At 36.7% G+C, this 144,179-nt stretch overlaps 1 protein-coding gene across 13 annotated transcripts; it reads right to left on the bottom strand.

Moving 5' to 3' along the window:
• Positions 1 to 34,174: 34,174 nt before the first annotated feature.
• On the bottom strand, positions 34,175 to 136,920 carry LDB3 (LIM domain binding 3). 13 transcript variants are annotated; one of them, XM_072423942.1, is made up of 19 exons: positions 134,325 to 134,546; positions 112,590 to 112,741; positions 110,397 to 110,472; positions 101,405 to 101,427; positions 98,635 to 98,838; positions 93,369 to 93,389; positions 90,099 to 90,268; positions 88,733 to 88,769; positions 79,872 to 79,907; positions 78,290 to 78,502; positions 69,185 to 69,367; positions 66,872 to 66,982; positions 60,488 to 60,535; positions 59,155 to 59,300; positions 52,216 to 52,534; positions 50,527 to 50,707; positions 46,909 to 47,029; positions 43,829 to 43,944; positions 34,175 to 43,589 (listed from the first exon to the last, which is right to left on the bottom strand). In XM_072423942.1, the coding sequence occupies exons 1-19, from the start codon at positions 134,415 to 134,417 to the stop codon at positions 43,500 to 43,502; spliced, it is 2,340 nt and encodes a 779-aa protein (XP_072280043.1). In that variant the 5' UTR covers positions 134,418 to 134,546; the 3' UTR covers positions 34,175 to 43,499. The 13 variants fall into 13 exon arrangements, with proteins under 13 accessions (XP_072280043.1, XP_072280041.1, XP_072280040.1 ...); XM_072423940.1 differs by lacking the exons at positions 93,369 to 93,389; positions 98,635 to 98,838; positions 101,405 to 101,427 and adding exons at positions 106,386 to 106,789; positions 136,897 to 136,920 and having other exon boundaries at positions 134,325 to 134,451; XM_072423939.1 differs by lacking the exons at positions 93,369 to 93,389; positions 98,635 to 98,838; positions 101,405 to 101,427 and adding exons at positions 106,386 to 106,789; positions 134,578 to 134,657 and having other exon boundaries at positions 134,325 to 134,451.
• Between the last annotated feature and the right edge of the window lie 7,259 nt (positions 136,921 to 144,179).

Raw genomic sequence — 144,179 nt, 5'->3', positions numbered from 1 at the left:
ACATGTTGGTAAAGTTAAAGCAGATTTGTAATCTGACTGCAAACCCAAAGATGCTCTACAGCACCAACAATTACCTCTTCCACGATAAACTGAAATTTTAACCAACGTGTATTTTTCTTTTACAGGGGTGATTAGCAACTGCAAACACCAATGAACGTTACATTCCACTGGACGCTACAAAATGCCATGGCGCTGCCGGTAAAGAAAAATGTACATTGTCTCCTTTATACCACCTACTTTAAAAACAAGACTTTAATCTTGCTATCAAGGACTAAAACTAATGTACATTCCCACAAAATAAAAGGGTTTCTTGAGTTGGAGTCTATGCAGCCTCCATATATACAAATATTACCTCTGCCTTGATCTAGCTATATGGGCTGGTACTTTTACCACTGATACAATCATTTTTTTATACTTATGTATGATGTTTATATATCTATTTTTCAATGAGTATGTGAACATTTTTAAACCATATTTACTATTCCAATACTTCTCTGTGGGGTATGCACTCTTTTATTCGATTTAGTTTAGAAGTGGGACTGATTAATTCGGTTAATGCTGAATTGTATGTCAAAAAGCAGTACATTGTTTTTCATGAAAATTATTTACAGTATACTATTGTATGAGTATAATAAAATTTGAAACACAAAATCATGTCATAATAATAAATTAAATACATTTAAAAAAATAAATTTAATAAACTGACATGATTTTGTGTTTTAAATTTTATTATACCCATACTACTATAATATGCTGTAAAATAAGTTTTCATGAAAGACAATATTGAATGCAATACAAAATAATTTGAAATTCCCGCTACGGCCCTAGCGGTGTCTGAACTCCCGGCTCACGTCAGCGCACTAGCTGGGGACAGATCCAAGAAGAGGACGCGGCCCGAGGATGGCAGGAGCCTGGATGAGACTAGTTAAGTGTTTGTTTTTTACTTTAACTCTGGGTTATCGCTTTCAGCTCACACTTGGGGTTAGTGCTGGGGAGGTTAATGCACATTTTCAGATAAACCAGCACATATACTCCTATAAAAATGACCAAGTACAGGAAAATACCTGGTGATGTGTCAGAAATACAATCAGCTCCAATTTTACTTTATTTCTATTGCGGGCTGACAACACATGTTTGTGGATTGAGAGTTGTCAGCTCTCAGTTGCCCTAGTTTAACAAAGCTAACCATAGCTTAAGTGAATTGACTATTTAGACCCATCTCCAGTCAATTCTACAAAACACAAAAGCCGATTGATCCGCAGCCCCAAGATAAACGCTGGGAGGGCAAATAATAGATATACCAAAACACTTATGGTATATTCACTAGACCAACGCACAGCAAACAAGAGAATATTGTGGTTAGGGTTTAGTTACACTCTAAAAATTTGGCACCAGGAAGGGTTGCAGAAAGAGATAGGCAATGTCCCTTCTGCAATAAGTATTTAACGTGCACAAGTACATGCACAGCACAGCACTGGGTACCAGAATACCTGGCACATCCTGGATTGCCCTGCTAGCGCTGGTTCCAATTGCGTTATGTCATTCCAGCCTGGCCAATCAAGATGGCCAAAGATTGGAATGAGCAAGAGAAGACAACAACTGTGACGGAACAGGGGACAGGTAAGTACCGGTACCTCACTGGGTTTAGTTCCACTTGAAGAAAATTTGTCACTCGGTCAGAGCATCATGTTCAGGGAGTTGTCCTACTGACAGATTTTTATAATGAAGGACAGCAGCCACAACCATTATGTAGCACTGCATAGCAGAAGAACCTGTGTACATAATGCCCAAATAATACATACACACATATCTATACACACACATATATTTTTTTTTTATATACAAATGCAAGTCCTGTCACATGATCAAATTGCTACTAAATCAGACTGGTAATCACTAAAGGGAAGAGGCAATGGTGGTATTGAGGTCTAATTATATATATATATATTTTATTTTTTTTAACACTGATTAATGCAGAAAGCATAATTAGACCTCAAAGAGCTGCTGGTGCAACTCACACACCTCAACAGTTAATGCGGACAAAGGAGATTTGTGTTAAGATGAATGGGGAGCAAGTTTTGGCTTTCATTGGCCTCTTGTTTCCGTGAGCTTGACCTGCATGACCCTGTCAGCCTGGCGCTATTCCTGAATGGAAAAAATTGTATTTGTTCAAGGATGTGCCTCAATTACTGTTGGTGGCTGCTTCCACCATAAATAACTCAATCTGTCTGTTCATCAGAACCCTAGAACTTTTCATTTTAATTGGGACTCTGTCGCTATTTAACACAGAGGCAAATTAGGAGGGGAGCACAGAGATGCTTGTCACTTCTAATTTTGCTGGGTATGGGGCACACAGCCTTCGACCTGTGGCCTACTTTTCACACATCTGTGACTTCTCTGTAATTAGGAAACAAAGAGGGTTCATCACCACACGGGAAAGGAGACAGGCTAGCAACAGGAGGGAACCATATTAAAACACCAAAGACTGGAAGGAAATCATGTGGCTGTACACCCCGATATAACTAACCAAGGAACAGCAAAATTGTAAAGGTTAAAATAAATAGGTTTCTAAATGATAGAAAACAGCTTGCAAAATGCCGAGCAAAAATTCTTTCAAGCAAAACAGAAAATTACACAATTGCTCAAAGATTGGCCAATCCTAAAATACAAAAATAACGTTTTATTAATACCCATAAACACTTTTCTTTGGCATCATCTATAACATTCTAAACTTGTTTCTGTTCCTTTAAATCTCCTGTAAGAAAATTTCAAGGTGGTCCAGATACAAGACATGTATTTACCCCCTTTTGATGTCTGTGGTGCATTCCTTTCAGAAAAGATGACAACATCCTTTCTCGTCCAAACACAAACACAGCTATGGGTGACTTTTTTACACTTCTGAACTGAATGCCCCGGGACAGGATGTGCTATTGGCAGCCCCCACATTAGGAAAAGACAAGTTAATCAGCGCTCAATAAGAATTTTAGTTTATGTTAAAATTCTATCTGACAGCACACATGACTTCCTCCCATCACACTCAATGTTTATGTGTTGCTGATTAAGTTTAACTTCCGTCTATAAAAAAAGGACTCGGAGCGCTCCCAAATGTACTGCTGTGCAACAGCATGCCCTAAAACAAACAGCATTTCCATATGTTTGGAGATAATAGATAAGCTGCCCATTGACTTTAAATGGCAATCCATCACACAATGCAGAATCTCTATTAACTTGTAATCTCAGGCTTGGGGGTGGCTGGGGGTCGGGGCAGGATCTGGTGTAGGTTTATCAGCAGGGGTCTTTCAGTGTTTAGGACACATTTACTAATATTGGAGAGACCAACCACCACTAGGTGTACAAATAAAATACAGTGTGTAGCAAAGACAGTCTAGTTTGCTTGTATAACAAAATAAAAGTTGTGCTCTGCATTTCCCTCTGGATCTGTCATCTTATTACTATTATCAGTTGATCACTCTGTTGATACAAATCTATTCATTGTTCAAGATAAAGCAAAACTCAGGGCAAAAACAAAAATACATTTCAGGATATTATGTCAGGGGATGGTGTCAAAAAGAGGAATATCTTTATCTTAGATCTTAATTAATGGTCCTGTTGCAGTGAATCATTTGTTCCTCTGCTTTCCAGAGCTGGAAATTTGGACAGTCACTCATCTACAAGGCAAGACATTGCCACCAGACCAGAAGCATTGGCTCAGCATTAAGGGCTGTGAACTGGGTCTGGGGGAAAGATTTTTGTTTTACTTTTCCCTGGGGTTAGGTGGTAGGAGGTGTTTTGTAGCCCTGGCCTATGGTGAAAATCAAATGAGAACGTTGTCATCCTAGGACAGGCAGTGCAAACTGGTAGGAGGGGGGGGAAATTGAAGGCTCAGTGTGACATGTGGGCTTTACCCAGGCAGACCTACATGAGGCAGGGTGCTGTGATTGTAAAATTATTTATAGAAGCTATGTATGTATAGCACCTGAAAAATCCTTCCCACCAGCCGTGATGATGCCACTGGGTATAAAATAAGGTAGCATTTAAAAATACTTTAAAAACTTTAAATTTCCCGCCTACCAGCCCAATGGCCCAGTTCCCCAGCCTAAGGCTCGCGAGCAGATGCCTAATCGGCATCTGCTCTCCCTGGCCTTGCGTCCCCAACATTCACCAGGGACGAAGATGCCGACCGGGCATCACCAGGTTACACAGATGCCCGGCATCGCCAAGGGAAGAAGATGCCAGGCATCGCTGGAGGACGCTGCTGGAACGTGGGAACCACGTAAGACTTTTAAACTCCCTAGCAATTCCAGGGAGTTACCTGTCTCAGGGTTACCGCTTTTGGCATTGAAAATCCACCCCAATCCACACTCGGGATTACCGCCAGGGAGGTAAAAGATGTCATGTTAGCAATGCTGAGGGCGACAGGGAAATAAATTAAAGAATGTAAACAATTTGATGAATATACTTCAGCTTGAAGTTTAGATGAACTTTACATAAATCTGCTGCGTCATAAAACGTGACTATGATGAGTTGATGAATGATGGGGTGTTGGGCTATAGTTCTGCTTTCTTGACAAAACATCTACTCCTAGATTGTAAGTTCTTGGGGGCAGGGTCCTTTCCTCCTGTGTCACGGTATCTGTCTGTCATTTGCAACCCCTATTTAATGTACAGCGCTGCGTAATATGTTGGTGCTATATAAATCCTGTTTATTAAATTATTATTAATAAATACCAAGCTTTGGTACATCCACTTATGACCCACAATATACATCTACCTAATATGATTCACTATTGCATTTATTGTGACCTTGTGTCAGTAGACAATTGTGTAAATATGATTTCTGAAAGGATCTGTAATAATTTGCAAGTATTAGTGAACACAATGAAATTGTAGTGATTACACCAGTAAAGGGGACTCAAAATACAGAAAGGAAAAAGAAAACAGTAACAATAGAACATAAAACTAATATAATGTCTTCCAAAAAAAAAAAAAAATCTAAAAAGTGTTTGGAATGAAGATGTGATGCATGTAATACGCGTTATTCACCCAACTGTAAGCAGACAAGCGGGGGCTGGAAAAAAAAAAAATCACAGCTCACGAATGTTTATAACATGGAAATGCATGTGGCATGCATTGGTGTGTTGGGTTGCAATTTATTCTCAAATGCATTATAAAACATTGCTGTGTGTTGTGTCTTTTCAGGTGGCGTGCCCAGCTGAAAGGGGGCCGGGGTAAACACTGAACAACTTTGTACAGATGGCTTCTATGTTGTGATATTAAAAGTGTTTTAAACTAACAGTGGTTAACTTTGTGTTAAAATCTCTGCGAGTGTTGTCACAGCTAATACAAGCAGAGGCCACAGAGGTTGCTGGGACAATGATATTTTTAAATATGAGGTCCTATATTCTTGTTATGTCTCTATATGGCCGTCTGCCTGGAGTACCTCTTATGACACATATGTGTATTGATGGTGATGTCTAATAGTTGGTACCCAGTAAAATCCTTCAGCTCCAAAAAAAACTGCTTGGCTGAATACACTGCATTCATATATTAATTCTTTAGCATACATGGACCTCCGAAGTATTGCACAACTTCAGACAAGCAATGACCTTTTTATTGATGAAAAACATAAAAGACACAAAATTTTAAGAAAGTATGCTTAATGTGTTATATCTTTAAAGCATTGAATTTTCAGCAATTCAATCTGTGATGCCAATGACAGAATAAAGGAATTTGCTGTTAGAATGGATTTCTCTTCGTATATGTTGTGAATGGTTATATTTGCATCTTTTGAGATTTATATTTTTCCATATCCCAAAAGCTAGGCAAGTACATATAATCACAGCATCTATCTCTAGGAGTTTCTCTTCAACACCAATCTGAATATTTTCCTTCAAGAAAGGGTTACGCACAGAGAAAACTAAACCCAGCTGAAAAGCAGAAACAGTGCTGTATTTCTTGAATTACCATCTGCAGTCTTCTCCACTGGCCTAATGCCAACACAAGAAAGAACCATGGAAGCAAAGACCCTCCTCTTCCTTGAGCTCCTGCCCCCAAAGGCTGCCTCAGGCGCCCTGTCTGACATGCTTTTCAAGGCACGCTCAACTACAGGCCAGACATCCTGGCTCCACTTCCATTGTGTGCAGGGGGCTGCTTTGCTCCTTATCCAAGGACTGGATTAGCATAAGAATACCATCCTCCCCTAAACCAGGCAAACCCAAGCAACATCCCAGCCTTTCTCAGACTTATACATGGCCAGCACCCCCTCCTTCCTTTGGTATTATTTCCCCACAAATCATTTTATCCCATTTCTAGCCTTTGAGAAATTATAACACTTAGCAGGCGAAGACAGACTGTCACATAACGCAAGCCTATTATTTGAAGCCTGTGCTGGGGTACTCTGCCTAGAAAATAGTCAGCTACAGATGGCTTACTAATAAAACTACATGAGATACCCCCATGTCAGGTCGGATGTTACTTCCTGTTGACTTTATTTTATTACGCACTAAAACCCACACTTAAAAGGGGACAAAAGCAGCTAAGAGATTTAAAAAAAAAAAAAAAAAAAAAAAAAAAATTACAATTAACCATCTGAAAGCGCGCATAAACAAGCTTTATACACCTCTGCATGAGGAGGACATCTGACAACTTCTGAATGATGGGCTGTAGGCAGAAGTAAAATCTGTATTGTAACATAACTAAAATCTATGATTTTTTGCAAAGCAATGCATGATATTTAGAGGGACTGTACTGATCTATATCAATGTTTATTTATGATTTGACATAGCAGCTAGGCAATAAGTATTCAGATCTCCATAGCTGCAGCCCATGTATTTTCTCTGTTAGCATACAATAATTTGGCTGCTGGGTTGCAGGGGATTTGCGTTGATAACATTTGTCAGGGTATGTTTTAAGCTACTTACACACTTCCAATTATTATCGTTGGAAAACGAACGACGAACGATCCTGCACGATATATACAAACGATCATATAGCACCAATCCTGCACATAGAGATAACGACACGATCGTACGTAGATATTGTACACACAATAGATACGATCGTTTGAGCGATAGAGGAACTATGTGCACGACAGGAAAGTGAACGAACGTTCGTTCATTACGCATGCTCAGCCCATGGACGATCAACGAACGACCTTACACACGAACGATTTTCAACGATCGTCGTCCAAACCGATCCGCCGGTCCGGTCGTTCGTTTTCAACGACTTTCCTCGTTCGTCGGCTTCTTTGGTTACTTTTTTACGAACGATTTTTTGCCCAATCAATCGTTCGTCGTTCGATTGGAACGATAAAAATTGGAAGTGTGTACGCACCTTTAGTTTACAAGCCTTAAATGTTCACAATGGGACCATACAAAGGACAGAATCTTGTTTAGATAGCTGTAGTAATGAAATGCTTAGGATGCTGTGCTATGTTGGGATGTCTTTTGTTTATTTTGCTTTCACAGCTCTAAATGCAGAGGCCAAGGGATAGGTTTATCATATGAACAAACAAGGATTGTAAGGAGGGTGTCAAACTGTGTGCCTTTTAGTCCTTTCAAGAATCACACAAAAGCCAGGCTCCATAGGTATGTTTACATTTTAGCAGCAACCCTCCCTATCCTCCTCCCTCCCATCAACTTCCTGGCTTCAGACCTTCAGTAACTCCAGTATTTATTATGGGAAAGTTTTGAGTTACATTATTCTTGTTACTAATAAACAGGATTTATATAGTGTCAACATATAATGCACCGCTGTACAATAAATAGGGGTTGTAAATGACAGATGCAGACAGACACAGAAGGAGAAGACCCTGCATAGAAGAGCTTACAATCTAGACTAAAACAAGATTTCACAGAACTAAACTACTGAAAAACCTTAAAATACAAACTTTGGTAAACTATATACAATAAGCATGGGCTAATGTGCAAACTTTAGGACTTTCATAAAGAATAACATGACTATAGATAGAAGCACTGTACAATCTGACCATAAAACTGTTCATTTCTGCTTGTGTAAGCACTGGCAAACACTTTGCAACTCCAACGGCCACCTTATATAAAAAAAAAAAAAAAAAATAATGAGTGTTCATATGTACTGTATCAAATAAAAACAGAAATCCCCCCCATCCCCAAATGCCATTGGAAAAATAATCTTGGTTTCCTCTCAGGTCCCACCAGTAAATGACACTGTCCCTCAATATAAGTGTGTATCAAACTCTAGCCACAGGGTACACAAGTTTGTTACACACATTATCAGAGGACACAGTGTCACCTACTGGTGATAAACAACCATGCACAAAAGATCATTGAGGAGTAAAGCTACGTACACACTTCCAATTATTATCGTTGGAAAACGAACGACGAACGATCCTGCACGATATCTACGAACGATCGTATAGCACCGATCCTGCACATAGAGATAACGACACGATCGTTCGTAGATATTGTACACACAATAGATACGATCGTTTGAGCGATAGAGGAAGTACGTGCACGACAGGAAAGTGAACGAACGTTCGTTCATTACGCATGCTCAGCCCATGGACGATCAACGAACGACCGTACACACGAACGATGTTCAACGATTGTCGTCCAATCCGATCCGCCGGTCCGGTCGTTCGTTTCCAACGAGTTTCCTCGTTCGTCGGCGTCGTTGGTTACTTTTTTACGAACGATTTTTTTGCCCAATCAATCGTTCGTCGTTCGATTGGAACGATAAAAATTGGAAGTGTGTACGCACCTTAAGTGACCATCATAACCAACTCAAAATTACAAAATATGTAAGCCTGTAAAAAGGGAGAAAAGATATAGTTAAAAAAGAATGTGTTAATTAAGATTGTAAACAACTGATCAATGTGACTATCACCGGCACAATGCTTTACAACACACATGGGGACATTCACTAAATAATAAATACATCTGCAGTGAATGTTAGGTAATGAACAATATAAAAATACCCCATAGTGTTTAGTTGGCAAAACAGGTCCATCCAAAACTTTACATTTAACAGAAACAAGTATGAGGCTAGAGATCTTTTCAAATTTGTTAATTCAGTAGGAGTCCCCATTGCATATTTTACCTGACTTCCTGTCTGTGAGAACCATTGTCAGCAAGACAGGAAGTGAGGGCTAACTAGCGAATCCTGACCAGCAACAAAAGCTTGACAGGTTTATATTTCTCCCCCACAATACTGAAAACTAAGGATCTAAATTTTAGCTTGACATACCCTCTAAAGGCCAAAGCAAAAGGTCATCTTGATACCTTAAAATTTGTCCTTTCCAATGATGCACAAAGAGTATGGGTTATTTTAGGTTAAAAAAAAACAAGTTAAATGTATCCTTTAAAGTGACAAACACTTAACTAAAAATAAAATCTTCACCATATCAGTTTCTGATCAGAAGTAGCAGATCACTTCTTCACGAGTTAGGACATTGTGTTCCTCTAGCCTATCAAGTCTTTGAACTACCACCCACGCCTGTTACTGATCTTTAGATTGCATTGAGGACATTCGAAGTAGAATCCAGAAACAGGGAGAGCTATAATGTGCATTGAATTAAAAAGTGAGCCTGGGCAGCAACAGCAACTGCTGTCATTTATCGCATTGTTAGCGTCAGTCTATGGTCACTTTTACTCAGAACTCAACTAAACATTCATGTTTATCCAGAGTTCTTTAGGACTCTTGCAGAACAGTTCTCATTTCACTTTTGTCAAAGATTTTAATTCCAATATTACACTTTCCATTTAAAATTGTGTATCTGTAATAAATACTACCAATACTTATTACAAGAGCCAGTATTTGGTACTTCTACGTGACAAGTCTTTAGTCCAGTTTTTCAACACTTTCCTTGCTTCCAGGAGTTACATGAAAACACACTGCACAAAGAGGCTTTTCATTTTACATACACTGCAAGGAAAGAAAAGTAATGGTGGTGTTTCCAAAGATTACCTGAGGCACAGCTGTATGAGGAGCCAGTTTAGGAGGAAAACCATGAAAGATGGTGGAAGAACATGAATCAAGTGTGCTTTTATGTTACACTTTATTTAGCCTCGGCCATTAGGGAAAAAATAGGCACCGGTATGTTTCAAAGAATTAGGTTAGAATATACCTTTAAAGTTGCAAACGTGAGACTTTTTTGTTTGGCTAGAGATGGCACCATCTTAGCCTCGTATTAGATCATGACATAAGATCATCAGTTTTGAGAAAGATACCACTAATCTGTGTTGTGGCTCATGACGTTAATCAATATCAAACTGGAAAACGCGATCTGGTGATCTGTAAAGTTTTAAACCCAGCAGTACAATAGCTAATAAACGATTATTGTCAGTGTATTCAAAGAAAGAACGATAGCAGCCGACTGGCACCAATATGAATGGGATGATATCAACAATGGTAATGCAAAATAAATATTAGCACTTTGCTGCCAATCATGTTGATCACCAGCTTTACATGTGTCCCCCTTGTGTGACTGTAGAATAACACACAGATGTCCCCAGAATGCACGTTAAAGTAAACAATACATCATATTGAATGTGCATTGCAATTTTAATTTTTACGTTGTACCCTAACAGAGCACAACACAATGAACAGATGTAATCAGTCAGGGGGGCAAATTAGGGACACGGACACAATTAAGGCCGTCTCTCACGAAGTATAGGAATGCAGAACTTGAAGCAGGTCAAAGGCAGAACAGGAGGAGGTCAATGAAGGTCACTGCACTGGTCAGTGATACCACTGAACAAATACCACTGACACAGGCCCTAACAGTATATTTGTGACACCATGGTCTAAACGCCTGGGCAGCCAACTGTGACAGACTCGCAAGCTTTGATTTTTCACTGTAGAGATAGATTTTCATTCATAACAGACGCATTATTAAGAAGTGCTTAGGGACAGGTATCATTCTGTTGCTGGGTGACTTAAGAGCAGCCAGAAGGAGAAGTTATGATTCAAACCCTGTGACCTTGTAATAAATCTGTCCCACTAACTGTCTCACTGCTAATGTTTTAGCATTTCCTTGCTGTGCAACAAAAATGTCCCCATGTGTTGTAATGAACTGCATTGAAACCTATGATGTTATTTTCATGCAATATATGGACTGCCTTTAAGCATGTTAACACACCTGCATGGGAGCGAGATTCCAGCTTTAGGGTGACTTGGTACCTATGTATGTATGTATATATGCACACCAACATGCTCTCTATACTCCCACTTCTATTGTGATCCTAATGCACACCTATGCATATAACAATCTGACTTCTAGAAACCACAAAAAATACACGTGAATGGGAAATTGCAATGCCATAAATGTTTATGCATCAAAATACACGGGGGTCAACAGTTATTGCAAAGTGTACCCGGACCCTAACAGTTCTGTAACTGCCTATGTGGAAGAAGCAATAATTACAGTGACAAGTTGACTAAAGTTATGCTTCATTTAAAAGGAGCGCTTTGAGCTCTACATAGGATGTTTAAGAAACCATGATAGATATTTAGTTGCACAGACATCAGTCATGACTTGTAAAACAAACTGTCACCACCCTTAATAGAAACTACAAATAAAGCTCTCTCTGCTGGATCAGTGATGATAAATGAATGTTTGTGCATTATACTGAATTTAGTTTGACATTTAAATATCCGTTTAGGAGCTGCAGGGTTGCACGCACCATTACCTAAGCATTGTGAAAAGGTATTTTCACTCCAATATCCTGTATCCATCCCATACTTGTGTCGTCTTATATTTGTCTGCAAGTCTAGCCAAACCTAAAAGACTTAATAGGGGGGCCTATTTTCCAATACCAAGCAGCTTGTTAGCCATTATAAACAGCACAAAGTGCTCTTTTTTCCAAAACTTTTGCTTTCATGGCTGCTCACCTCAAGATTGCAGAAAGGTTTTAAGAGAGATTTTATGAAGGTATCTGGAGTGTTCATTAAAATACATGAACAAGGAGACACTGGTTCCTATTAAACATTTCATTTCACGTCTTTACTATTAACCATTACAATCTTTATATATTATCATTTCATTATGTATGGTATATAAATACAAAAAAAAATGGTCCAAGGGCAGTTACCTTGGTGATATCAGTATAAGCCTGGTATATCCTTTGAAAGAACAGCAGCAATTTTCCCCGTTTTTCCAATTCACTAACTCCAAACCAGTGTCAAACTGATGCATATTTTCATAGACCTGAAACAATGAAAAAAAGGAGTATGTTGTATTACAATGTATAAACACACATGTCAATTATGTCAAGAGTTAAAGACTTCTACATGTTGAATCTTGCCAGCAAAGACAAATTAATGAAATGTCAACAACTATACTATACAAATCAAGAGGAAAGAAATCTATTGGCTGGGGTTAAGGTTACTTAGCAGCCTTCCTTGGTCTGGGCTTTCAATGAAGCACTTGCACAAAACAAAGTCACAGATAGAAAAAAAAAATGTCAGTGTGTAATAATCTGGGCTTCACCACCCAGTGGGTAATCTTATCTACTCATGGCAGCACTAAAGAAGAATTCCAGGATCTGGATGACCTCCTCCCAAGGTTACCAACCTTCTTTCTTCCAATCCTTTAGAATAAGTTACTTGTAAAGTGCCATTGTTTACCTTAAAGTAGACACGAGGGAACATGCAAAGCAGATCCAATTGCATTTTCTCAAATAAAATATTTAAAGTCTTGGAAATTACATTTGAGAACTGCAGACTAAATTCCAGTAGCTAACAAATATGTCATTATACAGGAGGGGGTATAGGACCATTTGCATCAAAAAAGCTCTGCTAATCACAGGTAGAACTGGTTAAACCCTTACATTACACACACACACACACACACACACACACTAATCCTGCATGTAGTCCAATGCAAGGGCAATGCGACTTACCACTTAACAAAAGATGGCTGCCCAAAGAAAAATGGGATTTCTTATATGACCAATTCAGTGCTCAACCCAGAAATTTTTTTAAGCCGGGTGGGAAGAAATTGTAGGCGGGTGAAAGCCCCTGTATTGTGACCAAACTCCTTAGTAACCATCCAAAAACAGCTGGGTGGGTGCTGAAGTGTGCCGGGTGGTGCGCCCAGCTAAAAGGGCCTGGGGAGAACCGTGCAATTAATGAACTTTTGATTCATAAATTAGGTCTGTATTTTAAGGATTTTGTTGCTGACACTTCCCCAAAGTATGATATGAAGTATTAATTCATGGTATAAAATTACACTGAGCAGTTTTTTTTTTTTTAGGTGGGGCTCAATTCTTCAGGTCGCAAGTCTTGTTTTTACACCTTTAGTATTTAAGCCTTGTTCACACAGCATATAAGTTTTAAAAGTACTTACAGAGGTTATTCTCCGTTTGCATGTCACATTTTGTGAGTTTATAAACACAGCTTATAAACTAGAGTCACGTAGCCAGGAAAACACACCAGCAAATGAATTTCCTATTTAAGTATTTGGGAACATCATGCCTAAATGTTTGATTGGCACTCGGTAGGGACTTCCATTTACCAGCTAACAGTTACAAACATTGCATCTGATGATGTGAAGTCACAGAATTGACATATAAGATGTAAAGTCATACTGCCGATTTCTAGCATGGAACTTGCACAGTGGTGGATTTTTCATATATTTGATCAGATCCACTAACTTTACCAGTAACTTTGAAGTACAAGGGCTTATTTGGTTACATCTAAATTGAATAAAGTTTACATGGTCAGTGATCAAGCAGCAAGTCTGTTTTATATCATCTGTCCCCTCTGCTATAAACCTCAAATACAGTAAAGTGGGGTGAGTTATAACTCCGTTATATAATTTTTTTTTTTAAATCCGGTACAATTTCCCAAAGGAATATTTAACCTAATCTTACACAATTCTAGTCATGTACGTTTAGTTGCCTTGAAACAAGTTTTATACTTAGTGCCTTGTACAATAAAACCAAATTGTTATAAAAAATACACTATTATCTTTCAAAAGCTGGAAGAGTTTGTTTACAACATAAACGTCATATTTTCTAACCTAGGACAGACAAGAGAGATCCGTCTTTGGCCCAAAAACGTTTTAGACGTGTTGAAGCAAGCTTCTGTAATATTTAGGCTTCACTCTCTCCCCTACTTGTTTACTTGTTAAAAAAAAAAAAAAAACTGAATGTTACAGGTAACCTAAATTGTACCAATTGTTTATTCAGACCAGGTTTTTGGAGCCATGGTTGTAGACTGGAGCAGAAATGACGCTAAAACACAGATAAGGCAGGTCACACATTACAATATATTGTAGAGCCACATGCAGTTTGTGGCTACTGGGTGCAAAAATGCAGCCGGTCTTGTGCCAGGGAGAGGCCAAGTACACTGGTTTAATACTGCACCTCCTATAAAAAAAAAAAAAAAAGAGTCCTTAATCTCTTATAAGTACAGTACAATTTTCAAGGAGTTATGGGAAGTTATTGTAAAGGCAGATTGTAGATAGTGTTGTATACTATTGTATATAAAGTTTAGAATACATTTGTAACACTTAAGACTAAATATTTAGTAGGATGTTTGGAGATACCACACATAGCAGAGGTCCACACTGGATCTGAGATTCAACTATATTGTATTTTCTTGCAGACTTCAGAGGTAAGCAGATCTTGGCTGACCAATTGATTTACTCCTTATGTGCAAATATTTACTTAAAGAGACCTCTGCTGATCTCTGTTAAGTCTACTGGAGATAGTGACAGTAATTTAGAAAGAGCTTGTTCACTTAGCACTGGCAAAGGGGGTAAAATGAAAAAAATACATTCGATAGAATAAAAAAAAACATAGATCCACTAGTTACACAACAGAACTCTAGAATTAAATACATGTATGGTATATGTATGGTACTCCTAGGAGTAGCTGTTAACTTGCAGCAATTCTCAAGATTCTTTTACAAAAATGTATGGGTTATTAGGTGTAAAGAATTTGACTATTTACGTGTACAGAATGAGTTGCGATGCTGTTCTGCTGGGTTGAAAAATTAATGACTGGCACTGTGTATTCCACTAGCAGCAACATCTTTACCATGCACAATTTAATGATAGACAACGGGTTTGGTATATTTTTTTTTATATTCTCATTTGCAGCACCCAGAAGCCCTAATCAGCCCTCTATACATTGTGCCTATGATGATGATTGAAATGACCGATTTCTATAAATTAAGCCATGGACAGGAAGGATCCAATGACACCTGAAGTCTACCATCCCGGAAACCAGGTGCACCTGAATGAGCAGAAGATTAATATATTCTGCTTGCAAACTTTACACCACAAAAACAGCACTCACGAAGGACATCAGAAGACTTTCCAAAATAAACCAAGAAAAGGGTACGGGCAGAATTCTGCTAGACCATAAAACAAAGCAGGCTGGGAGTAAGAACAAGACACTTTATTGCTTCAAAAAGCTTGAAGGCTATGCTCAGCCTAGTAGTTTATGCAAACAGATTTAAATAGTATTACTTGCAAAAAAAAAAAAAAAAATGGTCACCTTAACATGAATAGGTCTTTTTTATTCTGGAACACACTTCCTGCTTTAATGACTGCAAAGATTCTTCCTTCTGGCTATAGTTAGTAAAGGGCCCATACAGATACATGACAGAGAGAAGCTAAAAAAACACGTGTGCACCCTTTTGATAATATATAGAAGTTACATTACATTATGGTTTCCAATATCTACAGAAGAGCTTTCAAAACATGTATATTTAAAAAAGTAGCCTTTTTGTTTAAATATATCCCATATTCTTAATTTTTTAAGTCCTAACCCAAAAAATAATTCATTAACGCCTCTAGTTTCTTCAGCATGTTTTTCCTGCACTTCCTAAACATAAATTTACCATGATCCCCACTAAAACATGACCCAACAATGAAATGTCACATCAGTCCCCAAAACACACAAATTTGTGACACGTCTGCCACCTACAAGAAGCTATCATTTCCAATATGATTTTTAAAAGGAGAAAACTCCAGGGTTTTCATTCTGATCCTTCTTTTACTTCTTGGTGAATCACAACCCACAACAAAATGTCATGTACACAAGCCAGATTCTCATCCGATATGGGCCCTGAGCCGATTATTGGACGAGAAGCATTGCAAGTGTGTACGTAGCCTTAGGCCCCGATAGTGAAACAAGGATAACGGAGACAATTCTGGTTAGTAATGGCAGTTCCATTTCTCCCTTTAATGCTTGATATAAGGGAGGACAACAAAAACAAACCCACTGTATTTAACAAATAGCATTGTTGGATACTACCAGATGTTTGCCCCTATAATAAACAGGTATAAGGACTAGTCTACATGAATCAATGGAGGAAATAAGGTCAGGCTGGCCTCTGACTGCACTTTCCCCATCATTTCTCATTGGACTATCTTAGTAAACCATCTAGAAAGACAATATATAATACTAAATAGCACACACAGGTACTGCTCAGTACAAAGAATATATATGGTCCTAGACTTCACTTTTGAATCACAAATCGTCAATTGTTCTGGATTTGCAAATTTGGGTTTTTCTTTTGTATTAACTATGCTTAGTGGAGATGTTAGTATTATTGTGACACATAGCGTATGTATGTGCCTTGTATGTAATAATTTATGTCTGTTATAATTCTGTCTAGCAGTATTGTTTATTGTACGTATGTTAAAATTTTCAAAAAAAGTTTTTTAAAAAAGCCAACAACTTTACCTTTAGACTACCTGGACTGTGTATTAAGTGACACATTTTAGCTGGTATCCTATCCTATTCTCTTCTCTTCAGGGAATCTGACACTAAATAATGCTCAGAAATTATTAAATAAACAGATTTATACCAGACTGACAACTCAAACCAAACTCCTGAAAACAAGCAGGTTTAACACAATCAATAAATGCAAGATTATATTTGAATTAAGTTTTTATTATTGCCCTAGAGATTATCAAAATGAAACTGAAATGTAACCAATCACTCAAAAACACACAAATATCTGTTTTACTGTTCATAAAGCAAAACAAAAATCCTGGATATACCAAACTGAAGTCACAGTAAATGATACCTAATACAGGCAGGTCTCCCCCAAAAATAGGGAAGACAACCTCCCTCTACTATTATGGCTGATGCATCACTTGCCATTTGCTGGCATTGTTTTAGTTATCTCATGCTAGTTTTGCCTCATTTCCTTCCAGTGATAAAATCCACCACTACACACTGCCAGACCTGAATGTGAAATATGTTGTTAGAAAGGCGTGTCTACTAACCCAGCCAAACCTTCCAGGATCCCAAGCCTTAACTGATGACAGAAAAGCACCTCTCCCTGCACTGCTGACTGAAAGCCAGATTTACAGATAGACACTTGCACAGCTAATGCCCAGGGATTTATTTAAATAAAAAAAAAAAAAGTTCTTGTTGCTCAGTGAATTAAAATTTACGTCTTAAACTATGTCAGACTGATAGATTTTCCCAGCGATAATTGTGATTGTTAGTCTTTTCCTATATCATACCACCCCAGCTACTAATACCTAATGTTCACACATTCCCCAGCTGGTATCTTTTGTATGGAACATGGGACCTTCTCGCCTTCCACAACAAAGTGCACAATGCCTAATGAACAAACAACCCAAGGTAATACACAAACACAGAGCCAAACCAAACGGTGGTTGACCCAGGATAACCTTTATAAATCACAATGTGGTCATATGGGATAGAAAACATGTTTCAGGGACCAATTCTCCATCAGGGCTCAGAGGTCTTATTGATATAAATCTATGTGCGTTTCAACACAAGGCAAATCTAAACTAAAATTTTTACCTTACAGAAAAGGGTAGACAACCCTTTATATAAGGTAAAAATTACCTTTTTCTTGGGGGGGTTAAAAGCCTTTAGGCAGTAACAGTACCTTAAAAGCGAACACTCATTTAAAAAAATATATAAATAAATAATAATTTTCAAAGTTCACAGCACAGGCAGTGTGTGTGTGTGTGTGTGTGGGGGGGGGTGTTCTAGCATAAGAGATTCTGGCGGCTGCCAGCTTTCTAGTGTAAGCAAGCAGAAGATGTTTCTAAGTTGTTAGAAACACACAAACTTGCTTCTAGAGTGGTTGCTGTTACTTTTGAGGATCTTTTCAAAAACTTTTGAGGAACTAGAGAGGTCAGAGATCTTTTGCATTATTGTACAAAAATTTGTAATTGTTTGCTGTGTGGGCACAGGTACACTTTAGTAAATGTTTTTTCCCTTCCATTTGTTTAGTAGCCCCAATAAAGGAGGAAGTGATTTGGTCCCTGAAAATATTTGGTTGTTTCATGAAACCATATTCGGTTTTGGAGTCGGTCATTTTGTTTGCCTTTTGCAGTTTTATCCTATATATTCTGGGTTATTGATTATAAGAGAAGCCTTTTCTTATGGCTATCACCCTTATCAGAGTTAATGGGCTTGATGAATACCTTCCTTGTAACAATAGTCTAATGAGAATTGACATCTCAACACTTCCAGAAAATCCCATTTAGAAACTAGAGAATTCAACTCCGAAGTCAGAATTACTTTTACCTTTTATTATGAGACTGTTAGTCTGGGTTCATGTCTGTGCAGTACCACATGTACCTTTCACATGCCATGGGTAGAAAGTCTATTTACATCAATGGGCAGCCTGACCGCACTGCACACATTACAACACACACAGGCCGCTTTACTAAGCTCTATTAAATTGTCATTGTCCGGCAATGATATCATCATCCACACTGAAAAATAGTGTTTGCATCCACTGGATTTTTCAGTTTCAAGTGTTTCCTGGTAAAAATAAACAAACTTATGAAATCATCTAACTTTGCATCTGTTACCACCAAGTAAACAAATGCAAAAAGTTCTGTATGTTAAAGATAAAAAAATTGCTAGGTTTCAATGATTTAATGGCACTGTAAAAATATACAATCCATACATCTACAACACTTCCATAATGTATTGCACTTATCCACAAGTACAGAATGTATACTTTGAGATTCCAGAGTCTAGACAATCTTTTTGTCTATGTAACACTAAAATTCTTATCCCTTCCCTCTTTCTCCGAGGAGGGGGAAGGGCAATAACAAATGCAGAGATTGCATATTCCCTTCTAGTCAGCTTGGCTCCAGCCTTGAAGTGTAACTGCAAACTTTGGAAGGCAGAATGTGTAACTTGATCTGTCTCCCCCTCCTTTTCCCTCAGCCGCATTTAGCAAGTAATTTGAGCTCTTTAAAAGAATGGCACAACAGAATGATCAGCCTCTGCAAGAAGTCGCCCTCCTCATAATAAAGAATACATTTTAGAAATAATAAAGCTAATCTATTAACAATTTAACAAGTCAGACAGCATGCCACATTCCACCTGGCAGAGACAGGAAAGGCTTTACCATCACAGACAGCTCACAATCCTGGGACAAATCTCAGTGCTGCAGTCAACGGCACAATTATTTTCTTAAAGCTGGAGAAATGTCACAACTACCTCTGCAGTGGGGCTGCCGCTGCACTACAAAAATTAAATGCTCGATTTTTTCTGGGGGACCAGAAAAAGCAATTTTACTCGCCATATCCTTCACTTTCATGGAGCTGAGAAGGTAAAACCCCCCTGACATCCCCACCTACATACAGGCCCATCCAATATGTGAGCTCACCGGGGCCCAGCCACAACCTGGAACATTGGCTGGAAAAGGAGAGTTCTGGCTGACACAGGAGCGAGGGATGATAAAATGTTTTTTAAAAGCACAAAAATGAGAATTTTGCCAGCCACCTTCAAGTGTGCTATAATTTCAAAACTACAAGCCCCCACAAAGTGACTCCAATTCCTAATTCCGTCCAATATTTCTATTGTATAGCAAACACACCTGTGAACATTTGAGCTGATAACGGTGCTCCCCACAGGAGGAGTTATGTACATCAAAAAGTGGTCTCAGGTTTTGTGGAGTTCATCAGAAATGAAATACCAAATACTTTCAGGCAGCTTTGGCCATAAACTCTGCATAGCTGAGCATTTATACCTATGTGTGCAACCATGCAATAGTAACACCGACGTCCAATGAGAAACAATTCTATGCAAAATGTTCAAGTCGGTCTCACTCCTGCCCCAAGATCATATGACTGGGTTGTTTTCCTGGAGATTTCTGACCATACATAAATCTTGACCCAATCTGGTCCAATATCATCTCACATCTACAAGAATATTTACAAGATTTGTGAAATTTCTGTAAAACATTCAATGCCTTTCTGAAATTAGGGCCCGGCACGAAAGCTTTCTATAGCCAGGATATATTGTGGCACCATACAGGGTCAGTGAGATTTAGGAATGTAAGCAGATAATCTTACACCAGTGCCCAGCTTTTACCCAGCAGACCATGACTAAACTAATAAAAGGTACCTGAAATGTCATAGTACCTTGGAATTCTTTCCCCTATGCCTCTTGGCAAGCATGCAACCTTATTCATAGCAGAAGTCTTGGGATTTGTAAATCATCTGAGCCAAGTCTGAGGCACACATAGCTAACAATGCTGGGGGTACAGATACCATTCGCAGTCTGCTTTGTAGTTCAGTGCTGAATCAGGGACACAATGTGTGCCTATACCAGCTTCAACAAAGTCATGAGCAAAAAGATGTGTAACCAATACAGAATTATCAAAACGGCAAATATCCTCCAGATTTACACCAAAAATAAATGACTTCATAGGTTAGTTAGCGGTATTGACAATTTGGTAATCAGCTCCACTGGGTAATAAATATGGCATAATAAAAATATATAATGGTATGCTAAAAGCCATAATTATGACTGCTACAAAATCATTTTTTTTTTTTGCCATAAAGACACTATTGCTCCTTTCAAATGTGGGACTGCATTAGTATAAATGACCAACAATCCTGAAACCTCAAAAATATGTTAAAGAGCAGGGACAAACCGGAATATTAGTTATGAAGGGGCAACAAGTCAAAAAGCAAGCTCATGGTTGAGTCCAGGACACCGCTGCACCTCATTGCAGGTTTAAAATGGCCCTTATTTGCAGCCAGTGTATAATGGACCCCTAGGCTACTGTTTTAGGTCTGTAAATATAAATACCATAGATCAAAACAAAATTCATGCCCAGTAAAGTTAGATAACCTTAAAAAGTACTTAAAGTAGTGCTGCCTGCTGTCATTCTGCTACAACCATAACCGGATCGGAGGAACAGTAGAATAATAAACAAGGGATATATTATCAAATTACCATGAAGGGCAACCCAGTGCACCAAAGCGAGTGCTGGGCATTGCAATAATGAAACATGTATAGAATGCACCGGTGTGAATAAAGCTAGGTACACACTTTCAATGATTATCGTTACAAAATGAACGACTAATGATTATGAAGGATTATTTTGAATGATCGTATTGTGCACAATTCTGTACATGTTGTAACAATACGATCGTTCAAACATAATCCACCAATAGTGTACACACGCTAGATATGATCGTTTGAAGGATGCAGGCAGTGACATGTAAAGGAGAAAGTCTACTGCAGAACCATCCACAATCACTGAACGACCGTACACACAATAGTGAACAATCGTCGCTCAATCAGATCTGCCGGGAAGGTCATTCGTTTCCAGGGACACTCCTCGTTTGTCTGTCATTCTGCACTTTTTTGTTAACGATTATCGCAGGATCGGTCGTTAGTTTCCAACAATAATTATTGCAAGTGTGTGTACGCAGCTTAAGTCTTTAGTTTGCTTTCTTTCAAAATCAGCCCCAGCAGAAAATTAGTGTCCTGCCAGCACCCTGCAGAAAGGGACCCCTGCTCTCTGTGTGGGAATTAGTGATTTTTTAGACACATTCCCTGCTGGGTCACAGCCAGGGCACTCCAATCAGCAGCAAACATGAGCTCTGCCGATTGCAAAGTTGTATGTCTGACTTGGTAGGCAGCTCATCGAACCTCTCTGCCCAGAGGCTTCAAGTCCGCTTCTCATGTCAAAAGACAGGATTTTTTGTGTCTCCTTCTGACTGTGTTCAAAAGAAAAACAACCATAAAGAATCTCTTTTTATGAACACTGAATGTACTCAGCTGATTAAACTGAACGTCCAGGGGGACAAAAAAAAAAAAAAAAATGACAGGTTACTTAGGATCACTAGGTTTAATTATGCTGAAAGTAATACAGTGTCCACTACTGCAAAGTAGTCCACTTGGAACTGCTAAAAAAGCAGGATTTCTGATCATCTGAATGATAGTCATATCTAAAAAGGAAAGACCAGACTTCCTTACGCCAAACTCAAAGCCAGCCACACACCCTTTGCTTTAACAAGCAAACTTCATTTCTGTGACATCAAATTCCCTTTCACTTAACAGACACCGACAACACAAACCCACATGCATAAAGATGAATGTGCGCATTGTACCATAGATTTATTTTCATATTGGTACTGTATGATTATGATAATGATTTTGATAATGATAATGATAATGATTTTAACTTGATTCCAACTTGAGTAACACTTGTACACCAATTTTTCTATACGCTGGAGAAGTAATTATTAGAATTGTAAAACTGCAAATCTGCAGTTTTTCTGCTTATTATTGTAGTTGCTCTATGCTTTAGATTGCCGTTCCTGAGTGAGGGTTTCACTTCTTGCCAAAATCAACTTCAGGACTGTTAGAGACACAGGAATGATGGACCTCCCCAAGTAGTATGGAATATTAACTCACCAGTTACCAAATCTACAAAAACATTACACGCCACAGGTTAGACCTAGAAATTGTCAGTGCTGAGTAAGTGAGAGTATTTCTTAAAAACTGAAAACTGAATAACATAGATACATAGCAGCCAAATTAATCATACAGCAACCATTGCCAAGCAAAGTGTCTGTGTACAATGCATTTCTATCAGAAATATTTTCTAATACTTTGAGTCATGGGATGAAGGGGAAAAAAGCACAAACCAACTGCAGTACCTATTTGCAGGAGGTGTTAATCATCACAATGTCCAGTGTAAGAAAAGGAAAGCTTATATAAACATTTTCATGAACAATGCAATAGACACTGAACTGAACATGTTCCAGAATATCTGAAATAAAATGTAAAGTAGTTGCAGTGCTACAGTGTCTTTAACAGAGGAGTACCTTCATATCGACAAAGAAACAGAAGGAGGAAACAGGGATTTTACTTCTATGTGGCAAGAAAAGATAAATAGGACTAGAAATAGCCTACAATGAAACAAAATATGACATGGCTGTTGGAAGTTCTGACAACCCTGGTGTCTGCTCTGCCCTTGAGGAAACAAAAACATGCAGAAACATACAGAAAAAAAAAATCAAACTAAAGCATTGATCACCTTCCCACAACAAACCCAACCAGTGGTCCAGGGGCTGCACGCTGCCATTTGGCTTTTACAGCTTTCAGCACCAATGTAAAGGGGAATCATCTATTTTGTGAAATGAAAATTTTCAGTGAAATATTTTCATATACTTTAGATCAGCTTCTGCTTATGTGAAGGGCTGTAATTTAAAATTAACTTTAGTTTCCATGCTTAAGACAATCCAGAAGCATGTTCCCATTCTCCAACAATTCCTGTGGATTTCTGTAGGCAGTGCTGCTGTCATTTCGATTGTTCTACCTAGTGTGAGAATTCCTCATAGCTATGTGTTACAATTTCTTGTAAACCACACAAAGCAAGCATACAGGCACCTACAAAACAAAAAGCAATCTATGACTGGAACTACTTAAATCCCTGAGAAGAGAAGAAGAAAGTCTTTGGCTTTCAGACTTCAGCATTGATGTAGGCCTACATTCTGAGAAAAAAAAACTGATGGGACCCGAGATGTGATTTCATGATTTTAAGAAGTAACTCGGCAGACAAACTTGGGACATGACCTTTTCCATTCTTTAAAAAACTCAATGATGTACCTAGCCCACAAGCAAAGCAAGATCAATGGCTGTGGAAAACCAATACAATATGGCTGGAAAATAATTTTCTAGAATCCTGTTTTTGAGACTAAAGGAAGCATGTGTGAACTGAAAAGACCTAAAGAACGTGAAAAACAGATGTTAGACGAGACATAAAGCTAAATACATTCACAAGTACAGAAAAAAAAAAAACGCCAAAAATTTCAAACAAAAACTTATCAGATGAGCTGTCTGTTAATATTAAAGAAATCACTTAATATAAATGTATGTCACATGACTTACAGAACTGCATTTGCCTTAGGTTAAGGCCCATTGAAAAACAAAATCAAACTGCCCCCCCTCCCATTTATCAATCTGCTGAGAAAGGACTACCATCTAAAGCTTTTTACAGAAGCCTCTTTAAGGAGACCACATGTTTGTTTACAATCATGCCCATTTTTGTAGATTGCATAGTAACCAATATGGATTAAGCAGCAGTGCTCATCCAGATTTGCAATCAGGTATCACTGCATGCTGGTCTCATATTCAGGGAGGAATCACAACAGAAATGTGCAATGTTGCTGCATGCATGGTGGGATGGGGAGGTTTGACCGATAAGGTTCCCCCACCGACTTTTTCTGCATTTTTGTTATACTCGCTACCTTGATTTCAGGACAGTTGTCAGTCCAGTGAGCCCATGTGATGGACACATGTTTAACTGCGTATATTACTATTGTGTAGTGTTATACTGTGCAGAATAAAAGCTGTCACAAAACAGAACCCAGAACATAATGCTAAAGGAAGCCAAGAAGACGTAATCGCGGGTAGACTTTTTAAATGTTTATTACTAGAATCAAAACGCAAGTGCAAGAAATTTTATTAGATAAGTCATATAGGTTTTGTTTTCTACCCTTCTACATCTTACAGTACATAATTTTGTTAGCAGGCTACCAAACAAGCAAAACAAATTTGAGCCATACAGTGGCATGTTACTAAATCCCGTGACTGTACATTTTTTAGATGGGTTTAGCTGTATTTTTAAAAAGTTAATAGTGAAAGTCAATAAATATGTCTTTCATTTTACATTCTGAGGCAGTTTACTGCTGATGCGAACATTCCAAACTGGGTTTTTTACCCTCCCTGTATGGTTTACAGAAATGTTCATTCTAAGCCCAGTAGGCTGGATCATGGTCCTGGGTTAAATGTCAGAACACCCACATGCATATGACATTTTCTCAGTCTGGCATTAGAATCATGAGCGAGCTGTAAACTGGTACAAAGGTGAAAGTCTCTAATGTTTGATCTGTGGTAGTCTACTACCTTAGTATGAGTGGAAAAGGTACATATATAGGTATATATATATAAATAAATAAAAACATGCTTGTACAAATACTCCAACACACCTCAATTAGCAGTTTCACACAGAGCTCTATTATGTGCATATCCCATTGCTTTTCTCAGTAAAAATTTTGTTACATTGTTGACACTTGTGGTATTATAAAGAATTGTAGTAAATAGGAAAATGTAGAATGTTCTAAAGTTGGAGTGTGACCGTGACAAAGTGTTGACTTTACATGGCACTTACTTTTTAAGAAAGAGGTGTTGTGCCAACAAACCAGATTAATGCCTGACTGGAATGCGCACACTTTGGTGGCAATCTGAGCTAATGGTCATTTACTTATTTATCTTTCCCCAGGAGTCATCCAGAAACCACATTTATTGGTCTTTCAGATCCGGCCACACATGTACACGGCCCAATTAGAACCAAATTCAGAACCCTTCTCTTCAGGTATGGACGGATTTACAAACCCTACGGATTTACAAACTCCATACTGTAAATTAAAACACATTGATGTTTCCTTTTAAGAAACTGAATATGCTGGTTGGCTTAATCAATAATATGTCCAGACTGACTGGTCCTAGATCAATTAGAATCCATGCACAAAGATCATCTATGGCATGATGGCTGGTGAAACTTGCAATGTATGTTGAAGCTTACTTCTGAAATCCTTAGATCAATGCTGTTATTTTCCCCACAGGGTTGGTAGGAGTATAAAAAGTTCTAAGGCTACATTGATTATATAAAATTCCACAACAAAGTCAATGCACTTATCTCTGAAGATATGTTGTCTATATTTAAAAAAAACTTTCTGACGTTAAAGCAAACCAATACTTCGCTCACACAGACCAAAAAAAAAAGTTTTTTTGAAGTGCACAAAGTTGCTATTTTTTCCACATTATCCCACCCATTTGCACTGGAAAGCGAGGCATAGAGTTGGTTCTTTCGAATGGGGGGGGTCCTTAATTCCTTAAATTGAGTGTGATGAACTATACTGAAAAGAAAAGATTAACAGATCCCAAATACTAGTTATCAACATCTACTACCTAATCTTTTACTAGCAGAAAGTTCTATCCTGTGTTTATGGTATGAGATGGAAGAAAATAGACTGGCATTGCTGACCCCATAAAATTATTACGTGCATCCCTGCCTTTGGTATGAATATTTTGGGACACTGCTTTGAGAGCAGCAGAGAAATCAGGAAACTCAAAAGTTTGAAACCTTGTACCAAGTCAGTGACTACTGAAGTCACAATACCAACTGGTAAATTCAGCTGGGAAGGTCAGCATTACAGACCGCCTTACTTCCATAGCACAGGTTTCCATTAGCATGCTGGCCTTGTTTTTAGATACTAATGGTTCTATGAATGTGGGAAGGATTATTTTGTTTCTGTCTGAGATGTAATTACAAGAACAAAAAGCAGATAAAAAAACATTTGCATGATCCACAGCAACAACAATATAAACTTAAACTTATCATTTGATGAATTGTATTTTTCCCCTGCCACAGCTGCCATCCAACATCGCGCAGATACAAGGACACCAGGATGCCTGGGTCTGCAGGACACCCAGCATGGTAGTAAACGGGTCAATCGACGACTTTCAGGATGCCCGACTTTCACACTTCACAATTACGCCCCTCCCCTCTAATCAAAATTATGTGATTGTTAAAGAATAGTAATAAGGATCATAACTGAACCTCTTTACCTCAGCCTGATGATCACATCATACCTGCAAATCAGACAAAACAGTGCACCTGTAACCTACTTATACTGGCGTAATCTACAGATCTCATGGGTAAAAAAACAAATAAATAAAACCAAAATAGTGTTAAGTATGTACAGGTAAAACATTTCTTTACATTTAGATTGAGAGTACAAATGGCAGAATCCCGGTGATTAGTTTTTTTTTGTTGGTGCCTGTGCCCCATTAGCGGAATATTTATGTATTCGGTTCTACCATAAGCAGAGGGTGCCGGGCGCCATGCTACAGCAGGGGGTGCCGGGCGCCATGCTACAGCAGGGGGTGCCGGGCGCCATGCTACAGCAGGGGGTGCCGGGCGCCATGCTACAGCAGAGGGTGCCGGGCCCCATGCTACAGCAGAGGGTGCCGGGCCCCATGCTACAGCAGGGTGTACCGCTTGTCAAACAATCTGGTCTGCAGGAAAGAGCTCTGTGATTAATAATTACTGCAGTACCCAATCACTGTACTAATCTGTGCCATTACAGATCATTTTATTTGTTTGCCCCTCTTCTATCTCAGTCTACACAGCATATTCTGGTAGTTCAATCACCAGCAGGCAATGTGTAGAAGCTGCAACTGATTGCTAAACAAATGGAGCAAATGGCTCCCTATGGAGTAAGCTACACAGATATAGTATCTTGCAGGGATAAAATGATCTGAGCATTGTGCGGTCATAAAAGGAGGATCACCGCCTCATGACACTTTCATGTATGGAGCCATTTGTTACAGCTGTTTGGCCATAAATTGTTACTTCTTAAGGATTTATCTCTTGTCATTTTAGTGGCATGATGTCCTGTGTAGCTCAACCCTAGTAAGAGAGCTGCAAGTTGTTAATTCTCCTCATAGCCAAAGCATTAGAAACTCCATACAGCTTTAATAAAGCAAATCCAACCAATGACACAGGAACCTGATAACCCTTTTGTGACCAAAGTACTTTGCCAGATTCATGCCTAGATCCAGTGTAGCAGCCGTAGAATATTGGTCAGGTAACCATACAATAAACATATGATAAACTGTTCAGTCTGACACGGGTCTGAGCACTAGGAACACTCCCATTGTACATTGATAGTTCCCTGCAGCATGTTTAATAGACATTCCCAAAGTGAAGGAGTATTGGACTCATAATGAAAGAACTGCAGTCATCAAGGGGTTAAAGGTTATTTAGGGCAGGTCACACGCATGCAGAGGTAGGTTCATCACATCATCACATTCACCTGGAATCAATCCTGTGCATCCTTATAAAGAGATCCTAACACAAGCTACCAGTTTCTGTATCGCTCACTTATAAACCCCGTAGCTGGAGATTTGTTTCACTGGAGGTAACCACATGATAGGAGGGGTAATTGCCTAGAGATAAATCCTCACCTAGAATCAAGCAAAGTGAACAAAGCAGGGGGGATCCAGCACAAACCCAGAACATACTGGAAGCAGATAAATGTTTCTTTTATAGATCAGCCTGCTATGTACATGTCTCCCCCCTAACCCTCCCTGTATGAATGTTATAAAATGACCAGCGCTGTGATTATTAATATAAACAGAATTTATATAGCACCAACATATTACGCAGCGCTGTACATTTATTAGGGAATATTCTACATTATTCTGATCTCACCAAGCAGATGTATGACAGAGGGGGATCTAATGGTGGGGGCTGCCAGCTCTGCATTGGGTGATTGGTGGCTGATTTATTGCTCTATACACCCGCTACCCATCTCCAGCCCGCTGGTATTTATTATACGGGTACAAGAAGTCCTAACTTAACACCCCACTCCATACAGCTCCAAATATACTGCCCAGGACCTTACATTTCTATCCGATTCACATAAATCTGCCCTGATAAGTGGGGGGACCTGATGATATCATACACCCCCATGGGGGTTTCTATTTTATTATTATTAAACAGGATTTATATAGCGCCAACATATTATGCAGTGCTGTACATTAAATAGGGGTACAGACAGATACAGACAAGTGACACAGGAGGAGAGTACTCTGCCCTAAGGAGCTTACAATCTAGGAGGTGGGGGAAGTAAACAATATGAGGGGAGATATGGAGTGATGGGAAGTGGTAAGGGTTTAGGAGACAGGAGATGGGTAGGCAAGTTTGATAAAAAGGTGTTTTGAGTGCTTTTTTAAATGAGCAGAAAGTAGGAGCAAGGCGAAAAGGGCAGGGAAGACCATTCCAGAAAGTCGGGGCAGCTCTAGCAAAGTCTTACAATAGAAATGTTCATCTTTTTCATACATCCAACAAGCCCAAAAGGGTTTTTTTTATCACGGAGCATGGAAGAAGAGTCCTCTCCAAGGGAGCACAGACAATATTAAATGTTTATTATTCTAGAATATATAGATACAAAAAGCCTTGCCTGGATAAGGATGGGTGGTAGCCTCTACAAGGTTCGTTTTGCAGTCGGTGTCCCCCTTGGTAAAATTCATCCTTTTGCTGGCAGCAGTGACCAAAGAGGGGGAAAAGCAACTTCATACAGTTGTCGCATGGACAAGAAATGTGGGGAATCTAATGGGGACACCGATATTGTGGAGAACTTCCTGTTGGGTCTCCAGAACAGGAAGTGAATGAGAATTGTCCATATGATGGGCAGATGGCAGCCAAACTATTATTGTCACAGTGTTTTCTGTTCCCCTGTGCAGAGAATGTCTCTATCTCTCTGTGTGGTCACCACAACAGGAAGTGAGCTCCTCACCTGGACACAATGCATTCCTGCCCGGTGTTACCATACATACCCGGGGGTTTATCTTCCCGCTACAACTTCTCCCACAAACAAAGAGAAATGACTTTTCGTGCAGACGGAGGGAATATTTTAGCGAATTTCGGGGTAAAACGTGCAGAACCCCCAGAAAGGTGCAAACCTGAGGAGCCGCACAATACAAACACAACAAGAAGGCGGTGCAGGCCGCCACATACCTACAAACCCTGCAACACCCTACAGCCTCCTCCTATTACACTTACCCGCTGCTCCCGGCTTCCATGCCCGCCGCTCTCACACAAGGACACCGAGAAGTTCTCCCCGTACTACGGACACTTCACCGCCCGAATACCTCACACCTCTTAGTGCGCGCTCCCGAACACCCGTGCACGCCCCCGCCACGCACTACACTCAAGCTGAGGCGCGCATGCGTTGACGTCACGGAACTCCAGGCTACCACCAATGGGGAGAGGGCGGGTTAACCCTGTCATTACCGGCCTTAGGGGACCCGCCAACATGGCTGCACCCCGGCAATGTGAGGTGCAAAGTCTATTAGTGATGTAAAGGTGGCACACTTACTGTACACAGCACTCCCTCATGTCATGGGAGTCCAGGCTGGGCTATAGGAGTCCCCTAGTATATGACTGGTTTCAAAGGGCAGCCCATGAAAAATATCTTTTATCTACAAATTAATGTATAGAACTAGAATTATTTGTGTATAGAACTGGAGTTTTTATGTATAGAACTTCTTTAATTTAATACAGAGCATTGTGTGCTATCTGTGTACCATTGGGAAAATTTTCATTCACTTCCTGTCCCATGGAGCCAACAGGAAGTTAAAAGAAAGCTCTCTAAGTGACAGATCCACCCTATCTTAAATCAATATGAAATTTTGCATATTAGTATTCTGTAATCTCTTTCTGAGCCACCAGGTGGAGCTGTTGACCTCTTTGCCCATGTTTTCCTCACTCTCCTATGGTCATTAAGATGCAATCACACAATTGTGCATTGTGGGAGGTGATGGGCCAGCGCTCAGATTAATGAGCAGTATTCCGGTTTGACTCATGGAGCTCTGTGGGTGTTGAAAAGGGGGTGAGACGTGAGCTGAGCCCATTTTATTTTTTACATCAGTGGTTCTCAAACAATGTCACCCTTGGAAAGGTATCGGATCAGATTTCTGGGGGGTCATTGTTCAGAATTAGGAGCTTTTTACTGTATGTCCTATAATATTTACTCAGCTTTGGTTACTATGCCGAATGGGTGCAGAATCAACAAAGGAATGGGCTATATGAGATGAGGTGTTGAACATAAGCAAGTCAAAAAAATGAAATTTAGTGAATAAAAGAGATCATCTTTCCTCGGAGGAAAGATCCAGATGATACTGGAAATCCTCCAGTCAGGTGAGTTTTATTTGAAACAACAGCTTTCAATGCACACAGTCAGAAGCTCATAGTGTGCACTAAAATCAAAGTAACTTTCATACAGGAGAAAATTCAACTAAAGTTAGCTTTTAATGTTTCCCATTTTGGGCTGCTTTAACCCCTCCTAACATCAACCAAAACTAGATTTTTGTTGCCCAAGACAAACTTCATCAATCTGCTGGATCCCTAAAAGACCAACAGCAAACTGCAACTGGGTGCCTCCTGCTCGTTTGCATGGGGCTTCCATAGTCTGTTTTTTTTTTGTTTACGTTTAGGACAGAAGGAATTTAAAACACAACATTTAATACGTTTTTGGATTCCTGATCAATCTGATCACACAGATACATTTCAAGGAGCTAGGAATGTACTGTAGGTGATTGCTATACTATTGTATTGGGCAGTCATATTCTCCCATCTTGTATTTTTTACTTTTATTATATAGCATTGCTTCTTATGACAGCCCATTCCATTTCACTGGCCATTATTTATCTCCAGAGCTAGCCCACGGTGCCTGTCTGTTAACATAACACCCGTGTTGTACAAGAGGGCAATTCCTATTGTATGTAGAGCAGCAGGAAATACAGCGGTTTTCCTTTCTAGCTCAATTAATTGTTTCCTTTCTCCATAAAACTGTAAGTATTGGCCACTATGGGAAGGGGAACGGATTTCCTGCAATGCAGCTCTTATTTCCTCTTTTAAGTACATTACCTAAACCTTGCAAATGACGAGTGACAGCAGATTTAAAAGTAACATCCACAAACTTTTTTACTGTGCATGGATAACGTGTGTTCAGCTCCGCTCTATTTTGCTTGTTGGATTTCTTAATACACTTTAGTCCATTTCTGTATTAGAAATGCCTGGCTTTGAAGCTTGATACCCATAGGACTGCCATTGATATATATTACTGTACAACAAAGTTATGGTAAGGTGGGACCTAAAAGTTGCCACTTAATAATTGTCAAGATAGTTCATCAATATGTGTTCATGTGGGTAATCCTCAGTGCAACTGTGGACCAAGGTTAGTGTACACGTATATCTATATCTGTGCACGTATGCATGCAACATGAATGGCAGCTGCACATGGCCAGTCCAATAATTGCCTCCAAAAGGTTTATTTAAGGTCCAGACCTTGGACTTTAAGTTGCTGGAAGGTCTTCAGCTCCAGATCCAACAAACCTGTGTACCCAAATCTGTTCCTGCACACCTATTGTGGACCCAGCTTGCATCCTGACCATGGCTTTTTCCTGCTCATTTATTGCTGACCCAGCTTGTGTCCTGATGGCATCTTTTTGGAATGGGGAAAATCTGACGGAATCCAGACACAACTGGCCACTTAGATGTTTCTATCTGCCCCCTGAAGAATCCTCAGAGGTAAGATGCCATTTTCAGATTTCTAAGTTCCACTGTAATTCATGGCAAAAAAAAGTGAGACTGTTAAGGTTTAATACAAGCTTCTTTTTTGGTAAATGGCACATTCAGACTGTTAATTCTAATTATATTATTAGGGAACTTGAATCAACAAACCTTTCACAGATTGTAGGATTCAATTTTATTCCGTTACGTTAAGATCTTTTGGAGACACAGCGTTCTCATGGTTTGGCCGCTGCAATATTTTAAAGATGAATATCATGACCAGGCTTGTTTACGTGCTACAGATGCTGCCTGCACGACTCCGTACATAGCTGATCATCTGATTTTAGAAATTAATTCCTAGAATTTAGAATAATGGATCACCACACTTCAGAAACAAATTATTGAGCCTTTCTAAAGACGGTGGAGGCCTCGCCTTCCCTGACCCCACTCAGAAAACTGTCCACATTAATTGATTGGTGAATTCCATCTTTTCAGATTGGGACAGGCATGGATTTTATAGAAGACAGTCATTGGGTCCCTTTTGCTGCTCCTCCGTTGGATTCATCTGGTACTGCTGTTGGATATATGGAGAACAAAATGGCCTAAATATTTTTACGTGCTCTACCCCCCACCTACAAAGTTTATTCGTTCACTGCTTCTCTTTTGTTGCAGCAAAACCAGTCCTCTGCTGATCTGTCCTTGGTTGGGAAATGAGAGAGCTATTTAAACATAACATTTTCCAATCACTAATTAAAACATCTTCACTCATCATACACCTCCACATGCAATACATATCAGGAAATATATTCTAAGATACTTTTTCAGACGGTACTGGACGCCGACTAAGTTAACTAAAATTTTCCCTCCTATGGACAATGCTTCTTGGCGATTCTGATCCGCCCTAGGTACATTATTTTATTTTGGATTTTATTTATGTTTTGATGTTCAGCTTGTCCACCCTTTGAAATGATGTGATAGACATCCAGGGATGTCCGTAGCTGGCTTTCTCGCACATTACCCCCCTATCTGAAAAACTACCTCTGTTCCTTAAGACATTTGTTGAATGCAGCTAAAGCCTGAGTGATTCTCCACCAACAGTTACCCCATGGCTCAGAAGAGTGAATGACATATTGCATATGGAAGACATGGGGAGGGGGGCACAGATGGTATTATTGGATCAACCTAAATACTACAACACAATTCAGCTCAGTTGCAGGAGGTGAAATGTCTTACTATGGAATTGTAAGCCTGGCAACTTTATTTTCTGAACTCTCAATAACTTTTTTAATGGAGGAGAGTGCAATCCAGTAGTGGTTATGGGGTATTGTTTATGGGCACATACCCCTCGCCTTGTAATGTTTTTCATGATAGCTTTCATGATAAAAATATTTACAATATTTGTTGTTTCTATGGTCCAATTTAATAATTCTAATAAATAAATAACTAAAACCAGCTTTAAATTCTGTGTAAATGTATATATAACATGCTTTCACTTTTTGTATTAATGTGATCAGCGGGGAGACATATGACTATTGTAGGGGCATTAAATTGTGAGTACAGTTAGTGACATGACTATGGACTCTGGAAATGTAATATGTTGGAGATATATACATACAGGACAATACCAATATTGAAGTAGGGAGCAGAATTTTTAAAAACTAAATGTGAGCGCTCAAGACTAGTGAAAGTATATGGCATTTTGGCAACTTATTACTGTCCCCCAATGATTCCTAAATTTGTTACAGAATGACTGATAAAAAAAGAAGATTGTACTGAGACATGTAGGCAGCAAAACCTTTTATTTGTTTCCATTCAGTGTTTGTCTACACAGACATTTTCTAGAGATATGTTTTTACAGAAGCAAATACATTTGTTATTCTTTATACACACAGTTTTACATGTAGTATAAAAGCAGAAGCATGTGAACCTTTGATTTCACCAAACTGGAGGACCATATTATGCAAAACACCCATCAAAATACAATCATCTTTCTGTAGGCTATTGAAGACAGACTAATGAAAGATGATTTCTCTTTTGTGGCAAAGTGTTCCTAAAAATGTTTGCACTTTCACTATGGTGTAGTGTATTTAAACCCAAAATCTTTTTTTCTCTATTACCATTCTAGTTGGACACCGCTGCCCCTCAGTTAGCAGCATGGTCATCAGCCTGCAATCTGCACTCCTTCAATTGGCCATTCCAATTGGTGCTTCTTATCAGGTGCAAAGTATAACTACATATTGCTATGTCAGCAGCCAAATGAAGGTGCACACATGGAAGGCTGACAACACTTCAGCTAATTGCAAGGTAGGGGCTAAGCATTGTCTACCGGAGATAGAAAGTCAGTAACAGATTTGTATAGTAATGCCAAACCTACTTTAAAACAGATTTTGGTTTACATTCACTTTAAAAAAAAACATTTTAATTAATTGCACAGAATGAGCTCAGCAGGCAGTGAACCAAGAGGATTCAAATGCTTTTTGATTTATTAGGGTCAGAGAAAAAAATAACATGCTATCAATCATATTTTCAATTTTAGAACTATTTAGGGTCTTTAGTCTTTTGCCAAAATCACAGGGTGCAATAATATAAAGTTGGCTGGTAGTCTGAAAACTGGTATTATTTCTTCATAAATTCTGCTACATTTAGGATAACTATTATAAAAGTGGCTATTGGTTAAAATGGTTCCACTTTTCAGCAGGATTGCCATTTTTATAGTTTATAGTTTGATATTAGTTGTTCATCCTGATCTACAATTCTAGATGTAGTGCCAGTCAGCTCCTAGGGGCAAAGCCACCAGATTTTCGGTGGCCAGAGGTGGGGATCCGCTATTCCATGAATGTAAATAGGGCTGCAGATTGCCAGTTTGGAGTAAATACAGTATTGCAAGCAAAACACTGATCGCCAGTGTAAAAAATCAGGTATTCTTTTTTTTTAACTGTTCCCCTGGATGTTAGGCTGAATGGGCAGGTATGGTCCTAAATAAGAAGACAGGTGTCTGGTCCTATAAATGAATTACCATAGCACATATAACCACAGCAATGCTGGCCACTAATACTCACATGAAACATCCGTCTATTTGTCTGCTGTATTGTAGATGAAAGGAGCTGGACCAGAGATTTACAACAGGTTAGAAGATATCCCTATGAAACCCACCTCTACTGTGCGCACTATTCTGAAGAACAAGCCTAAAGGATCTCTACATTTAATTTTTTAGGCTTTTGCTAAATTAAAAGTATATGAAGTTTGGTTCTCTGAGAGCTGCTGTCTGATTGTGTGCAAATTCTATCATTCTCTGTGTAATGTGCATTTGTGTTAACATCAATGGAAACGTGAACATTCATCTTAAAAGCTAAAGCAAAATACAAATGAACAGCCTCTGTGTACAAAGTAAATAGTTTGTTTATAGCAAAGCAATGCTTCACATTTAAGTAAACCAGGTAAAAAGTAAAACCCTTTAAGCTTGCATAAGCTAAATGCCTTCCTAGCTTCTATAGGGAGCCCAGTGCACAAACTTTAGCTCCATTTTAGGGGTCTGGTATGCTTACTTACTATCTATGTGTCCAATTGAAGCCAAGAAAGTTGTTCACATTGCATTGCAGAATGCAAAAATCTTTCTAAGGACTCCAAATTGAATCTGCAAAACATGATTAGTATAGTGCGCCCCTAAGCGAATACTAAGGAGGACGTTGGTAGAAGACACCGTTCAGTGCATGCCTCTATAGTATATCTTTGTTGGTTTTACAAAAGTAAAAGATGTAAAAAATATCATTAGTTTCTTCATTGTTATCAAAGGCAGTGTTTGCATGTCTGATAAATCTACCAACTGTGCAAAAGTACAGAAACTCATAACAAGCAAGCACATCAGGTTGTTCTAAAAAGAACAAATCTGGTTGCAGTTAGCTATTTTATATCTGCATAGTGTTACATTGCTCCAATAAAACATTCCTGGCTTATTTTAAGCAGAACTCCAGTCACACAAAGCCATGTAGTAATGTTTGCATGTAAAATGAAATATATTATAGATGCATCTAGTGCCAGTATCAGAATTTGCATTGACATCTGTTTCTGTTATCTTCTGTACCCAGCACATGTGCTAACAAGGCACCCAAGAACTGGATGGGGACCCAAAGTAAGCAGGTGGGTTAGCTCATTAGTTTTCTGGTATTCCTTCACTGACCAATTACTACCTATTGTTGTAAAGAAAAATAGTTACAAACCTTGTTCTGCTGTGTAGGGGCTTTTTCAGACCCGCGGTGTGACACAACATGGCTGACAGCTCCCAGGTGCACAGCTGGAAAAGGCAACCGCCCTACAGGTAACCAGATTTGCACACGGCTACGGCCTGGGTGAATATCTTGAAGCAACAATCATGCAGCAAAGATAATTTGTCTTTTGTGGGACCTGCAAACTGCAGGCATGCAAAAATGGTTCCTGAGTGAATAGGACAGGTTGGGATCAAGGTTGAGCCTACTGCAGCTCACCTCAGTTTCGAAATGGCCCGAAGTGTCAAGGCTAAATGGGCAAAAGTGCAAATTCTTTGGCAGGTTTAACAGCACCTGTATAGTTATTTTACTTGCATTTAGCTAGTTGTCTGGAGTTCAGTTGTGGAACTATGCAAAAATCACTTGTCTTATGGGAATTCTTTTGGCAACTTGTAAAATCTGAGACCTGGTTAATTTATTGTGCATACATATGTATGTTTAATGGTTTTGAATGATTAGAAAATGTTAAAGTACAGCTTCACCCAATGTTATTCAGTTTATACACTGAGCCACATACTGGCTTCTCAGCATCTTCACCACCACCAGAATTCTCTGAACTCCAGCAGCCTCTAGAATCCCCTGCAGCAGTTCTCCCATATGCCCCAACCACTATCAAATCAGTTGATGGTGTCACCCTTCCCAAATAAAGATTATCCAAATGTCTAACAAGTAATTGAATAATCCATCTGGAACAGGGTGTTGCTTTCTTTTTGACCTTGTGGAACTGGGCAGATCTACAAACAACTGCATGGAAAACCAGAGGTGCATATAATATATAAAATGAAGAGTGGGCGCTGATCTTTAATCACTTTCAAAGTATGCTCAATAATAAAATTTGCCTTTACAAGTACCAGAAAATTGTTGATCGTTTATTGTATAAGCATAAAAGCTATCGTAGCTCTAGCATTTACCTGCCTTTTTATTAATTTGAGCTGCCACTTAATCATATGAATCCAGAAAGTGAACAAATCTGTGTTCCGGTAAGTATATAAAGGGTAGATATTGTGCATTGTACATCCATATTTTTCTGATTCACATGTTTGATGTAGCAACCCATATTTTAAATTTAAATATTCCTATATTAACCCCCTTACCTAAAAATAGAATAAATAAAAACACTGCTAGCTAAATATGTTGTATGCAACGTTGCTCTAAAAAAACATGGGTGAAGTTCCTGACGTTCGAGTTAAAGCAGTGAAACTCGAACAAGCTCTTTCACCTCAAAACAATTCAGAACTTCTTTTGTCCATAAAACAAAAACGCAGCTATTTTTGCTTACACATTTTGGACTCTGCAGTTCATTCATGTGAACTATTTAAGGTTGGTACTTCTGTGTGGTCACTGTTCTGGAATTGGAGATCTCCATGTATTGCTCCTGAACACAATGGGACTTGATTTATTAAAGCTCTCAAAGGCATCATCATCAGGAAAGCTGGGTGATCCTGCAAACCTTGAATGGATGTCTGAAAAGTAATTTGCTATTTGTTAGCAAATGTTTTCAAATTCTGGACCAGATCCATTCTAGGTTTGCTGGATCACCCAAGTTTACTGATAAAAGTGCATCCTCTCCAGCCCTGGAGAGCTTTTATAAATCAAGCCAATTTAAAAAATCTTCCCCTGTGGACAATGTTTTGCTGTTGGATAGAAGTGTTCTAATTTAAAGCGAGTTTAAACCCAAACATTCAATATAATTCAGTTTACCAGGCCCTAGATGAAATGGCTGCATTAGTTTTATTGTTGTTTCTACTGGCTATGGGGGTAACCATGTCTGTCACAAAGGCCGGACTTCTGTATTTGCATGTTCGTGGCCTATTAAAGAAACCAATGGAGCCACCACTTAAGACTAATAAGCTGCAATGTATTACATTTTTATATTAAGGTTTTATATATGCTTTAAATTAGTTTTAGAATGCCTGTGCACACAGAGCCAGAGTGCTCAGACAGCCCATACAATGACAACATGCTCAAGAGTTCTGGCTACATTTGCTGTGTTTTGGCATCTGTAGACTTTTACTGTATCTCCTAATACTGTAGGTAGTTTATTATTAGACAGCGTATGTATCACAAAGCTTAATCTGAGGACTCATTTCAGCATCCTAAACTACATTTTGTGATTTATGTTTCTTTTTTTCTTTTCCTTTTTTTTTTATTTATTTTTTTTTACACTATAATAGTGTTTTTTCATGCCTGTTCTTAGATATATTAGTATTTTTGTTGAGCTTTTGCATACAAATATTATAAATATTATATTGTTTAATGTCGTATAACTAAATTTACTAACTAACTAAACATAGCTCATGTTTGTACAAGCAGTTGATAGAGCTATACCATTAGATACATGCAGAAGTAAGCTTGTTTGGTGCTGTTAGTGCTCTTGTAAACACAAAAGGCAGATCAAAGTTGTACTGGTAACAATGCTATACATTTATGTTCCTATGAACCTAGAACTCTGCATGGCCATGCAAGACCAAAAACTTTGTTAAGATGGTTTCTGCTACCAATAACATATAGTGCAGACCATGTGAACAATGTTAAGGGACGGAGGCACAAAATAAAACTAAATTCCCCTGTGTTGGGACAACAGCTAAACAAAAGTAAGAAGAAACATGAACATCCGTCTATCTATGTCTCAAGTGTAAACTAAGAAGTATGTACATTTTATATACCTATTGTGTTGTCACTTTTTCCTCCTATAAATCAATATTTAGAGAAGCTAAAACCCATTTTGCTTAGGATATAAAATTACTAACTTAAAACTGCAATAACCACTTGGCTTAATGAAGTTAACATCCTCAAGGTTATTATACATCTAAAGCTTTATATTAAACTTGAATCCAAGGTACAGAATATTCACACAGCAATAAATAAATCACAGCATTGTACCATAAAATACCTTTCATCTACTCACTCAAAAAAACTAAGTTTTGATTATTTTTATATAAATAGTTTTACAATCCACAAAAACATAGTCTTTTTTCTCGATATTAGTCACACAAACAGTACAAAATATTATGTAAAGTTGCATAGCTATTTATGGCAATATTTCATTTAATTCGTTTTCCACAAACTTTTTAGTTCTACTATTAATTATTTGTATATTTAGTTCCATCCGCACACACACACACACACACACACACACTAAAAGGCACACATATATTGTGAAGTAAGGAAAAGGGAGATAGATATAAAATTCACATAGGTAATTCGTTCAACGAATGTGCTTGTGTGTTCCATGTGAATTAAAATGTACTTTAATGAAGTCGAAAGAAATCCAATAGACATTGGTGAAGGAACTGAAAAGTGCACTACATACAAATGTGGTAATTCTGTGGTGGTATCACAATAGGCGCTTGTCTATCATATACTTTACTAACTGTTGGAAAAGTGATGTGTACACTAGTTACCATGCATATTACAGGGCATTGTGAAAGAGTTAAAACCTTGTATGTATTGCACTTCTCAGAACATTTGTCCCACATGTTTACTGAATACAAGGGAACACTTAAAGCAGAACTAAACTCTAAAAATACAGATCATTCAGTCTTTAAAACCCCAGAGGTGTCCTGGCATTATCATTGCATGCACAGCTCATGCAGGTAAATATAGTTAATTACAGAAGGGACATTACCTGTCCATTTCTGCAATAAAGACCAACCTGATAACAAATTTTCACTTCGGAACTTTAGTTCCGCTTTAAGTATATTTCCATATTATTTTTATATATATATATATATATATTAATTATCAATACCCCCTTAGGTGTACATTAAATATGTCTGTGTTTCTTTTTTTTCTGGTTTTAGTTCTATTACTACTAGAATACTTTTTGTAAAAGCTGCAAAAATTACAAAGTTCAAAAAAGTGGGCAAAACTATTTAATGGGACCAGCTAGGTAAATGTAATTTATAAATATAAAACTGTGTAACATAAATAAATGTAAGCATTTAGCTTGCATTTCCGCCTATGCTAAAAGTATTATATAAGCTTCATTTTCTATGTAGCCTACATAGCACACTTATTAAATAGAAAAAATATAGGTGTGGCTATTGTAATATAGGGTATACAAGGGTAAAACGTGTTTGGGTTCTTTGGGCAAGGTCTAGGATGTGACCTATTTTCTCTTATTACTCCAACTAAGATGGGTAACAAGAATAGTATACTGAAAAAAATAAATAAATTCTGCTCTACTTTGTAGTAATTCTGGTAATGTTATCAGCTAAATAATCGTACAAAAATACTCACTTCATTATTTCATTAAATCAAGATTAGCCAGGCCAGCTTTGATACAGCACAGCGTTCAAACCATTAACCTCTACAGGACTTTAATAAATAATTGGCAGTAACTAGCCTTGCTTTGCATAAATAAAACAAAAATGCTGCAAAGTGTAATAAAAAAGAAAAATCTAAATCTAAAAATCCAACATACCTACACATCATATTTCACCCTGGTTCTTTACTTGGCTTTTTATCCTTTTCTGACACCAACTTATACCCTGTATTATACTTCTATGCTTTACCATAACTGATTTATTCATTCATCTATTTCTATCATTCCAAAGCAAAGGCATGAGTTTAAGTAACTACCCTCTCCTCAGCTCCACTATTTGAAATGTCTGGTAGGGGGGAGCATGTGCCATCCTCTTCCCTCAATGTGATCAGGCCAGAGATACAGCAGTGTAAGATGGGGCAGGGAGGAAGTATTTAATTGCTTTGTAAGCTCGAAAAAGGCAACTGGTGGCTTATATAGGGCATGGAAGGGGGGTGAAAAAGAAAGTAGGTATGTGCAGCTGAGGAGGGTGACAATAACCATGCATAGACCAAATACACTCTCATTTTAAAAGAAAACTGTACTGAGAACTATTGAGCTGCCATTGCTGATCTTTCTTAAATGTTGTCTTAAACTGATATAGAACAAGCATGCACTAAGTCCAAACTTTGGAGTTGACTTCTTATGTTGGGTTAATGACAAAAAATTTTGAAAACACTGAACCAGTATGATGGCTGGCCAACTTGCCTTTTGAGAATAGGTCAGCGATGACAGCGTACATAGTTTTCTCTCTACGGGTTTTCTTTTAACAGAACCTGCCACTACATCCATTCACCATTTTTAGATCTATCTAAGATTCTGCAGCATTTAGGAGCCCCTGACAAGAAGCCACAGAGAATTTTGAGACTCGTAAGCAGAACGGAAGAATGGTATCAAGGACTGATATCAAGCAGATGGAGAAGGCACAGTTAGGGGACCTAAAGTAACTTTTAGAATGACTAGCAAAATTGGCAAGTATGTAATGAGTAAAATATTCCTAATTCTATTATATGAAAACCCTCACGATATGGGCGGTGTATTTACATTCTGTGCCTATATGAACCATGAACATCCTATGTATTACAAACTTAGCTTTCTATACATTGGTAATAGGGAAATAATTAAAATCCGATATATGTAAGTGCTTTATTCTAATTGTACTATTAATAGTACATTTTTAATACGTGCTTTCTTTAACCACTGCTGCCAATCTAGGCTGGCGTAACAAGCAAAAGGGTCACAGTGTTAGGTTGAAGTGTATCTTCTCATATACTTTTGTGTTTTTTAATCTGTAAGCCTAGAGAAAACTGGGGCTTTGTGAACATTTATCACAAGCATGCTATTCTGCATAGCTCTATAAACTTTAAATGAGAAGAGAATCTATGTGCTGTATTATCCATTCCGTATCCCAGTGATCCTACCAATAAAAGCATTTTGCTATTTTTAAATAGAATTCTCTATTTAAAAATATTTTTTTTTTTTTTTTTTATTTTTCCTTTGAATGTCGTTGTAGGACTACTCTGTTCTGGCAACCAGACTACGTATTGCCCAATCACTCTATGCTTAGAAAGGTGCCGAGGGACCATGATATAAACAGAAGAGCAGCACTTCCTTTTTTGGCGAAGATGCACTTCATTTATTTTAAAACCCTATCCACGGCGGCTCTAAAAATACCATACATCTGGTTTCTTGGCACTCTGCTTATTTTTCTGCTAGCATTGCAGCTCTGTGTTTAATCTCCCACCAGCATCACCCGAACAATGACTTCTCCATGTAGATCTGCAAAACTGCTTTAGAACTGTGTATTTAATAAACTCCTTAGGCGTCAAGGAGGTAACTTCTTTCACAGCCGTAAATTCTAATCAGGCAGCGGTTGTATACAATGTGTCGTAAGGTTTTGGAAACAGAACGAACGCATTTTATATTGCTGCTCTGTCGCTTTTTAACGACACCTCTCAGGAGGCTAATTTAATTCTGAAAGTGGTGCTTGATGTATCGTTAGTGTAAACGATGGCCTAGACTACACCCTGATCTGCATTTAAACATTTTTCACAATTCAATATAATTTATTATCGGTCACTAAAACTTAAGATTCTGATTCCAGAGACGACAAAATATTTGGATCTAACCAAAAACCTGATTTTGTGTCAGACTTGAAGGTATTAGTAAAATAGTGATCAGTAAAAACAGCAAGGCACTTCCTTGTGTCCCTTTAGATACGCCAGCTAATACTACAAGTATTATTTATCCCTATCTAATGGAACTCGTAATGTACATTTTAACAAATTATCCCTAATTACAAGAAAAAATAGTCACACACGGGCACAGCAACAAAGTTAGCTGTCAAATATTACACATATAAACTTTGCATAGACTTCTAAATCAAATAATTACATTGTACTGTGGTGTACAATGGTGTTGCCTACTTAGATATGTAAAACAGATTTAACCACATCATCATTTGCAGTGTTGGAAACCTGCAATAACTTGTGTTGACCAAAAGGTTTTCTTTTTTCTTAGCCGGGGAGCCGGTGGTGATTCTTACACGTTGATGGCGTGAGCGTGCTTCTTGCAAAGAGGCTTATCCTTTTTAGAGTAAAAGGGTTGGCCTTCCAGATTCACATGACAAACCTGTAACCCAAAACCATTATGTTACTAAAGATGTTATTAAAAAGGTTATACAACGTATTATTGACTGTATGACCATACAGTTTGCTTCAATGGGTCTCACATGACCAATGCCAGAATCATAGCGCAGATAGCAGAAAGATATTACTTTAGTGTTGAGGGTTCTCTTTAAATTTCCCACTTCCTAAAAGCCAGATATAATTACAATAAAATAAGATGGCCATGTGGAAAGTGATACTTACAGCACAGATGAAACAGGAATCATGCCAGGTGTGGCCAAGGGCCTCAATGAATTTATCTCCAGCTTCAACAGGGAAATCACATCCATGGCATTTTGTACTGAACAAAGCAACATAATCTGAAAAGCAAACAAGTATGCTATGAGCTGGTTGATCAAAAATGTCTTAATATGACTATACCCCAAACAATTCCACCTTGACAGAGCTGTGTTTAAGATCTTTTTAGTGCAAACACTCCCTTAGGTTAGGTACCCAGATAAAATGTGAACTTGTTTGATATCCCTTAGAAAAACTGAAATGGGATTAATTGAAATAAATATCTGGCTGCTACAAGTTGGTTTATTTGTACTGTGTAAAGTTTTCTTAATGTATGAAACTTTGAAATATACTATACACAGATGTAAATTGGTTGAACCCATACAATTTTTCTTTGTTTTTTATGATGTGTGCCAAGTTTGCTGATCACAGCATTTACAATTTACTGAAAAATGAAGAGGATAAAACTCTGATATGCATATAACGATTCTGGTAGAATCTGGCAGAATTCTGTGACCAGGAATATGATTCTCTGCTCTGCCGTACTCCACACACATAACTCCATCATGGTTCTGCTGAATTATCAGCTGAATTTAATATTGTAGACCTTCTTTCTTTGCAAAAGTTGGTGAGAAACCAGTAAGCAGAACTCCACCACTACACCCTGGTATTAATTCAGCTGTACCATGGTATTGTCACTGTTGTGCAGTTCTGGAGAGCACATGATCACATTCTTAGTATGTCAGAAGACCATGGGATGTAATGGTTGAACTGTTTTCCATTTTTTGAGATATGTTACCCCTATGTCGCTGCCAATTTTTAGCATGCAGTACTTTGTTCCAACTTACTTTGTAAAGTCAAACTCCAAGTTTTAAACTAATAGCATCAGCAATAGCTGAAAGCTATAAAATGTTGGAGATTCTAAACTGCTTTTTGCTTGTTCTGGTAATATGGTTTTTTATGGTTTTAGTACTATGGCAGTAATTGTGACTGTGGCAACATGACTTGTAACATACATATTAAATAATGCAATACTGCATAGTGCCCCCATTGGATCTAGTGTTGAGTTCAAATATATCCAACACCACCCTGCATTTACTTCATTTTATTCACTTCAATAGCATGAGATGCTAATAAAATGCTATTGGATATATTTGCAAAGTGAATTTTCAGCACATTCATAAACCAAGTTAATTATTTCTAATGTAGTCGGTGGCTAAAAACTAAGTAGCCTAAACCTTTTGTAAACCTCCCCCAATGTGTTATCACAGCAGCAATCACTGCCTTATTACCTTACCTTAAGACACCCTATTCTAAAGTTTCACCCAGTGCTCCAGAAATTCCTTGTATAGGGCCAAGCAAAACTCCTTCTAAAATCTTTTTTCAATGGATTAGGGAAAATGGTTAGAAATTGTATTGAATTAGTATTACAGTCCCTATCTCCCTATATAAGATTTTATTTCACTTAGGCTAAGGCTGCATACACACGTGCAATAATTGTTGTTTGAAAGGATCTTTCACGATCCTTTCCAACGACTAAGGACTGCAGGATGCATGAACGAGTGCTGTACATACAGCGCCATTCTGCTCTATAGAGAGGGTAGGGGGACAACGACAGAGTGGCACCCCGCTGCACACTCTCTCCCTTCACTTCCATTAGGATCGTTCGTTGTCCATCGTCCGTGGATCAGCCAGGAAGGTCCTTCGGGCGATGGACATCAGGCTCTGTACACGTCAAATTCTGATCCGATATTGGCCCTGCGCGGATTATCGGACGAGAACCATTGCAAGTGTGTACGCAGCCTAAATGATGGGTTCTGGAACTGTAAGAAAGGTAGAGTCTCCACAGTGGTTGGAATAATTCTAAGTCCGCCTTTACTTCATCTAAAATAAAATTGTGTATTGTAGAGGGCTATCTAGGTGTTGGCATTTTGAAGCATGAAGGCATATGATCCGGTATTATGATCTGGCTATGAATGACAACATCCTGTAGACTAGTGGCAATATGGGCATTCAGAAGTGAACTGCAGTCCAAATAAATCTGAGTGTTAATCAAAGTTTTTTTTTTTCTTAGCTTCACCAAGATAAACGTTGACTGTGACCCTAAACTGGTATTGGCAATGCAGTCTTTTACATGTATAATGCTTTCTCTTACATACCTACTACTACCTAGTTAGCAGATATATTCCCTCTGTTTCCTACAGTAAACTATAAGTATATATTTGCTTTACTTAAAAATTAATAACCGTTTCAAGCAAACCAGCAGTAATGTGTTAAGTCTTGTCACATTTAAAAGAACTAACGTTTTATCTAATTTATAGCATATCAAATAAAACACTTTCAGCTTTTAATATAAAAAAGATGACATGTGTTGGCAGGGAGAAAAATATGAGTAACCCAGTTAGAAAGATTTGTGACTTTGAGCTAATGATTTAATCCACTACTTTAACAAATCTATTGATTTAGAGCTTAAACGCTTTACAGGCTAAAAAGTGACATTCATAATAATGCATTTTTAATATTTCTCATTTTTTGGTATATAAGTATATATATATATATTTTTTAACCATGTTCTAACCATATGTTAGTTTGGCCACTAGTTTGGGTCACCAAGTGGTTTACTAATGTTAAAGGCTACTGGTGGAATTCACTGTACTTGAGTGTATAGCATTTGACATTTACATTTTTATGGACAAAAGTTGTCTAAAAAGTGAAGTGTGCTAAAAAAATATACATTGTATATAACCTCCTGTCCATGAGTCATATGCACACACAAAGAACAATAGAATGTATGCCTATGGTATGAAAGGTTTAAAAATCTTTCTCTGTACGTTCCCTTAACAATTCTCCCCTCTGAATTGAGTTGGTAACATACTCCAGAGGCTGTTGAAGAACATTTATACTTTCCATCAGTTATTGCTTTTTTTTTTAGCTAAAATTCTAAAATGTGATCATATAACTGTAATTTTATTATAAACTGCGAATGTAAAGCACACACAGGAACATAAGACGTTAACTATTTTCCCATTTGGAATTGCCTTTGTTACCTTTTTCACAGTATGGCTCTCCATCCTCCATATGGAAAAGACTATTACCGAATGGCTTCCGGCAAGCAGCACAGACAAAGCAAGTAGTGTGCCAGGTCTGTCTTAGAGCATGCATCACTTCCTGGAAGGAGAGAAGACAGGACTTTGAATTCCTCTACATTTTCAGTACGTGATTTGAAAACTAAATATGACAATCTTTCTTAAATTCTAAGTAAAACTATTGCATGACATTCTCCTATAGTTACCTAGCAATAGGAGCAACTGTTCTTCATTTTCACACAGGACAATGGGGACCATCGTGACTGAGAAGATAATTTATTTTCATGTATTCCTCTTTTTTTGGCTTAAAGTGTATCTCTACTCTAGCAACAAAATTCTCTTATTTGCCCGCCTTAGTCTGTTTAATGTACCATTTGAAGCGTTTTTTTAACAATTAGTGCGAAGTACAAATCAAAACCCTGTTGATATATTCGGAAATTCAGAGCTGGGTTGTATCCCTTGCACACTTCCTATTTTATCTAAAAGTGTCCTCCTAGCTCTTATCTTGGACTACAGAAAGATTAGTATGTTGTCACATCTCCCTCTCCTAGATATCTACAAGTCTGAAAAAATGCTGTGTTGTCAGCCCACAACAAAGCTGAATGCATTTCTAGCAAATCAGCAGGTTCTGCACTTGCAAGTTCATTAAAATGGAAAACCACAAGGAAATGTTGATGTATTACAGATATCTACTACATTTTTGTATGCTGCCTGGAGATAGGTTTTTAGACATACAGCTTTTCAAGAATGTTGATTCTTAAAGCAGAACTAAGCCATTTTTATACCCATCTGTCCGTGTTACATGGGGGGCACCACAATCTTCTTCCTCACCTTCCTTCCTTCATTCATTCAATTTTTGGTCATCTTTACTGGCAGGGCTGATTTAACTCCCATTCAATCCTGGCAGCTGCAGGGGATACCGGGATGTGACAGAAGAGGCCTAATCAGGCGGGTAAGAATGCTTATTGTAGAAGCGACATAGCCTGTCCCTTTAAGAAATAATGTCTAGTCTGATGCAATTTTTTTAAAAGTGAAAGTTTAGTTCTGCTTTAAGTGTGATCTTTGTATGACCATACATTTGTGGCTGCATAGTGTTATAGCATATATAATATATTATTAAAGATTGTGTCTGCATAATATAACACACGTAGACAAGATAAGAAAATGAAATGGCTTTTAGTGAGCACACACCCCCCACCTGGGTAAAACTGAACTGGCCACCTAAGGCTAAACCCTGTTTTGTATTTCAGGCTGATTTTTTTAAATATGTATATTTCGTTTCTTTTGGACATCCCGTAGTTTAGCTTGAAACAAAAATCATTTTGATGTCCAGAGGAATGACTAGAAATTTATGGGCCATTGTAATGTCATACGGGTTCATCTGTAAATATGCAAATTTTGCTGCACATATCACTTAGTCTATCAAAGAGTATTGGTGAAAATGTTAATTCCTTTTCTGGATACCCAACTAATAAATACAGTATATTTGCTAGAATATTCTGAAAAAAAAATGTGCATTACTTTTCAGTGTTGTTTGCTATTTGTTTGGTAGATTGCGAAGGATGTTACCATGCTATGAAGTCCCCCAACAATTAATTTAAATTATTTTTGCACCAAATATATCAAGGACAAATATTTGCTGTGGTTTGCCAAGCATGAATGTCTCTTTCCTGAATGTTATTTATTGCTAGCTTGAAATCATGTCTAATCTTACAGATAGAAAGGCATCCATAGGAGAATAATTTCCAAGAAATGGTTCCCAAGTGTTCGTCACTCCTCTTTTAATGCGGCAAGTAAACTGAGATAAGGTCACATTGTTTTTCTGTTGTACTGCCAGGCTTTTTCTAATCTAGCTAATGTGGTGCATTGTGACCTTGTAATGCACTGTTGGGTCTATTCACAGCTTGGAATTGTTATCTAGACAGTCTGTCTGAAGTATATGACCTAACACATGGCATTGAGCTTTCTTCTATGCTTAAAATAATGAGTATTTGCATTCAATGCTTTCTCAAAACTATACAATAGAGCACAGAGCCTACACCATGGACACCATACATCAACTATTGCCAAACCTTTCTCGTGACCTGGGCAAAGTCCTATTACTGCTGCCAGCAAAAACCTTTTAAAAATTATTTGGCAACATCAATATGAAAGTGTTAGGGCCACAACCTTCTCCTGAGTGCTTTTTCATCACAGTAAAGCCATTTTCGGGCAAAATTAAAATTTCCTGCTCACCCCTTCCTGTTCCATTACACAAGATCCTAATTTTTTCCATTCCATATACCAGCAGTCCCCAACCTGTGGTCCCCGGACCACTGGAGGTCCGCATGAAAACTTTGGTGGTCTGCGGCTTTGGCCGGTGCACCCCCTAGTAGGGTCAGTAGAAGGACCCCTGCTTGGGCAGGGGGCGCACCAGCCAGAGCCATGGACCATGTCTTCCGTATGCAGGCTCAAAGCAGGCTCAAACTCTCCCATTGCAGTTGAGCGTGTTCTGGCATCATGACGTCACTCTGGGGGAAGTTTCTTCCCCTTTGAAGCACACACGGCTCCGGAGTCTGTAAATTTAGTGGTCCCTGACATCCAAAAGGTTGGGGATATACCATATACCATACCATTTCTACCATATGAAGGAAGATATATATACCCTAAATGTGCCATCTAGATTGCATGTCAGTGCCCCTTTCTTTCTGCCGGAACCCTGAATAACTGTTGAAAAGTTATCTGTGCTTTTGCTACCTGTCTTTTGCTGATGTCACTTCTCTGCTGATTTTTTATCTTGATTTTGAAAAAATGACTGGTATTTCAGAGTCGCCAATGAGGATGTCCTTTTTTGGGTTTTCGCATCACCAGCTGCATGGTGTGGAAAGCCAATATCTAAAACCCATGTGACTGCACTTTTCCTCAGGGCCTTCAGGAGTGTAAAAGACAGAAAAGTATGCTAACTTTCAAAACTGGCAGATATTTCTAGTGGTGTATTAGGAGTAAAGATGATGTTGTGTGTTATATTTGAAGTATGAGCTAGTGGGGGTTTTGATTTTTTCATAAACAATGGTTTTCAACTTTTGAACTTAGTGTAGTGCTGCTAGTCTCTTTTAGCTTTTTTTTTTTTCAACCACTTCTGCCAAAATTCACAAACTCTTTCTTTAGCTGTATATCATTGTCCTGGACCAGTTTATTGATTTAGTGCAGCAGCAGACCCTGCCTACACAAAACGGCCATTCGTAGTCTCCACCAGGTGTGCAAGTGGTAGGGAGACCGGGTATATGATAGAAAGGTGGTGTGCAGCACTAGGTGATAGCTGTGAATCTTATATCTGGAACCACCAAAACAGCAGTTGTGCTGTGTAGGGAGTGTAAAACTCAATTTTTACAGAAAACAGCAGAGACCTGAAAATGGCCATCTTGGAACAAGTATCTTTACATATGTATGTAAAGACACTCTACATGCATTAGGCAAAAAAAAAAAAAAGAAAACACCGGGGTTCCACATTAAGAGGAGCACATTCTCTGGATCTAACTTAAATTTGTACAGTATTCGAAGAATAGGTTTCTATTTGTGTACAGACAAAATGTTACTTACCCCCATGATCTTGGTGTTGCAACGAGCGCAAGTTGGAGCAAAGTACTGCTCATAGCATCGTTCACAATAAACACCCCTCTGCTCCTCTACAAAACTCACATCAGCCAGGGACGTCTTGCAATGGGCACAGTTAAACTCCTCTGGATGCCATGAGCGACCCATTGCCACTAAGAAAGGTCCTCTGTAAAATCATTAAAAAGTAAAATGTTAGTATAGTTTTTACTGGTATGGCCATCAAAAATTCAAGTAAAATTCCCACACACATCCAAAAATTCAATGTTTTCTAATAATGCAGGCAATGCATATTTTAATTTTTGATTGGTTAACTATTGAACTAAAAAATAAATCTGGGGGAATCTGACATTCCTTCAAACATTCCCTGGTGGGCATCTTCCAGGTCCATTTGTTTTAATGGCAGTAATTTATTCTTACCAGGGAATGTTTAAGGTAATGTCAGATCCTTGTTTTATAAATAGACCCCCTGCTGTCATGATCAATCTTTCAATTTGATAAAATGGAAAAAATGGTCACAATACTGATGGAAAATTGATCAAGTGTATTGTAAATCAAATTTTGGTCAATCTATAGGTCTTAAATTATAATTACAATCTGTTTTCTATCCTGGTTACAATGGTTTCACCAGACAGGAAGCATATCTCCATATCATAAATATTAGTTGCTATATTGTAAAACTATTGGAACAATACAGGGAAGTAAAAGTCAGGAATTATCTCTCACCGATCTCCTGGACAAGCAGTGAAACATGGCAGAGGTTCTATGCAAAATCCAAACCAAAAAATTGTTTTGGTTGACCATACACTTTTACATGGAACTGTTCTCTGGTATATATAAGGAATTTTGATGTGTCTAAATGATGCTCTTGTATATTCAGTCATGGCTATCTGAATTACACATGGCAAAAGCATGCATTGTGTATATGTAGTGGAACATTACCCTTCATGGAATATATATTATATATATAATTTAAAAAAAGCATTATCTTGCCTAAATTATGTATAAAAAAATCTCTGGCTTTATGTCCAGTGATTCCTCCTTTAACATACCAAGTCTACAACACACAAAAGTGCTTACATTTGCAAGACTTTCTCTGGAATTTTTGCATTATCTAACTCCCAGAACATTTTATGCCTGCTGCTTGTTTTGTCTGCATCATTAAAGTTCTGTGACCTTCATATCTGTGGACCACAGGTTGTTCTGTAAAACTAGTAAAGCTGTCTGATGTGCTGAATTTACAAAAAATAAATACAGGTCTATATAAAAAGCAACAGTATGGCTGTACTGCCAAAAAATAAAACATCTGTGTGCCCTAAATATGTGCCAGCTTCAGGAGTCTAAGCTGAGCGCAATAAACTGAATAGTTTAAAAAAAAATTTAGGAGGGGAATCTGGTCACCTGACCCATTGAAGTTGCATGGCTGTTTCTGTTCACACTACATAGTTCTCACTGCTACAGCAGAGGACATTACCTAGGACATCACAGGTTACACACAGCAGCCTGTAAGTTAATAATGGGCTGACCTCTGCTTGTTAAAACCCTGATACTATTTTATTTCTAGTGGTTGAAATATTGCTTCAGTAGCTCCATGCAGTTGCATAATTAAGTGAAATGACTAGAGACCAAATAGTAGACATGGCATTGTTCTTTTCTTCTTACTGATACTATACTTACCTAATAATACTGTTGCAGCTTCCACACAGAGGAGTCCTACTACTTGCTGGGAATCTCTCAGCACGCTGGATCAGCCCCCGAGGTGCTTGTGAAGGGGCATGGCTTACGGGCTGAGGAGTATAGCTGGGGGTGTGAATTGGAGCTGGTGGTGGTGGTGCTGCTTTGGGCAGGATTTGCTTGGTAAGGGTAGTTGTAGATTTGCCTGGTGCAAATTTTTGAGAGAAACTGTCATCTGTCACCCATGGTGGGCGACTTGATGGCTCTTGTCCGGGTGCTGGGTAACTAGCTGCTGGAGATGGAGTATAGCTTGGAGCAGGAGCTGCAAAAAAAAAAAAAAAAAAAGAATGAGTAAAAAAACATGTTTAGTCACAGAAATAACATTACCTTTTTTGCCTTCCTTTGAGGCATTACTTAGTCATCTATGGCAATGAAAAGAGGGTTTTTCTTCCTTTTTATGGATAAGTTGTATAAAAAAACTCATTTTACAGCAGAAAACATATGCAGCAGAATAGTATATACATGAAATAAATATATTTGTCTGTGCCCACTTTTGTTGCATTATGATGGCTGGCAGACCATTTAGAGCAAAATCTCACCTTGCATCATTTTATCACGTTATTTTCCTGATTTAGTGCTTAAGTATGACAAAGAAAACATTTCGGAGCCCACTAGAACTACTTATCGAACTTCTAATACCAGAACTTTAGCGATAAAAAAAAATGGGTCATTTAGGATAAAATTTCAAAGCAAGAATTTGCCACAATGCTCACCATCATCATATTAAACCCACTTTTAATAACCCGTGCCTTTCTGGGCCCATCCCAGACTGACTAGAGTGACTAGACAGTGAAAGGAAAAATAGCAAGTTGCTAAAATATTTTCTCTAAAGCACTTTGCTTATCTACCTGATTTTTGTCCAGTCAGCTTCTGGCTATTTGTGCTGTTTCTCTCTTTCCCTCCCTTCTTTGAGTACTGCTTAACAGTAAGAAACTAAGTGATATCAGATATCAGATGCTTGGACAGCATGAATCAAACATTATATACATATAGTATATAATAATGTAGTACTGAAATTATAACAGGGCCTCAAAATGTGTCTTTTGTGTCTGCCTAGGAACTGTACAAAGGTGGGAGATGCCAGGTCATAATAAAGAATTACTAGATCATCATTTTAAATGAAAGCAGGTACTAAAATTAAACCTAAAAGCTCTGGAATAATTTCTACATTATATTTTTATCTACCTAAAGTTTAGCTTTACTATACCTAAGGCACCTGCAGAATCTGACAGCTTGTTAAAACATTCATGAAGTCACATGCCCTGGATTTGTTCCATATTTACATTGCATGTGTACTGTTAACAATCCCTAAAAACAAGCTGCTCTTCCAATCAGCCTATGAATAGTAACTTTTAAACATTTGTTAGTTGATACTTTGTACCGTATTACATATTCTTTGAAACTTCTAGCAACCTATTGTTGCCCTATTTTCATTCTCTTTTATGGCTTTCTTGAAGATGACCACGTTTATTGGAGTAACTAAAAAAAGTCAGCTGAGCAGTACGTTTACGTAAAATTCCTTTTTTTGTTTAAATAATAGTCTTTTCTCAGATGTGTGCATGTATTTTATGTCCCCAGTCTCCAACAACACCTATAGCATGGCATTTGTCTGTGTCCATTTTTAAAAAAATGTCTGCAGGCTGTAACCATCTCTAATGGCATTCCTGTAATCTATTCTCAGTTTATGGTGGCAAAATAACACATTTCACTGATAAATTTTTTGATAATGCCCCCATATACTTGGTGTGGTGTAATGTCGTGGTGAATTCTTGCTGAGTGAACATGAAATGATATATCAATAAGCAGTGCATAAAGCATAAATCACGCAATGCTGGTAAGTATGATTCCTAGAAATACAGTAATATCTATGGTCTGCTAACCCCAGCAACAACTTCTGACTATCTCAAACAATAAGAAGATAAAAATGTTATGTCATGTGGCATACACTGTCATGCATACATATAATCTAATAAACAAGAGTAACTTGTATGCAATTACTTGAGGTAACTACATCGCTGCATAATATGTTGGCGCTATATAAATCCTGTTAATTATTAACAATAATAATAATAATAATAATTACTAGACCTCACAGGGAATCACTGGTTTCCTAAAACCTGACAAAGTTTGTAATATATAAAATTTGGGTGCTACAAAATTGTCCTTGAGTATATAACCAGAATGGTCACCAGACTGACATGTAACTTCCAAAACCATTGATGTACAATATGCATACAATTGTTTCCTATTATAAGGAGCTATGTGATAAATTAAAGATCATGACTCTCCTGGACACAGCACTGGACAACATCTGCGTACAGTTACACAGCCAAACCTTTAGCCTATTTGACAATCACCTGGCGAATGCAGTTCTTAGGACCATCTATAGCAGGGGTAGGCAAACTCTGACTTTCCAGACTAACGCCCCCCTGGTCGATCAGGCCTTATCCCGGCCGGCAGGGGTTGGCAACCTGCAGCTCTTGAGCCTCTTGTTATGCCTCCCTTCCCTATTTACCCCGGCTGGAGTTAACACCTCGGCCGCCAGGATAAGGGGACACTACCTCTCCTCCATATGGATCGCAGAGGAGAGGGATTTCCCTTCAGGGGAGTTTCTGTTGGGGGGGCGCAGCCATCAGTGGGGGACTTGAGAGAGAGTCCAGCCTAGTGTGCCTTCTTGACCTCCTTAAATGGCCTAGTAGCCAAAAAAGTTTGCTGACCCCTGATCTATAGGATATATTATACATATCGGTCTTTGGTGTCTAATACTTACCTGCTGAGGGTTTCATGAGGTTGGAGGTCACATTTTTTTGCTATCTGACATTTGTTAACCACTCAGACATGTATTCCCTATACTTCTGAAGAAGCAGCCTCATCATTTGCTGTGAAACACATTAACTAACGGTCGCACTACTTGGTCTGATTTATTGAAGTAGTTCCTAGTGACCTATTTTCTGGAAAGGCCCTCATGAGTAGTGGGTACCCATGGAAATAAATGATTTTGAGAGTCTCTATATGCATTATAGGGTCTGATATTATTATGTAAACATGGAATTTTAAACCGTTTGTAAATAAAGTTATGATATTTAGAAAAAATGGATATTCCCTCTTTCCCTGGTTTAAGGATGATGCTGTGCTCCTACCATTCATTGAAAACCTAAAAAGATCCACAAATGACAGAGGTAAGCAAGGTGGCTCCAACAAACAAAAATTACTTCTCTTCTATTGCCTGCCCACTGAAATCCTACAAATGTGTTTCAATGGTGAGAAAATCAATAGAGTTGAGTCCACAGGTCACAGGTTGTCAAAAGGAGAAGAAATGCTTGCCTGGTCTTAGTTTTAGGAGAACTCGGACACTGATAGCTGGTGCTACCCCATGACATTTATTTCACTTGATTGCATTTTAGAAGTTAGAAGATGGTTATCATATCAGGTCTTATGGAAATGTGATCTAATGGTTATCACAAAATCTATGGCAATTCATATAATACATCTATACATAGCCATACCGGTCACTACTGAGGTTTATACTGCTTGACTAAAAGCTTAGATACTTTTCACTGTCTGAGTCTGTTGAATGTTAAGAAAACATTAAGTAATACATCTGTGCTGCAAAAGGTATAAAAATTGCTACTGATAAAAGATCCTTCAGGAATCCCTTCAGACTTGCTGATTACTCCTTATCCCACAATATGAAAGTATCCAGAAATATCACAAATCTTTGGGTTTCACAAGACAAGGAATCTGCTGAGGGACATAAATATTAGATCTGCAGTTCCATTTAGGACTAGATAATAATTGTAAAGCCAGCGATGTGGTCAGACCACCATATTACCCATTTTTATCATGTAACCTAAGAGCATAATGAAGATATACCTAGATAACCATTATAAAAGACAAATACCACAAAATCTAGAAATTAATAGACCCCAAACTTTAGTAATCCAGTATTATATTTTGTGTCTAGAACATCTGATGTTTTGACATGCCATCTTTGTACCAGCAAGCTAAATTATGGTGGGGTACCAAAGGTCACTTGTGACCCAAGTCGTAATGGGGGACGTAAGGGGGGACCATTAGTGATTTCTGAAAGTTAACTGAGTCTTAAGGGGGGACCATTAGTGATTTCAGAATGTGACCCGAGTCGTAATGGGGGACAATTAGTGATTTCGGAAAGAGACCGGAGTCAAAAGGGGGACCATTAGTGATTTTTGAAAGTGACATGAGTCGTAAAGGGGGATCATTAGTGATTTCAGAAAAGTGACCCAAATCATAAGGGAGGACCATTATTGATTTTTGAAAGTGACACGAGTATAATGTGGACACGTTGGTGATTTCAGAAAAGTGACCTGAGTCGTAAGGGGGGACCATTAGTGATTTCTGAAAGTGATCCGATTCGTAAGGGGGGACCATTAGTGATTTTGGAAAGTGACCTTTGGTGGTGGGGTACCAAAGGGGGTACCAAAGAACCAAAAAAGAGTGTATACATAAATACTGGTGTAAATGTGCATTTATTGTCCTAACACCTTATGAGATTCTAGAATGTCAAAAAAATAACATTTCACGAAAAATGGCAAGTGGTACAATCGAAGGGGCTTATTTGGAGTGGCTTTCCACAAATTGCATTTTAGAAAAATGCAAAGATCCTGAATGAGTGGTGTACTAAAAACATAATAATTACCTAAAATTTGCATTTCATAAGACCAGTACAAATCCCATACTTTATGACAATAATATGCCTTTATATCAGGGCTTTATGTAACAAATGGCTGACTTTGGTAAGATGGGTTGAGGTCTTTGAGTTTATTAGGTTCAGAATAACAAAGAACTCTTCTCCATTGTTTGAAACTGTGGCCCATGGAATATGAATACGGATGTGGATTCATTGGCGGGTAGGAGTCTGGGCAGTGTAAATGTGTCAATGAGGTTTCTTAAATATGCACAAGTGGCATCAGCAATTTTTCTAAGTTTTGCTTTGGGTCCTGGAGCCCAGAGGCTTTGTAGAGCTTTGGTTGGAATAAAGTCTCTTTTTTAAAGTCCGTATCTTGGTAGTCAGACATAATTATTAGTCTTGGCTATCCACAAGCTTTTCTATATGTGAACTGGTTAAAGGTCAGCGCCCTTTCTGCTGTGAGAGCCTAATGCTCAGTAAAAAAAACCTAAATGCTGGCAGAACATTACTAACCACAAATTAGAACTGGGAAGCTAATAGTTTATAAAAAAAAATTCTAAATTTAAAAAAATGAGTGTCCATATGTCTACTAAACAAGCAAACAAAATGGGCAACAGCATCACAATTTGAAAATGTTGAGGTTTGGTTCTATCCCATCTAGCAGCGCTTCCCTTGGCACAGGCTTACTACAGCCCTCAGTATTTATGACTTCCCTTGCCGTCCTACTTAAGATCTGGAAGAGAAGGATTTTTGAACTCTTGTTTAGACTTCTGTCTACAATGTGTATTGTCATTTTTCTTTTGGACAAAATACCATAAATGCATGCAAAAAGTAAAAAATAACAGTCTAATAAAATTTAGATTTTCCCATACAGTTATGTATAAAAAGTCAATGTGTGTATAATATATATTTAAGAGAGCTGAACGCTGCGTGTTTTTTTTTCTTATACTTCTTGCAGACTTGTTTTGGACTATGTATAGAGCATAGCTTTCGATGAACTAAAAAGATTTTGCATTCATTAGTGTGTTTTTGCTTTAGATAAAGGCCCATCCTTTTGTTTCGCATTACTAACTTTATGTTCCATGATGGAATGTGAAATTGCCTGCACAGACATAACCATTAGCTGTGTAATGCACCCCATACAAACATTATCTACATGGGATAGGATGACCTCTAGCGTTTGTTTCTGTTAACTGCAGCTAATTTTTTTTTTTGTGGAAAAAGTGGGTTACTTATTACAATTTTTAGTGCAATAGGGGTTGTAAATGCTATTCATTCTGCTGTTTGAGGGGAGAAACCTCTTATATAAAAATACTATCCCATACATGTAAAATGTTTTGGGAGGTAGCACACCCATAAAGCATGGATAACTAAATTTGGGGCCTGCTGCAGATACACAACCTGCTGTTGCTAAAAGTTTCATTACAAAATGAAAGGTTTAGGATGCACTGGATGATAAATAGGTAAATAGTCCTGTGTTTGTGAACAAACTTGGGAGTAACCTGCTCAAGTAAAGAGTAGAAGTGACTGGTTATGTGCCCATTCTGAACCCCTAGTTACCCCCCCCCCCCCCATACACACATATTCCCCTTTAAATGACCCCTGAAGCATTTAGTCTAGGACAATCGGACACAATAATGTACAATGTAGGTCCTGTACTGTGCACGAGGACATTAATGACTTGTCCGCATACCAGGAGCATCAGAGAGCCTAGAAAAGCCAGCCGCAAACTTCAAAAAAAGCAGCTGGTGGTCTAACATGCAGTTCTGAAAAAATCAGAGCATATCATGTCAAATTCCTTTTGCTGGGACCTGCCATTCAATACCAAGTAAAGTGCTACTGATAACTGGCTTAAGATTTGTGGTAGTAAAACAATGACTTATTACTATCACAATTAGTGAATGAGTCTAATAAGAATTTTTCTTTAATTTTAGTTAAATTTTACATGCCTAAATTTAGAGAATCTCACAAAATGGTAAAAAAAAATAGGGAAAAGAGCCATAAGTTCCATATCTTATACAGAGAATAATATGCTCAAATTTTCCTATGTTTGAACTGTCTATGTTGGTTAGTCTAATGGTAAATATTATTTAGTTAATTGTGCATCTGCTCAATTAAAAGAATTATTTTAGGTTGTGCGCCATTTAATATTAAAACATATACCTTCTACTGGTGACAGTAATAAAGTATTTAAGTTTTTTTTTTTTTCTTACCTGGAGCTGGTTGATAAACAGATGGTTTGATGCTTGCAGTTGTCACTACCCGTGGTTTGGGAGCTGGAGCGGAGGGCTCGTTGTACCCTCCATAAGGCACAGGACCTTTGGCAGCACTTGCTGTAGAAACAGCTTGGCTAGATGCACTAAAATCAAAAGACATGTTGAATATTATGTTCAACTGGAATCAAGCAGTGTTTCTTTGCGGTTTCCTAATGGCTGTCCTAGCCTTCAATCAATCTACTTGAGGTATGCATTTATTCTGGTCCTTAGCATAGCACCTACCAAATCTCAGATTTTCCTCCTTCATCAAAATAATGAACTAAAAATTGAGTATTAGTTTGTTAACATCCTTCTAATTTATGAAAATGAATAATGCACATGAAACAAATACACAAGGACACATAGGACCTTTGAAAAAAAATGAAAATGCATGCAAATGGCACGGTCCTATGTTGAAATCTGAAGAAGACCATGCATTTAAATAAATGTTGTCACCAAGAATTTTAACACCAATACCAGGCCCAGGTTAAAAATATTTCCTTGTCTCTGTGATCCCAGATTTCATGTTTTCACTCAAAACCAGGTTTGCTAGCATGTATTAAGTACATGTAACCATGACATAGTATCCAATGCAAAGATGCAGGTTTAATCAAAAAACTGTGCAAAAAGCCAGTGCAGTAACCAGAGCAACAATTGGAAAACTTTACTGAAACCTGGCAGTAAAAAAGTGCTTGAAATAGTTACTCCAGTTTGCATTCACCAATTTGCATGTTTGTTTTATTAAATATTCCTAATGGTCATTGTAATTACTGAGAACATGGACCCATTTATGCAAGTCTCTTCCTGAACTCCAATTGCTACCTTGATGGAAGAATCAAAGACTTATAAAGGGGAATATTTCTCTTGCTCCTTTATTCACTTAAGGGAGCTTACCAGAATATTTATAATAAGGTAGACAGGAAAAGCTCATAAGAAGCAGTCACTAAAAAGAGACATATGGCGGACACAATGGGGGTCTTAGTTAAAACTGAAGGTGTTTGGGGTTAGAAAGGAATCCAAAAATCTCTGTTCCCTGTTCAACAGCTTGAAACAGGTTTGCCATCATCCCACACCTGTTACATGCATATATCTTCTTTGTAGATCTTCTAACACCTTGTTAGAACATAAAACACACCAAACAGGAACAAGGACAATGGCTTTACCACAATCCTTTTACCAAATTTAGGACATGGTGAGTTGAGTTAAGATCTAACGTATAAAACAGTACTAGGTTTAGTGATTAATTATACTTTATATTTTATTTTTAACACTAAACAGATAGTAGCTATACCTTATTTTCGACTGGTAGCTGGAAGAGAAGGTTGCTTGCTGATGAAAGCTAAAAGAATAATGAGAGGTCATGTCTGTTATACTGTGTAAAACATCTTTTTAGTGATCGTTACCCATAGTGTGGATAGTGACATCTTTTTCAATATAACCACTAAATAAAACCAGGAATCAAGACCACTCTTGAAGTATGCAAGGGATTGAACAGACACGTCATGAATGTGGTTTTAGAAGCTTTCATTGGTCCTAGATATCTAAATATATACCAACATTGGTAAAACACATTGAGCGACCTTTTGTAATCCAATCTGATTTCTGAATAATCTGAAAATAGGATTTCATTTCAGCACACTGTCCATGGCGAACATTGCTATGTTACAAGTATTTCATTCCAATAACACCTTTATAAAACCTAGTGGATACAGATGTTTGACAAAAGTATAATGTATATGTAAAGGTAAAATGCATTCTTATTGCCTTTTACTACAAAGGATTAAGCTTCCAAAATGTATCAAAATTTCCTTTAATACAATCCTAACTGTAGACAAAGTAAAACATTCCTCGTGTAATTGCATGGGAACCTTATAATTTGTCAGTGATTCACAAAAACAATGGCCTGCTGTAGACATAATTTTCTTTGTTTTTTTGTTCTACACCAACATTTTTGTTAATATGTATTTTTGTACAAATATTATATATGGAGGGTAAATGGAATCAAATTAGGAACATTAACTTAAAAAATCAAAATGAGAGTGAGCTTAAAGTGACAGCGCATGTGCTATTTTGGCTTCCATAATCATAGCAGTCACCAATATTTCATACAGTATGTAGCCTGTCTGAACCTAAAAACTTATGTTTGCACTTAGTATTTTTCTTTCCAGAGTATTAGTGAAATTGTCTTGTTTACTGCAGAGACACGTCGAAATGTTTTGAAACTATATTGTATATAACACACAAAATAAGCTGTGGAAAACTATTAATGCAATGTTCAAAGTAGTAGGATATCCAAATGTCCGAGCCTTACATTTTTACTATGACAATATGCAAATATTGTGATGTAAAATAGAAACTTTACATACTTTATATTGTATGTAATTAACATCCTAAAGTGACCTATACCTAAAACAGATGTTCGGCACAAAAAAAAAAAAAAAAGAAAAAAGCGATACTCTGCACACAATAGCCATTAATATGACCTAACTATAGGTCAAATGATCTTAGCAAGAGAGGCATAGGTGAGACATTTTTAACATGCTAAGTGTGAATGGCCCTGGAAGTCTAAGCAGTGTTTTTCTGAAGGAAAAAGTAAGAGTTTTAGGATTTTTTTTTTCTGTAAGTATTGTGCTATGTAGACTCTCCAGAAGTTGGGTCAGTCCCATTGAACCAGGGGTAGCTATTTAAAGTTAATAGTGGTTATAAAGTTGAAAAATGTAACCAGTTAAACAAAACATTTATTTGTGAGTATCTGCTTATCACCAGATGTCTAAATCCTGCAGTTTGGCTGTAACAGAAAACATTATATGATTGGATGTTCAACAGTCAAGTACTCAGAATGTTACAATTTGAAATGCATTTTTTGTAACAAGATGAAAAGGCAACACCAAAAGCTTATTGTTAGCAGAATTACTAAGCAAAGAAAAACCAAATTTAGTCAAAGACACATCTAAAAACACTGCTATAAGCCAATACTTTGTGGAAACCCATGTTCCACAAAAGCCCTTGAGTGCTTGGAAGGTGTGAAATCTATTCCTCCTTAAAGGGAAATCATCACAGAAAATTGACATATTTAGCATTTCCTTGTTGGAAAATTAAAAGAACTAACTTCTTATTTTGTTTTCAGTATTAGGAGTTCCGTTTTAAAATGGTATCCAAGCGGTCCAAGGTAAGAAAATGTATTATATCCAAAAATAGAGTTCAAGAATTATGTATTTAGTTAATGCTTAAAGAAAACTGGTAAAAAAGGTAAATGTAGGCTGGCATTGCGTCTGAAAGTTCCATTAATGGCTTTATTACTATGAGCAACCGAAGTAAAAAAAAATGGCAGATTTTTTGTTTGTCCCATGGAATGCTTTGTATTTTTTTTTTTTTTGTTTAAACTAATTGAAAGAGACAATTGCTATGTCCCCCCTCTCTTCACCCAGCAGTTGATTCCTCTCCACCATCCTTACCAAAATCTAAACTTTTGCAAATACCCTCTACAATCAATATTTCTCTCCCTATTAGCTACCACAGTCAGCATCTAGACTGCTTAAAGAAACCACTCAAACTATATATTTTCTTCCAACCACCAAGAATTATATGTCTCTACCTCCCCTGAGGAAGCCAAATACAGGGTAACGTGTCGGGTACTGAAATGATCTTATCTGTATCAATACGGCTATTTTTTATTACGTTTACATATAATCTTATAGTTGAACTCTGTTTAGCATAACTGCTGACTCTAATACAATACTGTTCTGTTCACAGTGAATGACAAATTTATGAGTAAAAACATTTTTGTTTTCTCTGCCACAACAAAGCCCCTTCTGTCTATTTTTGTGGTATATTTAGGAGTATCTCCAGGGGCTGGCACCAACAAACACTTACAGTTTTTCTTCTACAAGGGAATGTCCACTGTATTTAGTTATTTTGCATAAACTATTTGAAATCGATAGATTCAATCAAGGTCACTCAATCCACATCTGCCTATAGGGTACAATAAACCTTATTGCATGGGCAACATTTCCACACATTTTGCCCACATTCAGGGTATTAGTCATCAAAGGCCATAGTTTGGAGAGAAATGCGTTGGTGTGGGGTCTCTCCAGAAGACTTTATAAATGTAATAATGTGTAATAATAAAAGTTTATTTAATACTATGGGAATCAATGTATTGAGTTATCTTGATTAAATCTTTGAACAGTTAGAAGTGGTAAAGAGAAGGGCATTGCCTACAATTATGGCTAAAGTCTGGAGTGGTACTTGTGGAATGTAAGTGCATATAACAGAACTATAACTAATCTTTCCAGGCGAATTATCAGAAATTGAAATATTGAAGTAATCAATTCCTATCTTACCTAGTAGGCAAATAATTTACTTGCTGTAATTGTTGGACCCTACTAATTTTGATCTGCTGAATTTGATATTAAAACATTATAGTCTCCTGGGAACCATAACCACCAACAAGATATCAAAATGCTAAATACAATTTATAGCAAATGGTGATTTCCCTTTAAACCTTGTCTGACAACGAAGCAGGTAGGGCCAAGTACTGATCCCACCTACTTTCACGCTTTTATTCTTGTTGTCTGACTGAGGATGGGAGAGTTGCTGACCTCTCAGCACTGAAGGAGGGAACTTGTTAATATCTAGCCAGCTGCTATAGCTGTACCTCGGAGATTTTCTTGGCAGATATGAGACACCAGTTCTTTTGGTTGTTACATTTCTCTTCTTGAGCAGAGGTGAAGTAGTGAATATAGGTGTAATATAAAGGGCTTCCAAGGCTGGCGGCAGCATGGGAGACCAATATGAGTGTCTACCCGGTGAAATAAGTAGAATAGGAAAAAAAGGAACATATCAGGTTGTAAAAATGCTGTAAGAATTAAAAGTTACATAGCATCCTGGGGCTTTAGTTGGTTCAGGCCAAATGTTTAAGCAAGATTTCATGTTCTAGAGTTTGACTGTTTGACCAAAAACAATGATACTGTTGTCACTAGGAGAAATGTTGGCTAGAATGTACATCTTCAAAGATCTTGGCAATTGCAATAAAAAGGAACAATACAACCAGTTTGTAAGCATGGATATCTAGACAAAAATTATACCCTAAGCTCTATTTTTTAAACCTTTTACATTTCAGCTCTGCTTGAATTCTTATAACTTTATTTCTATTGGCCTGCTGCCAATTTGCACCTTCCAGTTAGACATCTCATGTGCTCTTTAAGGCTACGTACACACGTCAGATACGAATGATCATGCTCCGTGTACAGTGGTAGCCAATGGGACACATCAGGATGAATTCATAAATGCCCAATGGGGCACGACTGCTAAACAAGTCAAAGGAGGAGAGCTTGGCCACTCACTTGCCCCCCCCCCCCACCATAGGATAGAATGAAGCATTCATTCATTGATCTGTTACTCTTTTTTGCTAGAAAGAACCATGGAAGATCAATTCCAGTAACAAACATTGCACCTGTGTATATAGCCTGTGTTTTATGGTGTTCTGAAACTAGTTTTGACTTCATTGGTCATTCTCAATCTTTTGTACATCTGCTGCTGTCCTACAGTGAGTAGTGGATTTGAGCAATACACTTAAAAGGTAATACTAGTAAAGGTCCATCTGCAGGATTTATTAAACAATATAAACCTTCATGCATACATCCACTCTTGTTTGCTGGCCAAATACCTTTTACAGGACCACAGCTACCGTTTCTTCAACATCCCTCTGTGAATGGTATTAAACACTGCTTTTAAATTTTCACCTCTGAATGTGACGCACTACCCAGGTAATATGTTTTCATGCATTAAATGCTGATGTAGCTGCAGGCAGGGTGTGAGGCAGCAGTTAGGAAATGTAAAATGTGAAGCCACGCACACATTTTGGTGCAACTGACACGTGAATAGATTTCTGTACTCTAAGAAGAACGGTGCCTGGAGGTCAACTTTAGGTAGGTGTGTTTTTCACACATAAGAAACATAGACTACCAAACATAAGGAAAGACTGTTGACTGTTCCAAGCTAAAATGAGTAAATGTCATGTCCAATTAAAATAATTTTTTTTACTCTTACTATGCGTTGTGTAACAATAACCAATGGATTTGTCTGGCTCATACAAATGTGCCAAATGCAAAAATAAATACAAGAAAAGCATGTAAATACTCACCATTCAGGAAACTGTATATAAAACAAAAATGTTGAGTTGTTACACTGACCACACGCTGTTAGGGAGTGAAGAAAACTATATCCCTATTACAAATAGAATAATAAATTTAAGGTATGATTTTCCAGTCAGAAATGACGTCTGCAAAAAGAACTGTTCTTCAAACTTGGAAAATAGAAAGACAAAATGTCCCTTGCCATATAAAAAGTTGTGTACCAAATATTACTCTAGTTTACCATATATGAATATTGAACTATTACTTTTATATGATAATAGCTAATATGTTACAGGGACACCAATAAAATCAGAATAATTGAGGCTGTCACCTAGGTCAATATTAGTCTTTTAGAAGCATTAGAATTCTTTTCTTTGGTACAGAAGTTAAGCATCCTGCAATGGGATACAACGATGCACACAAAGGTATCTTTGCCAATTCTTATAGACATTTTTCGAAAGCTACACAATGTTTGGCAATAAATACTCGACATGCTAAATGGCGTAGAATATTTACATTGTGACTACCATCTGTTTAAAGCACAGAAAATGTGCCTATTATTACAGTTATTCTCAAGGCTATTTATTTGTTCAGCCTCTCTAACTTCTGCCTGACTGCTTTATATAATGTCACATCACAGAAATCGTTATTACTTACACTGAACCTAAATGCTATGGAGTAAAAAAATCCAAACCTTGCGACTCAGTAGTCTCAAACCATTCCTGGTAAAATGAATGCAATTGTTTAAAACAAAAAAATGTACTTTTCTTACAAGATTGATATTAATGTGTGTCTTAGCTGGCTGTTACCATTAAAGCTGAAATAATAAAGTTCAGTTAGATGTGGAAATCTCCCAGCTCCGCTAACAAATATCCTGTATTGAGGAAAATTCTCATATTTAATGCAAAATATAAAACCTGGAAAGAACCTCTGTTGAAAAGAAAATTGCCTCCAAGTTACTTATGACACCATGCAATGTTTCTACTTTATTGTAGGAAGAAAAATGGTGATGAACCTAACTAACACTGACTTAGGAAATGAAGGTAAAATAAGCATTAATTCAGTGCAAAGTTTCAGTACTACATTCTTCACATTAGCATAAGCTTAAATGATTCTGTCTGGTATTTAAATTTCTGTTAAGCAGAAACATAAATAACGCACTCATTTGGCGTATTTACACATTACACATTGCACATTTACAATAGGCAGCTTCAGTAACCCAATACTTTCAGTTTTTTTTTTACCCATTGCACAGGATAAATAAGACAACACAAGCACATGCTTTAAAGCCCCTGTTTTTTTTTACATCCTACAAAATAAAAATATTAAAAAAAAAACTGCTTGCAGTACGTATGTTGCATTTGCTTTTTACAATGTCAGCTTATGCTAAATAAACGTTTGACTGGGAGTCACTGCTATGATACATGGGACCTTCCAACAAGAACGTGGTTCATGTACAATGACCTGTTGCATGAGAAAAAATGGTAAACCAGTATGGAAACATGATCAAAACACAGAGCAAAGAAGCAAATGTATACCTAGACTGTGCAGATATGGCACTAGATATAGTGGAGGCTGCAGCTGTTATGTTCTTAGCGCCCAGGATGGGTTTGTTCTGTGAAGTAGAGATGCTTGCAGCAGTTGGAGCTCTGCAAATGACATAGCAATGCATGAGACACAGAACAGACAGACGAATGAAATGCAACAGAGATCCTTGTTTACCATAATTTAATGAAAATCCACAACAAGCCATTCACTAGCAATGAAAAATCCAGACAACAAATATATATAGATACAATTCTACTTGGTCCACTTTGATGATCATTTTACAATAATCAAAATAATGTTCTTGCTTTGGGCATATTGTACATTTTTAAGAAGAAACCTAAAATAACCACACATCACAAAACAATATTAAAACCAGTGTTCTCCCCCAGTTACTTTTAGTTGGAAGCAGTACCCAAACTTTTTAGTAACCACTCGTAAAAAATGTTGGGAAGAACACTGAAACCTATTGCTAAATAATCTAACATTACAATGTGGGGATAGTTTAAAAGGTTGTAAAGGCTTAAATTATGAAGAAAGTCTTTGGCTCCATATCACTATAAAAAATAAAGTTGAATTTTTAACTACATAAAAGCATCTGTATTATTAGGTGTAAATAGCCTTTTTGACCGATCATGGTCGACCTTTAACCGAACAGTAGTACAGGTAGTCCCCGAGTTAAGGACATTTCCACAACTCCTAGATAGGAATGGGGCTTTCCTGCTTGTTTGTGTGCAGGACAGAGGGTTGATAGGGGGGAGGGGGGCGGTTTGCATGACTTGCAGAAGCAATCTTTTGCTGTTCTGCAAGCTTTTGTAACTCTTTGATGACAAAGACAAACTCTGCAGTTGTTTCTTTTTGCATATCAAAGCACAGATGTTCCAGTGCTCCAGAAGTTAATGAATGTCTAGGCTCCATGAAGCTTTGTTTTTTTATGCTTTGTTTGTGATAAACTCACAGTGAGGATTTTTTTACACTAACTGACACCACACTGCCTAATAATATGTTGACACAAACATCTGTCCTAATTGCATTTATTCAAATAATGTACCTGTACCAACTTACATAGAAATTCAACTTAAGAACAAACCCACAGTCCCTATCTCGTATGTAACCCGGGGACTACCAATATACCAATGGCAGAGCTATCAATTTGGAGTGCCACCTCAATGCACATATATAGGTGGCAACTCAGCTGCAGCACAGCGCACCTTAATGCACACAAAGTGTTGTGGTGCACTGTGCTACAAAGGTCCTAGAAGTTCAAAGAACCTTTTTCTTCCATTGTATTGGTAGCTAAGCATCTCAAAGGAATGGTATAGTGCAAATGGAAACTCTTTTGTTGCACAGTTAATAAGTGAAAGTAGTGTAGTTGGCTCTAAAAACAAGTGTTAACATAAAGAAGGCGTATGCAGACACACATTAACTTCTGACCTACATCTTTAGCTTTTATGAAAATAAATGACTGTTTTAGGGGCACTGGTTTGTAATTAGTTGGATAGAGTAAATTTGTAGAACTCTAGTTGCTTAAGAAATTTTCTATTGAGCTTTACAAGCATTTTGTTTTAAGTAAAATGTCTTCCTAATTTTGCTTTATATTATTTTTTATTGTGTGGTTATTGAGAATATTTAATAGTTGAAAAGGTTTCCAAAAAATTACTTAGTTCAGTGTAAAACTAAATGTGTAAAAGTAATTTGTATATGGCCAAGTAGAACATATCATTGCATATTGTTAGCAACATAAAAATACACAACATACATGTTAACACAAACTACATAGTAAAGGAGACCAGACCTTTACTTCATTAGCATCTGAAAACAAAGTTAAAGACTATGGATTGTTAACCTGAACTTGTCATATTTTCAGATGTTTTAGATATAAGTTTCCTAAATGGCACTCTGATTTACTTAAAAAGTTGTGACTCCAATTCTAAAAAAAAAAACTTGATTCTAAACTCCTTTATTATTTCTGCTTCACTTCCTAAACAGTATCCCTAAGGCAGACAATTGTTTTGGTTCTAAATTTTCTAGACTGAACTGTGTCTTGTGTTGCTTAATAACGATTGACTATTGCTCATGCACATACTATAATGTAGCTTGTAAACCTACAAACACTTGTTAAAGTGAAAATCATCACTATGGCAAGTTATTGTGACTAACATAACACAATAATAGCAGTATCCCAAGGTGCCTGTATTTGTCATGGTAAGATGCTCTTTTTACAATATATTTAATCTAAATGTTTTTGAAACATTTGGATTCTTCATATCAAAACATACAAAATATAAGCAAATAAAAAGCATTACCTCTCGCTGAAAGGTGACAAAGAAGCGGGGGGAACAAAGGAAGGAGCCGCAGTTGGTAGAGGTGATGCTGGGTGTTGGGCTGTGTATTGTTCAGCGGTAGCGGTAGCGGTTTGATTTGCAGAAGCAGCAGGTTTGTTCACAGGTTCTACGTTGGCTTGTGCTGGTGCATGCTCAACTGGGCTACTAAGTAAAGTTAAAGCAAGTAAGAAAACAGGAAGATGAAATACCTGTCAGGTTCTATGCGTTAGATGTTTTATGGATGAACGCTACTCTTGCTGCTATTAAAGGGAAACACATTTTATTTTGCATATTTCAGCTTTCTATATTATTGTCCTTGCTAAGCTGTGGGATGCAGCAAAAAACAAAACAAAAACAAAAACAAAAAAAAAAATCAAAGATCAAAGCACTAGGCAGGTAATGTGTAGTTGAAAGTAAATCTGAATATAGGCAAAACCAAAATGCAACCTGAAAAAACAAGATCAAGGTTAATATCAGATGTCAGCAGTATCACTGTACTAATGTGGTCCATTTGAAAAACTTGGATTTCAGATAATTATTTTTTATAAATACAACTTCTGAAAGCATCTGTTATGTCTTGGGAATCTGTACAGTCATACTGGTCACATTCATAGAAATAATTTAGTGCAAAGCCATTCCAAGTATCCCTTCGACAAGAATGTTTGTCTAGAAACTTTACATTCCACCTTACTTTGATTGTATAGACAATTGGTATGGATGAAACATTCTCGTGGACAAAATTAAGAATCTAACTCTGATTTTTGACTGGATTACAATAGCCTGAATCATCTGTCCAATTTTTAGCAATTGGTGATCCCTGAAACAGACTTCTTCACAGCACATTAAATTGCATGATAAATGTGTAACCTACTAGTAGATTTCCCTCTGATACATTACCAGAGAATATTTAAATGACTAAACTTTTGATAATGATGGGATTGTTTTACAATAGACTACTGTATTACCATTTTTTCAGTTTTTACTGTTGAGATTAAAATTAAATTAAAATGTTTCCAAAACTGGCCTTAATATGTGTTTGGTCTGCAGACATAATTTCCCTGTCATGTTTTTATGCTCTGCTTTTGATTTTCATAATATGTTATTTTGCCTCTGCTTTAGCCATGTTGGAACTTGCTTGACTAAGAGATGGCTGTATAAGATTATAAATCGACTAGCTAAACAGAAGCTGATATGGTCAGAAAGGGTACAGGCCTGAAAGTAAAATCCCATAGAACTACAGATACTATTAGCTCTATTAACATGTAAAGTAAAACAGTGATGAGAAAAATTCATAGTTGGAGAATGCCAGGTGAGCATAAGTGACAGGTGAGCTCTATGCTATAAAGTAAAACATTTAGATGGGTTCCATGCAAGAGAGTATAGAGGATAGGTAGGTGGTGGATAGCACAGAGTGTTTAAATGTAAAGAGCGGGTAGAACTGGTAAGTTTATAGGCAGGGAGTAGAAAGGTAAGGTGAGCGTTGCCTTAGTAAGTAGAAAGAATGGGAAATCTTTACCCTAAAAAGTAGAATGGAGATGAGCCCAAAGCTGGGGAAGAGAAAGTACAAGTGGGCTCCATGCTTGAAAGTAAAAAACATGTGGGCTCCATGCTAAAAAGTTGAAAGAACAATTGAGCCCCACACTAGAGTGAAAAGGACAGATGGGCTCCATGCTAGAGACTATAAATGCATGTTCGACACCAAGTTTAAGAGTGGAAAGGACAGCTGCATGCTAGAGAGTAGAGGACAGACAGAGGAGCTGCTTGTAAAGCAGAAGAAATGTGGGCCCCATGCTTAAGTGTGGAAAGGACATGTGACCTCAAAGCTGGAGAGTAGAAAAGACAGTTGTACACCACACTGGAAGGTAGAAAGAACAGAAAAGAAATTTTGACTTTAATGAGGGAGCAGAAAGTATAGGTAAGCTAGATAGTAGAAAGGAGAGGGGAGCTGAATGCTACAGAGAAAATATCACAATTGGGCCACATGCCTAAGAGTTGAAAAAACATGTGCACTCCAAGAATAAAAGTAGAAGGAAAGGTAAAATTTAAGCTACAGAAGGGCCAGGTGGGATACAAGCTAATAAGTATAAAAGAACAGGTTACCTCCATGCTAGTGAGTAGAACAAATGAGTAAGAAGTAAAAAAAGTATTTAAATGTAGAGCATGGAGAGGATTGGTTAGTTTCAAGAGAGAGTAGAAAGGGTAGGTGAGCTTTGCCTTGTCTTACGAAGTATAAAAATAGGAAATCTCCACACTGAAGAGTAGAAAGAGCAGGAGAGCTCCATGTTAAAGAGTAAATAGACAGGTGAGCACAATGCTGTTGAAGAGAAAGCACAGATGCGCCTCATGCATCAGAGTAAAAACAGGTGGGCTCCATGCTAAAGAGTGGAAATGATAGTTGAGCCCCACACTAGAGTGGAAAGGACAGATGAATTTCATGCTAGAGAGTTGAAAAGATATGATGATTCTGAGTAAAGGGTAAAAAGGAAAGATGAGCCTTATATCAAAATAGAAAGGGAATGTGTGCTTTCTAATAGAGAGTAGAAATAACATGTAAGCCTCAACTTCAAAGTAGTAAAGGCATGGGGCTGCAAGAAATAGACAGAAATTACATGTGGGGCCCATGCTTAAGTGTGATCTTAAAGCTAGAGACTAGAAAATTCAGTTTGACACCACACTGGAAGGTAGAAAGAACAGGTGAGCTTTACACTATAGAATAGAAAGGACAGGTAAGCTTTAAGTTGGAAAATAGAAAGTACAGGGGAGCTGCATGCTAGAAAAAAACAATGACATGTAAGCACCATGCTTAGGAGTCAAATGGACATGTGAGTTAAAAGCTGGAGAGAAGAAAAGACAGTTGTACACCACACTACAAAGTAGAAAAATGGTTAGGCTTCTTGCTACATAGTAGATAGACCAGGTGGGCTTTAAGCCAGGTAGAGCTCCGTGCCGCGCTCCGTGCTAGACAGTTGAAAAGAAACTTTGATGAAAGAGCAGAAAGTACAGGTAAGCTAGATAGTAGAAAGGAGGGTGGAGCTGCATGTTAGAGAGAAGAAATCACAATTGGGCCCCATGCTTAAGAGTTGAAAGAACATGTGAACACCAAGAATAACAGTAGAAAGGACTGGTAAGCTCCAAGCTACTGAATAGAAGCGCCAGGTGAGATACAAGCTAATAAGTATAAGGGACAGGTTACCTCCATGCAAGTGAGGAGAACAAATGAGTAGGAAGTAAAAAGGTATTTAAATATAGAGCATAGACAGGATTAGTTAGTTTCAAGGTAGAGAGTAGAAAGTGTAGTTGAGCTTTGCCTTGTCTTACAAAGTATAAAGAATAGGAAATCTCCACACTGCTAAAGAGTGAACAGGTGAGCACCAAGCTGGTGAGGAGAAAGCACAGATTGGCCTCATGCTTCAGAGTAAGAACAGGTGGGCTCCATGCTAAAAAGTAGAAATGATAGCTGAGCTCCACACTGGAGTGGTAAGGACAGATGAGTTTCATGCTAGAGAGTTGAAAAGATATGATGATTCTGAGCTAAAGGGTAGAAAGGAAAGATGAGAGTTGTATCAGAGAATAGAAAAGGGAATGTGTACTTTATTCTACAGAGTAGAAATAACAGGTAAGTATAAAGCTACAAAGTAGTAAGGGCAGGGGGCTGCATGGAATAGACAGAAATTACATGTGGGCCCCATGCTTAAGTGTGGAAAGGACATGTGAGCTCCAAGCTGGAGAGTAGAAAAGACAGTTGGACACAACAATCGAAGGTAGAAAGAACAGGTGAGCTTTACACTAGAGAATAAAAAGGACGGGTAAGCTTTAAGCTGGAAAATAGAAGGAACAGGGGAGCTGCATGCTAGAGAGAAAAAATTACATATGGGCCCCATGCTTGAGAGTCAAATGGACATGAGAGTTAGAAGCTGGAGAGTAGAAAAGAGTTGTATACCCTACTACAATGTAGAAAGGAGGGTTAGGCTTCAAGCTACATAGTGGATAGGCTAGGTGGGCTGTAAGCTAGGTAGTAGAAAGGACAGGTAAACTCCAAACTACACAGTATAAGGGCCAAGTCAGTCAAGCTAATGAATAGAATGGACAGGTAAGTTCCATGCTAGAGAAGAGAAAAAAGAGGTAAGTTTCATGCTAGATAATAATAAAGACAGATAGATTTCTAACTAGATAGTAGAAGGAAATGGTGAGATTCAAGCTGGAGAGTATAACGGGCAGGTAAGCTCTCTGCTAAAAAGTAGAAAAGACAGGGAAGCTGCATGCCCGAAAGTGGAAAAGAAGGGTAATCTGCATGCAATAGAGTAGAAAAGTAACTTTGACTTTGATCAGAGAGTAGAAAGTACAGCTAAGCTATAAACTAGATAGTAGAAAGGACAGGGGAGCTGCATGCTAGATAGAAGTGACATTTGGCCCCATGCTTAAGAGTCGAAAGGACATGTGAACGGAAGAAACGAAACAAATAATAGGAAATGTCCACACTGAAGCGTAGAAAGAGCAGGAGAGCTCCATGCTAAAGAGTGAATGGACAGATAAGCACTAAGCTGGTGATGCGAAAGCAAAGATGGGCTCCATGCTAAAGAGTAAAAATTATAGTTTCGCCCCACACTAGAGCTGAAAGGACAGATGAGCTCCATGCTTGAGAGTTGAAAGACATGTTTGACTCTGAGTTAAAGGGTAGAAAGTAAAGATGAGCATTCCATCAGAGAGTAAAAAGGGAATGTGAGTTTTATAAAAAAGAGTAGAAATAAGGGGTAAGCCACGAGCTAGACAGTAGGAAGGGCAGAGGGCTGCATGCTATAAAACAGAAATTACATGTGAACCCCATGCCTAAGTCAAAAGGACATGTGGGCTCAAAGCTTCACAGTAGAAAAGAGAGTTGTATACCCACTGCAAAATAGAAAAGGAAAGGTAAGCTAATAAGTATAAAGGACAGGTGAGCTTTATGCTATAGTGTAAAAGAGAAAGATGGGTTCCATGCAAGAGAACAGAGAGTATAGGTAGGGAGTAGAAATAATTAGTTAGTTTAGGTAAGCTCCACGTTACAGTGTAGAAAGGCAAGATGGGCTGTAAGCTAGGTAGGGAAAAGGATAGGAAAGCTCCAAGCTACAGAGTATAAAGGCCTAGTGGGCCAAAATAGCAGATAAAAAGGACAAGCAAATTCCATGCTAGAGAAAAAAGGGCGGATGTGCTCTATGCTAAAGAGCAGAAAGATAGACAAGCTCCAAACTAGAGAATACAAAAGGAGGAATGTTTCAAGCTAAAGAGTGGAAGGAACAGGTGAGTGTCAAGGTGAGAGTGGAAAGTGGAGGTAAGCTTTATCATATTTAACAGGTATGTTCTATATAGGATAGTTGTAAAAAAGGGGGACTGCATGCTGGAGAGTGGAAGGGACAGGTGGGCTCCATGCTGGAGAGTAAAACAAAATAACTTTGGCTTGAGCTAAAGAAGTAAGGTGAGCTTTACATTAAAGAGTGAAAAGGATAGGTAAGGTTTAGGCCTGAAAGTAGAAAGAAAGGGGAGAAACATGCTAGAAAATAGAATAAATGTGTGGGCTCCAAGCTTAAGAATGGAAAGGACATGAGATTCAAGCTGAAGAGTAGAAAGGTCAGTTGTACACCACACTACAAATAAGAAGGGATAGGTAAGTTCCAAACTGCAAAGTTAAAGACCAGGTGGGGTCTAAGCTAGGTAGTAGTGAGTACAGGTAAGCTTCATGCTTGAGCAACAACACAGATGGGCTCCATGCAGACAGTAGAGAACAGGTAGGTCTCATGATAAAGAGTAAAGTGTATAGGTGAGCCCAATGTTAGAAAGTAGAAAGGACCGGTGAGTTTTAAGGTAAAGAGTAGAAATGACAAGTGAACTCCAAGCTAAGCAGTAGACTAGGCAGGGGGACTTCATGCTAGAGCACGAAAGGGTTGGTGAGTATCAGACTAGAGAGTAAAGAGCACAGTTAAGCTGCAAGCTAGTAAAATGGACATGTGGGCACTACAGTAAAGAGTGAAGGTGGCAGGTGAGTTCTACATTAAAGAATAAAAAGGGCAGGGGAGCTCCAAGCTAGAGAGCAGAAAAGACAGGGGAAGTTGTATGGGGTGTAGAAATTATCTCTCTAGTGTTATGCTAGACAGTGGTGACATGGTAAGCTCCAACCTAGAGAATAAAGACGATTGCTAAGGACTAAGCTAAAATGTAAGAAGCAAAGGTAGGCATGTATCTTGAGACCAGAAAGACAGGTGGTTTCAAGCTAGAGACTAGGAAGGGCAGATTAGCTGTACTGTAGACAGTAGAAACGGCAGGCAGCTAACACACCAGACAGTAAAAAACTTAAGCAAATAGAAATGGAAATAGATATGAGCTGATTGCTAAAGAATAGAAAAGACATTTAAGTGCAAAATAGAGTAGAAGAGATAGGTGATCCCCAAGCTAAAGAGTTGACTAGATAGACAGGCTCATGCTAGGAAATAGAAAAGTATATGTTAACACTATACTAGAGAGTACAAAGGATAGGTGGGCTACATGCATCCTAACACAGAAGGTTCCAAGCTAGAAAATAGAGAAAACAGATGGGCTTTGTGCTGGGGTGGAAAAAAGATAGGCAAGCTCCATGCTAGAAAATGGTTGGGTCCTTACCATTATTTGTTAGAAAAGGCAAGCACAGTTTGTGTAATATTATAGCCATGTATAGGGAACAAACCATGGAACCAAAAGAATTGAAGAGCTCCATGCTAGAGAACTGAATGAACATTTGAAGTGGATTTTGCTAATCATAGAAGACAAGTGATCTTCAAATGAGTGTTATTGGACATAAAGGACAGGTGATTTATGTACTGTGGAATGAAAATAGACAGATAGACTATGAAGTAGAAAGAGCAGAATCAGCCCATGGGTCTATGGCAAAGGTTAGAAGTATTAATGATGCAAGAGATGTGATATGGGCAAAAAGTGGCAAACATCTAGGCTGCTAGAATAGACAATACATGTGATCTTTGTGTAAGGAGATAGGAGAGCTAAATCCATGGTGAACAACTGAAAGTGCATGTAAAATCTGTAATGCACAGAGATGAAAAATTTAACTTGAAGTAAATTAAAGATTTGAATTGAAGTATAGGAAATAAGGGGACTGTGAAAAAAAACAAAAACATAAATCAGTATTATCTCCCCTCCCCCTGAGGATTATAATCATATTTGATGCATTATGATTTATCATACAAACAAACTTGGATTTATGACCGCTAATATACAACACTAGCTGGCTAGTAAGAAGGAAGTTTTATACTTTTATATTTTGGTGTACCATAAGGAAGTAACAGTAGCTCTAGAACTTTGCCTATGGGAGACTGTGCTACGTGTAAAGCCATCAAGGCTATCCCTCTTGCTAACATAGTCCTTACTGATCGGAATACCTAATGCATTTATTAGCCCAAAAGGAGAATAATACATATTTTTTAATTTAATGTAACTTTTTTATTACATTTTTTTTTCCAGACAAAAATCTGTAAATAGTTACTGCATTAAGGGATACTAAAAAAGCACACACTTTTGAGCAGAATAGCAGGTGTATTACCTTGTATATGCAGTTGGATTAATTTGTGCAATCAGCAGGATTTTGTATGTTTTAACAAATATAGTCAGTGAGCATGAATTTTTACTTAGTGCCATGATTAGGTATAGCGAATGTTCTTACAATGCATGTTTTTTAATATTTGGCTAGCAATGTGCTTTGCTTTTTTGTAGCAAAAACCACCGTAATAGCATTATACTAGTAACCATGTTCCACACAACAGCATACTTGACAGAACATCCACTCAAGTTAAAAAGAATCTATATTTTCAGCTCTTCCAATGTTTATTGGATGTTATCAGGCCACCAGAGGAATGACACGCTAAAACATAAAACAGCTTAAACAAGAATCTTTACGGGAATGTTATGTACTGTAATGGAGCAACAATGACTAGTAAACGTAAAAACTGTGTTACTTTATACTCCATGACCACAACTGAAAGTGATGCCAAATGCATATCTTAATCCTGGGAGATGGCAGGGAAATCAGGGTGATACAAAATAGGGCATTTTCAATCATTTGAATGCCTATTCTTCCATCGATATGCAGCTGGGAGCACTCCCTAACAACCTTCTGCCAATGATAGTACTCTGTTCTGCACAACATTTTCTGCTGGTCTGGACAATGAAAACTAGGTATCAAGATCAATATCAAGCAGATTTACACTGGACATGTCCTATTTTACCAGTGTGCGGGTCAGGTTTAGTTCCAGGAGTTGCAGACATTTTTTTTAGAATGGACTTTTATTTGCTAGGGAAGTAATTGGGTTTAACAACTTAAAGAGTGAAAGGTTTTACAGTCTGTAAGGTCGTTTCCACTTGGCTTGTTAGGCATTATCAATAAATATGGCATACAAATTGGTATTTTTGAATCATAATCCCTTAAAAAAAACAGTTGGTACTTAAAATCAGATAACTTTATGCCTAAGTGTGTGTCACAAAGTTATTGTTTCCAGTCTTTAAAATGCTAAAAATAATGGTAAAATTGCATTTATCAAATAAAAAAATGTAGCCGATAGCCGGTTAAGGTTACCAGGTACTAGGTACCTCTACTAGAACTAGATATCTTTTGTAAAAGTACTGTAATGTAAAAATAATAAATGTAACATACAGAAGTAGACATATTAAGACAGCTGTCATATACTGTAGTATTAGCTACTTTGGGGTTAAGGAAAATATCTTGTAAACCCTAGTTAAAATGAGTATTTTATAGTGGAAATTATTAGATACCAGGAAATAAGCACTATCAAGCCAATGCTAGAAACCTCTGAAGCCTATTTAATTGATCAAATTTCTTGTAGTATTGAATATCTCTTCGTATCCAAACACCTTTCCAGTATTGCCCTGAATTTTATTCCGAACTTTATCTGAAGCTAGGTGTCAGTGGGTAAATCATGAACTATATGTTAAATATTTAACACGTTAGTTGTATCTAACAACTTTACCAGTACATTGTTAGAAAGCTATTATGAAGAACTTCAATCTGCAACACATTAATTAGGATGTTAATACCTGTTACCTTAATACCTTTTATAAGAGGAAGAAACTGGGGGTGAGGGTTTAACCACTTTTTGGCTGGTGTAAGTGGGTTTTCTTTGGCTTGTATTGGCACCAAATCTCACGGAATAACCTCTGGCCGACATGGCATTGGTTTGGGCAGGCTTGGCATTCATGGTAGCTGGCTTAGAAGGTTGCCAAACCTTTGAGGTTATAGTTTGTGGCACTGATGTACCTGCAGGACTGGGTGACAGAAATGACGATGTGCTTTAAGCACACTAAAAAGAAGGTTCAAATCATATAAATATGACAAATCATCACTGATTATAGCTTCAATATAAGTGTCATCGACCTATAAAAATTTACTTTTTATTTAAATATAGCTTGACTTGATTCTTTTTCTGATAGTGGCAATACTGGTAAAAGCACTGTTCTCATCTTAAAAAAAAATGTAGGTGACAACTTAGCACCCTGTATATCATCATTGGAGCATCCATTCCATCCATCTTCTTCAAACTTTAGAGTTCATGCAGTTGCTTATTTCAAATGCAGCCACAGTCTCTGAAACATGTAGTCATTGATAGCAATATTAAACATAATATATTAATCAAAATGGAAGAAATTGGAGCTTCATGCTATATATGACATAGAGTGAGATTACTGCACAACCTGGCTAGTGGGTTGTGGCTAACCAGGAGTATTATGAAAGGTTTCCCACTTCTATATCTTCATATCACATATAACGCTATTTGGAAAACCTTTCTAGATTCAACTGGAACCTCTGAAAGTAAACTTTTATGTATTGGTTTTTCATTCTTATTCTGACAATAGAGGGAGGTTGTGTTGAAGCTCTTTTTTTATTTTGAATTCTTCTGTGGAGTCATCAAAGCAATGAAGAGGTGCTTGGACCTTGCATTGTTGAAGGAAACCACACTAGGGGGTAAGTCAGACATAATATGCAAGTATGCTTTGTATACTTGCACAATATAGCAAATGCTTTGTTGACCTTTAATTACCACTTTAAACCTTGCATTGATTTTTACTACTATCTCATCCTTTTGCAACTGCTGTATTGTATAGGCCGGTGTATAATAATAATAATATTGTAAAAATAAAATCCATTAGAGACCATTTTAATTGTGGAATGTAGATAATGTAACCAAGACAGAGAGGTAATTGTTATGAACCAGACTGTTCATGTATCTGAGAAGACTACTTGCAACGTGTGTGAGTCTCCAAGATGTCTGAAAACACTACGTTCACTTCACCCTGCTGATATCCAACCAAAATTAAAATGACAAGTATAAATAGACTGACATCTAAATGGAAAAGTGGAAGAGTGGGTATACCTCACACCTTCAGTGGCTCTGTATTTAATAAAGACACAAATGTATGATTCCCATTTTACTTTTCTCCAGTTAAACCAGTTAAATACAAAAAAAAAAAATGTTCATTTTATGGACTGTCTTAATAAGTTTGAACCATTATTACAAATGTTAAATATTGTGCTCCTTTTATAGTGCCTGTACTGTTAATTTGAGCGCATTTTTTTTTCGTTTTCTCGAATTTGTATTGTAAGTCCAAAAGAAACAAAGTCCACTGCACAAGTTACCTTGCTTCAGGAGATTTGGGTACATTTTCCTTGCTGCTGCGAAAGAAGAGGACATAGTGAATGTGTTTCAGATACTCTGAATATTAGTCACCTGTTCAGAACAAGAGTCCCCAATAGTGGTGATATTATGAATGAAGATGAATTGGGGACATCCCTGCTATGTGTAATTAGCAATAGAACCATGACTCACTCATTTTGCCAAAGAAAATGAGAGGGGAGTTTGCCATTATTATCATTTGATTACAGAAAGATTAAAAGCCAATCAAATTTTATATTATAGAGACCATTAACTGATGGTCAATGTCAAAATACGATCCAAATGTCACCTAATTGTGATTTTGTGCTGTTTGGTTAGCAAGCATATGTAATTCTTGACCATGGCTAATGATGAGTCATGGATGTGAATGAAGACTGAAGCTGGTGGAATGAGAAATTACACATTGGATAAAAAAGAAGTGAAAACAATATTATACCAAGAACCTCAAAAGAACATGCAGAAGAGATTAAAGATCACTCAAAGCAAGAAAGTCAGAGGCGTGTCCAATAAAGCAAGAAGATGCTCCAAAATCCTAGAATCTAAGTATAAAGCAAGCAGTTGGGTAAGGCTTCTAGCAGCATTAGGCCTTTAGTTATATACTCTATGTTTTTTGTTTGAAATGCAAATTGCCCCAAACAATAATAGATCATATTTTTTGCCATTTCGTTCACCTATACATAATGTGGGACTTTAGTAACAAAGGCAGGGGAGTTGATTTGTGTTAAGAGAAAGAGACAGGATGGGAAAAAGAAACAATATCGGTTAACACACAGAGATAACAAAGGATATTTATATGGCCAAAAAAACTAGAAAAGATAAATATCCTACTTCTAAGTTTTATATTATAAGCCTAAAACAATATTTTTTACATTAGACTAGTGGGATTAAAGTATGCTTTAATGCCTACTATATATTAGACACAGGCCTGTTTTTTTAAAATAATCAAAACATTATTGTATTTTATCACTTGTTATTATAACTGAATCTACATGCTGTTTGGATACTATTACAGTATATAGTTAATATCTAGTCCAGTTTATTTTACCAATTTGGAAGGCTGATGTATACACAGGAACTGATATACCAGAAAGCTCCCCATGTAATTGGCTGCTCCCTCCACTCCATATATAAAGTATAAAAATATACATTACAAACAAGCACCTTTGATAAATGGGTGAGTACGTGATGTCATATGTGGGGACGTTGGTGGAGGGAGCTCACCAACCCATAATGAGAAGGCGCTCATTGACCAGCAATTTAGGAGGAGATGTTCCTGGGGGGGGGAGGCACACTAACAACAATGATCCCCCCCGCCTCTAAATATATAAACACAAGAGTGCTTTTTTCCAATTTCAAAGTTCTACTTTTAGAAGGTCGATTTTATTTAGTTCTTTTACAAAACATATCTTCATAATTAATGTATTACTGGGATATATACATTTCAAAATTAACAAATAAAATAATTATTAAATTAAAATGAATGAACTTTAATTATAAGATTTATTAAAAAACTAATTTAAGTAATTATTTATGGATTATATCCTTTATTTGAAATAGTAAATGGTCATATTCTTTCCTGATGCATTACACTTGAGCTAAATCAAGAACATTTTTTTTTGTTAATAAGAACAAATCTGAATATTCACATTTTTCCATCTTATTGTAGCATGCTATATTGATTTTAACTGGACATAAAAAGTAACAAGCTTTTTTAATTTTGTAACTTCTGTTTTTAATAATTAGATTTGCAACATTGTGGCCTAAATTTACTAAAGATTTACTACATTCTGAGTTCACTACAAAGTTTACTTTAGTTTTTTAGACTGTTTTGTTTTTTCATTACATACAAGATCACATGAATGTGACCGGCCATGTCCATTGTTATAGAAAAACGAAAGTAGTTTTTATTAGTTATTGTTACATGTTTAGAGATTAATTTCTCTATAGTAAAAAAAAAATCTTTACAAATAACTGAATGTGTTTAAAATAGAATTTAGTATCGGTACATCCACATTATTATTATTTTTATTATTTTTTTTATTTGATAGTTTCTCCATAAAGCCAGAAGTATCCACTTGATAACAGAGTTGTAAAAAAATGAAAATTAATTATATTTATTATTATTACACATACGATTTAACATGCATTGCCAAGGGTACATACACTTTTGTGTGGCATGTACAATCACTGTGCAGTGATAAAACTGTGACAGCTTAAAATGAATGTTGAAATACATCCAATCACTTGTACACATAAATGAATAGATGCTTCCAGGTCTGTTTTTTTTTTTTCTTTATTACTCAATAAATATGTACTGTACAGTGACGGAACATCTACAAAAGTGTATGCATAGGTTCAGTGTATGGATTATATAGAAAAAAAATTAAAAATAAAGACGTATTCTCTCTTCTCAGCCACTTAATTCAAACACGAACAGCCCACGCTACAGGCCTTGATAAAAATAAAAAAATTACCATTGAATTGAGTACATAAAATGTTCTAGCAAGTTAATCACAGGGAAATATTCTCCGTACACTGTTATTAATGAAAACTTCAATTTAATTTTTGTAATACTGACTTTGAGTGCTTGTCTATCTGACTAAGTTTACTTCAGTTTCTGGAATATCTTTGCAAATTTTTGCCAACTTTTTAGGTAGAAGTTAATATTATTAAAACTGTTTAGTTACACCTAAATGTCTCAAATTAAATTACATTAAATTTGTAAAGGTACCTGGCAATTGTGGTTAACTAATTTCATTATAATGAATGTGATGTAAGATTTCACTTATAGGCTGTCAAATATCCTACTGATCATTTTCATATCTAAGCAATGAAGAAATCCCAGACATCTGAGGCATTCGACTGCAGAGTGGACGGTTGCTCTTTATATGGAAGGAGGGGTGCCCAATGCTGCGCCAAAGTTAAAGCAGAGCAATTAGTATGGAGGATGAGCATTGCTGCGGTTGTCGGACCAATACAAAGAGCAGAGTACTACTTTCTAGCTGAATGCCTGGGGAACAAGGTGATCTACACTAGTACCTGAAATAAGTAGGAGTTTTACAAGTTTATAATAGGCCATTTATACTTTGGAGAATTTCAATAAAAGGGGCAACCTTTTTTTGTCCTAAAGTCTTATAATCTACATCGTTTACTACTTTAACAACAAACAGCTTCAACCTGTATACGGTTGGCATACCAAGTGCAAAGTTCAAAAAGCTAACCTATGTTCACAACGATAAGCGGCCAGGGAAAAATATAGGATATAAGCCAAAAGCACAGAGAGAGAAGATAACCAGGAAATGGTGTTCAAGATATATGGTTAGGGATAATTAGGAAGAGCTAAGAGGATGTTCGTAGAACAAATGTTTAATTAGTCAGGTTATGTACTTGATGGTATGCACATTTATGTATAGGCTAATGATTTCACATACAAGACAATGAAGCAAAGTATGAGGTTGTTGGCGCTTGTTGTATTTGCTTCAAATTCTTTTTTTTTAATGACTATTTTATGCCTTTGTCAGCCCTGTATAGAACTGTTTGTTTTGAATAATCCCCTAGTCAAGGGATGACACTAAAACACAGAGATTGATGTCATAGTTTTAGGGATTTAAGAAAAGATATTAGAATAAAAATAATGGCTTTTACTCTAGAAAAACGTCTACTTGCAGGCAAATAAGTACTAATTTTACAAACAAAGGTCGATTTAATGGCAGAGCACATTTCAAGACCCAATGCAAGTGTTAGTGGCTTAGGCAAGACATAACTCCATGCCTCAGGTCAGATCTCTAATGCAGGGAACAGACACAAGTTGCCATTACAAATACTAGTATGCTATCACGATAATGATAAATGCAATGTTTTGGTGTATAACGCATGCAGCTGTACTGCATTCCCCACGTGCAATATACAATCCAATTATATTGCATATCTAACTAATGTAAAACATAAATTGGATAGCGGGATTGTGAGGAAAAGGGAAGGGAAAAAGTAAGAAGTTAGTCCAATTAAACAAGCACAGGCCACAGCAGATACGGCTTTTCCTCTAGAGGAACCAGTCAAGCAATTTTACCTTGTAGGCTGATAATTTTTGTGTTTAAGTTAACACTGGCAGCCCATTTGTAGCATCTTCATGGATGCACAAGCTTGCAGTTTATCGGTTCAGTATGGGATGACATGATGATTTGATTGCCCACGTGCTACAACTTATCTACTGAAGCAGTAGTCTGCCTGCCTAAGCTGGTACATTTATCAAAAGCAGGAAGCTATATGTTTAAAACAGTAAAAAAAAAAAAAAAACCCTGACTCTTACAAATGGATGGTTTGAATAGGTTTGTTATTTAACCAAATGGGAATGAAGTTGTCTATTCAAGTTGGTTCTTGAAAAACGTCAAGGTCTTACTATGATAAGTAATACTGGGGTTCATGAAGGGTAAGGGGACATATTGCACACATCTGAGTGCTAGCTTTTGATAACCTCTTTCTCCTCTTTTCCTCGGAAGTTTACTTTTAAATCTTTTTATATTTTTCTTTGTCGAGAATTTTACACATTTAATATCCTCCAAGTTGAAATTTTAGATGTCAAAACTAATTGCACACGAAATGTATTTAATATATTTATCACATTCTTCCTATGTTCCTGTTAACTGTATATTAGGTATTTAGGGCAATTCATTAGCGTTAAAATAAAAAAAACTAGTTATTGTTTTGTGAAGAAATTGGTTATTAGACTGTGAATAAAGTTGTATAATAGCCATATAGTATTATAATATTAAATAATAAATGTATTAATCTTATTCACAAACTTAATAGAATTAAAAGCAGCTTTTATCACATGGAATTCAAATATTGATTTGATCAAGGCTAACACGTCTTTTTGCATAAATAGCTCTTTATATTATCGCATTTATGCCAATAACCAGTTTGCATATATTCTTACCACTGTCTTTAAATAATGTACCCCTAGCTTTTTGATTTGTGATGTAGTGACTCCCTGGAAACACCTTAGGATTTAAAGAAAGCATGGGGAAAAAAGCTCTACGGGTTTAAAGTGTCACTACATATCCTGAATGTGCTTTTGCTTATAGCATAATGCGTAGAGCAGTGAAGCACTGCCAACCATCGCAATCTCACCAATGGTGAACCACAATAGGCTACCGTCATACCAGTTGATTTTTTGCTTTAAAATACTGGTTATCTCTGCTGGTAAACTTTTGAAAAAGGTTATTTCAAAACTTTAACTTTTATAAATAAATGCAGTAATAGGTACTGCTTCTGAAAACTACATAGAATTTGTTATATTATATATTTGTTTGTTAACCAGTGGCCTATGTCTTATTCAGAATTCAGTTAGCTTAGGTACACAAAATGTGTAGTTGATATTAGATAGGGGCTTTTATATCTACACCTTTTGCATAATAATATTTTAATGGGATTTAGATTGACAAATGTTTCTGTTGTGATGTTAGAGGTTATTAAGCTTATAAAAGAAGCTCTATTATTTTTTGACAGTCACTGACTATTTCATTTAAGCAAATACAGCATGATGTTTTTATGAACCACTTTATTATCATAACACAAAACACAAACACATAATGTGGTTCTATTACAGAATTTCATCATGAGCAAAAACAATACAGGAAATTTAATTTGTAATTCAAACATCAAAGCAATACAACATTGAATGCAATACAACATCTTATATTACATCATCCATCTTGGATTTCAATCATGTCTATGACACCGACACCCTCCCATCCTAAATGCACCCTTTTATAACTAATACCTCTAGTCTACTTTTTATAGTTAAAAAATATATAATATTGAAGTTTTTATTTCATAAGCCTATTTTATACTTTGAAGCTGAAGTGATGAATTCTGTTTTTAGCATTAAGCTTATCACCTGCTATGTTTCTGTAGTATCTTTGCAACTGAACAGAAATAGTGATCTAGACATTAGAAATTGACCATCCAGTTCATCAATGATCAAGGTAAGCAGCAAATGAGATAAATATCAATTGATATCTATAAATCTTTGCTATGAACTAAGCCTGAAAATTTTGAATATAGACTCTATGTTGGTTAAAACCATAAAAACCATACCACACTATACAAACTAAAGGTTTAACCACTTAATTAAAATGATGTGCACTGTAATTTAATATGGCTCCTAACTGTACAGATATTGCTAGCGCCCACCACCTAAGGGATCCTGCGATTGAAAAGGTTGCTGGGGTATAGCATTTACATAAGAAACTCAGTCTACTAATAATCTACCCCTACAGGAAGGCAATAAAATAATCAACTGTGTAACTGCTGTCAAAATGTTTTAGGACTTGCAGTTCAACAAGAAAGCAGACCTATCCCCCCTACTTTGGCTTTCAATACATTCTAATATCTCAACTGCAAAAATAAAATAATCTACTTATATATTGTATTCAAGCTCGGCCACCTTATATCGCTTCCACTAAGCCAGTGTCGATCATCCACCTGCATAGCAGGCACACATCCTACAAAACCCTACAGCAATACCTACTTTCCACATCACTAACGTCTACCAAGATTACACAACACCTGACAAAGGTTAGTTTTTTTTTTTTAGCTTTTTTTATTTATTGAAAATTAAATACAAGAGCAAGTTGACTCCAAACAGCAGTTTTTGGCTCTAAATGCAACACCAAGCAAATACCAATAACTATTATATTTATTTGACAATGGTGGGTTAAAAGGATAACAGGAAAATAAGGTAATGACAGGCACTAAAAGAACATATCCCTGTGGGCTATTTTTTCTATTTATATATTTATATTTTATGTATATGGTAGATTTTTTTTTTCTGCACACTGATGCAGAAGGTTTAAGAGTTTCATTGCTTTTCAATAGATATTGTGTTACACGTGGGCATTTAACTTTTAACATTAAGGATTTTTGCTGAAAGGCCATGATGCCAGGTGCGCAATTTGGCAAAGCGTGGGCTGTTACGTTCCGTTTCAAACTTTTCCCTGTGGCATGGAGAAACAGAGAGAAAGAGAGAGAGAAAGGAGGAATAAAGAGAGGGGTTAGGGATAGTGACCTTCACTCCCCTGCCTAGAAAACAAACAATTTATTTGGATAGTCGGTTGCCAAGATAGCTCTGTAATTGACTAGCTAGCCTTTACGACTATTGTTTGAATGTTGCTGTATGTTTTCTTTACAAAATTGTATGGTGGTATTATTTAAGGATTATTCTTCTTTCCCCCTAGTACAATTTTCCTGATAATGGTAATAGTATGTATGTAAAACAGGTGTAACAATGTCTCACTACTAGGCTTGTAATTTGAGATTCATTAAAAAAGTAAAAGATAAAGTAAATACATATAAACAAAAAATCAAAGAAAGGAAGTGCGGTATTGATTTTATCTAGAGATTTTTGATAAGCTTTAAGTCGATTAGCCTTATTAAATAATTTGCCACAACACAAATTATTGTCTTTATTCTGTTGTTGTGATTTTCTTTTTGTATGTCCCTATATTGTGTCTACATAGTGGTTTTCTTTTATTTTTTTTTGGGGGGGGGTTCCTATGTAAAAGGATTATACTACTAAATATGTTATATCTACTGTACAAACTGAAAGGGGGTTAATATTTGTTTATTTTACACTGTGCCCTATACTTTAGCTTATATAATGATAAAAGTACTTTGTAGTATCTTAGGAAAGAGGGCAATTGGTATTTAGTGGCTGAAGAGAAGTGTGGTCAGGCTCCTCTACCCATTTAACTTGATGGGCCATGCTGACACCTCAACTGTGTCTGATATTATGTAAAAAAAATTTACATTTACAGTATGGAAAATATAGACAAAATACCTGATTCAGTAACCTCTAAAAAAAACTTTCCTAACTTCGGGGGGGTGCATAAAAGTTCCAGAGCTGTAACTTACTTCAGGCAACAGTGTTGATTTACTAAAGAAGTTTAGGCTGTTCATTGACCAAACAAAGTATGTTGTCGCTCTGCAAGAAATAATTATCTTAGCTTAGTGAATAAAGTAAAACTCTGCTCACTGTAGCCACCCAATTATGTTCAAGGATTTTTTTTATGTTTCCTTGCATCTGAGTGGATATTTTTATAGAATTTTCATTGTGATCACTAAGCGAGGGTAATTATTTCATGCAGTAAATGAGTATGAGTAAAAACTCCCATTGATAAATGAACAACTAAATTTAATTTTGTAAATTAACTTGCAATGTCTTCATCAAAGGTTTCTGAAATAGGCATTTGCTACATGAGAGATTCACTTTGGACCTACTAAAACTCTGGAATGTTTATAGTTGATGGTAGAGGCAGGGGACAAAGGAGTATCACTACAATGAACCAAACTACAGTTTTATCATTTCTCTTGTATATTTAGTTGTAAATGAGTAGCACAAATGGAACACTCCATGTACCAATTTTACAAACATATTCAATGTTCAAACTACAGTATGTGAATTTGAATCTTATTATTTTACAGGATGATGATTCATGGACAATATAGATAAGTTCTACCATGATCCTAACTTGTTCTATGTGCTTGTTGTATCCAGATAATATTATCCAAATAAATTGCTCACATATCAACATGCCACAACATTATATATAGATGAATGACCTAGAAATTTATATATACATTTAGGAAAAACAGATCACTGTTCGTTTGGGTGTTTAGAAAAGTAGCCAATTTGAAAGCCAATAGCAGTTTAACTTAGGTGTTAAATCTGATTTTAATTTCATGTTTATTAATTTTGCTTAAGAGCTTTATGCATTTTGTTATCTATTAAGATGGCCACATTGTTCTGCTGCTAGTTGCCTACCTTGCTCTTCTCAGTGCATCTTCATCAGGGTCTTGCACTGTTGGAGGGGGAAAAAAAAGAAAGTCGCTTAGTTATCTAATAACTACAATTAATAACAAATGTACATAATAATTGTTATTCTGTTACTTCACCAATATCCTTATCATGCCACATCCCAATATTAACATTAGAGAATAACATGAAAGTGATTCAAGGGACAATTTTTACATAAAAATCAATAATATAAACAAAAATAATAATGGTTCTCAGTGGTAAATTATTCAACGCTTTTCACACATATATAATTTGCTTATTCAGGAAAACAGAGACAAAGCCAATCCTTTCAATCAAGAATACCTGTTGTAATTTCTACCCTTATCATCATTAAAGGTTGAACAAGCGACACATATTGGGCCTGATTTATTCAAGCTCTCCAAGGCTGGAGAGGATACACTTTCATCAGTGAAGCTGGTTGATCCAGCAAACCTGGAATGGATTTCATAAGTTCATGTCATCTGCTATTTTTCAGCAAATGGTTTCAATCCTAGAACAGATACATTCCAGGTTTGCTGAATCACCCAGCTTCACTGATGAAAGTGTATGCTCTCCAGCCTTGGAGAGCTTTAATAAATCCGGCCCAAGGAGTTGGGGTAGTCTACAAGAAGTAAATGGCAAGCAAGTGTATGACCTTTATCTGTTAACTGGAAACTAAAAAGCATGGTATATCTTAAATCTGTATAATAAGATGGGGTTACCTTTTCAACAGTAATATAATTATAAGGTTATCATTTACAATCATTTTAACATGATTGCCTTGGGAATATTATATTAGTTAAGTGTTGGCTAGGATTTCAACATTAGGCAGCTATTACTGCACATTTAGTACTGCAGTCACTGCTTATCCTACACCATAGTATTTCCTAAAGGAGTGGCAGAAGGTGTTTTACATTGGAACCCAGATCACATATTTGCTGCTATGTCAACAGTGTGGAACAGTGTTTCTCAACCAGGGTTCTGTGGAAACCTAGGTTTCTTCCAGAAGTTGCTAGGGGTTCCTTCAGCAATTAACAATGCATGCCTCTCAGGCAACTGAGTTTAAGTGACACCAATGATCATTTTGGCTATCTTCATGATCTTTTTTTGGCAGCTTCCAGTGGCTACTTACTTACAGTACTATAACATGTAACATCAATACACTTTGTCTATATATATATATATATATATATATATATATATATATATATATTTATATAGTTGTAATGGTGAGCATAGGGCAGGGTGGCCCACCATGGTAACAACAGAGCAATAAAGAGTACTGATATAATTAAATAATATAATTACTAGCATTCAGATATTATCACATAATTAAGAAGTAATGTCTACTTACTGTATTCTGTTCCTGTCAGCTGGGCAAGGACACGGAATGACTTGGACTGCAGGTTGGCAGCACGGCGTGCCCAATCGTCAATCTCACCTTCAGTTTTGCCCTGATTTTTAAGCACAGCCTGATACACTGGAGAAGCAATGTCTATGTGAGGATCTTTAACTGGGAGGTTACTGCAATGTAGAAAGAGTGGAGTTGAAGATCTGCTACAAAAAGATTTAGGTCTCCAGTACATGCGGGTAAAGGATTGTCAGTTAACACATATACAGTAATATCTAGGAGAAACATTAATACATTAATTTTAGAACACATACACTGAGACTTTATCCAGATCAACACAATTACCATCAAAGAAAAATAAACCCAAGTTTTGTATTCAGACAGGTGGCAAAATATCTGATATAATAGTATTACAAATATGCCTGAATTCTCAAAAATATCTGCTGCTTGTTTTTTTTAAATGTAATAGATAAACTGTAGCATTTGTTACCAGAAAATTCTTGCACTTCCAACATGTTTCTTGTGGGCTTGTAGAAACTTTTTCAGGTAAAAAGAAATGGTTTTTATTGGGGGTCTCTATTAGAACAATAGCTTTTATCTTTTTATCTTTTATTACAGTTTTATCTCCTATCTGTAATGATGATGATAAGTAATTTAAAGTTTACATACAATAAATTTATTTTCCAAAAAACTAATACATGATAATTTAAAAATAAAAATCTAATAAAATTTTACTAGTTTATTAAAAAAAAGTTAGCAGCTCCTTTGTTTATAAGGTGGTTTTAGTGTTTGTAGAATAAACCAGTCTAAATACAAAACCTTACAACATGTTAAAAGATAAAAAACAGTATTTCAGTATCTAAACAAATAAATATGTTTAATATGCAAACAAAGGCAAATCATTTTTACTATTACATATTTTATTTTACTACATGGCATATCCTTAGACTCTGTAGAAATAGATGATTTGCATTACAATGTTTGTTTATATACCTTTAGATATTTTAAGCCTTTTTTTGCATATTTTAACAATATAAAAAATAATCAAACCTCTAATTTTAACTCAATGTACTTAGTTATGACCATGCAAGATTTTATACACTGAATACATATTACATCATACATTTAGAAATAAATAAGGCTATGACCCAAAATATTTTTGCTGCACTGCAGAGATCCTCATCCTTTGTTAGCTCAAAAACCACATGCAAATGTAAGCAGTGTAAGTGATCAGCTGTAAAAAATGAATAAAACCTGATAAGGAAACATTTTTAATTATGAAACAATAATTATTTTGGTAATCCCTATTTGGCCTTCTGTTTATGACAAGTGTGTAATGTACCAGGTCATGACCTACAATAATAAAAGATAGGAACCCACTGTGAGGTCCTACTATCAAAATTAATGGAGCGCCACCTGTGATTTATGAGCAACGGGTTGAGGATTTCTGCTTTAGAGGTTTGATTTTATCATTTTAAGAACATCAGAATATGACACTGACTGTTGGTTCTTGGTATATATTGTAATATTTATCATTGCAAATCTTGCAAAAAATAAAAAATAAAAATGACCCTAAACAAAGCATATTGAAGTGAGAGATTCTGGCATGAGCATTTCAAATATACTGAAATCACCTACATGTAATAAATCAGTGTTTCCATTAGCAATACAAATCATTGACACTTCTGGACTATAACTTTTAAGGTAGCTAAATTTCGAAGCAATTTATTAGAATTTGAGTATACTGTAAACACTACCTGTTTGATTTGTAGATTACTTAAACTAAATTATGCTTTAATTGCACTTTTTTTAAAGTTGGGAATATATTTATTTCAAGATATTAAATATAGACTATACTAGCTGTACATATGGAGGGCCAGATTTACCCTTAATTTGAAGTTAGAAAACATTTGTAATATCAGTGGGTTTCATTTACCAAAATGCCTGTAGGGGAGTTTTATGCATTGCCTAAAACAACATTATAACCTGTAATTTTAATTTGTAAGTTTGATGCAGGATTGGATTGCGGTGGGACAACATGGCTAATTCTATGTTAAGACTTTGTCATACAAGACGTAAACTATGACAATTTTTGATAACCATAATCAAATTATTTTCAGTAGCATTCTGTTTAACACAAAAAGACCTTAATTACACAACGTGGACATATATTTCTATATTAGATTTGGAATGCTTTTGTTGTAACATCATTTATGTATCTAAATCTGTAGATGACTATTTTACTCCTAGGAGCTAAGAAAAAGAATTTTGAACTATTTATTTTAAAAATCCCCATATTCTGTCATGAGAGTCTGTGATATGTGTAGGTAACATACAAAAGCACAGTGGCCAAAACACAGGTAACAGTATGTAGACAGTCACATACAGAATAAAGCAAGCGCTAGGAGTGACCCTCTTTTTTGTACAAGATGATGAAGAGTAAAGTATACAATCCTGCTGTGTCAGTATAGATCAAGCAGGTTGTGGAGGTGGATATCTGCTCATCCATATTGTGAAATCTGTACACTGTATACAATGTCAAAACGTACTATGATGATGTATTGCTTTCTTCTACTTTATTGTGACTTTGTTTCACCAAAATAAGGTTAAGGAACGTACTGATTTTGGTGAAGGTTCCCAATGTACCTAAACTGTGTAATGCTCAATTCTTCCACTAGGTGTTGTTGTGTATGTTTTCATTCACAACAAAAGACACTGCATTGTGAATAAACACCAGCTAGTGGAGGAATTGGGAATGACACCCGATTCTAAAATGTGCATTCACCTGTTTCCCACAGAATAATAAAACAAGTAAATTAAAGTAAAATAAAGTAATTTTGTGTAACAAATAACTATGCAGATCATTTATAAAATTTATAAACATAAGCCTAATTTGCAGTTGGTCTAAAAAGACTGTTCTTCTTTATGACCACATCAGACATCTGCTAGCCTTTACAACAGGCAAAACAGCCAAATTCTTCTTAAACAAATTGCAACATATTTAACCTGCTTATTAAACTTAATTTTTTTTATTGTTTCTTACTTTTACCTAAATTCTTTGCCAAGTTAGAATTTGGTAGTGTGCATTATAGCAGGAAATGGTGAATGTTTAATAGCAGATTGAAAATGTGAGTTATTAATGCAGGAATACTTAGAATGGCTACCTGAAGAAAAAAAGCACTGTAGAGAATAGAGACAATTTAGTGAATGTCCACCTAGGAAGAATAAGCCTATTCTTTGTAGTGATCAAGTCAGAAAATGTGTTCTACTTACACCACTGAAGCTTCAGGGTCACTGAGAGTGATACGACCAAACCCAACAGACCAGTGCATTGAGGTTTGGTACCCAGCAATATGATGATGTGATGAGCACAGAGTAATGTTAGTATTAGAAGTGAGTTAATAAAGAAAGAATGGATAGAGGAAAAAAAAAGAATATAGTCAGTAAAGGAAAACATAAGCATAATTAACATATAAAAAGATACCTTAGTAAAGGAAACAAGATTGTAATTACATAAGGAAAAGGTCCAATGATCTGAAAAAGCTGTGATTAAGTGATAATGAAGAAAAAAACATAGCAAAGTACTTTAAAGTAGAAAGACTGATCACATTGTTTTTGAGAAATATTGATGTATATTTGCTTTTTGATTTTCTTATTTAGTTTTTTATTAGGTTGGAATCTATATTTTTTTAAGAAATTGTATATATGAATGTTTTGTTTTGATTACATCATGGATCTACATGAAATAATTCTTAAAGCATTACAGGGCATGTAATAATACCAGGTTCTCTTTATCCCATAGAGAGCCACATGATGGTTAAAGCAACATTACCACTATGTGTGGTCACTGCAAGGATAGGTCATTGTGAAATGTGGCCCTTAAGTAAGTACTTTTACCAAAATTGTAGCAGTATTTTTTTTATCTGCTTAACTTGGATATAACTGGTTCCTGCCATGGTTTATACTGAACTTTTGCACTATTTATATATGCAATGACCTACATGTAGGATTGCCAGGGCTGTATTTAATATATCAGTATTTGGAAGCCAGTGTCTATGTGGGAAGGGTAATAGTAGTACCAAGCCTTAAAATGTATGTTTTGATCATATTTTTACACTTGTAGATATTTGTAGCTAAAGTCAATTAATTACCAAATGGAGCAGTCAAAATATATATTATAGATCAACAAACATATATCTATTTCTCATTTCTCTGTTTGAGTGTACTGGGAAAAAGTATCTCTGCATAAGCAAACAAAATGCTTTCCCCTGCAACATGCTTTAGCTTTTTCTATATTAATCATACGACACAAGGAATAGAGCTTGTACACAAGGGTGGTGTCACCTAAGTGTGCCTTGGGCAGCATGATACAGTATTTCCCTGGAAATTTTTTAGCAGGATGGGAAGCAGTTGTAGGCAGGTGGCAGCCCCTGTACTGCCACCCAACTTTTCAGTAACCACCAAAAAAGAGCCAGGTGGTTAGTGAAAAGTGCCGGGTGGTGTACACCGTAAATAGGGGCTGGGGAGAACACTGATGATATCCTAATGTATTCCTTAATATTACTTTGTATGCATGCTTGAGCACCTTATGTCTATTTTTATGGGCTATTTAATGAATTTCTAGCCTGCCTTTCGCTACGCTTAAATCTAATCACACTGTTCAGGTGGATAGATCGATCCAAAACGATGATGATCTAGAATGAAGAACTTAAGAGATCATGTTAAAGGTAAATATGTGATGTAGTTATTTTTGCAGCCAATCTAAATGTGCAGTGTGCGGAGTGAAAACAAAGTTAAGAATATCCTTTTACAGTGAGATTGGACTAATTACATAGAAATGTCCTAATTTTTCTTGTTTCCAAAGGTATGCATACACACACAAGACACTTGTCTGATGAACTGGATGTACAGAACACAAGCAGTATACCAGTGTTTTGATTGTTCATCAGCCTCGAACATACAGCACAAGATGATTTATATAAATTAAAATATGGTGATCCTATTTAGAAAATGTTGTACACATACATTGCAAAGCACATTTGTCATTATTTGAAAGAAAAAAGAAAAAAATATATGTTTTAAATATAAAAGCCCTCCTACATTTGTTAGGCTGGAAAGGTGGGAGCCAAGTTGATCATTTAATGTGTTTGATTTTTTCATACTTATGCAATAAAGCAGCACAAAGTGTAACCCATAACAACCAATGAAACTTAATTTAATTAATTGGAATAACCGTGATTGGGTTGCTGTGTTTATTTAATGTGGTTTGCTGTTTTACAGGACATGTACAAACCATAAAAAATTGGAAAGTTGCACACACAGAATATACAGTGACACGTATTGCTACACAACACATTGACATTTGACTTTTGCTGTCAGTATAGAAACATTTACATCCCTGTACTTTGCGCATAAGCGGCTCAATAAAGGTATAAATATCCCCTTTCTCAGCTACGTGATACAAACCAACGTCTACAGATTGCATTTTCCTGACATAGGAGAATATGTTCCTATTTATGCTTCTGCTGTCAGTTTACTATAGCTGTGGCATTTATTTTTGGCTATCACTTTACATGTCTTTTCGCATCTTCAGCTTTTCTGGGTGGCTCTCAGCTCAGTCTAGGCCTCTATTTAAGCAGCATTAGGATGTTCACGAGACTGAGAGACGCATCAGTGTTTTATGACTACTGCTAGCATGACACCACTGCCCGGCTCTGCTTAACCTATTTCTGCCGCCATCCTTGTCATTAATAATTCAGCATGATAAAATAGTTTCTGAGAATTTGTTTAAAAAGAAGTAAACATGGTATATTCTTTAAGCTAGTTCATAATTAAACATTTGTTTGTACACTTTTATTTTTTACAGATCAATAGCATGAACAAAATCCTTTTCTTTTTTGTAGAACTCCTCTGGTATACCGTAATCATTTTGTACTAATGGTCGGCCGGTCTGTCTTTGCTCAGCACATAATATTATTTAAATAACATTTTTGTGATTAGATGGTGACAGTACCATCGTACATCTATAGGGATCTTCAGCAAAACAAACTAAGGATGGTAAGGACATTGCACTGCCACAAAATAAGGTTTTCCAACCATTAGATTTTTGGAAAAATAAGGAGAATGGGTATCCGCACAAGACAGGGGAAAGTGGGCTAATTCTCAATCCATATTTCATAAAAAGTTCCTCTTTTCTAAAACAAAAATAAAAATGATAGACATTTTCATTAAAAATGTTTTATGGGATATAATTCCATACATTTTTTTTATTTTTAGGTTTTGGATAAAGTCAGGAAGAGTTAAATCTGTTTCTTATTATTCTCTGTCCCTCAGCTGGGAATATCACATCATCCTTCCCCAAATAAATACTCCTACTAGAAGGAAAATCTTGGGAGCGCCAAAAACAAAGCAAACAAGTTTAAGATGTCCAGTTACCCCCATATCTGAGTTTTAGGTGCTGATTGGGATAATAATGACAGACCCAATTGTTCCTTTGTATAAGACAGGATACAGAAAAAACAATAAGAATCTGACGCAGGTTTAGTTATTGGTTCTGATTTAATAAAACTCTCCAAGGCCAGAGAGGATACACTTTTATCGGTGAAGCTGGGTGATCCAGCAAACCTGGAATTGATTTCTACAAAGTCATTTGCTAACAAATGTTTTGAATCCTGAGTTAGAACCATTCCAGGTTTGCTGGATCACCCAGCTTTACTGATGAAAGTGTATCCTCTCCAGCTTTGGAGAGCTTTAATAAATCAGGTCCAATCACTAACCCTGTGTCAGATTCTTATTGTTTTTTCTGTAACCTGTGTTATACAAAGGAGCAATTGGGTTTTCAGTTCTGACAGAACTCTTCCAATACTAAATGCACAAAAAAAACACTTGACTTGAATTCTACAAAATTTCCCATCAAGTGATGAGAAATGTTTTTTTGCAAAGCTATTGCTTTTTTAGAACAGTTTATCCTGAATGAGGAAGTGTAGTTTATTGTATTTTTCCACCAAAAGATAGAAAGATAAGCAGAAAAATAAACATGATTTATAATCCAACCCAATTTAATTCTTGTGCTTGTACTGCACTTAATATACTGTAAAAACACTAGCCTGAAGTTTAAAACGCTGTCTTGGTTCTTGGACACCTACCATTAATCTAGTGTATCTATACTCTGTCTTTTCCTTGGGAGATTAAATGACAGATTATTTATGAAGCAATATTATTTAAACATGAGCATATTTCTGGCCAGATACACAGATCCAATCCTACTATCCAAAAGTCATTCGCGTTTGTTTTCAGTATTTATGTTTGAAAAATGATTTATAGAATCACCTAGATACACCCCTCAAGGTTTTTCTTTTTCACAAAATCATATTAGGAGCAGTAGATCTGTAATGAATGTGACAAACCGAAGGTGAGGATAATATACAGAAATCTGATGTTCTTCTCCAGCATGGCCACATGATGGCAGGCAACATTTACCTTTTATATGTTTTTATACTCGACTGCAAGATTTTCAAAATTTAGTAACATCAGCAATAACAACATTTCTGCAATAATTTCACAAATAAATCTGAAGTTTACCATTTCATAATCCTTTGTTACCTTTGCTTCTTTTGCATTTAAATATATAATATAACTACACGTGCCACAATTATCTAAAACAATCCCATTGCCTCTCAGGACTTTTCTTAAATTGAATTTACATGTGCAATTTTTTATCCTTTTAGATCTACTTTACCAGTAATCAGCACATGAATGGAAGGCCATCAACTTTTTCATGTATATTTTGGATAAAGATTTTGTCAATGGAAGTGTGCATCAGTTAAATTACACATTCTCCAGTTACAGTTTCCGTAGTCACATGAATGATATGGGCCTAACTATCAAATAGTTTATAAGCCTAACTTGCTCCATGTTGAACTACCACCGGAAAGATATCTTTGGTGACCCAATCTGCAGTGGTTTTAGGAGTTTAGTAGTTAATGGCCCCCAGCTGCATTAATTTTGCTGATTGGTAGTTATTAATTAAGATCACTACTAAAGATATCCAACACAACTGACCACTATTTCATCCCTGATCCTGTATCCTGCGGCGGGTGTTTTTTTTTTATAGTCAAATGCCACCCAAAGACGGGAACTGTCACCTTATTTGACCAAAATTGGGGAAACCTTTCATGGGTGTGGTTGCCATCAGTTTACTTGCTTTCTATATCTTAGACCATAAATTTTAGTTAACACATAGAAATATGGAGGGAAATATTGACGAAAGTTTTTTCAGAAATGAAAACTTATAACTTAATTTGCACTTGACAGGTAAGTATCTCAATGTCTAACTGAACGTTATGTCAAGATTCGAGCTGGAAGTTGTATTTACCATTTAAAAGTTCTATAATCCATCATTTATTATAGCACACCTAAATTATATCAACTCCTAATGTGACAACAGAAATCATTTAATCATGGTACTCAGTAGGAGTGTAGGCCTTTACTGTGCTTGTTAAACCAGTGGGCATGCAAGAAAGAGATGTATATTGCTTACCCTGAGAGATCACTGCCTCTGGCCTGTGCTTGGCCGGCAATAGCATCCATAATGGCATCCTGGGAATACATGCTGATTGGGGTGTTATACTGGGCGTGAATAATTGTGGCCTTGCCTCCTGGACCCTTGACCTCAATAGGCTTGTGGGTAGAAAGAGCGGAGTCCTTAAGCACATTGGGGTTGAATCGTTCAACGAACTCAGGGCTGACAGGAAGTAAAGTGAGTTGTGAATTGTGCAATAGGGAAATAAGAAAATAGGGACAGGAAGTGCACATCACAAGTTCATAGCAGGTTAGGGTCTTCAAGAGAGAACATGCAATATATGAAGGTTAATGCATGCATTGGTTTTACATGAGCCATACCATGCAAATTTACTATGAATATTACCCAGAATGAAAGCATTGCAATGACTTAAATCAGGTCTGATTAACCATGGGGATAACCGTGTAGTGATAAAAGACACCTAACACATGCTGACCTAACATGACTGCCATATTCACAATACTTATTTGGGTTTGATCAACCTATTAATTAGGACAAGGCAGCATCCATAATTCAATAAACTAAGAAAAAGAATTTGAGAAAAAAAATGTTCACAATGGGTCTTTTAGGGCCAGTTATCACAGAATACACAATTATAGTTCAAAACCAAAACTTTTAAAGTCCCATTGTGTAGAGGTTTTTCTTTTGTTTAGTTTAATGACTGCCATATTGTCTATAGTAGCCAGCAACATACAAAGTTCAGTAAAATGCAGAATTCAATCAGATTACTGTTTACTCTATTCAGATTAGTAAATTCTATTTTCTGAATATTCCTCATATTAAGATCTCATGTTATTTCATCTCTTGCTTTGATCAAGAATGTATGTCAGGACAATACCCCCAGTGAAAATGCTTCTTGAACATACTGCACAAGTTGAATGGAAAAACAAAAGTGTATTCTGTGTGATCAATAGACCACAAGAATAGAGAAACAAGATGTAATTGTATGTCATTTTACTTCTCCACTCATAGTGAAGTTTTCTGCTAATGACTTCTACTCTTTATTTCCAAATGCCCCATCTATACATTTGCTTTATTTCCTATGTGAACATGTATATCTCTATTGTAATTCCTTTTCCATTTTGAAGTCTGTCAGTGCCTGAGATGCTTTGTTGGCATTTCATCTAAATGGACCTGTTAAATAAACAGGGTATTGAATAGACAAATATTTAAAATTGCCAGGAAACTTTCCATCTACACTAATCCAATTCATAGAAGATATACAATACACAGATGACTAAATATTTTGTCTGTTAGTTGTAACTCTTTTTGCATAAATCTTAAGGTTTAAGCCCAGCGACCCCAACAAGAATTAAAATGCCTTTAAAGAAGACTAGAAACTCATTTAGATTTGTATTGCTGTTTATGTCCCTGTTCTAGATTTTTCCCTCATTCTTGACTAATAAACCATTGTCATGGGGCAATAAATGAGTGATATATCCCCTAATGCAGCCCCAAGGAGCAGTAAAAAACTGACAACGTTTTGTAAACCTTCCCACTCCAGTGAGATTTGTGTTTTTAGTTGATAAATTAACATGTAACATGCCAATACCACACGTAAATATTTTGTGACCTTGATGGTTTTGGCTTGTCTGGTAGGCCAGTGACATATTCACATTTCCCTTCTTATCTCCTAAACTTAACCCTACTCCTTTATTTTTAACACATCAAGGCTTGCCCCACAGCATGACCACCGAGGCATCAAGGGTCTTCTAAATTCTAAATGTAGATTCCCATGGAAGGGTGTTTTTATAACTGTGTAAAATACCAGTGCTGGCTTTCCCAGTCAAATCTGGCAAAATTTCTTATGCTGTTAACAAGCTAGTAATATTTTTGCAGCTTTTTTTATAGTACAGTGATACCTCGGCTAACAAAGATAATTCATTCCGGAAATACACTTGCTAGCTGAAACGAAACTAAAATACAGCTCACCACGGCTGCAGTTTGCTATCGCACATCCACAAATGCATTCCTTCCATTCCAAGTCCATCTTCGTTAGCCGAGGCCGAAACTCAGAGGAAAAAAATCTTCCTTAGCTGAAATATTCCTTAGCAGGGTCACTCGTTAGCCGGGGTATCACTAATTGTTTTTTAATAATTGAAAACCTAGAAGCCATTGACTGACTGGACAAAAATTGTGGAAAATTGCATTACGACCATGCACAGTCACAGAGCAGAAGTTGTTCGATAACACTATTATTTTAAATGCATGATCAATAACTTCTCTACTAAGTAACCTCTTAAGCTGTACTCTGTGGTCATATTTCTTGTGTGTTTTTTGGTTCCTAGACCCCCTTTTTTATGCAGCTGCCATGCCGGCCTAACATGCCATTGGGTTAAAAATTCCCAGCAGGTCTATCTAAAGAAAATGCAGTTTTAGTTTCATTATGGTAGTACTTCAGCTGATGCATCAACTTCTGGTTTAGGGCAAAATCCACATATACAAATCCACAATCCACATTCGCATCAGTCAATAGCACACTGGTAAATTTTAGTTTACCACAAAAGCTAAATATAGGGAGCATTATTTAAATCTAAACTTTTTCCTATATGTTTGCAGACCACATACCATAATGCAAACTTTATTAGCATCTAATTTGCACATTAATGTTCAAGCCACATCCTCCCTCAGTTTTCTTCTTACAATTATACCACATACCATGCCAACCAAAATTGCACACTGCAATGCAAAGACTTCAAACAATACATAATAATGATTTTATACTAACTTGGCAGCAGTGTTGGCTATAACCTGCAGAGAGAAAGAAGAGAGGTGGATCAGTCATGAAAGATATGTTAGTAAGGTGGTAGAGTTGTATAACTGATTTACCTTCTCACTATATACTAATCAACATGATGGGTATAAATAGTGTAACTTATAAGTATTTTAAGATGACACATCTAGATGCTATCATATACTTCTTGTTCCAGAGAATATCCAAAATGATAGAACCACACAGTAGTCATCGTTGTATGTATTGTAACACAATTTCACTGTGCTTATCCTTTACATCACACTTTAAATAGGCATTTTATCTTTTTCTTCTAATCTGTGTCTGTCCCTCAGACATGACCATGTATTCACATACTAATAGGAGTTGAACCGATGGAAAGGAACAAAATTAAACCCTGGTCTTATTCAGAAGGAAAGTTGAAAATAAAATAAAGCCAATGTTACCTTTGCCAAACCCATTACTTTGCCAGTCAGTCTGGAGCCATGCATATGACAATGTTGAATTAATTATTTATCCATCATATTTTTTAATTCCCAAAAATATTTTTGTTGCCTGTGTTCGTTGTGAAGATTACTTTTAATTTTTGTCAAGTAAAAGCCCAACATGAATATTTTGTATCACCTGGTATTGCGGTACTTTAATCCTATAGTATAAATACACATAGATTGCTGGTAACTCTGCCTGTAGCTGGATGATAATATATAATACATATAATAGGAATGCATATTCAAGAGAAAGGTCAACTCAAGCATTACTGACATTCTGATCTAAAGGAAGAGATCTTCTTTGCATCACCTAATGCTTTCACCCATCTGCCTACTAACATGATTTCATAGCATGTATGGTTCAAAAATTGCTGTCATGCTTGTTTATATCCTTACTGAACTGAGCTAAGACCATCATCATTAGTAAAAGATTGCAAGGATACCAGATCCGGCTGCTGGCTTACATGGCGATTTACTGAAGGTAACAACACGCCCAATGATACTTAGTATAACACCCTTTTGATCCTTTTTTGACCTTTTCTATAAAATATGGCTGCTACACATGAAAATGGGAGGCTGTGACAATGTCCACATGTATTACTTTGCCTCAACGACCTCAAGAAGTAAAATCCAAAAAATGAAAGGGGTGGGATAGGTATTGTAAGGCCGGAGAGGAATAGGCATGAAATAAGGCATGCTTTATCTGACATGCTGAAGCTCCTTATACACACATATATATGTGCGAAACGTACAGTGTATAGATTAATCAGTTATTAAATTTAGAACATGAGAGAAGCCTGTACAACTATGCAAGACAGGATAGAGTTCAGATTACCCATTAAAAAGTGTGTCACCTGCCTGGCAGATGTTTGTAGCACAAGCAGTGTGGCAGATGTTTGTAAATCAGATGTCTTTAAAGAATTGCAAACCCTTAGGCAGGTAAAACCATATAACTGTTTGTAATAAACTGGGGTATTTAGTTTTCTGAAGATATAATCCAAATTTTAGGATACTCATTAGAAGTATCTGAAATAAGAACCTCGGTTGATTTAACACCAAAGATTTGATTTCCGAGTTCCATTTTTTTTCTTTTGTGGCTTCTCCATTCAGTTATGTTAAAGCAAGAAGAATCCACCAAATATTGATACATAAAGCCATCATAAACCCAAAATGGCTTCTGCCCCTTTCCTATTTTATCACAAACTAAACTTGGTACAGTACAATAATAAACACACATTGATGTCTGGAACACAAAACACTTCTCTGTTTTGACAGCAATAATTTTGAATGTATAGAGGATAATTATAATCCAAATACCTTGTGCGATACAGAATTAAAAATTTAGTATTTTCAGCCATTACTTTACAGTTACATTTACCAATTTACTTACAAAGAGCAATTGCTTCCTGAAAAAGATTATTTTTCCTTTGAACTACTAGGTATTACATTTAGATCTGTTTACTGTCAGTGCTCCAATACTTCCTCTCTCTATTGCACCTAAATGATAAACTGATATACTTTGAATATTGGCGGTTCCATTATTTCCTTTGAAAACCGAGAATCACCTCTCACTAGGAGACACGTTCTGTCGTTTCTCGTAGCCTCTGAAATATCTGCCTGCTATAGTAACTAGTGAGATATATTAGGAACAAGCTGGAGTCTGTAAGCAGATAGTCATATAGCCATTTTTGGTATGTGCTCAACAGCTGAGCATCTCCTTACAGTCAAACACAGTGTAACAGTATCATTTGGTAAAAAAGGTCCCTGTGTCTGTTTTAATCCCCTGAACTTCATCCATAAACGTCATATGACATTTTTAAGGTAGAACAGGAGGTTAACAAAATCAAATTTATTGCTCAGTGAAGAAGATGGAAAAACGCAATGCATTTTTAAAGTGGAAATACATTCATTCAGAGCTGAATGAATATATACAACTTCACATTCTCCAGATGTTCATGTTATTGCATTCCGCCAACAGAAGTATTACCGATTTGCAGTAAACAGTCATGTCAGCAGAGGAATCCTTTATAATATTACCCTGTACAGAAATAAAAGTAGTATGTGCTAAATGATAAAGAAAGCACAGAAGCAATAGATAACATTAACACTTCAAGAAATGCTGGAAATGTTTCCCTAATGTTCTGTGAAGACAAACCGCAGTGAAATGAAATAGCCAACCGCCTGCTAAAAGCTAATTCCTATTTACAGGTAAATAATTTGGGTATGTCTGTTCCTATGGGTAATAAAAAAAATTATGTTAATAAATTCTGTTGTGAAAATTACTGACATACTAAAATGCTATTAAACTAGAATGACAGTTGGGATAGTTCGGAAGACACCACAGGGATCAGGAAAAAGCAGACGCTGAAAAGAATTTTTATGCCTAAGCACTGAACGGAACATTGAGTACCTAGGTGATACCAGAGACACCCACGCTCTATGTCAGCATGCAGGAGTAAATATTAGCCAGTAAAGCATTTCATGGCATCTACAAACAGCCAACATGGCCTAAAGTAGAAGTGCAGTAAAAGAAACCAGTAAGCAAGATGGCAGGTAGGCAATCCCCCAGTGGTAAGTGGGATCCACTGACTTATGTACATACAGTAAAGGCTTAAACGTGTCAACATTGCCTTTACATTTTTAGATCATGCAGATATTAGTTTCAGCATATATATATATATATATATATATATATATATATATATATATATGAGGACTTTTATATCTACAGTTAAGGCTAATCTGTATTCATTTCAATCTACTTTGTGTGGGTTCACATTCTCTACGCCACTGCTTTGCATGGAAAATATCCAGTTGATCACTGATTAAATGCAGCAGAGGAATGTCTGAGGCCGTAGACTAAGATTAGGTTGGTCACTGACACACCCCCGGGAGGAAGCATATGAGATCACTCTCCAGTGGCCTACAGTCCAAAATCCTTCTCCTATATCAGCACTTCAACTTCGACTCTAGGGCTATGGCTGGTGGAATGTTACGAACAGATAATATAAAGGTTACTTAACAGAAAGAAATTAAATAAATATACAAAAAAAAACATTTTCCAAAACCTAGCCTTCCTGCATTACTTACCATTTTAACTAATAATTATACAGTGTTCTCCCCAGCCCCTTTTAGCTGGACGCTCCACCTTACACTTTTCGGTAACGACCTGGTTGTTTTTGATGGGTTGCTGAATAGCTGGGTCACAATACAGGGGCTGCCACCCACCTACAATTTCTTCTCAACCAACTTAAAGAAAATTTCTGGGCTCAACACTGTTGTAGATCAAGTTTAAAAATAATTATATTAACTTTTGATCCACTTAATTCAGATTCAGGAACTCCCCAAATCATGTGGTTTGGTGTACTATTCATGACCCAAACTTGTATTACTCATAGCTTGTACCAAGTTTGTACCATACAACTGCTATCTAGTTCAAAAGCCAATTGATTTATTAGATATAATACCATAATTTACATTTATATATAACTTAAAGTTGAGGGTAACTGTTAGATATGTCCATGGATTGACATGCAATTAGAAAGCCTCTACTTTTGAAGCAAGGTCATACTAATAATTCTGATCTCAACATTTACACCCAAAGGCCACCTAAAAGCCTTATTTTCCTCCTCCTTATTACCCTCCCCCTCTACCCTCTAAATTGACAACAAATTGACATTTAGTGACATTATAGTATAACAAATAGCATTACGACTAGGGCATGTACAGCTGTTACAAAGAACAAGATGAGTAGCAGAAAGGTCAATGTTTATGGCATTGTAACAATGCTGGTTGCTCATGCCAGGAATGAGAAAGCAGACCTGCTTCAAATAATATACCCAACCACCAACAGTCATTGTCAAATGTAAATAAAAGCCAAAATAATGTGGCAAAATTCATAAAGAGTATTGTGTAGAAATTCTGTGCCACATTGCACAATATGTAATTGATTCAAGGTCCTTTTTATTTTTTACTTTTGCCTTGTAGAATATTTTTAGTTAATAGTTCAATAGCATAATTTACACATATTGTTGGTTATTGGTTTTACGATAAAAATGTATTATTAAAAACATACTTAAGATTTGTCCACTAAAAACTGAAACCTAAGTTACAAATGGGCTTCCATGGCCCTAATTACCTTGAAGTTTAATTACCCACATAGCACTTTCTCCACAAAAGTTTCCCCATCTGACTACAGTTTCCATAATAATAAAGTTGTATCTCCAATCAAAATGAGACCTTTAATAGTGGTCAAAGCATGTGGAGAAAACTGGGAACCCATAATAGTTTCGGTGATGTATAGCAAGTATGTAATTGTGCCCACTAATCTAATTAGAAATGGTAAAGGTTAGTTTTAGGTGGACTTTTTTAAGTACATTACACTCAGTTCTATGTTTATATTCTAAATGGTAAAGAATTGATACGAGTAGATATATTTTAGTTTAATTGTAAAAAAAAAATATAAAGCATTTAGCGTTTATATTACATACCCTCTAAGAAGAAAACTTTCTGAAGCCCTTCCCTTGAGACTTAGCTTATGCATCCCAGCCATTTCATTAAGGGTCTCGGCTGAATAAAGGCCAATAGGGTTGTTATATAGTCCTTTCTTGGGTGAACTAATCTGTTTTTGATCACTTTCAGCATTTACTAGAACATCAGACGTTGCACTTATGCTACGTCTGATAGAAGATGTGTCAGAAGTCACAGAGTAAGAAGACAAGGAAGTTTTCAGAGATGGTTTTACAGAAGATGAGCTATGTGGCTGGTGGATCTCTTTCTTGTTCAGGTAGCCTGACATTGTCCCGTTGGTGGTCACTCCACCACCCAGAGGCACATCTGATTGGCTAGACAGAGCACTGAAGGCAGTTCTGCCATTTATTTCCAAAGCGTAGTCCTGTAGCAGCACACATGCAGGCCAGAGAGGGAAAAAAAGCAATCAGAGTAAACATGCAAAAGACACAGTAAAGAACATATCACATTTCAATGATTAACAGGCAATGCATTCTAAAATACATTCAACTTTTTTTTCTTATAGCAGGAAATCAGGCTGTTAGTTTCATATCACAACACATTCTTAAATGCAACTTACAGAACACATTTGTTAGAAGGCTTATCAAATATATATTGTAGTCCAAGAAGACTGATTACATAGCAACATAGAGGAAAAAAATATTTAAATGAAGCTGTTGTTTTAAGGTGTTTAGTACTTTTCCAAGATCTTTTTGTAACCTTTATCTTCATTATAATAACAGATTTGACTTAAGTTTGATCAGAAATATCAAAGTATAAACAACAGGCAATTATTTCAAAATGATTTTTGTTCTGCATTAATGCTTTCCTTGCCATTTAGGTTTGCATTTGAGTATTTTAAACTCTTTGAAAACATTTGCTATTTCTTTTTATAGTCAAATAGAATTTGGTGCCCTTCTCTGACATGGCTTAATTTAGCTCCAGTACCCTGACTCTATTGGGCTTGATAGTACAGCTCCACTAATTGCCATTTCCCTGTCCACTAAAGCCAAGCAAAGCTGACTGGTTTAACTGCATGGATCATTGATGCAAAGATTCTAAACATTATAGGTTTCTAAACTTCCTATATTCTGGCGAATGTTTTATCTTTCACCACCTAATCTGAGCCTTCAAGTGTTCCCATAACAGCCAAGAAGAAGTAAATGTGTGCAGCCCTTAAAATGCATTGGCTTTTAATATTACACAAGGCATTGCTTAAGTTGATTGCCAGTTGGCAGTGCTAAGCCATAAAGTCGGCGTTCATTATTACTCTTCGGCAACTGTCACAACATTGTCCAATGGGAGTGCTTCAGTGGCTACAAAGGGTGCTTTTACTTAGAAAGCCACTTGGCCAAACAAAGGAATGCCAGTTACATTTTGGACATGAGGTCAGGAAAAGTCGAGTCCCTACAGCTAGGCAACCTTAAAACTAATTGGACCAATATGTTTTTTTCTGTTGGCTAAAATAGGTAATAGTTGCCATTTTATGATATTTGACCTTTAGCTGGCTGTTTTATTTTAAAAAACCTTTTGTTTATCTGCTATATTGAAACCCTAATCCAGCATTCTAGACCATTGTTCAAGTGCTAATTTTTATGAATTTAAGCATACTTTCAACATTTCAGATAAGAATATTTTAGAATTTCATGCTGACCTGAAATGCACTACACTAAGGCTGTGTACACACGTAAGACTTTTCCACTGGAAAGGATGATGATCATGATCCTTTCCAACAACAAAAGACAGAAAGATGTATGTACATACAGCGCCGTTCTGTTCTTTGGAGAGGGAAGGGGGGAGAATGAGTGGGCTGCACCCCACTGTAGTCTCTCTACTTCACTTGCATTGTTTTTGTTCGTCGTTCCAACAGCATTGGACGCCCACTGTACACACGTCAGATTCTCGTCCAATACTAGCCTCGAAGCAATACTCAAATGAGAATCATCTAATATAGTTAACACCATTTTTCTCTCTCCTTGTGTTCAAACTTTATTGACTTTTTTGAGACTTTATTGATTTTTTGAGATAAGCTGAACACTCAACAAGTTTAAAGCTTTCACCATCTGGATTATTGCCCACAAGAATACTGAATAGGCACAGACTGTGTTCAGTTCTCTGAATCGATGCAATTTTGGTATAAAATCAGATTTGCTAGAAGTTTAGGGTAGCTGCCTTTCTTAAAATGTCCCTATGTTATGTGACTGGCTTTATTATGTTGAATTACCCACCAGAAGAAGTGTGAACCATCTCTGATCCAAGTGATCCATTTCTCAAAACTTTCATTACTCAAACTACTGAAGTTTAATTAGCATCCAAGAGCCAATGAACTAGTATTTTTAGCTGGAAAATATTTTTAGAACATGTTTCCTTTAAAGTATAGATATAACTTTGTTTAAACAAAAATGTTCCAATGCACAAACATGACTTTCCTATTCACCTTTATGGAGCTTGCATTCATGTCTACTCTCCAGTGAACAGCCATAACTCTCCTGTTCACTTTTATGTCACTAGCATTTGTGTCTATGCTCAAGTGTACCAGCTATCAGGGGAAAATAGAGTATAACGAGGGACAGTCCTGCATTTGAGGTCTTATTTTATTCATAATCATAAAGGGTAAGGGGGAGTGGAACTAATATACCCCAGGGTATATTTCATTGACATAAGTTCAACTACACCTTAAATCTAAATAACAAAATTTGCTGACTGGTAAGATTTTTAACTATTCCGGTCTGATATACAACACCGACCATGCCTTATAAGTGACAGATTTTTTTTAGGTTTTATTGAACATTTAATGTGCTTTAGAAAAAAAGAGGAAACAGATTGCTTCAAGTTCAAGATTGCTTCAAGTACAGTTGTGATCTGTATGTACTTTAAAAAAAATCTAAACTATAACTCGTGTGGTTTTTCCAATAACAATCATCATTTGCAGCTCCTACTGGCTGCCATTGCTGAAAAATTGGTTGTTAAAGCAAATGTTGATCATTCTACCTATGAGAATAGAGCCTTTTATCACAATCTGTATTATATTTGCTCTGGCTTTTTGTAAGCACTTTTTTAGGACTATACAATTTAGATTTTGACTATATATTTCCCTGCGATAAAAGTATTTGGAAATAAAAGTCCTGCAGAATATAAATATATAATTGAAATCCCAATCAAACTGCATAGTCTGTGCTCTAGGGCCCTATACACACTAGAAAATCTGTTGGCAATTGTGTGCTAGACCAATTAATACAATCAATGTTTCAGTTATTAATTGATAGGTTGCTAGTCCCAAAACAATGCACATTATTTCCAGATAAAAATTAAAAGAATTCCAATTTTAAAGTTGATTGTTTATACAATTTTATGTACCTGTGATATTTACCAACACATCTGAACAATCTGCAACTGGTACCCACAAATTTGTTCTCAATTGGCTGGCTGCCGAATTCCCTTAAATTAAGTATACAAAGCTTAATCCTATAATTATTCCAATAAACACAATTTACCTATATTCATTCTAAAATATGCCAAATAAAAATAAACGTGAAATAAAATTTTCAATGAAAATATCTGGATACAACAGACCTGCAGCGGATCATTTTAATTCAGGCACATTTGTTTATGTATTATTGTATTATTATATATATTATTTCAAAGGGTGATAAAACAGACAAAAAAAATCACCTCCTTTGTACCTAAAACTAATTAAAAAAAGGTTTACTGGCAAATCAAGCATTTGCATTTTGTGCAAGAGCATATAAACCAAAGATCTCATGCATTGTGTAATAAGTTGTCTAGATGTCTGACAACTCTAAAAATGTTTAATAAATATGGATGGACAAAGTTACCAAGAATAAATGGCTAGAGGAAATTTGTAAGGACATCCTTATCTATGTAAAATGCAATCAATAATGTACATTTTGTGTATCTTGTTTGTATTGTATATTTGAATACAAAATGACCAGGTCTAGAAGTACAAATCCTAGATAGGGTAGCACACGTACCTTCTGATGTGGGATCACTGGCATGGGCGAGTCCATTCGTGGTGTGGCTGTTGGAACTGGTCCTGGACGTTTAGATCTGTATAAAGAAAAACAGATCATCAATAGCTGTCCTTATGTTTCTATCAAGATTTTGGACCTAGTTACAATATATCTTTATGCTGTCAGTTTTAAATCTGTCTGACTGTGATGTTTTTTTTTTTTTTTTTTATAGCTTAGACCTTCTGGAGCCAAAAACTCCCAGAGAGAAGGGAATAATCTTGCAATAAAATGGGAAATCTCACAACAATTCTTACTGGTCCAAAAGTGTGTGAATTATGGAATTTAAGTATTGTGTACCCGGATGAAGCTGAACTCCCACTGCAAGGGATAAAAGTTCATTTATGCCTAGGGTGCCAGTAAAAATGCTATTTTGCTTAATTTCTTCCACCCACTTGATTTCTCCTTTTATGCAACCAGAAGGTCTTTGTCAGTCTTGAAGGTACTTTATACGTTGCAGGCTATGATATCAAACATGGAATGCATAACCAGTAGTGAGGAAATTAAAGTCCTGACCACAACCAAAGTACCATATAAAAAGAGTTTCTCCTGCCAGGGTCCAGGGAAAATGGCCATAAAGAAGCTTCACGGCAAGGATCATTTTTATTTTACGTGGAGCCCTAATTTAACCCAAGAAGATAATTGTGAAACATGAAGAAATCTCAGAAAATTGTAAGAGAAAGATGAATTATTAAAGAAACTTGCATTGTAGTGGTTTCCAGTATGAACTTACTTTCACTAGACAAAATAACTTTTGATTTACCTGGTGCAGAAGAAGGAAAGGGAATATTATATGATGCTCAATTTATAAAACTGCAAATCTGACATTCCCTCCTTTGTGTTTCAAAGTTTGATTCCCATGAGGGAATGTCAGATTCCCTGTTTTATAAACAAAGCCCAAACGGTGCTGTTTGAGTAACAGCTCTAAATTTGTTGGGGCCGCTGACAGCACATGATGATGGTAGAGTCAGACGGCAGTCTCACAGCTTATAAACCTCTACACAAGGGAAACATTTAAAGGTAAATAACATCACAAAATACATAAATGTAATTTTTTCTTTTAAATGAATGGTCTAGTGGTTGGATCCCTTTTAATCTTGAGAAAAATATGAGTTGGCTGTTGGGCAGCCTGTAATCTGGGTTAAAATAGCTGTTTTGAGCTAACAATGGTAACCACAATAACAGAGACCTATTGGAAGCACTGATCGGCAATGTCTATTATTGTAAAGTAAATTACATCTGAACTATGGATTTTTCTGTCATAATGCCCAGTGACTGGAAGAGAATAATACCTTTGTTTGTTATGATTTCGAATAGTATAATCTCCTCCATATAACTTTTGTTTACTGGCATGCTTTGTGAGTGAAATCATTACTATGCTTGTAGCAGGTTCTATTCATTGGTTCTCTTCTATGTCTTGTTCTAGCACTTATAAATCCAATCACTGAAATGTATTTCCATCAAAGCCTACAGAACTTTACATGTTTAGAGTTAACTAACACAATTCTTTCTAGCAGAATCTATTTAAGAAAATGATTATGAAATTGCCTAAATGCAACGTGTAAAGAACACATTTGTGAAGTATTCTAAAGAAAGCAATCAGAAATACATTTAATAACTTTAATTACAATAATAATTTTCAATATAGTACCTAAGAGCTCACAGAATTGTATTATCTATATAGCATAAAGCCAAGATTGTATCTTTCTCCCCTGGGGTGATAATATGCAGTACGGTATTATTTTTTCCTGAACTATGCAAGCACATCTACAATGTCCACCAGTCTCTGATACATACAGAGTTGATGATTAAGGTGTAAATTGTAATTCCAACTTTAATGAAGCTTGTATTTGACATAGAAGTTCAATTTAAACCAAGCTTTTGTGTCTATTTATTAAGGGCTGTTTGTGGCTCTGTGTGAGAAAGCAAACTGACATAGCTTTATGCTACTGTAAAAAAAGGTGCAATCTTACACATGATTGGTTCTAATGAGGATTCCACTTTAAAAAAGATTATTTTACAGAAGCAGGCTTCGAGCAGAGGTAGCAGGGCAGTAAGTATGTTTGAGACAAGAATAAATGATTGTACAGAAATAACCTATTAACATACCCTAACATCATAAACCCTTATCTGTCAGTTTAACAAAAGTCAACTTACTTTTGTAAGGTAAGACCCAGGTTGTAGCCAGCTGATTTGATCTTGTTTTGGGCCTCTATATGAGTCATTCCATCTGTGTTCACTCCATCAATGGCCACCACCAAGTCTCCCTGATTTACATTGGATTGTGCTGCTTTACTGCCAGGAGTTACCTGAAAATAAATGAAAAATAAGTGAGGTAATTGGATCCCATGCAATTCAGCAGATGCAATTTTTATAAACTAGGCATATTGTTACTAATACATCAGGTTCAGGGTGTGAGATTAGTGAAGTGGGGATTGGCTCTAGATAATGGCTGACATGGACTCCATCTCTCCGAAAGAGACAACCAAAGTAAGCACAAGCATACACAAGTAGATGAAGAGGTACTGGACCATTATTTGGCATGATGGGAAACACTAGTCTTCCCAACAAGTTTAGCTCTTTTTCATCTGGTGTAAACTTTTTCGGTGAAATAACAGAATACACTGTGAAGGAGAGTGCTCTGGCATAATTTCAACAGCAAAACAGGAGGCTATGCATTACAGCTTGTCAGTATAAAATAAAACCCTCTTCTCCCAACTTAAAGCTTTGCTGGCTAAAAAAGAGTTTGTGTGTCCTAAAGTAGAAGATAAATTTTCTAAGGTTTTTTGGTTCTTATCCCAATTTAGCACAGGTCTATATCTTAAAATATTATAGTTGCCTCTTCTTTCATACTGTTAGCACAATGCTTTACATACTGTGCCAAAGACAGAAGAGCAGAAACTGACTACCAAACAATCAATGGATATGCATGCCTGTACACAAGCAGCCGTATATTCTAATTTTGGAAAAAAATAATATTCTTAAAAATGTCTCCAGTCTAATATTCCTTTAGTATGTTCAATTAGTGTGTCTGTCAACAAGTGTCTGGTGAATATTCTGTTTATAAAGAATTAAGCAATATATTTGATATGGAAGATTTCCAGAATGTCTAGCTGTGAAGTTCCGTTAATTTTACAGTAGAACCTCAGTTAGTCGGCACCCACAGGGAATAGCGAATTCCGGATAACTGTAGTTTCTGGTTAACTGAGATTTCCTTTTTCTCAGCCATTCAGCACTAGACTTGATTGGGAAGACTTGTCCCCATTCACCTCCAGTGCTGAATGGCTAAGAAAAGAGAACGCTTGAGCCGTCATCAGGGTTTCCCTTTCCTCAGCCAATCGGAGCAGAGCAATCAGCGGAGCTCTGCTGACAGCTCCACTTTCTTGATTGCTCCAACTGTCCTAGCGGAGCTGTGGCATGTGTTCTTGGATGCAGAACAAATGCCACAGTTCTGGATTACTGGGGTTCTACTGTATAATAATAAATTATAATATACTACAATTTAATAAAGAACAATTCTAGGTCTATTCTTTGTGAAATAGAGTGTTTGGGTCCCCTGCACCACAAACAGGGATTGCCAATTACTGACAAAAGAACACGACTGGACTGGTGCATGCTAGCTAACAAACAATGTCTCCTATACTGATTTTTTTATTTTAACTAAAGTATACAATTGCTTTCTAAAAACTCACTTTCTAACCAGATACACCAACTTTTACACACAGTGAAACTTGGTTAATATAAAATCTGGTCTGAGGTGTAAATACCATAATTAGTTTTACCAAAAAATAAGATTTGATTTACAAAGTTAAAGCTGCCTTACCGATATATCTACTCATCAAGTTTGAGCTAGACAACTCAAACCTTATTTTATAAAAGAGTGCCTTTGATGTGCATGTGCTATACATTTGTTAGTGGACATCTCTAATGAGCCACCTTAAATAGCAATTAGTGAGCAAACAAAAGCTGGCCATGCAGCCCTGAGAAAGACAGAGAAAGAGAGAGAGATGATGAGTGTCTCAAATGTAGCCGGCGCATCAACACATTTGATTGGATGCCTAATGTTTCCAAGACAATGGGGTATTTAAATATCCTGTTTCTCATAGATCACACAAGAACATTACTGCATAATGCAAAGGGGGATTCCTTTCCATTTCATTACCCAGCAAACTTTTCTGTACTCATTATTTGTACTGTCCATGAAGTAAACAAAGCACCATAATGTCAGTAATGTGTAAAATGTAAGTTAAAATAAAAATATCACAAAACTGGACATTGAAAAAGAGCAAGGCAGTAACCAGTTGCTCTATGTTCTTTCTATTTCTAATAGTAGATTTAATGGTGCAGCAGTAGCTACAGTACACAAAGTTTGGGATACTTATTTTTAAATGGTTACATTTTGTTAGACAATATATCAGAGTAACAGTGTCATTAATGTGACAATATGTTTGTGAACACAATCTGACACTGACACTGCTTTTACAGTTATTGTATATCTAAAGAATTTCCCCCCTCTAGTTTTCATTAATTATTTAACTGTTTGGACAGATTTACCCTTTTCCTGTTCTCAGTTCTCAGTAATTACCCAATAGCAGCTACAGAGTCTCTAATTCATTCATTAAACTATGATCTCTAAATTTCTGAACTATTTCTTTTTGTAGCAGCTAAACATTCTTAATCTTCTTTCAGACTTTTAGAATGTTTTCACAGAGATAAAAGTGCCAAAACAATGGAGGTTATTGCAGTATTTTCAAGCCATCATCCTGTTTTTCATTGTTTTATGTTGTAGCTTTTAAGGCATTCAGAATACAATAAGGAGATATGACTAATTTACATTGCAATGTCACTTTAAATAAAAACCTTCAGGCTGTTGCTGCTTAACTATTTATAAGAAGCTTGCATAATGCTTATTGCATTATACAGTTATTGGTTGCATAATCACAATTCTGACTACAATATCTGCTACTGTTACCAGATATAAGTACTAATAAACTCCTTTAAATGTAAAATAGTAACTGTTAGAAAGTAAAAAAAAGTAGTTTTATAATTTAGATAGTATAGAAGAAAAAATAGTTAGAAATGTTTAGTTATTTTTATATACTCAAAGTAAAAATAAACTCTTAAATAGGCTTAAATTGAGTATTTAGAACAGGGAATTTCAGTTTACAAGACAAAAATGAATAAAGGAAAGCCTAAAAGTTATTAGGTCTTAAGCTACATACACACTTCCAATTATTATCGTTTGTAAACGAACGACGAATGATCCTGCACGATATCTGCGAACGATCGTATAGCACCAATCCTGTACATACAGATAACGACACGATCGTTCAAAGATATTGTACACACGTATATATACACACAGTATATATGACGTTCATTTCCAACGACTATCCTCGTTCGTCGGCGTCGTTGGTTACTTTTTTTACAAACAATTTTTGGCCAATCGGTCGTTCGTCGTTCATTTCCAACGATAAAAATTGGATGTGTGTACGCAGCTTTAGGTACGCAAAAGTAACAGATCAAACACACAAAAAGTGTTTCCACTATAAACTACAGTCTCTGAGTCCCTACATGTTCTTTTAAGAAACTAGAAATTTGGCCTCCTCATCCCCCTGGTGCTAACCGAGTGTTCATTTTGAATACAGTGCATGTGGCAGTGCGTGAGAGGCCCAAAGGGCCCTACAAAGCCACACATTATAACCAAACATAGTGGAGAGCAGGAGTACACACTATAAAATAAAGTTAACTTGTCACTCGGACCCGGAAAAGTTGGGGGATCCCTAAACCCAGAGGGTGGGAGGCATAGGGCCACTTCAGCGCCACCTTTTCCTCCACTGCCTATGCCGAGATACAACAAAACTAGGAAAAAAGTGTGCAGTCTACACAAATTTGTTCATTTGCAACTAACACTGGTCTATTTTGCTTATATTTGTGATGGGGAGTTATAGAGGGAAAGGGCAACAGGGAAAGAGCTGATGGTGGAAATGGGGAGTGATGGATCAAAGGACAGTTAGGGTAGTGTGAGGGGAAAGGGAGGGAAATGGTGAGTAGGCCACTTTAATGAAAGATCATACGCATAACTCCTCATGTTCCAAATGGCAACACAGGTGATGGGCTGCATGAGGAAAATTACTGGGCCCCAAGTGAGTTAGACCTGTCTGATGTTTTCCCTTTGGGGAACCATATAAAAACATAAAAACAAGACATCAAATAAATTTTTGATAACACATTGAAACTGCTGGATCTTCTATATCTTCCCTGGTGCTCACTGTCCATTTTGGCTTTAGGCTCACCCATGTGCAGAGATCATGATGATGATTGCTTTGTAAATAGACTCCAAAGTATTCAAGCTATGAACAGCATAACAAACAATGACAGGTAAAAGAATAAAGTATAAAGGTAAAGAATACATTATTGTCTATTCTACTATAGTTCTTTGAAAACGGTGACACTCAACCCCAAAATTTTTTCAGTACTCAAAACTATTATCAAGGATGCTAATGCCAAGTCAGTTAAGGCTCTTCAGTTATATGTATGTTCATTTTATCTGTCACGTGCGGACAAATTGCTTTTCTAGAGCCTATGTTATAGAACATATCTACTACTCCCTTATCAGTCTCTAAATAAGCAGGCATGACTCTATCATTTCTGACTTCAAGCCAGAAAAAATCCAGCTAACTACTAGTTTCCCCAGTGGATGATCATGTAACACATTCTTCAAAGGTCACACATGATAACCAAGACTCTAGGGTCTTCCAGAGGACATCAGTATGGTATCTTATTATCAGCTATGTTCTTTACCACATATTCAGCTACAGTCTTTGCATAACAAAAAGAGGGCAAACAGCAAAGGCCAAGTTAATCCATTTATCACGCAACTAGCTACTTTTTTTTTTTACAAACAACTGTACGTCTGTACTTTAATTATCTCTTTTTATTGTGCTTTCACAGCCCTTGTCATTCTCATGGATGAGTTATACTTTGCAGGACAGCTTGAGGCTGCCATGAATATAGTTCACCCGTAGGAAGTAATGAGAAAATATGAAGAAGAGTGGGGAAAAGTTAGGATTTACCTCATTTACTGTTTTTGGTAACAATATTATTTTTAGGCAGGAAGTATAATAATATTCTCCCCAGTGGAGTCCCCAGGGACATTTCAGGAACACTATATTACTTTTATTATCAATTTTTTGAAGATTTACTGTGGATGGCTAAATTAGCCTTTTCTTTATGTACACTTAATTTTTTTAAAAAGTGCCCGGTTTGAATATCAGCAAGGAGTTTGCTTTTTTTTCCCATGTTTGTGTGGGTCCAATGTCCTCCAACAAATCAAAAACATATGGGAAGAATCGTTGTATTTCCCCCTCAAAATTGACAATAAACTATGGTATGGAAGGGACAAGAGACTGTTAGATCATCTGATGGGCAATTGGTGACATGACTTTGAACTTTGTGCAGCATAATATTTTAGGTTTTATAAAAACCACCAAGATAATGCTAAATTGGAAGAACACAAAATGGGAAACCCATGTGACAAAAAAAAACTTCTCTGCACAAAAACCCCACAGGCTTTCTCCACTTAGGAAAGTTTTTTTTTTGACCTTCAGAGTAGCATTTCTAAAAACAGAGCAAAACTGTCATCACATTCAAGTGGGGCTTCACACTGCAGCGCCTGCTGCCTTGGAATTCCAGGAGGTGCCTGTCCGTACACCAACCCGGCAAACATAACTTCATTATTATATTCATGTACTCTAGCTTCACTAAAATGCGTCAAAACCACGTGCCATATTTTAGAGCTCAACAACAATCTTTTATATTTTTTGAATTTGACAAAAAATATTATTTTCATGTGACAAGTACCAATGCTAAACCTAATAACATAAGTGTATAAGCATGATGGCCATGAGAACTCAAGGAACACAGCATGACTGTTTCTCTACACATGCATTTGTGTAGAAGATATGTCAGGCATTGTGAATTCAATGGATTATGGTGGTTAGGCATATTTGTCCACTAACAACCATGTACAATTATTTACATAGCTTATATAGGTTTGTTTCAAATGTCTTAACATCACATTACAGGAGAACCAGCTCTGGTTATATTTACAGTTATGTCTACCCTCCTTAGAAGGTATATACTACAACTTCAAATCCATAAATTTAGAATAAAGTATTTCAGAATAGGTGACAAAAATAACAGCCTCCTTAGGGAGTATGATAATAGAACCTGTATTTAAACCTCAGATATCTAGAGTTCAGTGTTCTCTTTGCTACGTGTGTTGTCATCATGTCAAGACCATAAAAAGCTTTCTACAGAGTCTCGGAAGAAACATTTGTGGATGCCTATTTTCTGGCAAGGAATTTTAAAGATTGACAAGTTATTTGAAATCAATGACAAGGAAAACAAAAAAATTGTATAAGCTAATGGATCAGGTAATATTTTTGAGTGGCTGGACTAGTAAATCAGAGGTGACCCTGATTCTTCAGCACTTGGGGTTAGAGAGTGAATGATTCCCTGGATGTTCTGCCCTTCATTCAAACTGACCTACAAACGAGCCAGACAGCTCTATCAAAAACTTATTTTTCTGTTTTAAATACAGCCAGGCTAAATGAAAATGGACAGAGACTGCCAAATATGAATAACTGACCCATACGGGTCTGATTTCAGACCATATGGAAATACTGCTCCAGAAAGTCATATATCTGAGCATTTTATCAGTGTTTTTACCTAAACTGCATAGAGAACCCTACTTAAGTTTCCTCTGGATAGCAACATTACACAACAAAACACAATATTATGTTGCTATAGGTGACATCAGACACTCAAGTTCTAGTTACTGTTAAGGGCTGGGCATAGAAAAGTTACAAGTAGGCATTCACTCTTCTATCCAAAGTGGAAAACCCCTCAAGTGTCTTTTATGGCTCTCCAAAAATCCTTGTTGTAAGTGGTTTCTAAAAGAACTTTAGACTTTCTGTTTTTTTTTTTATAACTAAAAATGGAGGTGCGGCCGTGTCCTATTTTTTTTAACATCTGTATTTTAATGTCTTCTTCTGTATTAAAATAAAATAAGGTTTGAAGACTTTCTCTTTGTTGTTCTGCTTTGTCAGGATATACCTAACAAGTACCTCACTTGAGTTTAGACAGAAAGGAATCATATAACGAAAAATAATGCTGTCACTCCTGGAAGGTTCCCCATATCAGTAGCCGGCCAAGTTGGTTTCTTGGAAGTTAGATCACTGATATAAATACAAATGCTCACTTTTGTATTAGTGTGTTTAAATGGCATTGACATTTTTAAGTCATTTTGAGGAATGTACAAGCTATTCAGAGCTGCTACAAGAATGACAGCCTGTAAATTCAGCATTAAACACAACTTGATTGAAGCAGTATAGGCATTTTATGCAATAATTGGGTCATGGGTTAGCAATCAGAAACCATAAGGTGCATGAAATCGTGAAGGAGGACACTGCCTATTTCTTCTGAAAATGCCATGTCATGACCAAAACATTCGACAATAACTGGAATGCAGAAGGTCAATAATGACATGCTCCCTTGCATTCATACGTTTGCCAATATATGGGGAAGTCATATACCACAAATAAGGTACCTTAGTTTAATTAGTACTTTTCTTTATAAGCATTCTTTCTACTAATCTCAATCTAAAAGATTTCTATTTGTAGGAAAAATTTCAAGAAATTGAGAACAATCTTACTTGGAGATTACATAATAAATCTTTGAGGAACAGGCAACACAGAATGCATACAGCAGAAAAACCTGCTTATTACGATAGCATATGAAGACTAACACACAAAGTATGGCAAAATAGAAGTACAAGGGTGAAAAACAAGTAGCAATTCTCTAATCCAGGGGTGCCCACACTATTTGGTCTTGTGAGCTACTTTTAAAATGACCAAGTCTAAATGATCTACCAACTATAAAAATTTGGACTTAATAACTCCTGTGCCTGGTAGAGTTTATTTTGAAAGGCAGGGCTCCGCGATCTACTCGGGTTGCCTTTGCGATCTACCGGTAGATCGCGATCCACCTGTTGGGCACCCCGACCTAATCCATGTATGACTGACCAGCTGAATGATTGACAAGTCCCTTACGTCTCCACCTACCTTTCCTCAGACAATTTAATGTAAATCAACACAGTATTAATATTTCCTTTATATATAGGGAAGGTGTTTCTAAGGTTATAAAAGAGTTCCTGAGAGTGGCAAATTGTGACTATAACGTGGATGGACATAGACACAAAGGAGATTGAGGGCACCCAGCTTAATTTGACCTTTCTTCTCTGTATCATGTGTTCATATGCAATAGAAAAAAACCACAGTGGCAGTGAGAAGGACAAGTTCTTTTCATTCTTTACAGCATGCCATGCCAAAATGGAGGCCTGACTAGGTGGTCATGAACATCATATTACCTTTACAAGCATTTACATAAGGTCTGTGTATAAATGACAAGACTGCTTGGTTCATGGGCTAGGGACCTGGGTCATCTGCTTGGTATCTCAAGACAAGAACCTGAGATGTCCAGGCCTAGCTACACCATTACGTAGCAAATTACTTTTTGTAATTGGAAAGGCTTTAGCAGGAGAGCAAATATATCTAATAATGCATAGCCGATACCTCCTATGATAGTTACAGATCTCAATGTTTCCCAAACCTATTCAACAGCAAATGTAATTTATAGAAAATGCTGTTTTTGAAAGGGAATTCTCGTGCACCATGAATTAGGAATGCATAAGTAAAATGCGTCCATCCAACTATGTGCGCACATCCTATCATCCAACTATCAAGCCTTTGTTATGTGAACTCTACTGACCGATCATACAGAGAAGTCTGGAGTCACAGGACATCCAGGACATACTTGAGTGAAGCCATGAATGTAAATAAGCCTTTGTTAGACTTTCCGAATATAACAGCCTAAGCATTTTCCATCTTTAAATGAGACACTACTAAGTCATCAATATATCATTTTTACAAGTGATATTGTAAAAGGAAAAGGAAATTGTCTAGAATTTGCATGCACACTTAGTTCAGCTTTTGTACATTTCATCAAAGTTGAGAACATTCTCTTGTATTAAACTTTTTAACCTGTCTATGAACTTTATGGCCAAAAAAATGATGCCTAAAAAGAATGTACAATATATTAAAAAGCAAGAAAAAATAGAGTTTTGTATGCATCCCAATTCTAGTAATATTAATATATATATATATATATATATATATATATCAGAGTTAGGCTGATTACCGGTATGAAAGTTATTTTTGAATAATATTTTATCTGTTTTGCAATTTAGTAATAGACACAATGATAGCTAAAAAGTAAAGGTTATCCTTCAGAAGCTTTGCCGTACACTGTGTTGTTAAAAATGGAATTTTACTGTCATGAATCACCAGAGTAACCACAAGGCCAATTTTGTTCTATCAAGATTCTTAACCAGGATATGTACTTTTATATAATTCAACAGTTAGTTGTTTTTGGCTTTGTACAGATTGGCACTCAGTCACATTAAACCAATTCAAGATTTAAAAAGGAAAACTGCCAATACTAGCACAGTTTCTTTGAGTTTTTCTAGAGTGCCTTGGTGCATTATGTCATCTCAGCTGCCTCAGGAGTGTCATTATTATATTCATGATATTTTGTTCCTATTTTCTTCTATACAGTTGAGTACCATTGTTACTGTTTGCAACTATAGACAGAAGGGAACAGGAAATGTATGCAATAATACTTTGGACTAACCAGGCAGGTGGCTGACAAAATTTACGTACAGCAATGTCTGTGTGTAAATACAATCATATGAAAAGGTAAGTACAACCCAATTATAATTGAGGGATTTAGCATATTTAAAGTAAACATAAAATGCCCTAATGTATTAATTCCCATAATCTGAATTTACAAATTTACACAGTGGGGGAAAAAGGTTTCTATTTTTACCAACTACAAATATATAAATTAGAATGAGGTGCATTATATTAAGTGCCAATAATAACCTACTTAGATAATAATGTGGTAAATCCTGTCTAATATAAACCATAGATATTGAGGGTCACTGCTATTGACGTGCATTGTGTCATGATGTCAAGGTCAAAATAGCTCTCTAACGCCTGATAAACAAGGCCTGTGTATAAGTGCCTATTTTAAAATGATAACTAAAAAGATAGACAAATTTTATATACACATCACCATGTGTTACAGCATTTAGAAGTAATGGTATGATATCTCCTGCTCCACTATTATATGACCAATGTAGGTTTGTACCTATTTAAGCAAAGGATGTACATACTTTTTCATTTTTAAGCCCTGTTGAATTCTCTTCCCCCTTTTCACAATTTATTCGGTCTGAAATTCTTGTTTGTCCTAAGCTTTAAACCAATAAGTAAAGTTAGATGCGCTCTTTAGGTTGTCTCTCCCAATATGGTATATGTGCCTACCTCTACAAAGGGCTGAAAGTATTTTCTTTCTCTTCTATATTTAGGTATTGGCTAAGGTTTGGCAGTGTAGAGTATGCTTCCATGTCCTTTCAAACTGACACTGTTATAAGGGTCTTGGACGCCCATCAAAGTACATTGAGTAGTTAAATGTCCTACATTCTCTTCTACGATTAACATCCTTCCATACTGGTTGTGTGGCTGAGACAGGGAAATTGGAATGTATTGATGCCCTTTTTTGGTCTTAACATATTTAACACAAGTATTCCTGGGATATTTCATCTCGGGTATTTCAAAGTAGTAAATGTAGCAAAGAAGAGTAAGCGTGTCAAAGCAGTGTACTTGCTTCAATAGAAAATAGCTATTAGTTCTCCAATAAACGTTAAAGCCAAGACTAATCTGACTTATTTTGTGCTAATACAGTTCATTGGATTTGTAAATGTTGATGCTGGGTTTAAGATGTCTTGTTCCTATGTTTGGGGGCTCGGTGTCTCTCCAAGTTGGAATTAATGCTCAAATTTCAACAGACAATTTGTGTCAAATTGGCAAATTTATTCAGCTTTCAACCACAAATGTTTTTAAAATTTAGGCAACCATTCTTTATAATCAGAAAATCAGACCAGAGTAATATACAAACAGAATTTAGCGGCCTACCTAAATAATAATAATATATATATAGGCCCAAAGATATATATATATAAAGGCCCAAAGTGCTCAGATTGTATACTAGACTATTTAAAAACACAAAAAAGGAAGGTAAAATTAAAATTTCTTCCTTTCTTTTAAGGACTCTATTATATATAGGTATTTCCTCTTTTCTATAATTCTAAAATATGAGTTTGATTCAGATGTTTAACACCTGTGGTCAGAAGTTATTGGTAAAAATAGATGCTACTTGGCCCAAAAAAGACATATCTATGGGTAGCCAAGCCTTCTAAATCCTGGCTACAAAAGGTTTTAAAATTCATACATGACTAACAGTGAAATGTGATCATATTGTCTCTCTTGGATATCAACATATTTGAAACATACATGGCCCCTGGGCGCTGTACCACTGTGGACTTGTTATCTGAAGCATGTACATTATTTAGATGCTTCACATTTGATTTGCGTTAGGTAGCACAGTCAGTACTTTTTATATGATCAGTGTTGTCTTTCAATAAAAAAATCAAGAGTGATTCTTGTATGAGGACATCGTTCCCTGTAATAGACATACAAGATACTTTTTTCGATCGGTAGTCAAAATGACTGCAATAGGTTTTGAGGCCTGAGTATAAAAATTTGCTGTGGTTCCTGGTTAGAAGCAACAAGGCCTATAAATATTGCAGATCATCTCAATTAGGAGCTACATCTGATTAATGTACCTAATACTGGCTGCCTAGGCTTCTGTCTTTGTGGCAGTGGTTTCTGTACTGGCACATGTCCTAACTGCAAAGCAAATGTAAATACAACATCACACATAAAACATCCTGCCAAGTTGTAAGTAGGCTTGTGAATGTTAATCACAGTTATTTCATATTTACTGACTGTATGCATGTATAGTGGTCTGTTTGGTTTTGGCAACCTACCAACTTTCTACCTTCTGGCATTCGTATGATACTAGAAGTAATAATCGTATAATAGTCTGTTTAGAAGGATAAGCTAGAAGAGTGAGTTTAGTGCTAAGTAGTTTACAAGAGCATAACTAATCATAACACAACCTTTGCATCATTTATTTTATCCCTGGCTGTTAGTTGTACATCTGCCTTATTTCTCCTATCAGGCATTTCATATTTCCATTGCAGACATCATAAAACCATGCATACATTTTTTCCATGTTCTTGGAGGAGCAAAGTTGTAACTCAGCTCTGGTTTACTGTGATTGTTTAAGTATTTTATGAAAGAGAAGTAAGAGAAATAATACGATGGTCAACTGTATATCCAGAATATTCCATGGGTATAGGGATATGCTGGACCAAGTGTTCCTTCAATTAAAAAGTAGTGTGCCGTAAAACTTAAAAAAAAATTTTTAACCTGCTAAGTTGGCCACATAAACAAAACCATGCTTGCAATCAACTTTGAGCTCAGCTGGATCATGCTCAAGAAACCCGGTCAGACCTGTTGGATCTCCACAAAGCTCAGCTACATTGATCATGCTCTTGAACATGGTAGGATGTACTTGTAGGCATTTGGTATCTGGTGGTGTGGACCATTCCAGTACAGACAATGCAAATGACTTTGAGTTTCTATCTGTATTGCTGTCCTTATAATTGTATCTGGAGGGAGGTGGGCCACATAAATTCAGTCCTGCGAAGGTAGAGTGGGCCGGTTCTGGCATTATCTGGGGGAAGTTGAGTGACACATTGCTACCGGCGCATGTACAGTCCGGAATCTGTTCATTTAGTGGTCCATAGGTTCAAAAAAGTTGGCAACCACTGTTCTAGATCATACCAGCATGAAGTATTGAGGCCCCTGGGTCTTAGACCTAATGCACATATTCAGATTACTTGGAAACAGTTTTGACTCAGGTCTGAGCTATTCCAACCTTGCATAGAAACTTAAAATAATAACTCCGCAAAAGTCTCTACAAATGCCCAAGCTAGGGATCATCCAATGAACGTCTACCACATCATTAGCACACCAGTCTTTTACAGAGGACTGTGTCCAACATCAGGAATAACATTAGTGCAGCCCGGCTGGATTGGCTAAGCCATATGTCTGACCTGTAAATGAACAATCAGGTGGTCATTTACCTTTATATTCACTTCAGATCTGATCATTTTATATGATTAGAAGTGAAGACATCCAATGTGTATTAGAATCTAGAACCCACATGGAGGTATACTTCCACAGGTAAAGACTACATTAATACTAAAGCCCTCAGATGACTCTAGTGGTCAAAGTTCTTATTCTAACAAATCAATGACAAAATTCAAAAAGCAGAAACTGGGTATGTGTGAATGCTGTATCGAGGGCAGGCAATTATTTAGCATGGATCATAGGTGATCATGAGTTCTTTCATAGTATTAAGTCACTGCACAAATATACAAAAAGAAAGAAAATTTACTGTGCTGTGACATCAAACACTTGAGTGTGATAAAGTTGCTGTGCCATTAAATGCTAGCAAATGCTTGTCTAAGAATAACATGCCTAACCAGAGTGAAGATAGCAACAAGAACAGCTCATAAAAAAGCAGACCAACAGTTGTCTGTGAAAAGTGAACAAAATCTACAAGCTTCTAACAGCATCAAATATAATTTTCAAGAGATGCACGCCATCATTTTAATATTTTAGGAATAGCATATTGCCAATTGGGGACCCAAAAAACTATGTTATGTCGAAAAAAGAGTTTGAAGATAAAAATAAAAACCTGCCACTAAACACCAAACATTAAAAATGTTGTAAAGTACTTATATTGAAGATGTATACTTGCACATGGAGAGAAAACATAACCAGCTAATTAATTTGTTATTGGATATCCATTACTGAATGTATCCAAGATTGTTTTAAGCAGGACATGTATTTAGTATGAAATGTCCTGTCCTCAGCATACATTCCAACAGGGTTATGGAAATGACAAGCAAGTCCAAAATAGACTGCGTACCAGCTAGTTTTAAAAATAGTCCCAGGCTCTCCACTATGTGTCTACCACACGTTTAAACCTACTATATGACGCCTTCAAGCCCTAAGCTGTCATAGGTTTCTTATTAATTACTGTATGGGGCAAATGATTACATCACTATGGTGTCCTCATTGACTCAAACATTCTTCCTTATGTTGGGTAAGAGCACAAACACATGCATAAACAGTAATGCTTGAAACATGAGCATCATGTACATACTTTTTAAAACATATTGCACAATTAAGGAACAGTATAGCTTATCCCAGCTATCTAAAAAATGTAAACCAGATTTGGAATACTAGGTTTGTTCATCTTAACTCAATACACATTCTGAGCACTGCTATTAACGTTCTCCTGTTATCTACTAGATTGTAAGCTCTTCGGGGCAGGGTCCTCTCCCCCTTTATCACTGTCTGTATTGGTCTGTCATTTGCAATCCCTATTTAATGTACAGCGCTGCGTAATATGTTGGCGCTATATAAATCCTGTTTATTAATAATAATAATAATAACAATATATTGAGTTCACCTTACTTTAATACAGAAGTTTACTTTCCTGAAACTTTGTTACAGCTTCCAACCAAAAGTAGTACTAAAACCACTTAGATGGTCACCTATTGGCAGGACCAAATACTTGATTGCTTACCCCTGCATTTTTTAAGAAGTCAAATGGTATTTTATTGGTAATGGTATTTAAAGCATCTGAGTGGCATTTTTAAATGGGTAACAGGGTTAACTTTGATAGTAGGTTTAGGTCCTTGTTAAGTGTAGTGAACTTTTTACTTTTGCCTATAAAAAACTGCTATTGAAGCAGGAGCAAATGACAGTCAATTGTTCTTTAGCATCTGGATATTGGTATTTATTTATTTATTTTTCGTTTGGCCCCCTTGAACAGTTTGTTTAACTTTACTAATTATTTTTGTAATTTGTATTAAAGTGACCTATTCTTGTTATCTTATGTATTACTATTCCTTTTTTTTTTGAAGAGTCTAATTTGCATCAAATACCTTGGAAGTATTTCTGGGGACTCCTTAAGTTGACAACTAGTAAAAGTTCCTTAATCATGGTAGGATGCTAAAGCTTGTCTGAGTCTTAACTAATAGGCAACGTATAAAAATGTAAAAAAAAATAACCAGTCAATATATCAAATAGGCTTATGCCTTTTCCAGGAAATTCTATTATAAAGCCTACTACGTAATTCACATCTGTTGAGGTATTTTTTTAGAAATAAGGCATAGGAAGAACAGAAAAAAATATTGAAAGGTGGGAAAAATACATTCAAATTTGTAACAGATTAGTAATAAAAATGTAGCAAAATAATAAAAATAAAATGTTTTGCTATATTTGTATATATGACAATTATAAAATATTATCTTACACTTATTTACAGCAGATTACAGATAACAAATAGGTTCAGAAGGACAAGACTGCTCTTGAAGTGTTCAAATGTCACCACTGGGATCTGGAAAACTTGACACAAGTGCACTGTCAGGTTACCCTTTAACCTAGGATTATCAGATTGTGTCTGTGATAACTTAACAGCTAGATAACACCAGAAGCATCTTGCAAAGTTTATTTATAGATGGAGAAAAGGAGGGACAATGCCGCCTCTGACTGGGGCACACAAATGGTCCATCACCTGTCACTGTTTGATTGACTATGACCTCCTGCACTAACCACCCTGGGACCTCCTACAGCTCCTTTAATCACCTGGACCTAGTCTAATCCTCTGCATCTATAATTAGGAGACAACAGTACTTCAAAGGGATAGAGAAAAGGGCAGTACATAAAAAAGCTTAAACCTCTCTGCATCTGTTGACACCTCTCAATATAATTATAGACAATACTGTACACAAAAACATATTTACAGAATGCAAGTACTAAATTTACCCAATTATTTTTATAAAATAAACCCAATTCTATACAATATTTTGGTATCAGAGCTAGGATTCCTATAGACATGGTTGTACTCAGGTACTGTGTGTGGCTACTTCATATTCATATTCTGCGGGAATAATCAGCTAGGGGTGTAAGAAATCCTTTCCCAATAAATTATTTACTATGTATTAACCCGGAGCCAGTTTCCTACTTCCACCACCTCCACCCTTGTTATAGGGAGGGTCAACCACATATGACTGCGGTTTTTAATATTTAGATTCATGGTTTCACAGTGCTTCTGTTTAAATTGAGATAAACACGCTAAGTGTAAAATATTGACTGCCATTACCCACCTCCTAGAGAAAGCACTAGTTATTCATACTACTTTGTTTTATTGATCTGGAATAAGCATGTGGCCAGAGAAGTAAAGGTAGTTCAATTACTGTACCTAGGTGCTCAGAAAGTAATAAAGTCAATAGATCAGCCAAACAGACAGAAAACTATAATAAAGAGGCCGACGATGACAATCTCTTTAATAGTGTAACACGGCAGATAGAAAAAGAACCAGTTGAGTGTTTTGTTTCATATTAGGAAATTAGATTGCCAGAGAACAGAGGACCTATTGAAATATCCAATCTGTGGAATAGAATTAAGTTAACAATATTGACTAACCTTTTTTCCAAGAAATGTGTATGTATATTATCACATTACTTACACAATGAATTCTAAAGATCCCCCAAAAAGCTAACCAGGGAGGGAAGGTCAAATACAGACCTGCCCATAAGGGGCAAATAGTTGGCACATAAAATTCCTGTTTTCCAGAACTTTCTTTGGAAACACTAGGAGTGCTGTAGATGTCATGCCTGTGAGAATTTTTACTGCCTCAGTGTCCTATTGGAATATAAACTTTTACACAGCACAGAGTAGGAGATAATCTCTATATAGTGCGGAAATATCCCTTCTCAGGCACATAGGGCTTGATTTAATAAAGCTCTCCAAGCATTCCAGCAAATGAATGCATTTCTTAAAAGTAATTTGCCATGTGTTAGCAAATGTTTTAAATCCTGGACCAGATCCATTCCAGGTTTGCTGGATCACTCAGCTTCACCGAAGGTGTATCCTCTCCAGCCTTGGAGAGCTTTAATAAATCGGGCCCATAGTGTCCATGTTTTTTTGTTTTGTTAGTAACTGAAAAATGTTTGTTACTAGAGGATAAATCTTCTCTGCAGACAGGTTTTACACTATAAGGAGATCTCCACCTGGCAGAATTATAACCAGCTACAATGCTTCAAACATTTTTAAGACATTTGTCAGCTATCACTTTCACATAAATATGGCCAATATACAAAAAATGTTTTATGATTTAAAACCACAACCAGTGTTTTTTACCAATATTTTCATATTTTATTAAAGACAAGGATTTAAAGGAACTCCAAGAAGAGCATTTATAGTCTGTTGTATGTTTCCTCCATTTCAGCTTTGAAGCCTCGGTCAATGCTTTGGCTTGAGACAACTCCAGGAGTGTTGGATCCCTACGTTTCCTGCTGCATGGTGCTGTGATGGTTCCATTCTATACCCCCTATGCAACTATCTGACTCTTAGGGCTAGGCTAATGAAGAACAAGAAGTGACAAACTGAACTATTGTTCTGCAGGTCTTTATCATTACTGTTATATGATGGTTATATACATATGGTTATGTTAAGCTTGACCAATGTGGGAGACGTGCTGTTGTCCCTTTCTTACATATGCTCTTCAAAGCGTGTCATTTTCTCCAGCACTACAAGAGGTCCTCAATAATCATCTAATGATTAACAGCTAGCAGCTGCTGTCATGTTTATTGGCTGTTGGCTCTTTTCAGGATACCGGAGGCTCAACGTTGAAGCAAGTTACCTAGTTGTACATATTTTTACAATACATTATTCTGTGCAAGCGGCTGACATTTTGTGGTCCTTAAGGATCCACAGTAATCACACATATACTCCCCCTTACAAATCTATCCCTTTTATTAGGATCCTTTCTAATCATTTTGTACTTCCTATATATTTTTTTCCATTGATTGGAATGTTCATCATGGACCAATAAACGATATACCACTTTCTTCTAATTGGCCTAATCTTCACATCCTACACAGTACTTAATCCAATTAGTATATTGATAATTATAAAGATTATTATGTCTGAAGTTATCATGTATATTGAAATGATTTATTATCATGGTTTTAGGGTCTCATACTCCCCTGAGGAAGCCCATAGGGGCGAAACGCGTCGGGTGGAACACGCTTCCACACAAGTTTGTCAACTCTAATAATTATATCAAACTATGTGAATTGATTGAAAATTTCATACCTTTTTTTTATGTTGTTTTACCTAATGTAATGTTTTTCACATGATTTTGTATATTCCAATAGTTACCCCTATTTTTTTATATAACTACTCATTTGTGCTCTAAAAAGCCTGCTTTTTCTTTCCCTTCCCTTATTATCCACAGTAATCAGATATGTTGACATGTATGTCAATGAATAGGAACTGATTAAACCTCTAAACTAACCTAATTACAGTTGTATATTCAGTCAGTCTTTTTTAAAATAAGATGCTGCTTTCCTACTGATAATACCCCACCACTGAGGTCAGTGCTGTGGCCTGGCCTAGCTTTCCATCTGACTCGAGGCTATAATGTTCCAATAATTTGTACTAGCAAAACGGAATTCTTTCAGATTACCTAACAATTGTCATTTAAAATACAAGCACGTAGAACAACCCAAATGCCTTGTTAATTGCTTTTCCGAATAGGGTTATTAAGCTTTTTCTTTAGCTTTCTGCTACCTTTGATAAATCTTGTAAAAATCTAAAAATTGGGCATACCATGGTGTCAAGTGAATATGTCCCAAAATACTTTATCCTCTATAAGCTTATTGTCATGTTTTATGTGTTGTACAAGTGTTTAAAATATTATTACTAAACACAGGGTATTATATTACAGAAAAAGGGGGCAGATCCTGCCAGTTACATTTCCTCATAATTATGTCAAAAACCTGAGCTTGTTAGCTGCGTGAATACACTTCAAGTATTTCTACCTCCCACATAATGATTCATGCCTGTGAAATTTAAATGCTAGCATTTTTTGGAAGCCATTTATATAGTCAGGTGTTTATATAGTTGTTTTTTGAGGTGGATTTTATGACGTCTTTACAGTTAGTTAAAAATCTAATAGGCCCATGATGAAGAATAAATGCAGTCATCGTGTTTTAGTACTGGTATAATGTTTCTAGTACCAAAGTAAGTACTTTTGGTTTGTGGATTGTTATTACACAGTATTTATATAGCGCCATCATATTACGCAGCACTGTACAGAGTCCACAGTCATGTCACTATCTGTCCCACTAAGGAGCTCACAATCTAATGAACCTACCATAGTCATATGTCTTTAATACAGTCTAAGGTCAATTTTGGGGGGAAGCCAATTAACCTAACTGCATGTTTTTAGGTATGTGGGAGGAAACCCACTCAAACACAGGGAGAACCTGCAAACGCCATGCAGATAGTGCCTTGGCCGGGATTCAAACCTGAGACCTAGCACGGCAAAGGCCAGAGCACTTACCTCTGAGCTACTCTGAAATGTTCTTTGCATATTCCTTCCTAGATATCTATCTTTCTGCTTCTTTGGTACACCAAATAATATTGCCCCCAAGATCCTAAATCTTTTAAATCAGTGAAAGTGAGATGAACATGTATAGGTGCTGGTAAACTTTCCTAGTATCTACAGACAGTGAAGCCTTACATGTAATGTAGACTATTGGTAAGCATTCACCATATGGCATCCACCTGTCTCTAGAACATTCTATGTGAGGCCATATCAAGATGACAGTGTCAACACTTTTTCTTTGTAATTGGCAAAAAAATATTGACAGCTATAAAGGAGACAAATCAGTATGTGATCTTAAAATATACAAAAAAATGTATATAAAATATCAGAAAAAATTGTTTTCAATGCAGAAACAAGCAACCAGTGGAAGTAACATTAAGCAAACAATCTGACATTCACCAAAACATTCTCTGGTGGAGAATAAATTACTTCTTTTGAAACACATGAACCTGAAAGAGTCTCCATCAAAAAATGGTTTGGCGAATGTCAGATTCACTGCTTTATAAATAGGGGTGGGGGAGGGGTTAAAACCCTTGTTGGGGTTAGTGTCTATATTTCACTTGGGAGATTTTATTTTCTATCCTAGAGTTGCAATAAGAAGTTAAAAGAACTCAAACATCTCTTTAACCCTAGTCACTAGATGGACGATTTACCTTCACGCTTTGCTCTTGAGTTTCCTTACTTTTTGTCTCTGTGACAATAGTCACCAGGACAAATAGAGGGGTGGATCTCCCCAATGGACAGACAGACAACAGTTGAACCTTTAGAGTGGTATTACTTTTTTCTTTATCTAAAACAACATGATTTTGCATGCTCAATTGCGGTCCCAACTGATTGGGAGTGGTTAGGAATTATTTTGTGCATTCGGTTGCAGTGGAACGTGTCAAAATTCCAAATAAATGACAAGTCGATTTTGGTCGTGTGGCTCCTTTTGATAGTATTGTGGGAGTAAGATATTACCTGTGAAGTGGTATTTCTGCTCCTGGGTATAGCCAGCTGTGCAGTTTTCAAACATAAGTATAGAAGGGGCCTTACAGTTAGAGATGATCAACAGTGACAGATGGGTTCTACTGCTGCTAATCTCATATAGGTGGAGACAGGTTTTCTAGAACGCTCAGTCAACTGTTTTGACAGAGGGTCTGGCCGGCAGGGTTGGAATCCATCTATAGGCATGTCTCCATGTCCAAAGGAAAATGTTATTTCATGTCTTTAGGTACCTTAATACATACCACTAATACATTGATCAGAATGATACCAACAATTATTGATCAGTATGGCTTAACAAAGGAGCATAAAGGCTACTTGTGTGCCATGACCAATATTGGTATTCCATTGTTAGAGATATTTATGTTAAGTGAATGAAGTATTTAACTAATTGAACTTGCTGACCTGACAGTCACAAAGTTGATGTCAGATCTTTCATCACATCTGATTGGGAGAGAATCACACAAGTGGTTTGCATACTGCAATGGTTTTATAAGAAAAATCACAGATCTTAGTCCTTATGATGAGCTAATAACTGAAACATAAGCTCAGCATAGGTTTCAAAGGAGATCAGTTTCCCATTTGTCACACAAGTGTAAGCTGCTATGCAGAAAATGCTGGAATCCGCTATCCCCACTGAATCCTATACGGAGTTGATGTATAGATTTCATTTATGTTAAGGAATACTGCCAAATTCAGTTCAGTAAACTGTGTTTCTCTAAAACACTGTTATGTTTATTACGAACCTAAGCATTAGGGTGAATACCCTAGTGAAGTCCTTGGGCTGTCATAATCAACAATAAAACAAATCTAATACATTTAGGATACTGTAATCATACAAAAATGAAATTTTATATCTTAGAAAATGATACTGCAAGGCTTACGGTCATATGAATATGCAATTTTTCATCCATTCTACACAGTTTAAATTAAACCATAACCATGTTTGATTTGTAATCACTTCAAAGATGAAATAAACTCCATTTATCCCCTGCAAAGATTTGCTCTGCATTTTCAGTATGTTTGAATAGCCACACTTTACATATAATCTTTTTTAAATATACTATAAATTCATGTAACAGCTTGCAATAAACAGTTTTACAATTTATACACAGTTCACATTTTTTAAATCAGGATTAATACAGGATTAAGCAGATGAATCTGGACCCTCAGCAACTAGTTGGTACAGTTCTAACCCCTTTTCACATGTATCCCTTGAATTTTCTCCAGCAAAAACACTTCTCACCCTGCGGAATACCATGCATTTATATCACACACACATATGATTTGTTCAAGGTGAACACAGCACTGCACAGTGTTAGTGTATCACCTCTTTGCACTTACTCTGGAGATGGTCAAGGGCATGTTAAAGTCCTTTCCTCCTTGCAGACGGAATCCCCACGGGCCTGGTCCAGCGAGGGATACATTGTAAGCCATTTTTTCCAACTTTTAGCACAGCCACTTGGAGGCTCTGAGAAAAATAAAAACAGACAATTTAAGCGCTTTCACCAAGGGCAAATTAAATGAGAAAGGCAAGAACGCAGAAGGGGTGAAAAAACGTGTGCTTCACACAATTATAAGGTTATTGTAATCTTGCCTGTTCACTCGGCTTGAAGTGCCACTAAGAATAGAAGGGAGGTATAATGCAGATACAGATATCCCAGCTGAGCAGGGCCCATAAAAGGTATGTAACCAAATACCTCCCATGGAAGGATACTGTGACTCAGAGATCTATTATTGCCTCATAGCAGTCAAGAGGATCTTTCCAAGCATCTCACTCACTCCCAATTTGTGTTCTACAATTTTCTGTAATGGTAAATGCTTTTTAACTACATTAAAAACTATGCAACAGTAATATTAGGCAAGTTTTAAATAAAAAACATAACATTATATAACCGCATGCCCATTAAAAACATAAATGTTAAATTTGAAGGGTATGATTAATATCTATCAAACTAACCTACATTTATTTACCCATAGACATTAAATAAGTCATCAAAAGCTGATTGTTTTAACCAGGATAGGCAACAATCTCCGCCATATATAATGCCGCCACTCTACTGGAAATGTTCTTAACGGAATTGCGTACTTTGACATGGTCTTCTGATATTTTAGCCATTGGCTGCACAAAATCTACCTGCCAATCACACCACCATCTAAAATCTATAATGCTAGGCGCAAAAAAAAAAAGATAGCAATTCTAACATCTGTCATCTAAAAAAATGTTTCCATAAACAGGCATAAAATTGGAACAAACATATTAATGACTAGACAAACACCTTTGGCAGCAGCTTTAAACATTTGCTCTTATATCAATCATCAAGAGGTGTGTGCAGAGATTTGTGTTCGGATATGCAATTATTATTGGCTCGGCTGGCTGATCAGCTCATAGGTAACCTAACATGTAGGCATCACTTGATAATAAAATTCCTAATAATAATAATCCTACGATTAGATGTTAGCTGCAGACACTGGTCTGGCACAAAACAAACAATTATCCATGAGATGATACAAAAGTCAAAAAAGTGCATGTTTCAGTTGTTGTATGTTTATATATTGCCATGAAAAAAGCAAACAAAAGCAATGCAAATGTGCATTGACAACAATTGCAAAATATTTGAACCAAAGAAAACTTTAAGGTCGCACGTACACACTTACAATTTTCTTTCCAGTGACAGATGAACAAACGAGAGCTGGACACACAGTGCCTATTCTGTTCTATGTAGAGGGGAGGAGGGAGGACGGGCTATTAGCACCCCGCTGTGTTCTCCTCCCTTGACTTGCATATCAGTCTTTTCCCATCAGTCGTTCATGAATGCGCCCTTGCAGATCCATGGACGATATCGGGCGACCGGTGTACACATGTCAGATTCTCACCCAAGATGAGCACAACTGTTCGATTTGGGCATAAATTATGTGATGTGTGTACAAACTGTCATAGAACCACCTTCTAAAATGACTAGTTGTCTGGCTGTCAAGCAAATTCAATAGCTTCAATTTCTTTACTAGCATATTATAAATATTAGTATTATTAACATTAATATTAATCTTAATAATAAACAGGATTTATAAAGCGCCAACATATTACGCAGCACTGGACCTTAGACGTGGATGACATATTAGTTAGAGATTTGCATGCTTATTCTAGGTCATTGACTCAGGTAGTGCTGAAACTAACCAGACATGTAGCATTTTCAAAAAAAACAGTCCTGGCATGTATTCAAAGCAGAGAATGTCAGGCATCTAGTATATTCAGTCAGTCTGCATTGGTAACCTCTTTTGATCACCTGATCTAGCAGCTTCTGGACAAATCGGGTAACTTTTTTGGGCACCACTAGTCACTCATAAATGACCTATCCTATTACAGAGATGATCCTGGTCCCTATCCATTTCACTGAGTTCACATGTTTATGAAACAGCCCGCTGAGAGACAAGTATTAGTGTAGTTGAACTGTGCCCATACAGTCTACAACAATTTTAACCTATAATCCATAACAATGTAAAAAATAAATGCTCCTCTTTTTTGTCTCTATTTCTGGTTTCCAAGCTCATTAGGCTTTACACCCAAGCTCCATTCCCGTTTCCCCCTCTACTATTCCTTCTTTCCGGAATATTAATTCCTGTTTCCTGTCTGCGGTGTGCTTTCTGCACACAATTCGGCTTTACACCCTCAAGGATCATACATCCTCTGCCTTTCTGCTTTTCTCATTTGGCAATTCTTCAACCATTCTCCACCAGAGTGGCTGCTTCTTCCCTCTTTCATTGGTACATACACTCTTTAGCAGTACACTCTACACACTTTTAAACATGATTGCACCACAGTATCTAGAAAACACACATAACACAAGCAAAAAAAATGCTGCACAGAAGCTACTTATAATATAACAATTGTAATTCTATGCGTACACATGCATACCTCCCACTTTTTAGGAAATAGGGTCACATTTGAGCAGAAGGTCAAACCCTTGTTTTGGAAATCAACAAAAAGAAAAAACAAAAGAATGGTTAAACTGAGTATTTTTTTCTTGACATTAAAGGTTTAGTAATGGGAAATAGAATTTTTTAAACGATAAAGTGGAATTAAACCCATTGGACGGTGACCTTCTACCATAATCAGCAAGTATCCACAGCATACTTGCCAATTACGACACATACTTACCCATATGCAGCTGCCCTGCAGCGGTGTCAGGTCTAGAGCACCATCTTTGCTGCTGGCCCCGCAGCAGACTTGCATGAAGATGGCAATCCTCTTCAGTCATTGGATGACAACTGGTGATGTAACTTTCTGTACATGTAGGGGTTAGGCTAAGTACACACATTAGATTTTTGTCCTTGGAAAGGATCTTTTACAATCCTTTCCAAACCCAAAAGACCTATAGATTCACAAACGAGCTCTGTACATACAGCGCCATTTGCTGAGAGAGCCAAACGATCAATCGGCACACCACTGTGCTTTCTTCCCTTCACTTGTATTACGATTGTTCATAGTTCATGGATCCACCAGGAGAGATCCATGAACAATGTTGGATGAATGTACACACACCAGATTCTTGTTCTATACTAGCCCTGAGGCCATAATCGAACAAGAATCATCTGATGTCCCCAAGTAATCCCCAATTACTATGTCTAAAGAGCAGAAACAACGTGCAGCTACCAGTCTCCGGAAGGTAGACCTCGAACATCGTGTCTTCAACCCCCGAATGGACAGACAAATTATTCTTCATCCAATGCGGCAACAAAGCCCTGTGTTTAGTGTGCAACCACACCTACAGCACTTTCAAGTGGTCGAATCTCAAGGGGCATTTCAAAGCCAAGCACGGGGACAAGTATAGAGACTACACCACGGATGAGTGGAAGACTGAGGCTACTTGCTTGCTGTCACAGTTGGAAAAAAACTTTCCTTAGACACCTTGTTTCTTCTGGCCTAGTGTGCCTTCTTGACCTCCTGAAATGGCCTAGTAGTCCAAAAAGTTTGCCCCCTGTTATACACGCACATGAACCATACTGTATAGAGCCTAAACAAAAAGCCATCAGGGGCCAGGGATTTTTTTTTTTTGACAAAAGAAACATATTTCCAGATAGTGTCTGATCTTGCTGCTACCTATTACCCCACATATTTGTAATGTAGGAATGTACAGGAGGCAGGCAAGTTTACTTATAATAGTAATATAGTGACATAATTAATATGTCAATGCTCTGCATCTTTTAAAAAATCTGTGAAATAGCATTGCAGTTGATTTTCTGGTGGACAATCTTTAGTTATCTCACCAGGCTGTGTTAAATTTACCATCCAACTATGTGCAGGGCTAATTCCTATTTGAGAAAACACAGCTTCACTGGGACAACTAAAGATCCACTTCATTTAAAATATTATTCCCACTATGGTAAACACATTTCATCAGATATTTGTCTAATATTTATTTCCCTAGATGGAAAAAAATGCCAAGTCCTGAGAAAATAAGAGCAGATTGTAAATTGGAAATTGTTTGGTATCTCCTACATGATGAAGAAGTATCTTCGTTGGAGTATTTTGTGTATTGAGTAGTTTTTACTCCTAGCCAAATGATGGAGAGTTAATGAGTGCTAAGGATTAGCACTCTATAGTAAATCTGTAGTACATGGCCAGGTTTTCTAAACCTGTGGTCTACGCAGTGCATAAATGGTGCCCAACTATTCTTGGCATTTATGTCATATTTAAGTGGGTAACCAGAAACCTGTGGAATATTTCTTACAAGGTAACATGTCTGCATTCAAATTATTCTTCAAAGGTTGCCATCTGACAATGGTATTTTACACAATTGTTAAAAATCCACTTTTCTCGATCTAAAATAATCACGAAAAAGTATATTTAGTCCTCCCCCACTCTATACAAAAAAAGCTACATTTTTTACAGGAGCTGGGTTTAAATCAAGATGCTTATGTTCGTCATTCTCTTATAGATGTCAGTAATCAACCATATGGCACATAAAGAATAAACCTTACGTACTGATTATAATTCTCACTGCAGCTGTTAATCAAAAGATTGCGCCTTTTACAGACTTTCAGACTAGAGAATCTCTGTTATCCAACAACACAAAGGGACATTTGTATTTTTATATTTTCTCATATCATACTAATAGAAATGCACACATATATGCTGGGGATATTGAAGATGAGGCATTTTAGGTAGATGTATAAGGTGAAAAAATAGAAGAATCACTTTCAGATATAACCATGCCTTACCATATCAATGAGTGGTTTATGAGGCCAAAAAGTTTGGATACACAAATGTTTCTCTGCATGCATTCTGATTGGCCATAGCTGAGTTCCAAAAGGGGAAAGACAGTTTTTCTTAACTAACACTTGGGCACACATCATGTTGTATGATGGAAGAACTCTGGCTACAGCTTTAATGTATTAATATTTAGCAAATACAACAACAGTAAAATTTAAGTTATAATTCAAATAGGGAAGTTTACATTGGCAGTTCCTCCCAGTATCTGTACCAAAACCATCTGTAGCAGCCACAAACCACACTGGCTTGTGGGTACTTTCATATACCAAATACTCGACACTCAGTCTCAACCACAGGGATGTCACCATCCTATAATAAAATTAGACTCAATCTAACATTTAGGAAAACCTACCTGCAAATAGCACTTCTAAAATTTTTATCATGGCCAAATCACAAAAAATCTCCTGTATTACCAACAGCCAATAGGCTTTATCACTTTTGACCCAAACCCCATCTGGCATCCTTCGTTGCCATCTATATACGAAAGAAATAAAAATAAGACATACAAACAATCTCTAGGTTAAAAACTAGGGCTAAGAAACAGCAAAAAACTGGTAAAAATGGAAAATGCAACAGAAATTACCCAGGCCTATGTAACAATAGGGGGCTATCCAAATGAGAGCAGACTCTTGTAAAGTCAGTGAAACAAGTTATAGGACACAATAAATCCGATAAAGCTGGGTTGTTACACCTTTTCCTCACTTAAAGCTGAACTAAACTAAAAATAAAATTCACACTCACCTTTACATCCGCAGAGCCTCTGCGGCGCTGTCCTCATTTGGGTCCTACGCCATACTTCTGTCTATTACCAGGTTGATCCTGGCACTGGTGCCTGAGAATGCCCCTCCCTAAAACTGAGATCAGCAACCTTGCGGAGGACAACCAGAATGTGCAATGTACAAAAAACATATGTTAAATTTAATCCATAACAATACAAGTTGAGTGGCTACATTTACTACTGGTATGGAGTTTGTCGTCAATCTATTGATGGCAGTAACCACTAATTTTCTGAATTAAAACAACAGAATTGTTAGCTAGATATGATACCCTATACAAATACTGCCAACACCACTGAAATGAAGTCAAGAAAAGCAAGGATGTTGAACCAGAGTTTGGTGGACATCTTCTCTGAAACAATGGACCCTGAAATATTTACCAAAACCAATAGGCTTTGCTTCTTCCCATTGAAAAGCTCTGCATCAAAGTTATCTGGAGAAGGTACAATTTAAACTGACCTCCTGTAGGGAATTCCCGTAGCGTTTCCCTGTATGGAATTCCAAGCAAACCAAAAGGTCATCCATAGCTGAATGTGGCATGGACAGAAAATACTGTGGTTTCTTTATCCTGCTAGTTAAAGCTGCCAGCCACCTACAGTATATACAGTCCTCCATGAAAAATGTTATTGTTAAAAATGTTAACCTTCTTTTTACAGTAAGTGGGAGCCTACATTCCATGACCAAACAATCAATTTTAATACCCAAAACATTTGATGTAGGTCCTTTCTCTGTGCCATGTACCAGTGGTACCCCAAACTTTCTAACTTGGAAGCACAATTTATCACCGGAATCGATGCGTAGGAAATCATCCAAGTAATAATCTTGTCTATGTGATCTTGGCAGCTGACAAACCACCCAATCCAAAAAAGTGCTAACTGCCTAAAATGTAAAACTTTACATTGTCGCCTGTTTATACAGCAGATATAAATTAATGAAGTTTACACAAGGAATTTCAATTAGGTTATTAACATTTTTGAGAACTTATATTTAGGTTTCCATAGTTTTTAAATTGTATGTAATTGATGTTATAATAATACTTTCTTGTGTTATTAAAACTGATATGATTTTTGATCACCATAAATTAATTGGTCATGGATAAGATTAGCATTTGTTGATATTGATCAGACAAAAAAAATCACTCACTGTCCTGACAACAATTAAACAATTAAAAAATTAAAAAAATTAAAAAAAAAATTAAACAATGGAACTAATAAGTTCTCTCTCTTAACAGTTATCAAGTTTCCAAGTTTCTAGCCAGAACTATGGGTAGTTATTCACACATTGGACAGATAAAAGTAATTTAATAGTACATTTACCCAATCAAAGGTACAAATATAAGATGTTTGTTCTTGTCATGCCATTGCTGCCTTCTTGTTCTACAAATACTAATTGCCCAGCTGTTATGCTAATCTAAAGTCTTTGATTTTTTCTCAGCCAATGATCCGAAAAATAAAAAGAACTAATTTGGCACACGCTCTAACTTGAAATGCATTAAGTCAAAGAATCAGAATGCAGCCAGGATCTATTAAGCCAACAATGGTAACTTCCAGGTTTCCTTTAACAGGGACTAATCAACATAATAATGATTAGCTATAGTCCTAAATACATTCATTACAGTAATCCAGTCACATTCCTTCACTACTTTTGGTAATTGCTGTATTGTTGATATACCATTCCCCTGTATAAATCAATTATGAAAGGAAATGTTAAAGTGGGAGAAGAAAAGCGTACATCATTAGAGAACCTCAGTGGTTTTATTCCAAGAGGTTACATTTAGTGTAAGATGAAAATTAACTGTCCGGGCTTTATTCTACATGTTCAGCTGTCATGCCAAATAAACTGACACATATCTATAGATAATAGGCAGTTGGCATATATAAAAATATCTACAACATGATGACTAGGGTTAGCATGTTTAGTAGTAAATGGTTTTAAGGGCTCCTTTATGTAAAGTGACTTGAATTTTAAGCACAGGAGATGTGTTTTTTACAGTTCTCATTCTCACTTTTCACACAGTCCAGTCTTGAATGTATGCTATGTGACAGGTGTTGGTGTAATCAATCTCACTGTGCAGCATGCATTGCTGGCACGGATTGTGGAGGAAGTCATGGAGCAGATCTCATTGAATTCAGCTCTTCAGAGTTGACCGGAGCAGCTGGTCAGACCATTAGGTCTTCAGTTGGGCAATGTGAAAGCTGAGTCCAAGCCTGTCTGAAACAGGACTGTCTTTTCCTCCTGTCTAAACTATGCTGTAAATATAAATAGCTTTGGGTGTTAGATTTTGGTTTTACTGTACAAATTTACTTGGGAATATGCTAATATTATCAAATATTTGCTGGATCATCCACCTACTAGAATGAAAGCTCTTTGGGGCAGGGTCCTCTCCTCCTGTATCACTGTGTGTATGTCTGTCACTTGCAACCCCTTTTTAATGTACAGCGCTGCGTAATATGTTGACGCTTTATAAATCCTGTTTATTAATAATAATAATAATAATAATAATAATAATAAAATCAGGGGAACAAGAGAATAACAGTTATTTATTTTTTTCATTCTGCATGTGATATACATGAGATGCTGTAGTGATCACATTTTTAGCTTGCAATGCAGCAACTTAAGTTAGCCAAAGTTATCTGTATTGATATTCAATTTTTTTTATAAATGTTGACCATTGATTTAAAGATCAATTGATCATACAAGCACACACCACAGTCATTGCTCCGCCAATTGATTATATGTAATTCATTGAATGTTAATATATTTTCACTCAAATAATGGGCCTGATTTATCAAAGCTCTTCAAGGCTGGAGAGGATATACTTTCATCAGTGAAGCTGAGTGATACAGAAAACCTGTAATGGATTTCCTCAAAATGTTTTGAATTCTGGACCAGATCCATTTCAGGTTTGCTGGATCACCCAGCTTCACTGATGAAAGTGTATCCTCTCCAGCCGTGAAGAGCTTTGATAAACCATGCCCTATGTTTAAATCAATGAAAATAGGCATATGTGCAAAGATTCAAAAATAAAAATAAAGCTACTGAGAGGTTACAAAAACCCATCAAATACTTTGTATAATAAATGGAACATTTCTAACTTGACCAATTGAGGTTCTTGTGATTCTGACTTTTGCTCAACTAAAATAAGGAATGGTCAATTCCAAGAAGCAATCACTTGAACCGGGAAAATTGGCCTGTGTATGATGAGCCCAGTGGATATTACATCATGATTACAGCTTGCCACCAAGCTTCACATTGACAGCACATTGCAAAACTAAAACTGATCATTCTCAGTAGATAAAAGCCAATAAAAACAATTGCTGACGTTAACGTTCTGAAATTGCTAATTGTCTGGCTATTATGGAAAGCCTCTGGCTTCAGTACCTCCAATAGTCATTGATCTGGAACAAGTATGCAGATAAGGTCAGTGAGATGTACAGCTCAGGTGTTCAGTTTATTATCGACATGCTTGTTTTAGACATGTGTTTAGAACTACTGAAGACAAAGGCCCTGATTTATGAAAGCTCCCCAAGGCTGGAGAGAATACACTTTTACCAGTGAATCTGGGTGATCCAACAAACCTGGGATGGATCTGGTCCAGGATTCAAAGCAGTTGCTAGCAAATAGCAAGTGACATTGAAGAAATCCATTCCAGGTTTGCTTGATCACCTAGCTTTACTGGTGAAAGTGTATTCTCTCCAGCCTTGGAGAGCTTTAATAAATCTGGGCCAAACGATCAGCTTTACATCCCACTTTCTGAGAACTCCTGAAGAAGCAGAGTTAATTCTGTGGAACGTCAAGAATGGGAAAACCTGTTTGTTTCAAGTTAATAACTCCATGTTTTGAAATTAGATAAGTAGACAAGTAGTATTTTCAGAAAAGGGCGTAAGCAATACCATCCTCCATGTCTCTCATTGGAACTGTTTCTTTTCACGGAGAATTGCAGGTTGCTTGAAGTAATTTGTGCTGAAATTTCCTTTTTTAATCTAATTGTGTATAAATATGCTCATAGAACTGTATTTCAGGATTTAAAGTCAAAACTTTAAAAACTTTTTTTCCTTTTGATAGAGTAGGGTACAACTCCCTTTCAGATTTGTTTGCCATGTGTTTACCATGGGGGTGATTTACCTTTTCCGGTTATGTAAATAAGTA

This window comes from Pyxicephalus adspersus, chromosome 10 (genome assembly GCF_032062135.1).
Source record: "Pyxicephalus adspersus chromosome 10, UCB_Pads_2.0, whole genome shotgun sequence".
In the NCBI taxonomy this organism is placed as follows: domain Eukaryota; kingdom Metazoa; phylum Chordata; class Amphibia; order Anura; family Pyxicephalidae; genus Pyxicephalus; species Pyxicephalus adspersus.
The sequence above is the reverse complement of the archived record's forward strand: the minus strand, read 5'-3'. Positions and strand labels throughout refer to the sequence as shown.

What these genes read in the sequence shown, in the direction of transcription:
- LDB3 (XM_072423940.1), bottom strand. Translation starts at nt 134,417, where the DNA reads ATGGCTTACAATGTATCCCTCGCTGGACCAGGCCCGTGGGGATTCCGT. An exon ending in GAAAGTTTTCTTCTTAGAGG is followed by an intron (nt 90,269 to 106,385) that starts GTATGTAATATA and finishes TCTACATTGCAG; the next exon opens with TAACCTCCCAGTTAAAGATC. An exon ending in GTTTCTTCCTCTTATAAAAG is followed by an intron (nt 69,368 to 78,289) that starts GTATTAAGGTAA and finishes AACTTTACTTAG; the next exon opens with TAGCCCAGTTGAGCATGCAC.